The sequence below is a fragment of the Centroberyx affinis genome, unplaced genomic scaffold (genome assembly GCF_046629955.1).
Source record: "Centroberyx affinis isolate AG114_WGS23_722 - 3 ecotype Tasmania unplaced genomic scaffold, CSIRO-AGI_Caff_v1 ptg006781l_1, whole genome shotgun sequence".
In the NCBI taxonomy this organism is placed as follows: domain Eukaryota; kingdom Metazoa; phylum Chordata; class Actinopteri; order Beryciformes; family Berycidae; genus Centroberyx; species Centroberyx affinis.
This window is the reverse complement of record NW_027283440.1, coordinates 44436-162500: the sequence shown is the minus strand read 5'-3', so window position 1 is coordinate 162500 and position 118065 is coordinate 44436. Positions and strand designations below refer to the sequence as shown.

The 118065-nt window shown below is 42.9% G+C and overlaps 6 protein-coding genes across 9 annotated transcripts; 2 read left to right on the top strand and 4 right to left on the bottom strand.

Moving 5' to 3' along the window:
* Nucleotides 1-2688: 2688 nt before the first annotated feature.
* Nucleotides 2689-11709, bottom strand: nr1d2b (nuclear receptor subfamily 1, group D, member 2b). The gene is made up of 8 exons (XM_071513112.1): nucleotides 11297-11709; nucleotides 8582-8812; nucleotides 8286-8374; nucleotides 7511-7655; nucleotides 6344-7056; nucleotides 5981-6166; nucleotides 4634-4844; nucleotides 2689-4438 (listed from the first exon to the last, which is right to left on the bottom strand). The coding sequence occupies exons 1-8, from the start codon at nucleotides 11313-11315 to the stop codon at nucleotides 4242-4244; spliced, it is 1791 nt and encodes a 596-aa protein (XP_071369213.1). The 5' UTR covers nucleotides 11316-11709; the 3' UTR covers nucleotides 2689-4241.
* Nucleotides 11710-21575: 9866 nt separating this feature from the next.
* Nucleotides 21576-26252, bottom strand: rpl15 (ribosomal protein L15). Its single transcript, XM_071513109.1, has 4 exons — nucleotides 26200-26252; nucleotides 24962-25143; nucleotides 24233-24369; nucleotides 21576-21939 (listed from the first exon to the last, which is right to left on the bottom strand). The coding sequence occupies exons 2-4, from the start codon at nucleotides 25131-25133 to the stop codon at nucleotides 21634-21636; spliced, it is 615 nt and encodes a 204-aa protein (XP_071369210.1). The 5' UTR covers nucleotides 25134-25143; nucleotides 26200-26252; the 3' UTR covers nucleotides 21576-21633.
* A 568-nt stretch (nucleotides 26253-26820) lies between these two features.
* nkiras1 (NFKB inhibitor interacting Ras-like 1) lies at nucleotides 26821-30290 on the top strand. Its single transcript, XM_071513119.1, has 4 exons — nucleotides 26821-26915; nucleotides 27211-27310; nucleotides 27806-28047; nucleotides 28747-30290. The coding sequence occupies exons 2-4, from the start codon at nucleotides 27217-27219 to the stop codon at nucleotides 28987-28989; spliced, it is 579 nt and encodes a 192-aa protein (XP_071369220.1). The 5' UTR covers nucleotides 26821-26915; nucleotides 27211-27216; the 3' UTR covers nucleotides 28990-30290.
* A 149-nt stretch (nucleotides 30291-30439) lies between these two features.
* Nucleotides 30440-54094, bottom strand: ube2e1 (ubiquitin-conjugating enzyme E2E 1). Of its 3 annotated transcripts, none has more exons than XM_071513118.1 (6): nucleotides 54075-54094; nucleotides 43093-43257; nucleotides 42325-42375; nucleotides 32722-32854; nucleotides 32222-32369; nucleotides 30440-31100 (listed from the first exon to the last, which is right to left on the bottom strand). In XM_071513118.1, the coding sequence occupies exons 2-6, from the start codon at nucleotides 43248-43250 to the stop codon at nucleotides 31003-31005; spliced, it is 588 nt and encodes a 195-aa protein (XP_071369219.1). In that variant the 5' UTR covers nucleotides 43251-43257; nucleotides 54075-54094; the 3' UTR covers nucleotides 30440-31002. The 3 variants fall into 3 exon arrangements, with proteins under 3 accessions (XP_071369219.1, XP_071369216.1, XP_071369218.1); XM_071513115.1 differs by lacking the exon at nucleotides 54075-54094 and adding an exon at nucleotides 44592-44645; XM_071513117.1 differs by lacking the exon at nucleotides 54075-54094 and adding an exon at nucleotides 44291-44407.
* LOC139639055 (ubiquitin-conjugating enzyme E2 E2-like) lies at nucleotides 49533-91199 on the bottom strand. The gene is made up of 6 exons (XM_071513114.1): nucleotides 91095-91199; nucleotides 88715-88912; nucleotides 85626-85676; nucleotides 59333-59465; nucleotides 54075-54222; nucleotides 49533-50404 (listed from the first exon to the last, which is right to left on the bottom strand). The coding sequence occupies exons 2-6, from the start codon at nucleotides 88903-88905 to the stop codon at nucleotides 50307-50309; spliced, it is 621 nt and encodes a 206-aa protein (XP_071369215.1). The 5' UTR covers nucleotides 88906-88912; nucleotides 91095-91199; the 3' UTR covers nucleotides 49533-50306.
* A 1409-nt stretch (nucleotides 91200-92608) lies between these two features.
* sf3a3 (splicing factor 3a, subunit 3) lies at nucleotides 92609-98949 on the top strand. 2 transcript variants are annotated; one of them, XM_071513110.1, is made up of 17 exons: nucleotides 92609-92823; nucleotides 92939-92986; nucleotides 93353-93405; nucleotides 93621-93726; nucleotides 93822-93894; nucleotides 93998-94089; nucleotides 94179-94261; nucleotides 95331-95469; nucleotides 95574-95642; nucleotides 95745-95812; nucleotides 95955-96062; nucleotides 96159-96228; nucleotides 96767-96931; nucleotides 97028-97138; nucleotides 98043-98133; nucleotides 98277-98332; nucleotides 98465-98945. In XM_071513110.1, the coding sequence occupies exons 1-17, from the start codon at nucleotides 92728-92730 to the stop codon at nucleotides 98540-98542; spliced, it is 1506 nt and encodes a 501-aa protein (XP_071369211.1). In that variant the 5' UTR covers nucleotides 92609-92727; the 3' UTR covers nucleotides 98543-98945. The 2 variants fall into 2 exon arrangements, with proteins under 2 accessions (XP_071369211.1, XP_071369212.1); XM_071513111.1 differs by lacking the exons at nucleotides 93353-93405; nucleotides 93621-93726 and having other exon boundaries at nucleotides 98465-98949.
* Nucleotides 98950-118065: the final 19116 nt, after the last annotated feature.

Below are 118065 nucleotides of genomic sequence, written 5' to 3'. Positions count from 1 at the left end.
TCAAATTAATCAGCAAAATTAAAATTTCAAATAAAATCGGACAGTCACAGTAGCATTAGAACCCAGCTGGAAAAACGATCCGCTCACTCCATCTCTGTACATGTGCATTAGCTTGCTCTCATGTAGATGTGAAAATGTAAGTTAATGGAGCATTACAGATCCACAATACAATGCTAGAGAATGTAATATGTGTGCAGTTGGTTGTGTTGATCTTTACTCCATTGTTAAGATTTATGTAGTTACCCTGTTTTCCAAGTAGACACATTACACTGTAAAAGAAAAAATCTAAAAAATATATAACTATTAGAGAAAAGGATGGTATTAAAAACTGTTTTAATTGTGCTCAAAACTTAGGCCAATAGTTTGTCACTTAGTATTTTCCTTTGTTGGTGAAGGTGATTTAGTCTTTTACTGTATTCAAGAAAGCTCAACAGTGATGCCAAAGTCTGTAGAATTGCAGGAGAAATTCATTTAAAACTAGTAACATTTTCTGGGGGAGGGCCCCCAGACCCCCCAACCTTCAGTTGGTTCCCCCCAATGTTTTAGACACAATTACACCGCTGGATCTAGCTGTAATCCTCGTTTCTCCAGAGGCTTCCTGATACACACACACCAGTAGGTTGACAGTGTTGCGATACAATATGATTAAAGCTCCTCGGTCCTCAGTGATGAAACATTACAGACTGGAGTTCAGCAGCTCTCCAGCAGAAGAAAAGCTTTACTATATAATGGAGAGAAATACACAGTGGACACGGATGGCTTTGAAATCACATTTATATGGGTAACACTTCAGTTGAAGTGCATGGTGAAGAATTACAAGCACATAATACACTACATGGCCAAAAGTATACGGACACCCCTTCTAATTACTGGATTCAGTTATTTCAGCCACACCCATTGTTGACAAGTATATAAAATAAAGCACACAGCCATGCAGTCTCCATAACATTGGCATGAAAACTTAATATGAGTCAGTGCTGCTGCTCTAGAATTCTCAGCCTTCCTTCCAGGCTCTCTCTGCATCCTACTGACAATAAAATACAGCTTACCTGATGAACTCCACTCTACGCTCTGAACCGCCCTTGACCCTTTTTTGCTCATCTCAAAATGAAAAAGCAAAAATCAAAACTATTGAAAAACACACTCCCTTTCCCCGTCCTATCTCTGCTCACTCTTTTCATCGTTCTCTCTCCTCTGGCCTTGACCTTGATTCATTCAAAGAAGTATTCAGTAAACCACCATTAAAGAAGTCCGACCCTCAACCCCGAAGACGGGAAAAAACGACAGACCAATTTATGATCTGGAAATGCTGGAAAACACTGTGGCACAGCAGCTCGCAGCTCGACTGACCTCGTTTCAAACGATATCTGACATCTTCCAACGTGGCTTCAGACCACAGCGCAGTAATGAAAGAGCTGTCAAAGTAATGAATGTGCTGCTGCTAGCCACTGATCAAGGCTCTGTGTCAGTTCTCGTTCCTCTCTGGAACATTTAGAAAGTCTCACTGGCCTCCACATAACTGCTCTTAAATGCTTTCACTTCCTAATAGATCCCAGTTATAGATAACAGATCCCAAAAGCTTTATTTTGGCGTCCCACAAGGTTCAATTCTAGGTCCTCTCTAATTTTCATGTTCATGTTGTTCTCTTTCACTCTTATGCAGATTATACACGCTTTAACATAGCAATAAACCCTGGTGATGTGGCACAGCTGAAAAAAAAATGTAAGCCTGAAATGTAGATATCAAAAGCTGGAAGACAAACAACTTTCTTCTCAGTGCAGACAAAGTTGAAAAGCTCACTGAGAAGGTAAAATGTGTGCTAGCAAATTCAATATTTTGTTCTGTGAGAAAACAGTCAAAGTAGTGGTGATGTTTTTGTCTTCTTTATCTTCAGTACACTCATTATAGCATAATGCAGTCCCAGCTTTCTGTTAAGATATTGTGCATACAGTATACTTAGGTATCACTCTAGTTTAACCCTTGAATACCTATTATTACATAAATTGAGTATCAAGAGAATATACTTTCTTAACATAATAGGTGTTCTATTCCAGGAGTGCATCCTGCTTGATGGGAAGCAGGTGATTCTTTCTCTGTCCTTTCTGCAGAGTGTGTCCATCCACATTTTGAACACATTTGAAACCCCACATATGACTGGCAGAGCTCTTTTAAAGATGACACACTGCTAATTGCCATTCATCTTAATGTGACTTGCCTGTGTAGCTGCCTTTGTAATTCTAATTTAGTTACTTCAAAGTGTGTCTTTTTTCATGTTAATTTGTCTACCTGCTGTATGTGCTAGGCAGGCTAACTAAGCCGATTCAAACTCATTTCTGTACCAGTGTCTGTTAGCAAAATGTGTGGATGTGAACTGGAAGTGCACTCAGAGGTGAACCATAAAAACTAGTAGTCATGTCATGTACAGTATGGTCCATGGATATTTGCTATAGCTTGGATAATGGAAATAATATATATATACTATAATATATATATACAAAATTTGAGAAATAAGCCTTTTTTGTGCATAGAAAAAGTCTTAGGTCTTTTATTTCAACTCATGAAAAATGGGAGCAAAAACAAAAGTGTTGCGTTTATATTTTTGTTCAGTATATATTTACGGGGGCTGAGTGAGTCATGAAATGAAATGACGGTGCAATGAGGATTCAGTAACCACTCCGAAGCATAAACTGCATTTATAAAATTTATTTATATAGATATATTCATCTATACAGTTATGTATGTATTATAGTATGTATATATATAAATCTATGCATACTGCAGTCCTTTCACAGAGGAGAACAGCACCACATCTCTGCAATGTTAACACAAGGACAGAAGCTCTGGTTATCCATATCAAAGTCCAGACGTTCTGAAGAAAAAACTGACAAAATGCAACAAATGATGGCATTGCAATATCTAACACCAGCAACTCAGCCATTACCTCACCTCCACGTATTCTTTAAATTACAATCACTTTTGTGATAATACAGTCATACTGTATACGGATAGTGCTATCTATTCAATTAGGTACACTCATCTATAGTCTATACAGTTTAAGTAAAGCAGAAATGTCTATTCGAGCGAGTGGTTGAGAGTTGCTGGTGACTGCAAGACGGCAACATCTGATCCGACGTCTCGGCGGCGTCTCTCTGCCCTCCAGTACCTGACAGCAGCATTGGGTGTGTGAAGCAGCTGCTCGAGTGGGTAAGAAAGTCAAGTCTGGGTCAAGTAAGACAGCGGAAACTGACAGTCGAGGAATAACATTATCTGCAAGTCTTTCAGGAAAAAAAGGGAAAACATTGGGGGGAGGGGGAAAAAATGCATCTCCGTGAAGATGACACAAGTCCAGAGATTCCTTTTCATTGGTTCAGCGTCCCCCCCCCCCCCCCCCCCCGATTCCTTTGATCCGGAGGTACGAATCATTATTATTAACAGGTATCGCAAAGGACAGGGTGACGTCGATAAACCTCTTGATTCGTCACAATGCCCGAAAGACACATTTAAAAAAAAAACTAAAAAAAAAACAGACCCGCAACTGACAGACGAATAGCGTAGCACGTACACAGCTGCGAGAAAACGATTGAAATAAGAGATTGCCTTCCTTTTGCTTTTCAAATTTTACTCGACGAGGATCTGGGCGATCCTCTTAGCGAACATTCTTGGTGATTTCTCCGGTGACCGAAGTACAAACCGGAGAGCCGGGACTCTCGGCGGCTTCACTTCCACATTCCTCTCATTGTCGACTGCTTTTTTTGTGGTTTTTAGAGAGGAGACGCGACTCCCCTCTTTAATCATTCATGGTCAGGGGGTTTTACGTTTACAACTTCCCCTTATCTCCTAAGCGCAGCACCTATCTAAAATCAACCTAAAAAATATATATACGCAAAGTGAAGAAAATCTATACAGCTCAAGTCAAAAGCGGTCACATATTGCACTATCGATGCAAAAATACGAGTCTACACTATACAAAAAGGTGCTTCTAACATTTGTACAGTTGCAAACATATGCTACACACAAACACGAGAAACATATACATCAATCAGTGTGTCTGTATGTATGCATTACCACAACAGAGGCATTTCAGCCCTACAGTACAATAACATTTTATGGTCGTCTTCCCCCTTTTTCATATGACATGTCTGAGCATTAGTTCAATGTTGTGAGCGGAGGAAAGCCCAAAACCTCCTGGGGAAGCTGGTGGTCCGCCTCCGGGGGGGTGGGGGGGGCGGGGAGGACACACTTCAGGAGTGGACCTTGAAGGCCAGCAGCTGCTCGGAGTGCATGTTGTTGAGGGAGCGCAGGTCCGGCAGCTTGAGCAGCAGCTTGGTGAAGATGGCCGACTCGTTGGGGTGGTTCTTGGTGATGAGGCTCCGCAGCGCGCGGATCAGCGTCTCCTGCAGGGCCTCCACCGAGTTCACGTTCTCGATCCCGGAGCGATCTGGAGGAGCGGCAAGCAGGAGGGGTTACGGTTAGGCCAGGAGTCTATGGTCCTATGGTCTAAATGCCGTTTCAGAGGCTTTTCCACCCTGACAAGACTACAATTCTGGAGGAAATACTGAATACCTGGAATTTTTTTGGTATGAAAATGGTTGAATGGTCGAAGAATTTCATGAGGAAATGAATGAGAACACACCTGCAGAGACCAGCACCACGGCGGTGAAGAGGCTCATCTCCTCCTCGCTGAGGCCGAGGTTGGTGAGCTTCTCGCTGAAGTCGAACATGGAGTTGAGGAGGTCCCCGGCGCCCATGGCCCTCAGGGTGTCCACGCTGTACTTCTTCCCGCCCAGGAAGGTCACGGTGCGATCCTTCATGTCAAACAGCGAGGCGAAGCGGACCACCAGCACCTGCCAAACACCAGCACCGCTCTGTCAGTCTGGGTGCAACTCTTTAGCCATTACTTCATCAGCTTTCCATGAAAACTGGGGGTTTATTTCTTGAGCTATTTCAGGTGAGCAACTGTGTATTCATCCCCTGTGCAGTGATTTTAAGCTGTAGACAGTCTGCTATCACCCACCACCTTTACTTCCTATGGAAAGATGGAAAGTAGTCCCAGGTAGTTTAATACAGTGTTATTTTTACCATTCTACACAAAACTGCAGGGCTTAAGATTACCATTTAGCTTTAGCTACTACAAGTTATTATTTTTTCATGCTATTTAATGCTAGTTGCTACTATCACTCAACATAGCGTAGGCTAAAGTGTTAGCATGGAGCCTGCTGTCACTAAACATAGCGTAGGCTAAAGTGTTAGCATGGAGCCTGCTATCACTCAACATAGTGTAGGCTAAAGTGTTAGCATGGAGCCTGCTATCACTCAACATAGCGTAGGCTAAAGTGTTAGCATGGAGCCTGCTATCACTCAACATAGCGTAGGCTAAAGTGTTAGCATGGAGCCTGCTATCACTCAACATAGCGTAGGCTAAAGTGTTAGCATGGAGCCTGCTATCACTCAACATAGCGTAGGCTAAAGTGTTAGCATGGAGCCTGCTATCACTCAACATAGCGTAGGCTAAAGTGTTAGCATGGAGCCTGCTATCACTCAACATAGCGTAGGCTAAAGTGTTAGCATGGAGCCTGCTATCACTCAACATAGCGTAGGCTAAAGTGTTAGCATGGAGCCTACTATCACTCAACATAGCGTAGGCTAAAGTGTTAGCATGGAGCCTACTATCACTCAACATAGGGTAGGCTAAGTGTTAGCATGGAGCCTAATATCACTCAACATAGTGTAGGCTAAGTGTTAGCATTCAAGTCGAGTCAGACAGGGAGCACCAAGATTCTACAGGTTTTCATTCCAACCAAAGACGACAGCAGCTGATTTCACCGATTAACACATCTTTAACCAAAGAGGGGGAACTAATCGGTGAAATCACCTGGTGTAGTGTTTGATCTTTCATCTTTAGTCTGAATGAAAATGTGCAGACTCTTGGTCGTCTGTGGCACATGGTTGGAAAGCACCGGGGTAGAAAATAGTAGCGTACCTCAAAGGTGCCAGCCTTCAGCAGGCTGACCTGGTCGTGCTGAGAGAGGTCTCTGAAGCCGGGGATCTTCTTGGCAAACTCCACCACCTCCCTGACGGCGGGGGTGAAGCTGTGGGAGAACTCCTCCCAGACGCCGTGGCCAGACTTGTGAGGGTCCACGTGAGGGGACGTGTTCATCGGACACACCTGTGGAGGGCAGGACACTTGAATATAATACCGTGTCTATTCTGAGGAAATATTCAGCAGACTGTACATGCTTTGATTTGGGGTTAGGCTGTTACATCTGTTTGCCAATATCGGCCTTTTATTACAATCGGACAGTCAATGTTGTCCACCTCTACAGAACTGCTGCTGAAGACTCACCAGATGCATCCTATTGCCTCCTCTCCACAGCGGCCCAGTGTAGCCTCCGTTGGATGGAGCCTCGGTGTACTGGGCTTTCAAGGAGCCGTGTGCGTAGGCCGGACAGTGGCCGGGGGCGGCGTTGTTGGACATTCGGTAGGGACAGTGGCTGGGGGCGTTGTCCTCCTGACGGGGGGCGTCGGGGCCTTGAGGGCCCAGGCTGGAGGGAGGGTCCTGGGCCGCCATGGTGACGAGGTTGTTCTGGTGGTTCCAGGCGTCCTGCCTCTCCTCTATCCTACCGTTGGCGGTGGTTTTGGCAGAGCCGCGGTCCTGGAGGCCCGGGGCCCCCTGGGGGCTCGGGGCCTCGGCGGACAGGCCGCTTTGCTCCTGGTTGTACATGAAGGTCTCCTGGTGGGCCCTGGTGACCGAGCCGATCACCTCCTCCTCCCCGCTGTCCGAGGCCGAGCCGGGGCCGGTGTCCATGGCCGCCGCGGGTTCGGGGTCGGAGCCGGAGTCCGATCGGCTAGAGCGGGGCGAGCGGGAGGGGGCGGGGCCGGCGTCCTCCGAGGCGGGCTCCGCGGGGCGGGGCGACAGCGGTTTGGCGATGGGCAGCGTCTGGCTGCTGTGGAGCTGGCTGTGCAGCTGGCTGCTGTTCATCATGTTGTTCATGGCGCTCTGCATCTCCAGCAGCATGCGCTGCTTCTCCCGCTTGGGGATGCGGCCGAAACGCACAGCTGAAGGTGAGGAGAGGCTGATTATTTTACAGACAGTGTTGGGTGGTAACACGTTAGTCCGTAATGAGTAGTGTAACAAATTACTATTTCAATGTCAGGAGTTGGCAATACAAAAAATAAGCTGTTGCTTTTGTTTTGATTATATAAGACATTATAAGCCATCATAAGTGCATTGTGAGTGCATGATAATTATTATAATCAGAGCATGATATAATAAACACAGTGTGCAAAATATTTGAGGCCAATGAATCCTTTAAAGGTCAACTGTATTGCTAATGACATGATATTAAATTGAATGTCATTTTCTGAGGTTTACTTCTTCTTCTAATGGGCTTATAATCTGTTCCTAATGGAAATACACGTTTTTATGGAGCAAGAACATTAAATATCAATTCACTTGAAGTAGTCTAATGAGCAGTGCAGGTCATATGTAAAAAGCGCAGTAGGAACTCACAGTCTCGGGACATCCCCACCATCAGACACTTCTTGAAGCGGCACTGCTGGCAGCGGTTCCTGTTGATCCGCATGATGGGGCAGCTCTCGTTCTTAAGGCACTTCTTGTACTGGATGTTCTGCTGGATGCTCCTCCTGAAGAAGCCCTGTTGTGTTGGCAAAGACAAACAGCGTTCTGTAAAGATGGAGGTCACACACACACTGCAGAGAGGGAGAGGAGGGAGAGGGGGGAGGGGGGGAACTGCGTGTGTGAGTAGAGGTTTTGGCTGATACTGATATTCTGATATTCTGTCCCAAAAAATTCCAAGTAGTTGGAAGCAGCATTTAGACCATCATGGGACACTAAAACTCTCCATTGAAACCCAGGATAATGGAATTCATTCAGGTGGGTGGGCAGCAGGTTGAGTAAAAAAAAAGGAGGAGGCTACATCATCGACTGGCCTATATCCGATTTCGCGATATCGGCAAACTAATATATCGGTCTAACCCTGCCGTGTGTGTGTGTGTGTGTGTGTGTGTGTGTGCGTGCTCTTAGGGGTGCTGTGGTTTGTTTGTCACTGAACACTGCTCCCCACGGTTAAGTAGGCCACGCAGCAACGTGAAGTATGGGGGGCAGCTGGTATAAATATGGGGCGGGTGAACTACTTTTCAGAGAGGCTCAGCTCGCAGATGGTTGCGCCGGCGGTGACCCAGTTCGCCTGCCGCCCCCGGTGTCTCGGCGCTCTGCACTGCCACCCCTCCCAGCCCCCCCGCTCCCCCGGCCTCGCCTGCCTCACCTTGCAGCCCTCGCAGGCGTGGACGCCGTAGTGGAAACCGGAGGCCACGTCGCCGCACACTTTGCACAGCAGCACCAGGCCGTTGATCTCTGAAATTGATATTAATACAAAAAAAAAAAAAGCAAAGAAGGAAATCAGTCCAGTGAGACCAAAGAAAGCAGGACACTTATGTACACTTATGTAAGCTGTAAATTCACACCCTGCTATAATAACAACCACCAGTGGACACAAAAATCTATTTTATGTTCAGAAAAGCAGCTTCATCTCATCTTAAAAACGCGTTAAGGGAGTCTTACTTGTGATGCCACATTTGGCGGTGGAGGAGGCGCGTCCGCCCTTCTGAGGTCCCGGGAGGCTCTGGCCGGCGGCGGCGAGCGACGGGTTGGCCGGCGGGCCCGTTTGGCGGCGGCTCGGCGAGGAGCCGTGGGGCGGGGAGGACGACTGGTAGCTGCCGTTGGAGGAGTCGCTGTGGCAGGACTCCGGGCTGGAGGACGAGCTGGACGAGCTGATGTAGGCTATTACGCCCCCTGGTGCGCGAGTGGGGAAGAGCGAGAAAATGAGGATTAATTGTGCATAATATTGCATATATATAACCATTATTACTTTAAGTGGTAATCCTCAAGATCCTTGTTTTTTTTAGGGTTTTTTTTTGGTCTCCATTTTTGTGCTGTGGTGTTTCTGCACTACGCTTCACCTGTCAATCAAATAGAACTGTGAGGTATTTTTCCTTGGATTTTCTGTTGATGCAGTTTGAGTTTCTCTTTTCTTTGTCTGTTCAGCCATGGTGGCTATCACTGCTCATGCTAATTACCTAGTTCTTCTGCTATTTATTCCAAACAAGTGAGAAAGACAATTTCCCTACATCGACAAAGTATGATTATCATTGTCACCAATTACTGAGCGCTTGATGTTCGGCTCTGCTGTGGAAGCAGCACGCTGGGCGGCTGACATAAAGAGGGCAGGTCGTAATATAATATGAAAGCCACAGTTTCCTGCCACAGCGGCTCTCCTCAGCCAGGAAAAGCCGAGCAGACAGGCTGCTGCCGCTGAGCCGTTTTTTTCCCCTATAGGCTGACCTGATTTCTTCCTCTCCCCTTCTCAATGGTTAGATAACAGCCATTACATAATGCCAGCTTCACAAGGGTGTGTGTAGTAAGTAGCCTGGCCCTTTCCTTGCAGCCATTCACAGGCTCCATAAGTGTAAATAGGGCATTTTTATTTGGCCTAACAACATACAGTATGTACCGACTAATATAACCAATAGACGTTTCATCTCAAACTCAGCAGACACTGCATTACAAATTGTTTCAATGGTTTTATGGTGTTTAACATTTTTTTTTTCAATCTATCATGTCATGAAAAGAAACAATGCTGATTACTGCATGGAAAATAATGTTTGAAATTGTACCTTTATTTTTCAATGAGATAGCTACAACTGCAATATCAAATAGGCATCATTATCTGTTGTGTGACCCAATTAAAAAAGGTACATAGTACCGACTTGATATCTTATCAGAAAGCAATGGCACTGCAGTTATGTAAGAATAAGGAGGCATAAAAGACATTAATGTCAAGCAACTTGATATCTTAACAGCCTCACAAAGCTGCCCAGCCCAGTGCTCCCTGACCTAATGGGAGTTACTCAGATAAGATTCATTATGCATATTTCAAATATTTCCATGCGTTAGATAACACACTGGTGTGCCAATCAAAGAACATTAAAAGCAAACCAGCGTCAAGTCAGCCAAAATAAAAACACAGACTTTCCGGACAATTTTTTCAAAATAAAACCCTTACTGAAATACCATAAACCAAGTCACGGTGTAATGCTATCAAGCTCTGCTGTAATTTTATAATCTAACGAATATGCTCAGTATTTTGACACGATTGTTGATTGCACACCCAAACACTCGTTTATATTTTTGTCCAAAGGTGACAAAGTTAGCCTTTATTTTTAGGGCAGAAACGCCAAACGTCCGGTCTTGTTCTGACTCATTTTACCGCAATTGACGTGGCTGGAAAATAGGCTACGGCAAAAGTGCTGCATTCACGTCCCATGAGAAAACCGTCGGTACAACTCCATAGTCAAAAGCAACAATTTGCACGTGTCGTGTTTCAAGCCATGAAACAAGTTGTGTACTGCCACAACATTTTAATAGCTGTGGTCAAATAACGACTAATGCGAAATCGTTCATTGGAAATGAATCATCCCCTACATTTTCCTTATTAATAGCGTCAGAATTCAGGAAGTGTGGGAAATGATTAAACCTCCAGTTCACAATATTTAGTATTTATTTATTTTTGAAAGCTGTAGTGAATGGTATGTTCTAGTATTTATCAGCTAAAAGCTTATGTACACGTACAGTATCCTCCTTTCAAGTAAGAATGACGTATGCACTTGCTTTGCCATGGGACCTGAACGCACCATAACTTTCGTTGTTTTTTTTTTAACACGCCCCCACGTGGAGCAGGCATGTTTTTTCCCCGGGAAAAGTGGGTCACCAAGCGCTGCTGTGAGACGCCTCACGTGTATCCGCGGTGAGACCCCACACTAGCTCGCGAGGACAAATTATGCAACGCCAACGTCACGGCGCCTCTCGGCCAATCAGCGGCGACGCAAGGGCAGCGTAAACACAGGTGCACATGGCTAGGCTGGCCGGTCCATGTGAGAAGAGTCGACTGCAGTGCTGCCGGAGCCAACTGGTTCGGTAATAACAACACCCCAAGTGGCACTCCTAACCTAGTTTAAAGAACACTCGGTACATTTAAACCTTTAACATTTAAAAGTGCTTCGTTAGGATAACCAGACAATTCAGAATATAAACCAAATACGTCTTCATAACTAAATCATTCAACATGCCGTCTGAATGACAAGTCATGCTAGTTTCACATCTTTTCACAAAACGTTGAATTGCATTGAACCCAAACGGCAGGATTTGACTTCATTAAGCCTACAGTAATACATTGCAGCAAGCTATATGTAAATTAAATCAGCGTTAAAGCACTCTTACCAGCTTTTGTAGACTCCATTCTTGTGACTTTAGGGGTTTTCCTCCTCCTTCGCTACCTCAGTGCCGAAGCCGTTTTTCTGTTTTTGTGTTCAGCAACTGAGAAGTCGCTGATTGAGGAACTGGAGGCTAGGCTACAACCTAAAGCGAATATCACTTCGTTAACGTACAAGCTGTGCTCGAATGTCGGTGACAGGCGGATTAGCAAAGATGCCCGTTCACTTGAAATTATTTAAACATAGCCTACTCGTATCAAACCTAACCCAGCAGACCGTTTTTCGTTCTCGAAAATGGTGGTCGCTTCCCCCGGTAGAACAGCGAGACGCCTGCTTTCAGTGCAGCCGAGCTAGACGTAGAAATAACGCGTATTCCATTGAAAGGTAGTGGAGGAAAAAGGTGAGAAAGTGGCGCAACTCTGCCGCTGTAGAAGACTGGTTTTGCAATGCCTGTGTTTCGAGTGGCGAGCAGTGTGCAACCATGTGACCCACTTCACCGACTCCTCCCTCCCGAGCTCCGCACTGGTGTCAATATAACCCACTGACATACTTTCACCAGGCAACGTGAACAAAGACAATTGACTAGTACATCCTTTCCAAAAAAAGAATATAACAGAAACTTATGGGCCTGTGGGTGTGAGCTGGGTATGATAAGGCATTGGTTCTCAACGTGGGGTCCAGGGGACCACCAGGGGTCCTTGAGGGGGTTCCAAGCAAATTGATGAATTATTAAACTTAAGCATTATTTCATTTACAAGAAGTTATCACAATTAGAGAATGTGACTATTTTGATCGTAGTTTCACTGTTATCTCTCTACCTACAATACAGATAGTCATTGGATTCTGGACAAAATCATATCTAACAATAAAAATAATTCTATTAGTGAACATTAAGTACTTTCTCCCATAGGCAGAAACAGAAGCCAGACAAGCGTTTGTCTAGGTCACTTCCATGGAGAATCATTTGGAAAAGATGGAAAGGCTGGCTGAGTGTCAAAGAATATATTAGAATCAGGCTGTATTTTCTGGTTTTCAACTGATAGTGATAGCACTTCTGAAATACAATGCTCAGTTGTATGTTAAAGTTCAGACAGTGTATGAGTCCACAAAGATGGCGTTTCATCCATTACTGATGTGTTAAAAGCTGCAGGCTGCACTTCAGTGTGACATTCACAGATTAAAGTGTCAAGGAGTTCTCCAGCTAGGAGACTTCTTCCTCACATGCTTCTAAAGTGTGATACATTTAATATATCTTGTCTTTTCATCGTTTACATATCTCCTAGTGCATCTATGCCACATTGTTGGTGTATTATCATATCGTACATGTTGTTCATTCTTTTTTCATTGTCTCGTGTTCTACTTGTTATCGTGTACACCAGTGGTTCTCAACGTGGGGTCCGGGGACCACCAGGGGTCCTTGAGGGGGTTCCAGGGGGTCCCCAGCAAATTGATGAATTATTAAACTTAAGCATTATTTCATTTACAAGAAGTTAACACAATTAGAGAATGTAGAAGAATGACTATTTTGATCATAGTTTCACTGTTATCTCTCTACCTACAATACAGATAGTCATTGGATTCTGGACAAAAGCATATCTGACAATAAAAATAATCTCAGATTTGGTCTGAGAGACAAAATCTCATCAAATGGGGGTCCGTGGCTCTAATGTGGACTAAATTAGCTTCCTTGATATGAAAAAGGTTGAGAATCACTGTGATAAGGTATGGCACTTTCCATACTTTGGTCTGAGTGGGTCCAGATGTGATCTTGTAAAGATCAAGTCAAAACTGACAAAAATGTATTTGGAAGACATATCTATAAACAAACCAAAAATAAAAAATACAAAAATTCTCATTTGCTATAATACAATGGAGTCATTGTGAAATATTTTGTTGTATTGTTTCCTAAAATCTATGTTTGAGGTATTTTAACAAATATTTTTTGAGTGATTACAGTACTGTATAGTGTGTATTTTGCAGTTATTCAGCTGACTTTCCTATTACCTGTTAGTGATGCATTATTAGGGGTTCCTTTATTCAGTATGAAGTAGCTTAATTCAGTGTTTCTTGTTAACAAATTATAGTTTCACTTTGTTTTTAACTGAATTTAAAGTACATCTACTGCAGCCTCACCACCAGTTGTGTTCTAGAAACAGTGTGCTAAAACAAGCTCTATCACCACCTATCAGTTTCTGAAAACATGACTTGTTCGCTCCCTGTTAGGAAATGGTGACTCCGCAGCCTGGGGACATTTTTTTTTTCTGTGACCTAATTTAGAAGCACAAAACAAGACAGATTCCAAAGGTAAAGCAAATAGTGGAGCAGAATAAAAAAAACAAAAACATGCCATTCGATACTCCCTACGTGTATCAAATAATGATAGCTGCTATTTTCAGCAAGTAATTCCACCTGTTTATAATGTCTGATAGAAAGAGTGGGGGAAAAAAAAACCTGAATGCAAGTGGTGAATAGATAAGGGGTTAGGTGAGGTCAGAGAATACTCAGCTGGTGAGTCACACCAGGTGTGCTACTGAACACTGGAAATGTTGCCAAATAAAATGTCACTTAAACTCCTTAAACGTTTTCATTACTAAGGCAATTGGTATCCAGTTTTTACTGTTTAAATACAGCAATATAAAAGCCAGTTTAGTAAAGAGTAACATTGAAACTGGGAGAAAGGGTTCGCCCAAAATTGGTTTTTGAAAGATCAATACTATTTTTTTGACTGACGCTGCCAAAAGCCAATACTTTGTGTGATATTCAATATCATTACATTTGACCGTTTTCATGCCAAATGCCCAGAATTGTATTCTTGTGAGAGAGCAAAAGCCTGAAACTGGATTTAGATCATGGGACACTAAAACTCTCTATTAAAACCCAGGAAAATAATAATAATAATTTCATGTATACTTGAGCTTGAATATGTTCTGAAGACAACCAGTGTAATACTGATCAATTCTACAATAAATATGATAATCAACCAAACTGCATCATATCCATCATATCACAGATGGATGACACTGACTGGGCCATATCAGATTTTCAATAAAAGACCAACGTCACCATGAGGCATCAGCAAACAAATATATCTGTAATGGAAGAACAATGGTTGGACAATAAGTCACTCACGCATAATTACCATCTCAGTTCTGCACAGTCATACTACTAAATGTGTCAGTTATTTCTTAAAGGAGTAGTTCAGCCTCACCACCAGCCTTCTCCAAAACAACTGAAGTCAATGGGGACCTGTTCTTTGGAGTTCCAAAACAAAAACAGCCAAACAATCACACAGTGAATAGAAAGACCTATACACCATTATTTGTTGCAAATCAATCAGCTGTAGTTAAGATTTGCACTAAATGATGGTGTAAATATACTGTAGGTCTTTTTGGAACTCTGAAGAACTGGTCCCCACTGACTTCAGTTGTTTTGGAGAAGGCTGCTATGGAGTTGTGCTGGCAGCCTCCCTGTGTGTTATATGGACAAACTTCACCTGTGTTTCAACTGGCATGAGGGTGAGGAGATGATGAGAGAATTTTCATTTTTGGGTGAACTATTCCTTTAAGAGTTTGTATCTTGCGAGACAACATAGGACTATCTGGCCGTGGGCAGTATTGAAGTAGGATACCTGCCAGGCAAGCGGATCCGGTTCTCAAGCTGAACAGACGTCGGCCTTTTTTTTTTTTTTTTTTTTTACAGCCATCCTCCCATCTGATAGCACACTTGGCAAACATCCTACTGGGTTAAAATGACATGGAAAAAGCTTCACCGCTCCTCCGTCACAAAGCGGCGGCTCGGGAGTGGGCTGACGGTCCCGCACAAAGACGCAGCGCGGGGCATTTCCCAGGGAAACTCTCCCCGTCCCGGCTCCTATTTCCTTGGCTACCACCCTGAAACCTTTCAGGAGCGAGCGGTCCCACGCCGCGCTATCCCGTTCTCCGTTTTCGGGTTTTTTTTTGGGGGGGGGGGGGGGAGGTTTTAGTGGTGAGGTCAAGGGTGACTGCTGCCCCCGGGCTAATGTGTGCATAGACAATAGAGCTCTAGTGTGGGAGTAATGTGAGTAAGTGCTATAAATGACCGCTGTTCACTCCCTTCCATGTTCTCAGTCACCTCAGGCTGACCCTTTCCTTTGCAGGGAAACGCTATTCAATTTAAGAATTCAAATTTGTTATTTGACCTAGCAGATTAGCAGGTTATGACCTAGCAGATCACACCGGTAGGACACCTTCACTCTTTAGAATGCGCACAAACACAACTCCCTCCCATTGCAGCAGCTACCGTCTCATTTGTTTGCAGTAATTATACTAATGTTTCAAAAATGTATATGGTAATGATTTATCGATGTCAAAATGCTACATGTAGCACCTTTAAACATGACGCACATGACATTTTCAACACTACATGTATGGAAGAAAAGTATGGAAAAAAAACATTCATGTTATGATGGTGTACACCAGTGATTCTCAACCTTTTTCATATCAAGGACCCTAATTTAGTCCACATTAGGGCCACGGACCCCCATTTGATGAGATTTTGTCTCTCAAACCCAAATCTGAGATTATTTTTATTGTTAGATATGATTTTGTCCAGAATCCAATGACTATCTGTATTGTAGGTAGAGAGATAACAGTGAAACTATGATCAAAACAGTCATTCTTCTACATTCTCTAATTGTGTTCACTTCTTGTAAATGAAATAATGCTTTAATAATTCATCAGTTTGCTGGGGACCCCCTGGAACCCCCTCAAGGACCCCTGGTGGTCCCCGGACCCCACGTTGAGAACCACTGGTGTACACGATAACAAGTAGAACACGAGACAATGAAAAAAGAATGAACAACATGTACGATATGATAATACACCAACAATGTGGCATAGATGCACTAGGAGATATGTGAACAATGATGAAAAGACAAGATATATTAAATGTATCACACTTTAGAAGCATGTGAGGAAGAAGTCTCCTAGCTGGAGAACTCCTTGACACTTTAATCTGTGAATGTCACACTGAAGTGCAGCCTGCAGCTTTTAACACATCAGTAATGGATGAAACGCCATCTTTGTGGACTCATACACTGTCTGAACTTTAACATACAACTGAGCATTGTATTTCAGAAGTGCTATTACTATCAGTTGAAAACCAGAAAATACAGCCTGATTCTAATATATTCTTTGATACTCAGCCAGCCTTTCCATCTTTTTCAAATGATTCTCCATGGAAGTGACCTAGACAAACGCTTGTCTGGCTTCTGTTTCTGCCTATGGGAGAAAGTACTTAATGTTCACTAATACAGGGCCAACTTGAAGGACTGGAATTCAAAGCTGACGTTCTGCGGTATTCCCTCTCACCAAAAAGTAGAACTAGCAGCATTTAATGTTAAAGGCCAATCCAAAATACCTAATATCTAAATCACATGGTGGTGTTTAATCATTTGAGTGTGAATGTTGAACTCTTGGTGGTGTTTTCCCAAATGCAAAAAATTGGCTCCTTTTACAGAAACAGAACCAGCTTCCCTATGATTAGCAGAAAGAGGATTGTTGAGGCAGTTTTCCTATCAGTGTTGGATTATGGGGATGTAATTTATAGAAATGCTGCTCCTTCCACTCTTAAACCCCTAGACACGGTCTATCATTCTGCCCTCAGATTTATTACTGGTGATAGCTATGGTACTCACCATTGTATTCTGTATAATAAAGTGGGTTGGTCTTCTCTGGCAGATAGGCGTAATAAACATTGGTATTTGTTTATATATGAAGCCCTTGTTGGAAAGCTACCACCTTACATTTCAATGATGCTGGATTGGAACCTTGGACCCTATCAAACTCGCTCAAATGACTTGCTTATGCTTAAGGTCCCCCAAGCACGGTCTAAATTTGGAAAGTCAGCCTTTTATTTTAGTGCCCCAAATTCTTGGAATGATGTTCAACACACACTAAAAATCAATACTCTACTAACCTATGGACAATTTAAAACCATGATCACAAACCTCCCTGCCTCAATGTGTAACTGTTTTAATTGATTTTCTTTATTCTCATCTATGTCTTGTCCTATTTATTTTAAACTTTTAACTTGTTTGTAACTCCACATCATTGTAAATGAGGGCAACCTCAATGATTATTCGAGTTTAAATAAAGGTTTGAATGAAAACCAAAGGAAAGGTTTTAACAATTTTCATGTCATTAGAAAAGTTTACCCAAATTTCATAATTCTTTAACTGAATAATTAATGAATAAGTATCTCATTAAGTATCGCCCTAACTAACAAGTGGAATATGTGTCTATGCAGGCAGAATAATGCTGCTGTATTGCAAAGCTACACTGATGCCAGCTGCTCAGATAATAGGTCATACGCCTGCAACTGAAATCTTATTCTGGTCTCTCCACTTGTGTTGTTGTGGTTGTGGTTGTCCCATGCTCATGTAAGCTGGTGCAGGGCCATTCGCGAGCCGTGCACTGAGCCGTGTTTATCGCCTGACACTGCCACTGACCTGAAATGATAACGTTACAGTGTCTGGATGGCAGCACTCTGCTTCTGCACACACCGTGGCTTTGCTGTGTTTGGCAATTCCTGTATAATGAAGAGTTTAAAGGGTTTTTGTTTGCAGGCGGTGGGGAACAGGTTCTATTAAATTGGCAAGGCAACAGTTAGTGGAGGAGAAAATCTTTTCATCTCAGTCATACATGGGATCTTTTGTGTATATCATTAAAAGTGAAAATCCCCAGTTTGACATGTAATGGTCACATACTGATTAGAATTCATGCTTTATCCAAATGAAGTGCCTGTTGTCATGTTTTGAATGAAGAAATTAGCAAGTAGGTGCAGTAAGTGAAAATCTGTATTGAGCCCAGTATTATATTATACCTAGGTAGGGGCTAAGAAGATTACTGAATAACATGCTAGACACATCCATGTCTGTCCAGACTCATAAAATATATGAAGACTTTGAAGGAATTTAATAAAAAGTATTAAGTGTATTTTTTGGCAAAATGGAAGTTATCACTATATTGACATGTATGATTCCAGTGAATAATTTCCAGTGATAAACATGCTGTCTTCACTTAGAGACTATTTTTACAGAGGAGTACAGAGGACTGATAGAGAGTTTCATCACATGGTGCAACGACAATCACCTGAAGCTCAATATCAGCAAAAACCAATGGACTACCAGAGGAACAAGAGGCCCCCTGTCCTGGTTGTCATCCAGGGAGAGGAGGTGAAGAGGGTGGACTCATACAAGTATCTTGGGGTCCAAATCAATAAAAAACTGGACTGGAATCTTCAGGAAGGGACAGAGCAGACTGTTCTCAGATCCTTCAGTGTGTGCAACAGGCTCCTGCAGATCTTCTATCAGTCTGTAGTAGCCAGTGCTCTGTTCTTGGCGGTGGTGTGCTGGGGTGGTGGCATCAAGGCTTGGAGGTCAGCAGTCTCAACAAGCTGTTAGTCTATGAATCAGTCTTTTAAAAAGTTTTTTTTTTTTTCTAAAACCCGACAATGTCCAAACATCTTACAGTACAAGCTGTGCTTGCCATAAAATAAATAATTATGTGTAGGTTAGGCTGTAGTCAGTTAGGGACATCCAAGCAAAGGGTTAATGCGCCTTCCCCTTAAATAATATTTTTCATTAAGGATCTAATGGTCGTTCTTAATGGATGTTTGAGCAAAATACTATGTTAATACGTGTAGACTATGTAAGATGTATCATGTTAGTTGCTGTTAGTTCAGTGATTCTCAACCTTTTTCATATCAAGGACCCCTAATTTAGTCCACATTAGAGCCACGGACCCCCATTTAGACAGTCTACCGTTGAGATTTTGTCTCTCGGACCCAAATCTGAGAATATTTTTATTGTTGCATATGATTTTGTCCAGAATTCCATGACTATCTGTAGAGATAACAGTGGAACTATGATCAAAACTGTCATTTTTCTACATTCTCTAATTGTGTTAACTTCTTGTAAATGAAATAATGCTGAAGTTTAACAATTCATCAATTTGCTGGGGACCCCCTGGAACCCCCTCAGGGACCCCTGGTGGTCCCCGGACCCCACGTTGAGAACCACTGTGTTAGTTGTTATCTAGATTGTGCTGGCTCAGTGTATGCTAAAGCCATATGGTTTGTTTGTCTGCCTGGATCTTGCCATCTTGGCAAAGCTAATTAGCCAGCCAATACAGTTTTGTCATTTTTTTATTTGCAAATTAAATTAGAAAACTGTACAGTCATGTACCTGAACATGTTAAAAGACATACATGTGTGTTCAACTGTTTGTGCTCAATAAATGTTAAAAAATTTTCTAACAATAGGCTATAGCCTATATTTTTAAAAATCACGTCTAATTTTTTCCAAAGAAACAAAATAAAAGCTGTCAACACAGTAATCCCAACACAACTCTCTTTGTCTAAACAATTAGGCTACAGCATAAATAGTTGTCCAGTAAAATTTATTGAACATATATAATTAATGTGATTATGAGGTCAACTTAAAGGATTTTGGTGTCTGCAAAAGTAAGTGACAGCACTGCCACCGTTTTTGTAGAATGACCCAAGATCATTTTCTCAGCTACCGTGGTAAGCAAAACATTATGGAGGTGTGCCTTCTAAAGAGTGACGATGTCCTACCAGTGTGAAATATGTTTTTTAACCTTACAAAACCCAGATCTAATCTTTAGATTTCAGATAAAACATTTAAGTTGCTGTTCAGCCTAAGAGAATGTGGGGCAAATTCAGGCTGTAACATTGGCTATAATCAATACCAATGACTCATTTTCAATTTCCATTCTTTCAAAAGTACTCTCAAGGTTTAAGAAATGCAAATGTAATGTATAAGATTACATTATTTCTATTAAAAAAAACAAATAACTCGTGAAGTGTCAAACTTTTTGAGATGGTTTGCTTTACTTCCTTTTGCTGGTCTAACTTTATTCTAATCTCTCGTTTGATTCCATTTGATGAGGTCAGTTGGGTCAATTTGGGAAATCATTCTGCTTATTACAAACTACCATAGGCCTACTTATAACTGCATTTTGACCCCAGTAAAAGGTTCTTGAAAGCCTCTAGAAAGTCCTGTGGTACCAGTTCACTGAGCCGACACCAGCCCCCCGCGACACAAATACAAGTCCGAAATACTTCAGACCCAACACACTTCTTAGGTTACACCTTTCCCAGACTGAACACGACCCCCTCCCAAATGACTAGGATAACCTAGAAATGGATACCATCGGTCTCACACCATAAGGATCACTAATGGGCATTGTCACTGGGCAGTGGCTCCTAGCAGTTATATCAATCACAAACACAAAGGCTTTTCAAAGTGCTTGGTGTTTGTTCAAACTATTTGTTAATAGCCCAAATGACCGAAATATTGGACTGATGAAGCTTTTATTAAAGATGTTGGATAATGGCCAATCAATATCATCATCTTCTGATATGTGGTTTGATTACATATGTGTAACTGATCAATATACACTGGTTGTCTATGGGAAGCCCTTAACCTCAACTGACTATCAGATTGAACATTTTGAGATCATACACAAGTATGCATGAATGTGTCCCGGATTCACTTTTGGTGTCACTTGATGGTATAACCTAGTGGTTCTCAATCCTGGTCCTCAGGATTCAGCTGGTTTTCATTCTAGCCATCTAATCGGGAACTGATTTACACCTGAGACACCAGGTGAATCTAATTAACTGGTAAGACAGAAAACCGGCACTACTCTGGTTCCCCAGCACCAGTATTGAAGACCATTGCTTTTCACCCTACAATGGATAATGCAGGGTTATTCAACCATGTGCCACGTAGGCCTGAGTGTATGCAGGTTTTCATTCCAACCGAACTCTACATCAGGTGATTTCGCTGATTAGCACATTCAAAGAGGAAGTAATCTGTGAAATCACCTGATGCAGTCTGTGGTCTGAATGAAAACCTGCATACACTTGGCCCTGTGAGACATGGTTGAATAGCCCTGGATAAATGAATGTTAATACACAACTTGTCACACATTGCTATGCCCAGTTACGACATGCCATATAAAGATTAATTAAAGTAGTGCATCAGTATACTTTTAACTTAAGTGTTGCAACAGACTATTTATCACCAGTGTGTCACTGAAGGAAGAGATCCAGCTGGGAAAATTTGAACATGACTGTTCAAATTTAAAATATTGGCCTTCAAAAACCCCATATAGGTGAAACTCAAATTCTGTTCAAACTGCTTGCAATTTGTGTCATGTTTATAGTGCCGTTAGTAATAGTAATGACTCTGAATATGGACAGATGACGACAGACAACAGGTTGTCACCATAAAAAGGGCTGTTTATTTGTTTAAATGTACAGACAAGTGTGACGCTCCCTAGCGGTAGCGGCGCAGCTGCAGGGTGTTGCGTCTCCTCCAGGCTGCACGGCGGGAGCCTCCGATGGTCAGGTGGAACTTGTGGCCCTTGCCCAGGCCGCGGCTCTTCTTTCCTGCGGACGTCAGGCCACGCATCTCTCTGTGCTTGTGCACAGCCTTTGTGATCCATTGGGTGTCTGGGTTGCGTCTGATGGCCTTGTGGAAGATGTCGACCAGAATCACCTCGAAGAACTTGTAGGTGGAGTCCTCGCCCACCCAGTAGGAGTTCAGCACCCGCAGGCCTCCGCAGTGACGGCCAGCACGCTCCTGGAAAAAATTAAAGAGCAAAATTCAGCCTCGGCAGACGGGTACAATACAATTAAACAATTCCTATCAACCCTGTAGAACCATGTACACCAGAGCAACATGTTCTCAAATGCCAACTAACAAGGCCCAGTCTTAAAGCCGCATTTCAAACGTTGCATGTTAGCGGCCCCAAATGGCAGTGAGAGGTAACTGCTAGAAACATTTGAACTTCAGTACCCGGCAACGAGACATCAGTAAACTGCACACAGCACACTGATGTTTACCAACCCGGCCGGTCTGTGATGCTTTATACCAAAGGGACAAGAGAGGCCAAAGATGTAACATTCATGTGTCCAGCTTTCTCTGGACAGAGCGATCGCTCACTGCTGTTTAGGACATATAGATTTCACTCAAATTTCAATTTTGCACTTCTGTGGGAGCAGTGAGCTGCCACTGACCATACAGCAGAATCTCTTTTGGGTAAACGGGGCAAATCTACAGTATCCCAATTAGTGGGGATGGGACACTCTTCTCTGTTGCAGCCTGACTTTGTAATTTAGGCTAATAAGACGGGTAGATTTTCACATAAAAATCTTGCATAGTGCAGCTTTAAAATTATTTTTCAAAATTGCAGTTTTAATTCTATAGCTGCAAAGGATCATTTCTCATTTGACCAATCGTATTCTGAAGCTGTAGCACAGCCCAGTCTGTTTTATCCAGGAACAGGAGTTTACCTCATCTAATCTGTTGTGAAAAAAGCAACTGATTGCACCCCGATGAGTTTCTGGTCACCAGACTACATTTTGTGGTCATTAACCCTGGTAACTGCAGTATAGATAGATAGTAAAGCTCAAACCTTGTTTAAGTCTACAACAGTAGCTATCATTGTCAATGGAGCAGCGATACACTGTACTGTTGTATGACACCAGATTATTTGACTGTCCAAGGCCAAATAGGAACCTTTACATCCTTCTATTTAGTCATGTTCCCCTTAAAGCAGGTTACACTTAATGACTTGTTAACCAGCTCCAAAAAACATCCCTGAATCTTTAGATCCTTTTGCAGAATTAATTTACAACCATCTTAAACAGTGTAGAATTTTGTAGATGTGGGGGTAATTTCGGTCTATTCCAGGATCAATTCCTGTAGGTGTTGCAGTGCATGAATGGCTCTTATTGGGCGGTGCGGTGGCTTTGGGGGCCCACTGCAGCTAAGCGAATGCTAAGGAAACACTGCTATACGGTCATAAAGAACAAAAACTAGGACAAATAAGGGGTTGAGTCATTAGAGCTTTCATAAACAATCTAACTGGATGTGATGTGTGCAATTATGGCATATTATGGTCTACAGCGTTGAAGATAAATATTGTTCTTGTTGGTGTGAATTGAAATGTGTGTGCGCAAAGCTTTTGAATGCCGGCTCCACAAGGACGTTTTGACAGAAATCGACCTCCTCAAACAACACAAACATGAACAAACGTCTTTATTCTGACACTGAACTGACAAACCAACATGATGCACAGCATCACAGATGCAGTGAATTATGGTTGTTGTAGTTCACCTGCACACTTTCAGTGCTTGACCGCATTAAATCTTTGTGAATCTACATTACGTTTCAATGCCAGCTTAGTACATCACAACACCTGAACTGAATCTAAGCAATTAAATTTTGGTGCAAGAACATGTATACACCCCACCACACTGTGTAAAGGTTTTTACCTCAACTGATCTGATTTTAATGCTTTTTGCATCTCTGTAGCCTTAACGGACATGACAATCAAGGTCACTGGGAAAGCAGCTGTTATGATTGAACTGATATTCACCAAGGTGGAAATACAAAGATCACCTGTCATTTTGGGAAACTCAATATAATCCAGTGGGTTTTAATCCTGGTCCTCAGGACCCAGAGTCCTGCTGGTCTAGTCAGACTGATTTACACCTGGGACGCCAGGTGAATCTAATTAACTAGCTGGTAGTATAGAAAACCAGCAGTACTCTAGGTCCTGACGACCAGGATTGAGAACCACTGAATTTGATAATGAGAAAGGTCCAAGATAGTGGTGGCCGATAGATGGACTAATCTCATAAATATTTGCATCTGCCCTCAAAAATCCATAATTGATCGATCTCCACGTTTAAGAGGTAATACATGGACAGATCAGTTTCAATTGCAGCAACATTGGGGCATATGCAATTTCACACAATCTTTTTGGAAGAGATCAGGAGGGGCACAAACTCCCAACAATAGAAACCAAGTCAACCTAGCAGAGATCCAACAAGTGTCTTCTGCCCTGCAACAGTGAAGGTGAACGTACCTCAGCGGTGGACTGCAGACTGCGGGCAAACTTGATCTGGTTGACACCGTGGTGCACTGGCTTGCCATAGGTAGCACCCTTGGGCACGGGGCGTTTACGGCCTCCGCGGCGCACACGGATACGGTAGATGACGTAGCCTGTGATCAAACACAAACACCAAGTTCAGTCAAGGATTGTATACTAGCGTTCAACTGATGTGGGTCTTTCAAAGCTGTTGATGATGCTGATATTTCTGGATTGAAGCTGCAGATAATTGAACCACCATTTTCATGCCAAAAACTTTCAAGTATTCAGTGTTTCCCCAAGATTGCATTCTTGTCAGGGTGGAAATCCAGATTGAAACAGTATTTAAACCATCATGGAACACAAACTCTCCACTGAAAACCAGTATTGTAACATTAACGCATACTTGTGGAGTGATCAAAATGTTGCATTAGAATCAGTTCATGTTAGTATATATCCATTAGAGGCAATTGATTGTGTGGCGATAGTGAATATGTAATCAAACTACCATATGGATGACATTGGCTGTTGTCTGATTTTTCATAAAAGGCCAATACCAGCCCCATAACACAACCAACATCTTTATCTTAACCATATTGTGCCATGTACATCTATACTGTACAATTATGTAGTTTCACTTAGAACACAATGCAGATGACATGAAGACAGTCAGAAATCATTTTAGTGAAGGCATGCATGTAGGAGAACCCCCCACCCAACACTCACCCTGCTTGGCCTTGTAGCCCAGTCTGCGAGCCTTGTCGGGTCTGGTGGGCCTCGGAGCGCGGTGGAGGTTGGACAACTGGCGGTACTGCCAGCAACGGACACGGAGCAGGAAGCGCATCACGTCGGACTGCTTCTTGCGCCATAACTCCTGCATATACTTATACGCTCCCATCTTGAGTTATCTGAGGAAAAGGACAAACATCCAGCTTGTAAGCCTCCACATCTTGGATACACAGCTCTAAAATGTCAACAGAGCATCATAAACAGAGCATGTCAGCTCTGCAGGTTAACTACTGTGTGACCACATGCAGCTAGCATTCACAGTTCACAGTGAAATAAGTAAGTCTTGTTATTGCAGCCCAAACTACTTTGATAGTAATTTGCAACAGTGTTTTTCAATCATGTGCCATCTGACCCAAGTGTCTGCAGGGTTTCTTTCTAACAAAAACACTACAGCAACTGATTGTATTTATTTATTCCACCTCTAACTGTAGGAGTGCCATTATTTAGTGATATCAGCTGCTGTAGTGTTTGGTTGGCAGGAAAACCTGCAGACTCTCGCAATGCCACATGGTCGAGAACCACTGTATTACAATATATTGACCAAAAGTTTAAGCAACCCATACAGTTGATTCCAGACAAACAGCCACATGATTTCTCATGCTGTCAGCCATTAACGTTACAACCACATGAAGCATCACTTAATATACATAAACCATATCTTATGCCGACCCAGGAGGCTATGATATATAACGACTCCGTAAACATAAGGTATAAAGCAGTGATTCCCCACTTTTACTGGTTTGGAAGTAAACTGGAAATAGGAAATAGCAGCTAGCATGCTAAGGTTAGCTTCGTTAGTCGAGTCGCCCCTCTCTCCCCACTAGTCTAGCTAGCGACATGCATTAACACAGAAATAACAAATAAGACAAAACGGTATTCAAATGAACAAAACGCCAATTCTCTGATAACGGGTATTGCAAATTCCGAGACGTTTACACGTTGACTCATGTTCTGGCCGGCAGCATCAATGGCTACCGGACCGACAACCCCTCAGCACCCGTTAAACTGGGGCTTTAATCACCATTTCAAACACTACAGCTAAAAAAATATTTGCAGCGTATCGATAATCATTATGTCCCTAAACATCGTCTTGGGTCACACAGACAGATGAGACCGCATTACATTAGATTTTTATGGATTGTGATTTGTACTAAAGTATAGAGAAACTCGCTTACATGATGGCGTACCAGCCGGAAAGAGAGAGAGAACGTACCCAGCATGCCTTATGAAAACGTCAGTGACGCATTTCCTTTGGCGTGCTCGTGGGAAATGCAGTTCGACTCCCGCTGTTTGGTCCAGGTTATGGGTTTAAGAGAGGATTTCTTTTCATTTTTCACACATGTTTCATATAGTTTAGTTTTCATACAATTTACAACACATTGTACAGGGACAAGGATTTCCTACTTTATTATACGTTTGAAATGTTTGGATCATATTATGGAATGGTTATATGCTCAATATTTTTGCATTGTTGTAAAGGTGGTTGTCTGGTTGTAGCAAGTGATGTGTATAGTGTAATTTGACTAAGTGGCCAAATTGTCAATTCAACAAAGCTAAAATTATCTAAATAATTGCATAACCTAACTGAAACTTTCTCTCTGAATGAAACTGAACGCTATTGGTGAAAGGTGTGTTGATTATATCGTTGTTCACCTATCTACATTGTAATATTTGATTGATGTCGTTCTATCATATAGGAGAATGTTACAATTCTAATATAAAATCAACAACAGCAATATTATTCTGTTATGACATAATCAAACATGAACTCCTCCAGACGCGCATGCGCAGTCAAGAGATAACTTGTTAAAGTGGAATCAGAGAAGAATGGATGCTCGGGTTGTGATGCTGCCTTTGAGAACTTGATATACAGCTATCCACCTTATTGAAAGTAAGGAGTATTAACATGACATTTTGTGCTAATGTACTGGTATTTCAAGTAGAGTGTGTTAGCATGAGACTGTTGTTGGTGTATACATTACGCAAATTGAGGCGCTAGCGGCTAGCTTGTTAGGTAACGTTAGCTAACTCAACATAACACTTCCTCATCCAGCCAACGTTAGTTACAGAGTTGCCTTTAGCTGTTTTACTATAGCTCTCGTCCATATTAATGTTATTATAATAGCGCTAATTTATGCCAAACGAAACGATGAAACATACAAGGTTTTATTTCCATGCTTTGTAGACTCGAAATGGGAAAAGGCTGTAAAGTTGTGGTGTGTGGCCAGGCAGCTGTTGGAAAAACTGCCATCCTTGAACAGTTATTGTACGGCAGTCACACTGTTGGTAAGTCGATGGCTCTAAAGGCGCTGTGAAGGCCTTGGCTTTTTATTTGCAGAATAGAGTTTACCACCTTTATAAACTGACCTGAGTCTTTATGAGTCATATTCATAGTATACATTATAGTAAGTAGCAGAGTTTACTCTACCACTGAATAGGTGGGCTGGGTCACCCTCTCTTAAGGAGCTGCTAACCTGAAAATTGATTAGTGTGGGTTTCAATGGAGAGTCACATGATGGTCTAACTGCTGTTTCAGAGGCTTTTCCACCCTGACAAGAATAAAAGTCTAGGGGAAACATTGGTAGTAGTATCAAGTTGTACCAAATTGATTGAAGTTATATGAAATTAGGGTCATATAAGGCTAAACATGAATAAGTTAATGCTTTTCTTTAGTCTTGTTTATAGTGGTGGTTGTTTCCCTTATGATACAGTAGTTTACCATTACACCCCTGGTAAGCTGAAACTATATTATCTTAATGCAATGTGACCGGTGCTTTTCAGGTTCTGAATCCAGCGAGACCCAGGAGGATGTGTATGTGGCCTCAGTGGAAACCGACCGAGGCGTGAAGGAACAGCTGAGGCTCTATGACACCAGGGGCCTCCACGACGGACTAGACCTCCCCAAGCACTACTACTCCGTGGCAGACGGCTTCGTGCTCGTCTACAGTGTGGACAGCTTGGAGTCTTTCAAGAAGGTGGACGTTCTGAAGAAGGAGATAGACAAGTCCAGAGACAAGAAAGAGGTACGGTTGGTTCAAATTACACCGCAAGCATCGTTAAATATGTTCTTCCCTTATGTGTCTTTATTTCTTGTATGGAGTGAATGTCTCACTGAGCTCCATTGACAAATTTTATGTTGCCTTGCTTATCGCCAAACATACACACCACATAGAACATGACTTAAGACATTTTACAAACGGTGAGGAACCACTCTTCAGTCCGGTATATATCCAATACACCAAACAGCATTTATTTCAGTTAGATTTCATCTGATTTGGCTGTTATTCCTACAGTCTTCTTCCACCAGAACCAATAAAATTTAGACTAGTTGAAAAAAAACTTCTCAAATCGAGATACTGTTTCTTGGTTTGAAGAGGTACAGATTCAGTCTTTGCTATTTTTTTATTCCAATTCTAAAAATGTGAATCTTATTGAAATAAGAGCTGCCTGATGGAATATAAATGCTGAATTTACCAGAAGATTGCTGTGATTTATAAATGGTGCCAAGTCACATTTTTCAAGGTGAGTATGCTTGCCAAAAAGCAAGGCAACATTAAACTGCCAGATTTTTTTGTTAATGTATTTTGGCATCACTTTCTCTCCATACATAAAAGAACGGCGCAATCCTATTAGTACAATTGCCAAAATCGAAAGAATGTGCGATATACTGTATATAACTAAAGAGGAACTGGATATAGACGATGTGTCCGCTTGTGTGTCAGGTGACGGTCATAGTGCTGGGCAACAAGACGGACCTGCGGGAGCGGCGGCAGGTGGACCAGGAGGCGGCGCAGCAGTGGGCGCGCGGCGAGAAGGTGAAGCTGTGGGAGGTGAGCGTCACCGAGCGCAACTCCCTCATCGAGCCCTTCACCATGCTCACCAGCCGCCTCACCCAGCCGCAGAGCAAGTCCGCCTTCCCCCTGCCCGGGCGCAAGAGCAAGGGCACCCCGTCCAACGACATCTGAGGCGCCTCGCTCCTGCTCTCTCTTCCCTTTTACCCTCGTGCTGCGTTCACGTCACGCGGGGGAAATCGCCGCCGGAAACGACTCGGGAGGCGCCGTTAGTGATGCGTGATGCGTTTTGAGTTCATGTTTTGCGACAAACCAAACATTGCAACCACAGACCAAAAATCCAGCAGGTAGTTGTGTCCTGCCATGGCATTCTAAAGTAATAACCCGTGACATTTTCATAGAAATAAATGTCCGTTTTGCTACTCTCTATCTCTGATCGCTATAACACAATAGTGATTCGACCTGTAACCAGTTCGTGAAAGCTTTTCCATTTGCTGTGTTTACATTTGCAGTTCCTGTCCTCCTGGTGCACAGGAAGTGATGCGTTTTACATTCCCAGTTTGTTTGGAATAAGAAGAAGAACTCGGTAGTTGAGCAGCGATAGCCGCTATGGCTGAACAGACAAAGAAAAGAGAAACTCAAACTGCATCAACAGAAAATCCAAGGAGAAAGACGTCACAGTACTGGACACACCGTTTGATTGACAGGTGATCTGTGGGAAGAGCAGTGCAGAAACACCACAGCAGAGTGCTGAGCACCAAAGATGGAGACAGAATAGAAAGCGCCTAACCCTCGAGTTCCCAAGTAGTATTTGAAAGCTGACATGAACAGTATTTTCAAACAGGAAGCTGATCTTTCCCACATGACGTGAACGCAGCATTATATCTCCCTGTCCTCTGGCAGGACTGAGCTAGTCTTTGTGCGTCTTCAAGGTGAGAGGCGTACTCTCTAAAGTATGGCCTGGCAGCAATAATGTGTATGGTACTGCCTTGACTTGTCCTGTACGATTTCATACTGTATGTCTGGCGTTAGTTGCACTCTTGTGTGTTGTCTAGCCTATAATCCAATAGGCTACTAGTTAAAACCTGTAGCTATAAACCTATCTAACATTAGAAGTGTCTGTGTTAGAGCAAATATTTATTTTTTAACTAATTTATTTTTGTCACTTTAATGAACCACATTCCTTGACTTTTGAGTAAGAAAATAGTAAAACAATGTGAAGCACAAACTGTGCTGTTTAATGTCCTTTGTGTTTCAAGAGTAATAAACTTTAATGTGCTGCTAGTAGAACAGAGCTGGAATCATAGTGAGACCAAGTCTTTAATTAGAGGCCGAGGCTCTTTACTGATACACAGTAAATGATTTAATCATGCTGCCCCTAAATTAGGTTTGGTCCAGTTCTTATTCTCTGATCTCTGTAATGTTAATGTGATATATGCTAAGGACTCTCAGTCTTAAGATGCACTGAATAAAATGTAGCCTCTTGATATTAAACCACTCTTGTGTCAGCTTTCTTTTGGATATCTGTGTCTTTCCATAATAAGCCATAATAATGAACATTATCCAAAAAAATGGAACCAATACAAATGCATTAGAAATGATCAGTCAAATTAGGATGCTTCAGTTGGTCATGTTTAATTCTTAGGGGAAAAACAGAAAACAGTTTTTCATCAGTACATAACACAAATAAACCACAACCAATATCCATCCATATCTAGACAGGTCTACATGTGTAAAACACCTTTTCAAATACCAGGATTTTGGAGAGGGTGGGGGGGGAAGCGTACACCGACTGGAACTTTTAATACATGTGAAAATTTACACGGACATACTTGACTGGGAATCATGCTGTGACACCGTTTTCATCTAGCAGTTTAAAGTGTGGCATTAATTTCCATCTTCCAAGCACAAGCTAAAATCCAAAGAAAAAACAGGGGGAAAAAACACCAAAATGCGTTATTGCCAAATTTGATTATAGTTGGGCCCAAGATAACTTAAAAAAAAAAAAAAAAAAAAAAAAAGAATACAATAAACAACAAAATTTCAGGAGTTAAGACTTCAATTCCAAGGTAAAAATCCGCTCGTCCTCTACCCGCCCCGGGACCCTCCTCCGCTGGGACCCAAACCCCCCGAATCGACGCCCCCCACGCATCCCCGAGTCGTCCAACCAGCGGCTCCCGTGGTGGATTATGTGGCGTAGCGCTTGGTCCACTGTTTGGCTATCCTGTCGTGTTCGGCTCTGTTTGTTGTGTATTGTGTGGCGATGCTTCCAACCAGGGGGTCGGCTGTAACGGGGGGGGGCAAAACATTATTTCACAGTGATGACGGGAAAGTGAGAAAAGCACAAGACTTGATACATTTGAATCAGAAGGTACATGTCCATATGAACTATCCTGGACTGCGGTTTTCCATTCCATCAGTCCATTTTCTACACAAGTTGATGCATATTTCTGAACACATTTCTGTATGTTGGTTACTTCCAGTTGTAAATCTGTTCCAGGCTTATTATAGTTTTAGATTCTTATGTAGTCAATTTTTATATAAATTTCAGTTTAGTTCAATTTAGTTTGAGTTTTCTGTGTGGCTTTTGTCGTTTTAGTTTCTTTTTTTTAACAAATGTTTGGTTTTGGTTTTACCGAGTTTCAGTTCTAGTTTTAGTGTTTTTGGGGAGGGGTGGTATTTTTTCAAGTTCATAACAGGTATTTTGTACATTTGCAGCCGGTATTGTGCAATACATCCTCAACTACCTGAAGATTGGAACCACTTCAAAATTCTCACCCCAAAATTCATTCTCTTTTTTTTTTAGCCTCCTTAAAAGAGTAGAGCGCTTGCTTTTCCTCAGGCAGGTTGATTGCAAATGCTGCGTCATCTTTAGTCTTTAATCTGGATTTTGGAACTTAATCTGTAGATATAAGACTACACTAGTCTTCAGTACACAGGCAGTTTAAAGCTCAGTAATATTAGCTGCGGTCAGGCCGTTTGTAGATTTAAGAGTAATGAATTGAAGCTTAAAATCCACTGTAAATCCAACTGGAAGCCGGTGTAAGGCGGCTAAAGTGGGAGTTTTATGATCTCTCCTCTTAAATTCGTGTTCAAAGCAGACAAGAAAGAGCTTCAGCAGTTTATACGAGATTAAATAAAGGCATGAATGTGTTTCTCCACAAGAAAAGAATAGAAATGACCAATTTTAGAGATATTTCTCAACTGGTAGAAACTATACTGAACCCTGAATACAGAAAAATATTGGTATTAAAAAATCCACCCAGGTCAAACCGTAATTTCAAGTGTTCAGTATGAAAACATTTGTAAATGCTTCAACTGAAAAACCACTGCAGGAAAATAATGCAGGTCTTAGCAGGATTGTGTGTGTGTGTGTGTGTGTGTGTGTGTGTGATCCAGCTCTCACCAGGGTTGCAGTCGGTCAGCAGGGAGCAGATGGACAGCAGGACCTTGGAGATGGTGAGGGCGGGACTCCAGTTGTCCTTCAGGATGTCCAGGCAGATCACTCCCTGACTGTTGATGTTGCAGTGGTAGATCCTCGTGCGAAACGTCACCTGGACACACACACACACACACACACACACACAAAAGAAAGAAGATGAGTCAGTAATCCATAGCTCCAATGCATTCAAATAAAATGCCGCTTGATGGGTTGGACATATGCCATATCAGGGCAAAGTGATCCTGGACATTAGATGATTGAACTAGAATGAGCTGCATTCATTTAAGTGCTTTCCATAGTGCAGGACCGCCCTCTAGTGGAAAATATGAAAACTTCTCCAGAACAACAAAAGGACTGGTGAAGAGGCCAGTGCTGAATCGTTTAACTTTAAACCTAATGCTAAATCACTGATTCAAACAGGTTTCATAGGATGCTAATAAACATTTTTTTAATTGGAGCATCACCTTGGGTGGTTTGAAGGGGTAGTCTGGTGTGAAGGCGATGTCCAGGAAGAACACTCCCCCCTCGTACACAGAGCCTGGAGGGCCCAGGATGGTCGACCTCCACTCATAGATGTTGTCTCCTTTAGGACCGGCACTGTCGGCACAGAAGAAGAGTTCACTCAGGATTAAGAGCTTTCTGATCATTTTTTTTTGAGGCAATAAAATCAGCGAGTCTCTTTCCCAGCTCTAAAGCCTCCCAACTGTACCACAAAATTTCAATTATACTAGTTTCTGGACTGTGAGGCTATCGCTATAAATAATAATAACTAGAAAGCATCAAGGAAAGTCGTACAAAGACTAAGCAGCTTTTTCTCCCTCCTACAAGACTTCCCCATCACCATTAACAAGACCTGGGTGACTCCTGTCCAGACCGCCAAGGATCCCCACAGCCCAGATGAATTATTTATTTTCAGACCAGCACTGCAGCAAAAACCCAATCCGATCTGTTGAACCAGACGCTTCCTCACTAGGACCTCTGCTCAGCTCCGTGTTCGAGCTTTAATCATCGTCCGTCTGGATTAATGCGCCTCCCTCCAAGCCTGGCCAGACTAACCCTTACCTCTAACCCCGCTCCTTGTTCAAGCTTTAATCATCTTCTGTCCCTCCTACAGTCCGCCTCCCGAAATACCACACACCTACATTTCAGCCGTCTCCAACATAATTCTAGGTCCGAATCCTTCCTGTCACCCTCCTCCTGTACTCTGTCCATTGGCTGCTAGATGCTCGTACCAAATTTACAACCTGGTGCTGGTGTACAAGGCAGCCAAGGGAGCTGTACCCCCCTACCTCCAGACCATGGTCCAGTCCTACACCCCGCTACCTCCAGAACATGGTCCAGTCCTACACCCCGCTACCTCCAGAACATGGTCCAGTCCTACACCCCCCTACATCCAGACTATAGTCCAGTCCTACACCTCCATACCTCCAGACTATAGTCCAGTCCTATACCCCCATACCTCCAGACCATGGTCCAGTCCTATACCCCGCTACCTCCAGACCATGGTCCAGTCCTACACCCCCCTACATCTAGACCATGGTCCAGTCCTATACCCCCCTACCTCCAGACTATAGTCCAGTCCTACACCCCTCTATCTCCAGACCATAGTCCAGTCCTACACCCCCATACCTCCAGACTATAGTCCAGTCCTACACCTCCATACATCTAGACCACGGTCCAGTCCTACACCCCCCTACATCCAGACTATAGTCCAGTCCTACACCTCCATACCTCCAGACTATAGTCCAGTCCTACACCTCCATACCTCCAGACTATAGTCCAGTCCTACACCCCCATACCTCCAGACCATGGTCCATGGTTTTCTCTTTTAAATAATAACTGTATTGTCACATGTACAGTATATAATAAGGGAACTAATGCCCTGACCTTTGACTAGAAGCTGAGGCTTCTTCTACTGTTGTGCTCACAGTAGATCACACAGGATAACAGCATTAGCTAAATGATCAAAATGTAAATGGATATGGTCAATGGCTATGGTAATTGCCATCATTATAATCTCTTACAGTCAGTTACCATTCCCAACCTCTATTCCATGTCACTGTCACTGGTAATTCATTAAACAGTAAGTGTAATCGCCCATGTGAGTCATCATGCCAACAGAGTGGGAAGTGAGAAAAAGAAAAAGATCAACACAGTTAATTTGCTTGTGGAGATAAAGAGGAGAAGTAGCAGGGCTTACTAGCTTCAGAAGAGTCTTGATTTAAGAATAGCAACACAGTAAGACAGCAGTAGTCTGATGTAAATCTTTTTTTTTGGAATGTCAGAGATGTATCCAGATAATTGACTGCTTGATGATAAGCTCCATAATACACTTTTCAATTTGCCATTTCATTTGCTTTTTTAAACTACGAGCTGGGCTGCTAAAGTATGCTTTGTTGGATAAAAACAAAAGATATGCTTGTACTGGAAGATAGCACAAGCAAAGGAATCGGTGTGCAATAAAAGCTGACTACATAGACTTCATTCTTGGAAGCAGTGATAATAAGCGTTTTACCCATTTCTAATGTTTAGAATAAATACACTCCTAAACGATGATAACCACAAAATCAATAATTCAGTGGCAGCAATTCCAAGAATAATCCATTCCATGAATCTGATGTTAGGCACTTAACTATTTACTATGCACACTTCTGCGCTAAGTAACTACATGAGAAGAAAAATGTCGGGCAATAATCTCACTTTCCAAAGCAGGTGCTCCGCTCTCCTCTCTGTCCGTCTAGACAGGGGGAAAGCAGAGGGAGACACTGACACAAAGAGGGCCGAAAGCACAGGAAATTCCACAGTCGGGAATCAAACCCTCCCGTACTCTCCAGGCTTCAGACTGCTGACTGCCGCACCGACCTGGCCCCCCCGCCCCCTGTCGCTTCTACTCAAAGGGAATATACGCTGAGGTTTGGGGGAAGATTGTCCCGTTGTGATGAGAACAGAGACGCCAAAAATCTCCCAAAAACTTGAGAGAGCCACAAAAGGTAACAGGCACACGAAGCCATCCAGATCCAAAAATAGCCGAGCAGACCCCCCCCCTTCTTCCCCCAGTATAGAAAAATACCACATGTCCCCTACAGGAACGCTGTTCATTTGCACCGTGTTACCAGCATTCCTGCAGGGAGCCCGGGCCCTTGCGATGGGCCTGCTAATATGCAGGTTAGCGGTCGCACCGCAAGACCTCAAGCCGGGGGCCCGACGCCACACCAGGAATAGATATTGTATCATTTCCCGCTGAATGAACCGCGGGCCCTGAGGTTTCTATTTGCCTGACAACAAGAGGCGTCTCAGATTCGTGACCGAGCCATAGAGAGCAGCCTGTGTTTCCTCCTCCCCCCGCCCCTGCCCCCCCCCACCCCGGCAGACAAAGGCCACCCAGTACTTTCTGTGTAGCGGTAATATGCCATGCAATCACTGTTGTCATTCACTTCAATATCAGGGGTGGGGGGGGGGCTTCTTCTGCAACCGGACGGAGGAGGAGGAGTGCTGACATTTCGGCGGTTTCGTGTTTTTTTTTTTTTAAAGCCGTTAACCTTTCAAACATCCACACTCCCATCACATCGCATCACCCCCACCACACACACACACACACACACACACACACACACACACACACACACACATCCCCCCCCACCCCCGCTCACACAATCCCATCACCAGCAGCCACAACCTGTTTTAACATGCAGATCTTAAAAAGGAGAAGTTTGGCGATTTTGGACCTGAATATGGAGATAGATTATCCCACAGAGTTCATCACACAGCTCATCGAGATGACTGGCAGGCACTGAGGCGTGAACTTGACCAACTTAAGGGGGGAGGGGGGGGCGGGACTAACAAGGCACTTCCTGCCTCCAGGCAAGAAGTTGAGTATTGTAGCTTTGATATGCAAAAATCATACAAAAAGAAGCACACGAACTACGAAGATAAGGTGAGACTCGCACGCCAGTATTTACGGGTAAAAAGCCAATGACAATCCCGTGCGATAGAACTGCTTCTGCTCTTTCTGTGAATATTTTCTTCATTTTTTTATGGACCTTCATCATTTAAAATCAGTGTATTTTTCTTGATTTTGGCGAGAGATTGTTGATTTTTTTTTGGTCCAGAACAAGAAGAGGGGCCAGAAAGTGAGTTTTGAAAGCCAGAAATCTCAGCAGCTGGACAAGTAACGGTTGCGTCATTGGTATTGATTCTTACTTATTGCACCTTTAAGGGTAAAAAAAGGCTGATGAGACCGAAATGCACCTGCTCTTCTTCTCTTCTCTGCTATTCTTTTCCTTCTTGTTACGGCGTTTTATCGTGAATTAATACGTTTACGTTTTTTTACACTTAAACACTGAATCCCGGTGTGCGAGATCTTAATACACGCGCTGCCGTCGTCCCATACCGGGCTTCATTATCTGCCCGCGCCGGTCACAGCGACGACAGGCAGAAACACAGTGTAATAAGCTGTCTGACCGAGACAACATAATGACTCCACTCCACTCGAGCGGCCGGGAGACTCCGTGGCCCGTCCCACCCCGGCAATTTAATACAATGGCAATCAGCCTGTAAATTTCCTCTCGGTGCTTTATGAGGAGGGCGCTGGATGAATATCAAATGTTATCGTTTGTATTCGACTTCTGGGGGGAGGGGAGGGGGGGGGCAAAAGATCCCAGATCAGTAACTTCGTTTGACGTCGTCCTTTGCCAAATTTCTCACGACTTTACAGGGAATTCAGCGGGAACTGTGGAGGTGAAACATCCATTTCCTAGGACTGCAACTACCAATTATTTTCATTGTCGATTAATATGTTATTTTCTCGATTAATCGATTAGTTGTTTGGTCTATAAAATGTCAGAAAATGGTGGAAAAATGTGGATCGGTGTTTCCCAAAGCCCAAGATGACGTCCTCAAATGTCTTGTTTTGTCCACAACCCAAAGATATTCAGTTTACTGTCATAGAGGAGGAAAGAAACCAGAAAATATTCACATTTAAGAAGCTGGAATCAGAGAATTTTGACTCAAACCGATTAATCGATTATCAGCCAAACCCAACCCCCCCCCCCAAAAAAAAAAAAACTTCTTCAAACTTCTTAAACCCTACATCTATGCAGCAGCTCAGAGGTAGCGGGCGCTGCTTTCGGGGCTTTTCCGACGTGACGACGGTGCACAGGCCAGCCACTTCCTCTCCAGGGAGCGAGGCTTTTTATAGCTATGAAAAAGGCTGTTCAGAAAAAAAAAAAAAACCTCAGCAGTCTCCGACACCCACACGGTAAGCAACGCCGCGAAACATCCAACTCGAGGCACAACACCGGCGTCACATGCAGCTCAGATGCTTCACAGCAGGCCCCGGCAGGCTCTACCTCAACACACACACACACACACACTTAAAAACACTCATTAAGCCGTGGCCAATCATGTGGCTGTGTGATCAGGAGGTTTCAGTGGAGAGTTTTAGTGTCCCATGATGGTCTAAATGCCGTTTCAGCAGCTTTTCCACCCTGAAGAATACAATTCTGGGCGAAACACTGAGATTTTGAGGGATTTTTTTGGGGTGTGAAAATGGTAAAAATGTAATATATTTAATAATCTGACAAAATATTGGCCATCGTCTGCTTCAATCCAGTAACATCTGCCTTTAAAAACCCACATCGGTCCGAACCCTACTTAAAACTAATCACCCTACTGTACATGGCCTCTCAGCTTTCATTTGCTGTCGTGAGGCCCCGACCCTGGGAATGTCAGGAATCCGGGCCCGACGCCGGACACCCGAAGGCAACATCTCGGGAGGAGAGACGGCGAGCGAGCGAGCAACAGGACACATGACAGAGCGAGAGAGAGAGAGAGATAGAGAGAGACAGAGAAAAATAAGTGTTAGCGTCATGAAAGAGAGCTGGCCGAGGGGAAAAAGAATGAAAGAAAGGTGAATGAAAGCAACACAGGACGAGTGGAAAGACGTCTTGTGATTGCCTGCGGTTCACACTTAGGCGGCAACGAGGCTGTAGTGAACTAAAAAGGAGCGCTTGCATGGCGATCCCCGAGTGGAGCGTAATTAGATTTTGATAAATGACAGATGAAAGACTCTCCCGTATAGCTCTCGTAAGACAAGAGAGCCTGCTTTGAGAGAGGCACTGATGATAATGAAAACTAAAAAAAAAATCCTATGTTCATCAGTCAGTGTCCATTTTGGGATGGAGGAGGCCCGAAAGCAACCTCCAGGGAACCGAGACGACGGCGACCGACCGACCGACAGACTCGCGGACTCGTAATCCGTTAAACAACATCTAGGAGGCATAGCCGGCCTGGCTCCATTCATATCCGAATGAGACGGGTTTGTGCTCAGTGAAACGCAAAACCCTAAATACCCTAAAAAAAAATCCCTTTTTCTCCATGTGGCCTTGGGTGTTTTCCACCAAGTGACACGGGGGGGAAAGATAAGAGACAGTCTCGCACGCTGGCTGTGAGATACACACAGATAGGTTCGGGGCGTGTTCGTCACAGACTGTGGAAAAAAACAGAGATCTGGACGGACAGCTATTTCTTCATGTGTTCTTAACTGGTGTCAGGGTTTTGCCTGGGTCCAGACCTTTGAATCCGCCCACTCCACCAGAGTTGACCGATTCTGGTCTGGCATCGTGACATGAAACAGCGGGGGGGGGGGGGGGGGGGGGGGGGGGACTAACAATTAGACAATCAGAGCCACGGGCAGGACTAACGCTGTTGTCAAGCTGTGCACCGGAACCAAGGAGGAGTAATAACAACAATGGAGACCGGTATAGACAAGATAGACCCTGCTATCGAGGCTGTTCTAAATCCATTAAAAGTACCAATTACTTTGAAATCCGAAATACTTTTGTTTCTACTTGGCTCTGTGTTGTCAAAGATGCTCTATACTTTCTGAACCGTCTCTGCTGTTGTCATGGCTACGCATCAGTGTCGACTTAAAATGACGTTAGCTTCAGGCGGATACGTCGGTCTCTAGTGATTGGTTAGGGAAAATCGAATCCCCCTCCCCCGCGGAAATCGGTTAGAGTGGAGGCAATGTCAGACTGAAGATGGAAATGGAGTGGAACCAGTTGACAGGCAAAGACAAGTGTATAGTTTCAACCAAAAATAAAAGTAATCAAAGCTGAGATACTATGGGCATTAAAAATGATGAATTTGCACTCGTTCAAGTTCCCGGACAGCCAGATTGCGGTTAGATTTGTCTGTAGTGAGAGAAAGTGTCCTGTGAGCTGGGGAATCAGTAGTCAACACTGGCATTCCTACCCCAATGCACTATTTCTCTGTCTCTCTCTGTCTTTCATTCTCTCTTTTTCTCATGCCCTCTCTCTCTGATAGAAAATGTGATGGCATTTTTGATTTACCTTTTGAGACACCATATGTTTGAAATGCAGACCTTACAGTGTTAGAGTACAAAATTGTCAGCGGTACCGCAGAGAAGTCATTTCTTTTGGTCATGGGAATTAAGTTAAAGGTTGTGGAGAAGTCATGGGAAAAGTCATTGAAAATCATTGGTGAAAAAAGTGTATGGACCCTGTGGTGTGAACACCGGAGGAGAAGAGAGCAGACAGGTCCATCGTGCTTAGCTAGAGTTACAGGTAGCAGACTTGGATTTGTTCCTTTCTTTCCATCATAAAATACTGTTCAGGGTTTTTTTTTTTATAGCCAATTCCAACCAAGTCTTTGTGCATTTCATGAAATGACAGTAGTCACAGAAGGAAATCTATCTCAAAAGTGACCAATCCAGCCAAAAATCCACATTTTCACTTTTACTTTCCAAGCAAAATGTCGGGAAAAAAAAGCTACGTTTACAAATCTTTTTCTCACCGAGGCTTCAGAGCTTCTAGCCTGCCTTAATGTGAGAAGTTTACCAATGACACTGTGGGACGGCAACTGAGCACAATTTCCTTTAACAAGCGACAACCAAGTCCAAAAGTTGAGATTTGTGACTCACTCACACACACACACACACACACACACACCGAGGAGTGTTGAATGAAACGGCTGCTGGCAAAGCCTTAAGCTCTCCTGCGGCCGGGGGTTCAGCGTCTAAATGCTTGTTTTGGGACTTGGCTGCGTGTCTTGTGGTTTAGGGCTCTCCGCCGTGCAATCAGCTCGCCTTCAAGGTCTAGACAACATCATGACCCGCTGTTCCCACTCCCTCCCCACGCCCTCGTCAAGAGACACACGCTGCACCGGCCGCTGTTTACTGCCAACAATCACCGACGAGCCTGTTGTTACTTTAAGATATGGACTGTTGGAAAATGATTAGAGCGGGACGCCGAGTCTCCCTCAGCCTTTTTTTTTTTACTCCCTTCCTCAGAACGACTCGCTCTCCTCTCCTGTATCGTTTTTAGTGTGGCAAGTGTGTGTAACAAACACTGTGACAGGAATATGAATACCACAAAATATACACTTAAAAAGGACCACACTGACTTTATGGGGGTTTGGCCCATATGTAACGAGTGAGTCATCTCTGTGTCTCCAGTAGATGCTAACGCTTTAGCATACAGTAAGTAATTATATGTAAATGTGACTAACGTTATTCTAAAAGTGAGAAAATGAGAAGCAGCTCACACGTGTCTAAACCTGCCAGGCTTCTTTATGGGATTGATAAAGTAGACATAAAAATTAGACTAAAATAATGTACTTTCAATGGCAGGAGATCTCTCTTCCCGCGAGACATAGCCTAGCTTGTTTTGTTTACACAGGACGTGAGCTAAGTTAGCCAGAGAGCTAACATTTTTTGCGCTGTTAATTTGTAAAGAACTTCACTAATGATGAAGTTTGAGATTTTGTTTTCAGAAGTTATTAATCTACAGGCAATAGAATGAAAACCAATACCAACTTTAGTTTACTAAAAGGTTTATCTTCATACTTTGGATAATGCTAATCGCCTACGATTACTTAAAGGTCCCATATGGTGGAAAACAGGATTCCCCTTGCCTCTTTGATTATAAAGGAGTTGGATGGTCTATCTAAACATGGTGAAAGTATCAAAACGCACGGTCGCCAACTAAATCCACACAATCCATATTAGAAAAGCGAGCCTCTAAATGAGCCGTTTGGACTTCCGTAACTTTGTGGTGTCACAAAGGTTCGCTCATTATCATTTTTGTAAGAAATAATAGACTAACAAAGTGTTTTTTTCAAAGCGGTTTTTCAAAGCGGTCACTGTCTATTTACCGGAGTGTTTTCCCTACCTGTAGCTGCCTGTTCTGCCGTGTCTGTGGTGTCTCACGTTTCACACTTAGCCAATCAGAACAGAGGGGCCGTTAATATTAATGAGCCTTAAAGACACAGTGACAGAAACAGCCTGTTCTTGGTAAGGCTCAGAGAGATGCTGGAAAATTAACGTGTAAAATGGATTGAGAGTGTTTTTTGGTACATGGCACCACACACACAGCTTTGAATGGACCTCAAGACATAAAACACTGTAGAATATGGGACCTTTCACATACTGTTAGCATGCGCACCGGACAGAGCTATTTACTGGAGAGATGATTTTGGTGCCAATCCTCAGGCCAGATATTGGGTAAGGAGACCAATGGGACAAACACCCAGAAAGTCAATGTAGTCCTTTAAATGTGTTAAAATTCCATTTAAATCTGAGAGAGGGAAGTTTAACCAAGATATAAGCCTAATTAGGGTTTTCTTTAAATAAGTGATTAACTGTAAACCCTGTACTCCATCCATCATGTACTGAGAAAAAGTCTACAGCCTGAAACATTCACTCCATACAGCTACAACCATATGCAGTTCTGCTTCCCAGCATCTTATTACCTTGTTGTTTATTTGTCCTTTTATTAGCTAGACATGCAAAGCATCCACGCACTCCATTTCTATTTCTATATACACAGGCAGAGATGGCATATCAACTTAATCATAGATATTCAAGACCCTTGCCTGGACGTGACTAAAGGACTAGGTGCATTATTTCTCACAATTGTTGGAAAAATGCTTTCGTACAGCAAAACGACTGAACCTGCAAACAAAACACTCCTCAATGACCTGGAGGCTTCTCATGACACATTGAAAAAAACTCTCCATTAAAGGACGAGGCACTGCCATTCACTCACCTGCAGTTTGGCGGCGGGTCCAATGTAATGTCAGCCAATTCCTTCTGAATTCTGCAAAAGCAAATAAAAGCCACATGTAAAGATCTAAGCTCCTATCAAATATCATAATTCTAACCTCATGGCACAGAAACGACACAGATGAGGCCGGATGTAAAGGACAAATTCCTAAGTCAAAATCCTTCTTGTGTCGAACTGAAACCTCCAAGATTAAAAAAAAGGCTAAAACCTTAAAAAGGGGCTTTCAGAATTACTTTTTCCATCTTCTCCAATTCATTCTCTATGTACCTGGACATCAGATTGACTTGCCAGGATTAGAAAGAGGCTGAACTAACATCAGGCATGGGATGAACATATTCCCAAGCCAAAATGTAGTGGCAATCCCCTTTTAACCACTCATTATACCAAGTGATGTGGGAAATAAAAAGATGGGTAAACTATAACCTCCAGTTGGTCATCATCATAAGGCAACCAACCACTAATATCAACAAAAAAAACAAGTAGATTTTCAGAAAAGGATGCATTATTTCCCCTTAAAAGACCCTATCTCCATATAACCAGCACCAATCTGATGCTACTTACTATGGAGTACACTATGAATTTAGGTCATAGAGATTTATGTTAGTCTGAGAAGTCGGCTAATGTTTATTCTGCAGTTAAAAGGGTGGGTTTACCCTCCACTACATCCTTTATGCAGACACTTAAAACACTTCTTCATTAATCTCTCAAATGTTACCTACACATGGGCCTGCCAGAACGTTGGGAACTGACCTTTTTGCGCTGGTAGAGAGGAGTTTGGAGGTCTTGCTCATGCTGGCTTTGCTTTCTCGCTTCTTGGGGGTGTTTATCTCGTGCTGCTGATGATGATGATGAATTGAGGATGAAGAGGAAGAAGAGCTGGTGCTGGCACGGGAATCCTCATCCGACATACCGAGCCTAGAGGGAAGAAGGGTTAGGAACTTCACATTTTAAAAACGCACCTAAGTCAAAGCCCCCTTCAGAGAAACGCTGCAACTCAGCCCCGATACGTCCCCTTCGTTGTATGGAGAGAACGTCACGTTAAAGTCCGTTCAAAATCTGGTAGTTTACTGCTGCCTTGCTTATCCACAAACGACTATAGTTGGTACAACAAGACTTAAGACCTTTAATAAATCGTTAGGTTGCACTCTTCAATTCGGCATACATCCCATACACCACGCAGCACGTATTTCAATGAAATTTCAACTTTTAGAGCTGGTTCGCCTGTTATTCCCACAATCTTCTCCCACCAACATACACCGTGGTGGGCGGTAGCGAGCGGTGTGAACCAATTCTAAAAGTTGAGATTTTACTGAAATTAAGTGCTGCTTTGCGGATCATTTATATGCCGCATCTACTAGAAGACCCTATCGATTCAACAAATGTGTTGAGTCATAGTCTAGCCAGTGTGTGCCTTTGCCGATAAGCAATGCAACATTAACTTGCCAGATTTTTTAATGGAGTTTGGCATTTCACGGAGCGTGTCGGGGCTCGGCTGCAAGTATGAATCCCACGGCGCAGTCGGAGTCCATAAACACCGCCGTTGTTTTAACTGCCAGGCCTGGACCAGACGCTGACCCGGACAACTGGCTCTATCGGTTTAACTGGCCGCTGTGTGAATATTATTGAATAACTTATCGTGCTAATCGCCGGAGCATTTTCCTCTTTCATAACACTGCTTACTGACCCCAGCTAATGTTTGCACTCGGGCGTTATTTTTAGCCTTGTCGGGCTGCGACAAAGGAGAACATTTGGTGAAATAGTTGGGCTAAAGGCCTAGTTATGCCTACTGTAAAGCAATGCACGGCCAAAGACGAGATGTTTCCCCCTGATTGACTCGAATAGGTCGAAATGTAAAAGCAGGAATACATCGACGGGGCGATGTCGCAGTCGACAGGGATCCCCAACACTTCACCTCAACAATTTCCAGGCAAATGAAACTTTCGCTTACAGAAGTCGGCAAGGTGCTATTCCGCACTGTCAAGGAATGTCGCGCGTGCCGAGCCCAAACTACAAGATGCAGAACGAACACAACATGCCATTCACTTCAATTTTCTTCCTCGCATTTTTAGATATCCGTCGACATGCAGCTGATCTCAGTGCAGCCAGTCACAGGATGGACCGACTCCTAAATTCCCCCCCACCGACGGCAACAGAGACACATTTATAGTCCGAACATCCCCCAAAACACACAAATGACATTAACTGTTGCAATATGATGCGATACAATATAAATATTTAGTATCTGATACCTTTCTTTGTGTGTGTGTATGTGTGTGTGCCTCCGTCGCCTGGACGCACCAGTGTCAAGCCAGCCAGAGAGAAGAGAGACCGCACGTCCGGTCAACACTTTAAAAATAAAAAACCTTATTGATGAGCGTCGGCTGCAACGTTTTGGAGTGACACATCAAGGTTATAAAGTGTACGAAAATAAATAATATGTTTAAAGAGAGATGGAGGAATTACTACGGAATGAAAACGATTCAATATTTCCCCCCCCCCAAAATGTTCTGTACATCATAGTAGGGACTGATATATTGGTTTGTCAATACTGGCCTTTTATTAAAAAAAATCGATCATCAGCCGATCAGTGCCGCCCTACTATGATATGATATGATACAGTTTGATTGATTAAATATTTATTGTATGATTGAATAGGCTACTACACTAGTTGTCTACGGGAATCCCTTAACCTGAGTCTAATGCAACACTTTGATCAGAAGTGTGCATGAATATTATTATTAGCTTATTATTATTATTAATATTATTAATATTAATATTATTATTATTATTATCTGGGTTACAGTGGAGTGTTTTATTGTCCCATGGTCTAAATGTTGTTTGAGATGTTTTTCCACCCTACAAAGAACTCTGAGTCTTAGTGAATTTTTATTGTTTTTTTGGAGTGACAATGGTGAAATTTAAAGATAGCCTGTAGAAATCAGCACAAAATATCGGCTGTCGGCAGCTTCAGTCTAAAAATACAGGCATTGGCCTTCAAAACCCCTTATCAGTCAAACCCTACCTACGCCCTAACGAATTTTCTCCATTTCAAACTTGACAAATTTCACGCCTTTATTTTGAAGGCTGAATCGTCTAGCTTCCGGTCTTATCGTGGCAAACTCCGGCGACTTTACGCTGCCGCTGGACGCGTGCCTCTTCTCGCCGGAAGTGTTCGTCCAGCAGCAGACAGACAGACAGAGGCTCCGTCCTGATATTTTAATTCAGATTTATCGTGTTTGATATTTCAGTTGCTGCGCCCAGTAATGTTCTACAGATTCGAAACAAATTCAGTAAAAAAAAAAAAATAAAACAATAAAAGGGCCAAATGGAGTCCACTGGACACACAAGTCAAGCTGTTGTTGGGGCTCATTATGCCAAAATCAAGTAATTCGTTACTCATTACTCGTTACCCGTTTCAAAAGTGACGCTAATACATTACTATTTTACTTAACTCATTATTTACGTATTACTTTACACACTTAGCCTATAACTTTGCCCCCCCTAGGAGCAGTCATAATGTTACTTTTCAGTTTGAAACCGTCGAAAATTGATGGTGAATGTGAATGAGTAATAGCTAAAGTGAAGTCCAAACTTTTTGTCATGTTTTTGACCAATAAATGCAAAGTAATTAGAATACTTCTACCAGGAAAAAGAACATTCTTCTGCCATTTATCATTAAGCTAGTTTAGTGTGGGCTAAGCTAATAATTATGAGGAAAAAGAGGTCGGGCTAACGTTAGTTTTTGGCTAATTCAGTTTCTGCCTGATATTTAGAGGAGGTGACAACAAAATAATGTATTCCTTACACTACGTGTTGCTAGGGGAAGTATGCCATTACTGTGAGGCATTACTGAGTTACTACCCAACACTACAAGAGAACTTTGAGATGACATGATAAGCCATTATCCTGTTTGATGAAGTGGCCTGACATTTAAAATGTTTTAGGTTAATCAACATTAAACCTTTAGATAGACTGCCACTAAAAAAAAAAACTACACTGGTATTTCATAAAGTGGCAATTTCCTTTAATTTCCATAGACCATCTACTGTCAAGAGTGCTTCAGAGTAACCTACAGGTTCTCTAGAGACAGACTGACAGCAAAAATGAGGAACAGTTTAATTTCACTGGAATTGAATCCCCTAGAAATGTTCCCTATTTGAGAATGACTATTAATCATAGGTTTCACTGTCATCACTATTATCTCCCTACACAGTGTAGACAGTTGTACATTTCAATACTAAAATCAACAATATCTTCCTGGGACTAAATCTGATCTCATGGTGGTCTGTGGTCTAATGCGTATCTATGAAAACATTCAAGAACCCCCCACTTTATGAGTCACCAGCCACATGTTATTTTGGGATCATGTGTTGTTGGATATAATTACCTGTTTGACATCGACCGTATGACTATCCCGCCTGCAAACAAGTAGCGTAGCGTCTGGCCTCTCACACACCACAGATTCGTCTTGTAAGGAATACCACCAAAGAAGGCCAAAATGATGCAGAGCGGGCCCCTTGGTTATTCACACACACACACACACACACACACACCACACCCTGGCCTTTTGCACAGGCAGGCCTATTGATCACTGACCTCTCCCTGCAAATGTTACTGTATGTTGTGATCATCCATTCTCCTTTTCTTTGTCAGACTGCTCCCAACGATCATGCTTCTTCCACAGCAGAGGAGGAGGAAGAGGAGGTGGAGGAGGAGGAGGACCCCCCCCGCCTTTACCTCCCGCAGCTTGTCAACCATAATTAACTCTGCCACTGTTGCTCCACTTTGCTGGTTCTGTAACACAGAAAGCGCGCTCTCCCGCTCAGAACAAGGCAAAACAGAGCAGGCTGTGAAGAGGATCATCAGCAAATCCAGTTCTGTTCAGTGGGACTTTCCGCTTTGAAGGCGCACGCAATGTGGTGATGATAGACATTTCATCATTTTTATAACAAAAAATGTCAGTGTTTCCCCACAGAATTGTATTCTTGGGTGGAAAAGCCTCTGAAACAGCATTTAGACCAGCATGGGACACTAAAACTCTCCATTGAAACCCAGACTGATGAACTTCTTTTAGATAGGTTAGCAGCTGTGTAAAGGAAAATCCACCCTAAAACACTTCAACACTGTTAAAAAAAACAGCTATTGGGTGATCTACCTTGTATTCCTGGGTCCATTTTGCTGTTTGGTGCTGTATTTTTATTCTTTGGATAGCTGGATAGCAAACAGATGATGCAGGAAACACAGGAAATCACTAACTGAAGTAGAAGTAGACAAGGCAGGTTGAGGGAAAGTGGGGACACCAAAAAGTTAACTGCACTGAACATCACAGACTCATTTAGACACAGACTAAACTAATATATGGCTCTGTCCCTGGTCCACTGACAGCTAGAAGCTGAAACTCCATCTTCCCTTTTCGCTCTGGTTGTGCAAACCCCCCCGCTTCAGGCTTTCATGTCCTGCGTTTAAGGGTCCAGGTGCTGTTCTTTAAGATTCAGGATCCTTTCATGAAAACCTGCAACACATTAAGGCCCGAGTGTCTGTCCAGACGGGACGCATTGACATAATGTCTGTGTTGCTTTGCAGGGGGTCGATTTTGTGGTTTTTGGAATGTAGGACACAGTATTTTATCTTACTGGCGGGAGCTGTGGAGTAAGGGAACGGCATTTGAGCCATAACAGTCAGGGTAACAGCTCAGTTGAAGTGGTGCTCATAAGGCATCATAAGTGCATTATAAACACAATGTGAATGCAGGATAATTATTAGATCCAGAGCAGGATATAATAAACACACCGAGCAGGAATAGGGGGGTTGAATACTTTGAGATATTCAATTGAATGTAATTTTCGGAGTTTATCTCTGCTCCTAATGGGATTATAATCTGTTTGTTATTCTTCACACTGCACTTGAAGTGAAGTGTTGCCCAAATAAATGTGATTTCAAAGCCATCTGTGTTCACTGTGTTTCTCTCCGCTAAAGCTTTTCTTCCGCTGCATCAACAGGGACAACAGAGAGCGGAGGACTACACTGTGGACAGAGGAGCTTTTAAACACAGGGGGGGGGGGGGAAATGGAGAACACTTCACTTCCAAGTGCATGGCGATGAATTACCAGCAGATTATAATCCCATTAGAAGCAGAGATAAACTCTTCTTACAGTATAATCATCAGACAAACATCAGAAAATGATATTCAGTGTAGAATCGTGGCATTAGCAGGGTTGCGACACAGTTTCAATTTCAAATATGATTTACTCAGATAGTCATCTCGCCCCTACTATCTATGCCATGTCACTCTAGAGATGATTATTCTTCTTCGACAAATGAGATGGAGGTCTGAAACCACAGAAAATGTGTCGTTTTCTGTGGGACAGAACAATATTTTCCCCAACTCTTTTTGTGCAATTTCCAAACTGATCAAATTCTTTTTACATTTTACATTTATATGGATATATTCCTTTTAAGACCTATGCAGTTGCCCCATAAAGTATTCAACCCCCTAATTTCTTGCGTTTCGTCACGTTTATTATATCAGTGGTTCTCAATGTGGGGTCCGGGGACCACCAGGGGTCCTTGAGGGGGTTCCAGGGGGGTCCCCAGCAAATTGACGAGTCGTTAAACTTCACCATTATTTCTTTTACAAGAAGTTAACACAATTAGAGAATGTAGAAGAATGACTGTTTTGATCATAGGTTCACTGTTATCTCTCTACCTACAATCATGGAATTCCGGACAAAATCACATCTAGCAATAAAAATATTCTCAGATTTGAGTCTGAGAGGCAAAATCTCATCAAATAGGGGTCCGTGGTTTTAATGTGGGCTAAATTAGGGGTCCTTGATATGAAAAAGGTTGAGAATCACTGTATTATATGATGCTCTGATTCAAATCATTATCTCACAATGTGCATATAATGCAGTTATGAAGTTACACACCGAGACCAAAGGAGCTCAGACGCCAGCGACCTTTCACCTTCTAATCATTCTGCTATCCGTGGTAAACCGACTACTCATTTCCAACAGGATGTGGTGATCTGATGAGCCGTCGGTCCAGAGATGAGACGTCATGTGCACATTTATCACACACACACACACACACACACACACACACACACACACACACGCGCGCGCTCCAGGCAACAGATTAAGACAACCCCCGTCACATTACAGCCAGTGTTTAATTGAGTATTCGATGAGTATGTATTCTCACAAGGCAAAATGTACAGCAAACTAGCGCTATCGTCATAAACGTGGTGATCGGCAGGCCCAGGTCTCGTCCTTTTTTTTTTTTTTTTTTTTCTTTTAATTTTCTTTACGGTCACTCCTCCACGCCCCAAAAAAAAACGTCCCGGGACAGAAATAATACCTAAACGTCCGCTGCATGAACACGTATCCTGATATGCCATGCACTAATATTGAAGATAAGCTGTAAAACAATAAAAAAAAAAAAAAAAAAAAAAAAAAAAAAAACACAAAGAAAAATGCACTCGCTCGGTATGACGAACGCATTTTTTTTTTTTTTTCTTTCCATGAAACCATCACATGAAATGGGAATAGCACGCGCGCACTTTTTTTTTTTTTTTAGGTAACGATGACGATGTTATAAACAATGCAGTAACAATAAGAACGACAACATCGACGACGAGGACGAGAACAGTATTAAAGCTTTTCATGACCATATCAACATTCAGTGTATTGGAAAATACAATCCCAATAGACTCTTTGTATAAAAAAGAAGCTTTTCAAGTCAGCATGGAACAAATAACAGTTCATTTCTCCGAGAGAGAGAGAGAGAGAGAGAGGGAGAGAGAGAGGGGAGGTGGATGAAAGGGGGGTTTGGGAGGGGTTCAAGGTCTGGGTGTGCTTCCATAGATTTTGGAGGAGGGTGTGTGTGTGTATGTGTGTGTGTGTTGGGGGGGAGTAGGGGGAGAGGTGGTGGGGGGGGGGGGGTCCTGTAGGAGTTGCGGTTGTCTATGTGGCGTAGCGCTTGGTCCACTGTTTGGCTATCCTGTCGTGTTCGGCTCTGTTGGTCAGGTACTGTGTGGCGATGCTTCCAACCAGCGGGTCGGCTGTGAAAGGAGAAGAAGAAGGAACCCAGTGAGACTCCAGGCTGTCAGTAGCAGCTCATCGTGTCAGTAAAGTCAACTCTTGCAACTTGAGCTGGAAAATACCCTGTCTAAAAGTTAGGGAGTTAAAGATAAAATACCTCAAATGAGTCAGCTTTGCTCGAGTCCCGAGTCAGTCTCAAGTCTTGAGGCACAAGTCTCAAGTCAAGTCCCGAGTCTACATGTAGATTACAAAGTCAAGTCCAAGTCAAGTCCATGTCATTAATGTCAAGTCTCAAGTCTAAATGTAGAACAGTCAAGTCAGAACAAATCAAGTGCGGTCCAGTATCAATTTAATATCTTAAAGAAAACTAAATATCTAGGACTTTTCAATGCAATATGGTTTTAATAGGATACAAACTTGGTAAGAGCATCATGAGTTTGATTTCTAGAATCAGTTTCAACTTCAATAAATTCAATCATTCCATACAAATTCAGAAAACAGAATTTAAATTCAGTCGTCTGCTGGAACAAATCTCATCACTTTCAATCTGAGTCATTTACACAAACACAAGATCTCAAGTCAAGACTTTAGAAACCTTTTCAAGTCATCAGAGTACAAGTAAAGTCTCAAGGCTTGTCTTCATGCATCAAGTCTCAAGCAATTAAAATTGGAAATGGAGCTGACGTCTTTTGCATATCCAACAGAAATTGAAAAAAAACCAAAACCAAAAAAAAAAAACCTCTAACATTATTTCTTTACCACCTTGCCTGACACATTTCCTGCGGGAAACCCCTGTATCGGCCTTCAAAAACCCCATATCAGTCTAACCCTAATTTATATAGTACTTATTAAGATATACACCGTGTTTACACAAACGGCTGTGCTGCTGTTTGATACCCAGTGACTTCACCCGATGTATCAAAGCCCTAAAAAAAAAAAAAAAAAAACTCCGGGCCGACCCACCTCGGCTCATCAGCATGCATGGGAATTTTATTGCGACCGCTGAAAACCGCAGAACAACCATAAGTCAAACAAATGGAGCTCTATCATTCCTGTGGCTTTTTGAAGTGTGTGTGTGTGTGTGTGTGTGGGGGGGGGGGGGGTTGTACCGCGGACACTTTTATCGACGGCACGGTAAAAAACGCGGGAGCCGCCCGTAAATCAGCGGCGAGCACGGTCTTTTGAATCTGATGATATTTTGTGTCGATATTCTGGTGCGCTGCTTTAATGAATCCCCACACCATGTTCATTATACCTGGGAGTAGCAGCATGCAACTTATAAGCTACTGAATGACATCCATTATTACACAGCTTTGGTGAATACTCAATTCCGATTGGCCAATGAAGGCATTCTGGGGTCTGATGTTCCTGAATAGCAGACAGCTGTTTCATATCTAATCTTATCACGCCACAGCCAAGAAGTCTGGTCGATTTTATTGATTTCTAATCAAATTAACCGGGGATAACTTGAGTTCTGTTGGACTCGTTTTTTGGCGGAAGCTAATCAGATCGTTCACATCTGGGTCTTCAATCTCTCTGCCACAGATTATTTTGCAATAATGGCTGGCTTACTGTATATCCCTACACCGAGACCCATACTTTTAGATTGAAACTACTGCTAAATTTGACCATTTTCATGCCAAAAACATGTAATGTATTCAGTGTTTCCCCGGGAACTGTGTTCTTGTCGGGGTGGAAAAGCCTCCGAAACAGCATTTAGACCAGTGGTTCTCAACGTGGGGTCCGGGGACCACCAGTGGTCTTTGAGGGGGTTCTAGGGGGTCCCCAGCAAATTGATAAATTGTTGAACTTCACAATTATTTCATCTACAAGAAGTGAACACAATTAGAGAATGTAGAAGAATGGCTATTTTGGTCATAGTTTCACTGTTCTCTCTCTACCTACAATACAGATAGTCATGGAATTCTGGACAAAATCATATCTAACAATAACAATATTCTCATATTTGCGTCTGAGAGACAAAATCTCATCAAATGGGGGGTCTGTGGCCCTAATGTGGACTAACTTAGGGGTCCTTGATATGAAAAAGGTTGAGAATCACTGATTTAGACCATCTTGGGACACTAAAACTCTCCATTGAAAGCCAGACTAATAAAATTCTTCTAGGTCTAGCAGCTCCTTAAGGCAGGGCGAGGCAGGTTTCACTGCAGCTTTTACCGACTGACCCCCTGAGGCTGTTCAGTAAGAAAAAAAAAGGGAAGACGCTTCATTACATCAGAGGTGGAGGAAACTGACTAAATAAATGTAATTTTCTGAATATCGGCCCGATGTATCCTCTAACCCTAAACAGCAGTAGCGGAAACGGCAGAGGAAGAATCCCTCTGTCTTGGTCGGAGGAGTGATGATGCCTGTGTTAATTAACTGTCATTCCATCCTTTTTTTTTTAACGAGCTGTACGCCAATGATCTCCTCCTGTGTGAAGACCACCTTCTACCTTCAGAGGGAGGAGGTGGCGAGGGAAGGAGGGATATTTTTAGAAGATTTTTTTTTTTTTTTTAGATCCGGTAGGCCCACGTTCGGCACTCGAGGCTGGGGGGGGGGGGGGTTTGAAAACTTTCACAGCGGCGGAAAAAAACCGGACAGATTTTGATGAGGCAAGAGAGAGAAACCGGAGCTAGAGATAGAAGTGGGCGGGTGAACGGGGGGGGGTGGGGGGTGAGAGGGGAGGTCGATCGAGTCCCCCCCTTTTTTTTTTTTTGTATCGCACTTTTAAAAAAAAGGAATCGGCTCGTTTCATCTCGCCGACATCTGAAAATGTTACTCCGGCTGCGCGGGAGGACAGAGGAGGAGAGGAAAAGCTATTCTCATTTTTTTTTTTCGCCCACGGAGAGAGAGCGAGAGAGAGAGAGAGAGAGAGAGAGGGAGAGGGAGAGAATCTCTGCTGCTACGTTTTTATCAAAGACCAATCCCCCGCCGAGAGGACACAAGCTATCATCAGAGGTCTTCACAATCAGCGCCATCGCCTTTTTTTTTTTTTCCTCCCTACACCCCCCCCTCACCGTCTCATTCCCCCGCTATTCACATCTGAAATCACCTGTCATTCTTTTGCCCTTTTAAGTCCCATTTTTTAATCTCTTTATCTCTTTTCCATCTACCTCTCTCCCCCTCCCATCCCCTTCCCTCACCTGTCCCTCCCTCTCTCTCTCTCTGAACCTCGTCGTCTCTGACATCGGACAGGTTTTTGAAAATGTTAACAGCCGCTTTTACCACCTCTGGGTGCTCGGTTGAATACTTTATACCGGCAGACGTTTAACGGAGGACCGGTCCGACCGGGGGAAACGACCGGTTTAACCGGTTTATAAAAGGCGAGGCTGAATCCTCCCGTTCTGCCGGTTGCATCCGTGAACGGTGTCAGCTGTTTACGGGACTTGCGTTTAGCCGAGTCGGCCCCGGCTAAATATTGATCCAACTGCAATGAAGGGAGCGGGAAAGCCCAGGCTTGCAGTTTATGAGGCAACGTTGTAATGGGATGAATGCAAACAGTAAAAAAAAAAAAAAAAAAAAAAAAATGTTGTAATGTGTTTTTTTTCTCTGCTTTACATTCATAGAATTCCACACTTTTTTACGGCGGAATGTCAGTCACCCCTGTCACAGCAAAATGGGGGGCGAGATGACGTGTGTGTGTGTGTGTGTGTGTGTGTGTGTGTGCGCGCGTGCTCCGGCTCTCACCAGGGTTGCAGTCGGTCAGCAGGGAGCAGATGGACAGCAGGACCTTGGAGATGGTGAGGGCGGGACTCCAGTTGTCCTTCAGGATGTCCAGGCAGATCACTCCCTGACTGTTGATGTTGCAGTGGTAGATCCTCGTGCGAAACGTCACCTGGAGGGAGAGGGGAAAGGTGAGGGCCGAGGACCGAAAAAAGGGTTGATACTGATGGTCTAAATGCGGTTTCAGAGGCTTTGCAACCCTGATAAGAATACAATTCTAGGGAGAAACTATTGAAAATATTGGTATCTGCCTTCAAAAACCCTTTAGTACTTACAATGCTTTTCCAGAGGTTAATACACTGGAATTGTAAAGTGTTAATGACTAAGCTAAGGAAAGGTCCAGCATCAGCACAAGAAACACATCATCATTAGGGAGTGACCTTTGACCTCTGGGCTTTCCTCAATACCGGGGGGCTCTGACCAGAATTGACAGTCCAGGCATTCTCTCTCTCTCTCCTCCCTCCTTTTTACCCTCTCATTAACTCTCCCGCCCTCCCCTCGCATCTCTTATGAGAAACAAACAACCCTCCCTCCCTCTCTCCCTCCCAGCATTCCACACTAGTATTATTGAGACGCGGGGTGACTCGCGATAGACGGACAGAGCGATAACCAGGACACTTTCTGTCGTCCCTCCCGTGTGTTCGCACACCTCCAGCTCGGGGTGGCCCGGGCCGTGCGGTCTCATTAACAGGCTGTAATCCCATCGTGGCTGATGCTAATAGATTATGATACCGCCCCCGTGTTAACAACAGCTACGAGTCTAATCCCTCAGCCTCTCAACACACTCCTCTTTATCCTGCTCTTCTGCCCCACCGAAGACACAAAGCTGGCAAAAAGCAGCCAGCTTCTGATTGAACATAACCAAGAGGACATGAAAGGGACACGAAAGTTCAACTGTCTTTTAGTAAAGCAGATAGGATCCAGATTGAACTACTGACCCTGTTCTGTATTAATCTAAGAAAGAAGAAACCTGACACCGCGCGGTGGAAAAACAAGATGTAATGACTGTATTTAAGACATTTTAAGGCCTGAAATTCCTATAATTTAAGACGTTTTCAGACTGATTTTACAAAACCGCGTCCATAATTCTTTCTGAACATGCAGATTGGCCAACATCTGTGGGCGATATTCAGTGGGGAGGAGGAGGAGGAGGAGGAGGAGGAAGTCGGGCTGTGGAGTTATGGGTTACGGGTGAGTCAAGTAAATAACACAGAGATGCATATTTTGATACGGTGGTTTTTGCAGACCGCACATTTTCCCCAAAAGAAAAAAAAACAAAAAAACGATGCAGTATGCCCAGCACCAGATATGGCTCAGCTGTGATTGTACAGTACATCTTCCTTCACCATGCGCCTGGTTCTGTTCATCCCCACTGTCCACATTAAATGGGAAATGGGAATGAAAAGTAATTGAACCGATTCAGTTACAATGGCAATACAGTCATCGTGATATATTTAAATAAATTAGACATAATGTTAAAGTTTGGCTTAAATGCAGATTTATTGAATGTCTGATTATGAGTCAGAGCATGACTCTGCGGCGCTTCACGGCACGCTGAACAGCCCATTTCCGGAGTTTCGAAATGAGAATCACGCCATGCCGTGAAAGATAAAGTGTGCGGGGGGATTTAGTTAAAAGCCATAAGGAAATCAGAGTTGATGGAGGGGGATAATGTTGGAAAAAAGGAGTTTAATCTGTCAGCCAATCCCTGAGTGGGTCCTTGTGTGTACCGGGGGTTAGAACGATATATCAGGCTGATATTGGCCTTTTATTAAAAATTGGATATTGGCCGGTTAATGTCGTCCGCCTCTGATATGATGGAGGTTCCTCCCTCACCGCAGCTAGTCAATATGGTTTTATTATTATTATTTTATATCAGATGTCTGACCAGAGGGATCATTCCAGTGTGGTGTGGGAGGATTTTCCTCAACAGTCTGTAAAACCTGCAGTGAAACCTGCCTCACTCTGCCTTAAGGAACTAATAACCCATTTAAAATCATTTCATTAGTCTGGCTTTCAATGGAGAGTTTCAGTGTCCTATGATGAAATGCTTTTTTTTTTGTATGCTCAATATTTTTACTGGACTTTCTATTGAAATCCCACATTGCGTACATAACTAAATAGCAATAAAGTAATCTCTTTAACGCCTTCCACCCCCCCCACCTCCCTCAATAAGAAAGCGGCTCATATAAAAAAGAAAAAAGGGGAGAAAATGAGATGAAATAAAATAAAAAAGAACAAAAAAAAAGAGAGACTGGGTCTTTTGTACATTTCTGGTTAAACTGCTGCAAGAATAAATCCCCAAATCTCTGTGCTTTAGAAAATGTACAAAAGGCTTCCAATTACCATCATAGACATTCAGTTTCCCTCTCAATGTAAGTCATTTTTTTAATCCAAGTACCATTGCTAGGTGCACATTTTTTTTTCCAGTTAAGGGCAATGAGTCGCTTTGTTTGTAATACACATATATCAATACATTTGTACTCTTTCTTTCTCAAATGTAGATCAAGAAGAAAGAAAAAAAGATTACCTCCTGCCAAAATGTCTTAATCTTGTCACACTCCCATACACAGTGCAACAATGTGCTTTTGTGTCCTTTCAAGGAACAATCCTTGATTTTTTTTGGAGGGGAAAAACTGGCATGAAAATGGTCAAATTGAAAGATACCGAAATATCAGAACGAAACGTTGGCGCAAACTATCGGCAGCGTCTATCCCAAACTATCAGTATCGGCCTGAAAAGCCCTTATCGTCCTCACACTGGAGAGTATAGCCGGCGCCTCGTGAACAGCTGCAGCCGTCAGATTGGTGGCTGGATGGCAGAGCTCACAGCCGGGCCTGGAAAAACACCGCAGCGGGAGGCCCTGGGAGAGGAGCTCTGTTTCCCCCCCCCTCGGCCTCGACAGCCTGGGACGGTCGGGAAGCGGGAGACGGGGGGCCGATAGCCGCCCACGTCCTGGACAAATCGGGACTCTCCGGGGCCGCCCTCGCCCGCTACCCCGCGTCACGCCAGACCAGGAGAGCAGAGAGCCGAGCCGGCGACGCGAACCTCCGTCCCTCCAGGAAATTGTGAGGGATTTACATTTTTTTTTTTTCTGCATAAAACGGTCCAGGAGATGGAGGAGGATTGAGCCCGCAATGAGTCGGAGTTTTATTCTAGTCTAAAGGTGGAAGAAGCTGAGTGCACTTTGTCTTTAATTCATCCTGCATCATTATAGTTTCATTTATCCCGAGCCTTTAGTTTGCATACTGTTATTCAGAAGAACTTGAAAGTCTTTTTCAAACATAATCAACCCTTTTTACAAGAAACTATACAGCTGTATAATCATGAAACATTCAAATGGACTGATTACTGCGCTGATGTTGAGTTGACGATTTATTTTTATAAAGACTGGATTCCAAGCACAGGATTTTCCTTTCTTGTAACTTTGAGCTCCTGTTTTTTTTTTCCTATTCAGAAAATCAAAAAAGGCTGAACCTTAAAATATTTCCAGTAGTTTGTGATGCACAGTTTGCTTATTACGACAAGAAATGATTATGTATGATTTCTTTGTTAATGAAATGTAATTGTAAAAAAAATATCATTTAGTGCCACTTGAGTATGATTGTTTTCTTGACTTGCCATCATTTTATTACAAAAACCCCCCCACATAAAACTCTACAGATTGCATCACATTTTTTGATAAAAGCCACACACAAAACAAGAAAAAAAACCATCCAGTAATAATCATGAAGGGCTGGATTCTCTAGACAACTTCCTGACTGTTGCACACTTCCCCTCACCACCTTATTTCACCCATAATCCTCACACACGCTCATCCACAGCGAGCCAAACACGCTCTCACGCTCCAAATTAAGACACGCAAGCACCCTAAAATATTTTCCCTGTTTACCTTTTTTCTGTTTTTTTTTTTTTAAAGATCTTCGTCCCTAAAATAGCCGACGCAGTTTAGCCGCCGTGTATTTCTAGACTTGAAACCAAAACCCCGGGGGGGCGGACGAAATCGGCTGCGAGACTAAAGCCGAGGGGGGGGGGTGGGGGGGGGTGGCAACCGAACCGCTGTCAGCCGGTCTGCTGTGTAAATACTGACACGCACTTGCATCAGCAGAACGCGCGCACATACACTGCAAACCCCGCAAACCCACACACACACACACACACACACACACACACACACACACACACACACACACACACACTGGAAGCGAGCCAGACGCTGCTGAAACACTGGCGGCACACACATAGGCTGGGGGGGGGGACAAAATAACGGAAACACCTAACGTACATATGAATATCTAGTATCTGATAAGGAGCAGGACCAGCATTCGGTCCTACTGTCATCCTGCAACGGTGTGTAGTTGGATATTGGAGCTTTCTTCAATAAGGAAAGACTTCTTGTTCTTCTCTTTGAGGGATGGAGGAGGTGGAAATCTGCTTCCCATAAAAGTTTACATCCCAATAATGTTTAGATCTGCTGATTGGGGGACCATGGAAGGAGTTTGACTTCATCCTGGTGTTCATGAAACCAGCTGTGTGTATGGGGGGGGGGCATTGTCATCTTGCAATAACGGGAACATCATGACCAGACCAGCTCCAGTGTTTTGTGCTCGCTCCAGGTTATGACTCTTTGAAGTGGTGTCTCATTGAGTCACAGGAGTGTTGTGTCAATCCTGTGGTAATGTTTGATTGTGTAGTTTGGTGTTATCCTGTTAAGTGTCGTTCTGTCCCTGTCAGCGGGCTTCGACTTGCTCCCACTGCTCCTCTTTGTCTGTTTGTCATATGTTGTCAGGATTTTTCCAGACTGTTTCCCCCCTCGCCACATTAAATTATTGTGCGGTTTTTCTGACTAACGCATCGACAACACACCAGCTACTTTGGCCTTTGTGTACCTCCGCTAGTCGCCTCATGCTGCTTTGAAAAACTCCCATATAAAAGTGGTGACTGTCGGAGCTCTTTTAAAGCTGACACACACCGCTAATTGCCATTCAACTAAAACCGACTTCTCCGTGTAGCTGCCTTTTTTTTTTTTTCCACGTTTCTGTTATTTTGTCCGCCCGCTGTCGATGAGCATGCCTTAAACAAGCCATTGTTGTTGGACAACAGAATGAAAAGCTGACAGCCAGCTGGGACAATAGCGGTATTGTTCAAACCGCTCGGGAGGGGGGGGGGGGGGGTGAGGGTGTGTGGGGGTGTATGCTATATAGCTCCAAGGCAGGACTCACCTTGGGTGGTTTGAAGGGGTAGTCTGGTGTGAAGGCGATGTCCAGGAAGAACACTCCCCCCTCGTACACAGAGCCGGGAGGGCCCAGGATGGTCGACCTCCACTCATAGATGTTGTCTCCTTTAGGACCGGCACTGTATTACAAAACAAAGAGAGGGGAGGGGGGAAAGAAGAAGGGAACAAATTCAATCTACAGAAGGCGTTTAGGGAAGGAAACCACATTCTGATCGGGTAACTCAATTCTCTACCCAGCAGCAAGGGAGGGAATAAATCTGTGTGTGATTATCAGCTGTCAAATCAGCCACACAAAGCTCTGTTTTAAGTTCTTATTCATTAGCAGATTAGGCGACATTATGATGGCAGTAACAAAGACTGCATCTGTAAGATGGTAGAAATGATGAGTATGATCAATGACATTTGGATGAGTGATCTGTCTGGGATGTTCACACACACACACACACACACACATGCACACGCACAAGAAGGTGCTGAGCAGCAGCAGATCTCTTTCCTCATTGTTCACCAGCGCTTCACTGTTGGGCAGCTGGCTGCTGGCGAGCTCTATTGTTACCTTCACTCTTGCCGCACACGCACACACACACACACACACACACACACACACACACACAGCTGCGAGAGGAGAGGCACTAATCCAATTCCATTTTCTATTGGAATAAGGCCAGATGCCCCTGTCGTTTTCTTGTATTACTTTTACTTTCATCACTTACAGAGAGAGAGAGGGGGAGAGAGTGAGAGATAGAGAGAGAGAGAGAGAGAGAGAGAGAGAGAGACTGAAGCACATGAATGTAAGGTGAGAGCGTAAGTGTCGTTTGTTCGTGTGCAACAGCAGCCCGGTGTAAAGCATTGGGGGCCCGCTTGCAGACCTGTTTCATTGTCTGCGTGCGTTTGGATGCAGTGAGGAATTATGGGAGCGGGCTCGGGGAAGGATGCCGACGCGTTCTCCGGGACGGATAAAAATAGTCCGGAGAGCGATGGCTGCGCCGGGCCAAAGGGGGACAACTGGGCCAGTGAATCGCCCCGCTCAGCGCGAGGCTGTGGCCCGACATGACTCAGTGCGCAACATGGAATCTATGTTTGTGTGTCAAACAGTCTTTCAGAAGGAGCGGCTGCAGGGTCCACATTTCAAATAGGATTATATATTCAGTGTGTCAGTGTCAGTGTCAGTGTCAGTGTCAGTGTCATACTCCTCCAGCATCCAATATGGATATGATGCAGTTTGATTGTAGGGATGGTATTATGTATCAAAATTCAAGTGGGAAGCCCCTGATTTCAATAGATTCTAATGCAATGCTTTGATTGGATTCCTCAAGATGCATGAATATGTTTTACTGTCCATGGTCTAAATGTTTAAGAAGCTTTTCCACCCTGATAAGAATAGAATTCTGGGGGAAACACTGAATATTTGTAATATTTTGACATGAAAATGGTTACATTTAAAGATACTGATTTCAACAAATATCTATCAGCAGGTTCAATCCGCAAAACACCAGTATCAGCCTTGAAAAACCCATATGGGTCAAACCCCATTGCAAGCTAGTCATTTCTAATAGTCCTCTAGGCCTCTTATGGTTGGCCAACCGGTGATTTTTCTCTCCGCTAATTTCCCCGCAGTAACTCTGCAGCATCTGGTTGCGTTTTAGACCTCTGCCAGTCATGCCTCCTCTTCCCGTTCCAACCGGCCCGGTACAGACGAGGCCCGTGACGGCGGGACAGACAAGAGGATCCGAGAGAGAAGGGGCCTATATTTTTTATCAGCTGCCTTGGCTCTGAAGGCCCCGTCGGGCTGATAGAGGGAGCGGACCTCCCTGACACCAGATCTGTCTGACGGGCGGAACAGAAGGGACGTAATGATTCACCTCGAGGGGGGGGGGAATCTCTCTTATCCGTCCAGGGAGAGTTGACAGAGCTCCGTGGCTATTTTTGCATTCACAGTCATACAGCTAACACACAGTCATACCTGGGACACGGTCTTCTACTGGTGACTGCTGAGCTGCTTTACGGGACAATTCGGAGGGGTTGAGCGTCTCGCTCATGGGCAGCTGCACAGTAATTGCTGGGGGAAAGGAAGAGTGTTACTCATTCACTTCCCCCACCTGCACTTTCCCTGCTAGTCCGGCGATTCAAACCTGCAACCTTCAGGTCACAAAGCCTGAAGCTGCATCTTTATATTTGCTGTTCATCTGCTGGGGGGTGATCTCTGAAAGTCTTATTGGACTGGGTTCTGCACTGGGACCTGCCCCGAACCATTCCAATAACGCATGCAAGAGGAAAAGGAGTGCCGCTCATAATGACGGCCGGATGATGATGATGATGATGATGATGATGGAGCCCGGCGATTTCCCACGGTGTCGATTTCCACTCTACGATCCATTAATAACGAGCGTGGAGCACTAAGAGCCTCCCGCTAGAGGAGCACTATAATTAAGACGAGGCTCTTTCTGGGGCCGCCGGAAAAAAAAACAAAAAAAACACATTAGATGCCGAGGCTCCGCATCGAGGGCACGAGATCGACTTTGTTCCAAAGATAGACCTCGTTTTTATTAATCCGAGAACGCGCTCGGTGGAGCTTCTTCGCCACGTTTCGCGCTGGTTTCACCTGCTTCCCCCGCAATTAGTCGAATTTACCTGACTGCAATGATTTATTTAGTTTAAAGCTGCACTAAGCAAGACTTTTCGACAAAAATACACCTGCTTTATCGGCCTAAATCCCAAAGTGGGGCTGCAGCAGAGAAGAGCGTCCCATTCCAACTAACTGAGATGCTGTAGATTCGCCCTATTTGTCCAAATTAAATTCTGGTGTCGGTATGGTCGCTGGTGGGAAATCTTCTCCAAACAGAAAGTGCTGAATCCAAACTTAAGAGCGAAATACAAACTGTCTCCATGCCACCAGACGCTAAGAAGAAGACATTTAGTTTATTGATGTCACCTTTTGAAATCACAGGAATATTGAGAGTTCTATGTGCACGTTTTGTATTAATTTGTGTGCTTTTTATGGACCTTGAGCACACATTTTATACATCCTGAGCACAACGGACTCCATATTTCTCTTCCATCCTTACACCTTCCTAACACCCTCTCCCTCTACATACATCAGCATTAAAAATAGATGTCTTTTTTTAACCTTTATTTATCAAGGGAAAGTTGACTGAGCTCCACGCTCTCGTCCAGCAACTCCCTGCTTCTCATTCATCACAGTTACACACTTTCACACCGGGAGCTGCCCAGTACAACCACAGTCTACTGCTGGTCACTGGGCAGCTCTACTGCAGCAGTTGGGGGTTCAGTGCCTTGCTAAATGGCACCATGACAGCAGTTGTTACTCCTTCACTCTCCCCTCCCCACGTTTTCCCAGCCGGTCCGGAGATTTGAAACATTGACTTTCCAATCACAAGCACAGTTTCTCTCCACTGACCCCAGATTACCGACTCAAAGAAGATAATACTCTAATGGATTTTTAAGGCATTATGGGTACTTTCTTGAACACAGCTGTTGAAGACAGACTTGGCCGAAGCATTGTTGGTCACAAAAACGTTTTTTTTTTTTTTTTTTGGTGGGGCAAGAATGTTGTGCCGAGCTGCTTTTGCGTTTTATGTTTCAATTCTTGTCCAGCGCCAGGGAAAAAAGGTGGACTTGCTTTACTTAAACTGAGAAAGCAAGAAAGCAAATTTTTAATGCTTCCTGGAATTGAATTGAATTTAACAACCAAAATAAAGAAACAACAATCTGTTTTAAAAGCCTATTACTGATTGAACATGGCTAATGAAAGCACAAAAATGACAAATTTGCCTTACTTTGCCTCAATTAAATATCACCAAATGTAAAGAATCTGTCAACACCACTATATCATTTTATTTTCTGATTTCTTAAAACTGTATTCAAGACATTTTCATGCTTTTCCTACACATTGTTAAATTTAGATCACTTAATTTATGGGTCTGCAGATACCTTGGCAGACGCAGGATGCTTCGGTTGCAGTTTGGACAGAGATCCGGTTGCGGCTGCCTCCCACACAGGAGATGACAGATGATATATACCCATGTTAACACCGTTACATCAACCCCTGTTTGGAGACCAGCTCACACCTCGGGCTATTTATGACCTGCGCCACAACGCCAGCCGAGGCTCTGCATGGCATGGGAGCTGCACGCTGGATTATACAGATTATGCAGAGAGAAAGAGATCTGAGAGAGACGAGGGATGAGAGAGGATAAAGGCCCCGGAAAAATAGAGAATGCGCGGAGAGAAAAGTGGCGAGAAAGAGAGAAATCTGGGGGAGTTTTAAGAGCCGAGATGGAGAAGCGGGCTTTTTGGGAGAAAGGGTGAGAGAGAATGAGAGAGTATTTTTATGTAAATGATGATGTCTCAATTAGAAAAGATCACTGGCAACGGCAAATTTCAATTAGATTCTGTAGAAGAGTTTCTATGCTCCTTTAAGGGTGGAAAAGGTCTTTATTGATAAAGAAATCATTTGATAAATAAAAATGGAATGTTGTAGCACTGTTTCTCCCCTGTATAAAACTCTGTTGTGGTTGTATGATTAGTTGATGCATTAGAATGTCACCAAATGTATTTCAGACAGCATAAAATATGGCCAAAATTAGCTGACACTAAGGGAAAAAAAACAACAACTCCAAGACTAACCAGTTCTTGAAAGAAGTGTTTATTTCTGACATTCAGGAAGCCTATATATTCATTTCCACCCAGCTGATGGAAACGCACCTCATTCACATTTTATGTTTTTGCGACATTTCAAAAATTCACTTCACAGCTGGATGGAAATGTAGCTACTGAGAAAGCGAGTAAATGAGAGAGAAAGAGAGAGAGAGAGAGAGAGAGAGAGAGAGGGAGAGAGAAAGACGGCAGCCTTGCCAGCTTCTGTCCTGAGTCAGTCAGCTGGGACGGACTCCAGTTCTCTGAAACCAGAATAATAAACAATGTTTTAAAAAAACCTCTCTCCCATGTAGAGACCAGCAGAGCCGTGTTCCACTGCCGCACACACACACACACATACACACACACTGTAAATCTTGCGGTTGGGGGGGGGGGGGAGATTGGGGCGAGCACAAACAAAACGGTTTGCCGTTTAAACAGAGTGCTCAAACACGGAGGACTTAAAGGACAAACAGATGAGCAAGTGTACTCTGCTTCATCATCCTCCATCCTTCTTCATCATCCCCATTCTCCTCTGTCTGCCACAACGCACAACAGGCCCGCGAACCGGGACCGGCGCATATACATATGTAACAGGATGATAATGGGACTCCATCGCTCATCCTCTTCAAAGATGGGAGAGGGCGAATCTCCCCGAGGACGCGCTCTTCCTCCTCCTTATCTTCATCTCTCGTCTTGCGATTCCAACGCACGATCCGGGTTTACGGCGCGTTTGTTATGAGGGACATCAAAGTGCGTGGTTTGTTTAACATTAGTAGTAATGATAATGCGACCGGAGCGCCCCGTCAGATTCTGGCACGAAACGCACCGGGACGTTAATTAAATACACTGCTGAGAACGAGACAAGGAGGAACGTCTTGATACAGCTAAGCTTAGACCGATATATGGGGCCGATATTTGCTTTGGATGAAAAATCAGTACACTGGTTGTCTATGGGAAGACCTTAAGCAACATTTTGATCAGATTCCACACAAGTATGCATTCATATGTTTGAGCCTAGTCCTATTGCTATTATTATTATGCTGGGTTTCAATGGAGAGTTTTAGTGTCCCATGGTCTAAATGCTGTTTCAGAGGCTCCTCCACCCTGACAAGAAAGAGTGAATCCTTGTTAATTTTGGGTAATTTTCTGACATGAAAATGGTCAAATTTAAAAGAATTTCATCTATCAGCAGCTTCAATCCAACGAATTCAGTATCGGCATTAGAAAACCCGAATTGGTTGAACCTCTGGTGAAACTACAACCGTGATCCAAACCAAACATTCCACTTGGTTTCAGCTAAAAACAGCTTTCTCTGGAACAAGCTGTGACTCTGTGACCTCTGCGGAGAAAATGGCACCATTTATCAGTTTCCCCCCCGTGGGCGTATCAATGATTGCGTTAGCTAATCAATTCAACTAATGAGACTGAGTGACAGAGAGTCTCGGCTGCCCGTCACTATCAACAGATAGTCTAGCAGTAACATAAACCAACAGTTCTCAACCCGGGGAGTTGGCAAGACAAAACAGACGATAAAGTACACTCTTAACAAAATTGGTTCTATTTGTTTTGGCTTGCACCATAGCAGAACTGTTTATAGTGCTGTAAAGCAGTGATTCTCAACCTTTTTCATATCAAGGACCCCTAATCTAGTCCACATTAGAGTCACGGACCCCCATTTGATGAGATTTTGTCTCTCAGACCCAAATCTGAGAATATTTTTTGTTGTTAGAAATGATTTTGTCCGGAATTCCATGACTATCTGTATTGTAGGTAGAGAGATAACAGTGAAACTATGACCAAAACAGTCATTCTTCTACATTCTCTAATTGTGTTCACTTCTTGTAAATGAAATAATGGTGAAGTTTAACAATTCATCAATTTGCTCTGGACCCCCTAGAACCACCTCAAGGACCCCTGGTGGTCCCCAGACCCCACGTTGAGAACCACTGCTGTAAAGAACCCTTTAAGAATGTATGAAATGTTCAAAATCAGTAGTAACTTTTAAAGAACCACACACAAGTTTTTTTGAGTCATTACGTTTCCATATCTTACCAAAGAACCCTTGAGCCCAGAGGTCTCGGTATCTTTGGTTACAGTATACTTCACATCTTTGACACCTCAAGATCTAGCCCATTAATAGACAGTATTATTATAGTAGAAGTGCTTTAGCTATGTTTCAGTGCTCAAGGGCACTGCACAAATGCCAACGACTCACAAGGGAGCGTACTGAGTGCTTACACCACATAAATCCATTCCAAAAAAAATCTTCACAGGCAAGCCAGTCAGGAAAAGAGAGCAATGGCGTTTGAACTTCCTGTCCTGTGGTGCGGTTTGTTAGGAGTGAGAACGAGCAACTAGAGGAAACGACTCCATTGAAGGCCCTGAGGCATTATGAGTATAAGGAGACGGATGTTGCCACCTGATAGCCGGCAGTTCCTCATGCTTGGAAAGCCTATAGCATAACAAAATTAAGTCCGGACGGATGCCCATATTCAGCTATTTCTCCATGTGTCCTTAACCGGTGTGAACACCAGAGAAGAAGAGACAGACAAGTCCATCGCGGGACTGGAATCGAATTCGTTTTGGCAAAGGCAGGCATTCTGACAAGCCGGCAGACAGGGTGGCGAGAAAATCTGACAGACATCCATAAATGATGAGATCGCAAAAGACACGACGGGAGGACATCGACACGAGCCTCAGTTCCTGTTCGCCGCGGTAAAAGACAGCACCGAAGAAGACAGGACAGCAGAGGATGACGCGTGGCCAGCAGACAGGATGGGGCAGCATTACCATCTACTTACATTCCAGTCTGGGTGGCTAATCCCTCCCATTCCAGATTACAGACTAACTGGATTAAAAACTGACAGATGATACAGCGATGCACTGTGTTGCTGACATGCCCACTACTCATTTCTATGGCCCATCGCACTTGGTTTCAAAAACACGCTGGTTGACTCAACACTGCAGTGAGTCGGATGATCTTTAACTGCGACCTTCCAGCCATCTGATCGGTCTTGAGTCTTCGCGATTGAATGCTTGGGTCTACATTTCACATTGGACCTGACAGACTGGAATACCGCTTAACGGATGCTTCTATTCAATACAGCGTGAAGCTGCCAGTGCCTGGCCTCTGTTCTGAGGACAAACCCTTATCAAGAGACAATCACTGAGTCACTGAGTCAATTCAAACACATCTCATCAAAGAAAACTCAGCTGCTCACGGGTATTGAATGACAACCATCAACTGGTTATAGCAGGTTTTATTGAGCCGTAAATGTCCGGAGGCTGTTTGTTGCAGGCTGGGGGGATTTCTAGGCATCATTAGTGAACATTAACCAGCACCGTTATGTCAATTCTCCTGGTAAAGCATAGGCTCAAGGTCTCAGGAAATAATCCACTGTAAAAAGGCTCCAAAAAGAGGTGAAATGCCTAAATCCTCCAGAGAGAAAAGCTCTTTTGATTCCTTTGTTGCTTTGGCTAAAAGGCCTGTGTGTCTGCTTGCGCGGGCCTTTGTCCTTCCTCATTTGGCTAAACTAAATATTCACAATGCAGAAGTTCACCGGGAGCAGAGGCGACAAGACAGGGCTACAGAGGGGCTGATGGGAGAAAGAGAGGCGACCCCAGTGTAGATCCAAGCCCTCTAACCTTTGAATCAGAACTAAACCAATTGCACTTCCCCATTGTCTTGAACATGTTGCCTAGCAACATTACATCCCTGCAGTGACTGTGTGTGTGTGTGTGTGTGTGCATTTTGTGCTGCAAGAGGGATTTCCATGGGAACAACAGTGCGTGTCGTAACACCGGTACAAGCAGACACAACAGCACAGCTAGACTCACCTGAAAACTGTTTGGCCGGTGGATAAACCAGAAAAGACAGTCAAGAGTGAATCGTCTCATGCAAACGTCTTTGTTTCTTTCATCGTCCCCCAACAGATTCTTCAGGGACAAATCAACATTAATCTATTAAATTAGCCTAACAGGATTTTATGAAAGAAATCGAGATGAATTAAGTTTACTCGGTAAATGTTAGTGACAGCACACAGGCAGCATCAAATCGAATTCATTCCCTGCATGCTGGCTCTAATGACGCCTCAAACAAGAACAGAGATTTGCATGAATATACTGCGGTTGGAAATGAATTAGGCCATCCTGGCTTTGTGCGTGATTTGCTTTGATGGCGAGCACTGACAGTGCAGTCATGGGAAAAGCTCATCATCATCCTCAACTCACTTCCCCCTCGCCTCTCCTCTGAATGGAACGCGACAGCCTGAGGATCCTGTTATATGCGACAACGGGCTGATCCAGACCCACTTAAGCCCCGCACATAATTACAGCTCAGCTACATAGTGACTTTAGCATGATGCCAAGTCATCTGCTCTGTCAACAACATAGGAATAACTCAGGAGTCTTACTCCATTAGAGACAAACACCATTGGACAAATTAGGATTTTTTTGCAGGGTTTTTGCAGGCTGATTCGAAGATTTTTGGACTTTTTTGGAATTCAGTTGTCAGTGTTTCCCCCAGAATCTTCTTCTTGTCAGGTTGGAAAAGCCTCTGAAACAGCATCTAGTCCACGGAACACTAAAACTCTCCATTGCAACCCTGGATATGAATGATGCTAATAATTATCATGCATACTTCTGTGGAATCTGATAAAAATCTCACATTACAAATCAATCCAGGTTAAGGGCTTCCCATAGACAACCAGTGTAGCATCCGACCGATTCTACAATAAATATGTAATCAATCAAACCGCATCATATCCATCAACAAACCAATATACTGGTCGTCAAAGCAATCCTGTCATGCTAGAAAACATTGGCTTGCAGTTAGGAATCCTTCACATATTTCACATTTTGCCACGTTGACTCTGAGGCTGAGAATGGCTTCCTGATGCTTTTTCAATAAATAGCCGGCACATGTCTCCCATGCAGCCTATTACCTTGCATCCGCCGTGATAATTTAAGCAAATGATAAGGTTGGGGCGTGAGTCATTTCTCCCTCATCTTCTCACACATACGGCCACTAAAGGGATGCAAATGTGTTTATGATAACCTTTAACGTTGCTGCAGCCGTTAATGGCTGCCATTACGGCGCAGAAATGGTAATTCATTAACCCTCCTCGACTTGCTGCAAAAAAGCAACAGGCGATAAAGCACCGTGGAGAGCAAGGAAGAGAAAGGAGAGAAAAAAACAGAGAGAGAAGAATAGAGTAGGTGAAGTTTGGCAGAGGCAAACCTCTATCCATAATAACTACTAAAGGAAAAATCCACCCGACAACACATTTCTGGGCCCATTTCTTGTTTGTTGGTGTATTTTTCTCATTCCCGTGGACAACTGGACAAATGTAGACAACGTGAGGATGAGATATTTCCGGCACAGCTACAATGGAGAAATCTGTGCACATTCTCAGAGCGTTGTTGAAAGTCATTTCGGGACATGGAGGAAAATCACTGACTGAAGTAGAAGTCGACGAGGCGGGTTGAGGGAAAGTGGGTACACCGAAAAGTAAATATATCTAATAGCGTAAGAGCATACAACGGGTGGATTTTTCCATTCATAAAATGACGCAACACAAAATTACCCTTTCATAATGGATGACCTGAAATGATCCCTAGAACGCTTTTCCTTCTCTCAAAAGCAAACACTGAGATTTAATTGGATTACAATCCGTTCTCCCTCTCGATGGCTGTAATAAGCCTTTGCAAAGCCGTACAAATGTTGAGACTTCGGAGTGAATCCTATTGTCATTAGGCTGATTGCGCTCCATTGCAGGTCTGCGTGGTGTTTATGCGCCGGCTATGTGCTTGAGATGACATCAGTTCACCCGACAGCCTGAGACAAAGAGATCAATTGGACCGCGTCATTTTTCTGACTGGCTGGCCTTCTCCCTGATAGAGTGTGTATCTACCGCAGTCGGACCCACCAATCTTATCGAGTCGCTGCGGAGGAAGATGAAAAGAGGCTGAAAATCTAAATAGTCCTTGGAGGTTTTTTTTTTTTTTTTTTTCACACATGCCGATTTGGCCTCGGACATCCACCTGGTTTCCAGACAGAGCTGAGCAAACGAATGAATGGTGCAGATGCAAAAAAAAAAAAAAAAAAAAAAGGGCCTTCATGCTGCTTCCAAGTGAAAGGAAAATCTCACCCTGCAGATGCCGGGTTGTTTCTTCAAACAAACAAAACAAAAAAAAAGACCAAGGTCCAGATTCAGTGAGATCTGAGCATTTTTGTGTACCTCAGTTGAAGAGCACACAAGCACTAAGAAATATACTTAAAAGAGCACTGCACAAGCAAAGAGCCCGCTTCACCACTGACTGCAAGTGCATACTGCTTCAGCTATAAGACTAATCCACTAATCCAACCATAGTGTTCTTTATAATGATCTGATCTGACATTCAAGGACAGAAAACCCTATAGCAGCTATTCTGAACGGACAAACTCTTTCGTCTTTGACCTTACATTTGACCTATAATAATAAAGGGGAGTTGGTGTTGGTGCCTCAATTTGTAGGCACCTTTCCACTCCTTGTGCACGGTTAGTGAAAAGCATGGCATTCTGACACGGCCATTTTTGGTGATACGCCGCGCTTTTCCCTGCACAGACCTTTGGTGAACCTCGGGCCCCGAGAGTGTGGAGATGAAGCCGAGAGGAGTTCTCCGACTCCACCGATAACGAGTTCTGAAAAAAAAAAAACCAAAAACGTCAAAGCCCCTGAGAGAATTTCGGTCATTCCCTCTAGCCTCGGTTGTGGTCCTAAAAAATCAGCTTGGTGCCAGCGTGATCTTCCCATCCCAGAAAAACACTCTTTAATCTTAAAGGCGTCTTTCATCTTCTGTAAAGTGTCTTATGTCAAAGTTCTTTCATCCTCTTCGAAACACTGAGGGCATAAAATTCCACACTGGCGCGAGAACGGAGGGTTGTTTTTAGTGTTATGTGTGTGTGTGTGTGAGGGAGGTGGGGGGGGTTAAAGTCTCATCTTGTTGAAAGGTAAGGATGGCGGTAACAAAATCAGCATCACAACAGCCAGCTCTGTACAGCTTTAACTCTCCCTACAGCAGCAGCCGGTTTTTACCTCTACCTCTCAAACTTCATGCTACAAGCAATAAATGCTTTTTACTGCAAATGTTGAGACAGAGCCTGAGGTGAGAGCACTTGCGCTTAAAATAATCCGGGAAAATGTCAAGGAGTAGGGGAGCGACGATAGAAAAGGCACCGAAAACAAACGCAGGTGGCGCTTCATGTTCAACCTAAATAATATCTGACACTGATGTGGATTGTGTGCGAGAGAATGGAAAAGTGTGGCTATTCTTTTCCGTGGTGTATCAAAAACTAATACTGAATTCTGATCATTACCCACAGTATGAATGCTACAGACAGCATTTTCTTTCTTTTTTTTATCTCAAATATATAGATTTTTATTATGTAAGATGAAGTCTAGGATAAAGTATAAGAGTGTTTTTTACAATATGTCATAAGCCAAGCCTCTCCCTCCGGCCTCATTTCACTACAGGACCATGTAACTCAGCCGTCACATGGTCCTCAAGGGGCACACACACACACACACACACACACAACACAAGGTCACAAAGACCTGCCGACTCAGCGAGCTATTGTGTGTGTGTGTGTGTGTCCTGAGGTACTCGTTAACCGCTCCCTCATTATCTTATGCGGGGCTGATTGCCGGCCACTTTCGGAGAGATGAACACATTCTCAACGGGGGCAAAATTAAATGACTGATGATAATCCCCCCGTTACTGTGAAAAATAAACATGTTGAGCAGTTCTGGTGCGAGGGAAATGCGATGCTGTCAAAATTGCGTCGCTATTACCGGGGAAAATGAGCAGCATAATGAAATTGGGCCTAACATGCTTGGGCTCATTGTGAATAAATAGGATGTGGGTGGATGAAAGGAAAAGGAGGACTGACCTCCCGGGCTAACCAAATAAAACAATCTCTCAGCGCCTTCCCCATAGTGATCATGGCAACATTGATTAGGCTGCACTCGGAGCATTGATTTTACGTCGCTCTTCTATTGAGATGCGCTCCCACAAACTGCCATCACTCACAGCCAGAAACATGCGGTCCGGCTACAGCTCGGTCTGTCCGTCCGTCCTCTGGTGTCTACGCAGCCTGGGAGGCTCCAAAAATGTATTTTGTGGCAAGTTTTTGGGAGATTGTCCAATTGGTCAATTCCCTGTTAAATTGTGAGAACATAGACACCAAAATCATCCGTGTTTCCCTGGTAGATTGTTGGTTCTGGTGCTCCATGCTAACACTTTAGGATACACTATGTTGAAAGATAGTAGGCTGCTAGCATTATCCAAAGTAAAAAGACTAATTAGTAATACAAAATTGTTAGTGGTGTATTCCTTATCTCATGTGCCTGATAAATAAAATATGTGTGATTTGCATAAAAGTGTGCAATGATACAAATCCTTTCTAAGTATGTATTATAGGAAGTGGGCAAAATCAGTTTGAAACTCGCAGAATAAGCAAAATGAGGCTACAAATGAACCAAAATAAGGAAACTATATGCATCTTGTACACAGATTCTTTTTTTTTTTTTTTTCGCAGTCAATCCCATGCTCCAAAGTTCTCTGTGATCATCGCATTAGGCCTTTTTTCAGGGAACACCACCTTCCATGTGAGAGTGTCTGGACACGGTCGGTAATGGCTGATAACTCTCCCTCTCGCTCTGTGTCCACCACGCTAGATCCTGCAGATCTCCCCTCGGTGCCAGCTGCTGGGGATCCGCCACCTGAAATGAAATCAAAGCCCTGGCAGGAAGCTGATATCCTGTCTTTGTGCGGCGGCCGGTGAGGCCGGGGGGGGGGCTCGGCCCGAGTGTCTGCGGCGCTCCCGCTGCCAAAAAACGGTAATGGAATATGACCGTAGCCTCGCTTTGCATTGGAACTATTTGTCCCGCTGCCAAGATTTCACTGTTTACCCACACATGAGCCCTGGGTCTGGGGCTAAGCCCTCCACGCCTGCGGGGAGAGGGTTACTCCTGCTAACAGCGCCTCAGAGACTCGGGGGAAGGAGGCTCTCTGACCAGTGAAGGATCTATCCGTTCGTCTACCCCCGATGATTTACGCTCGTCCATTAGCCGTTCTTAAAACAGCATCAGTGCCGTTTTTTGCCTGCTGAACCGCCTTGGGAGATAAAAGGGGAGACACACCCCCCCCCATTAAGGGCCAAGGTTTAAAGGCGATAGCTGTTGGAAGCGCACCACAAAAGGGCACATTAAGAATTCAACAGCCGGCATGGATCCTTAGCTAGCGCGGCCACGTCAGCTGGAAAAAGCGACCGAGGCATGCGTGGAGACGATTAAACCGAGATTTACTGTGCGGAGGGCGATCGGCACGAGGTGCGGGAGGAACCTGGCACTTTCCGCCGCGGTCTGAAACGCGGCGCTTTGATTAATGGAAGCCGGAGACCTTGCCGGTGCAGCGACTGGTATCAAACGGGAAGGCCGGTCCCGCGAACGGCTCCCACAGGCTCCATACCGCCGCAGCTGGTGTATAGGTGACCTACAGTGGGCTCGCTGCAGCAAAACTACCTTGAAATACCGACTACGGTTGCGGTGAGCGGTTAATTAATCTTACCAAGGGCGAACGTGGGCAGCGAGGACGGCCGGGGCAGCCGAGCGAATGAAAAACACTCATTCGGCGGTTTGACGGTAAGGGCTACAGAAATCTTTCTGATGGGTGGTGAAGATCTTTACGGCGCTTTCCGTGCATGTAGTGTATCCCTTTCAAGGCGGCGGGGAGGGATCAGAGGCGCCTAAGAGGCAAAGCGAGTCGACGATTTGGAACACAATCCCCGAGTAATAAAAAATACATCATTCCCACGGCTGCCTCGGCGTTGTCTGCTGACTGAAACACATTAAAGGCCGATTTTAAGAAAGGCTGTGAAGTGTTCTCTCTACAGTGGAGTCTGTGGGCTCCTCGCAGCGGTATTGATTCAGCGACGCTGCAGTTTAGAGAAGCTTTGGCTGGGTATGAAAAAATGCAAAATAAATAGAAAGAACCAAGCGGGAGCTCTGGAAGCGCCATGGGAGCAGACCGACAAACACCGAGCAAGATAAAGAATACTGATCCGTATTCAGATTTCAAAACCGATTCACTGCTTGCACTTTTAGACAAACATTTAGTCTGGTTTAGCAAGCCACATTCTAACAAGTTTATATGGAACGCTGCTTTTAATACATGCATTAAAAAAGTATTTCAGCTACAAATTATATGGTACAGTACAGAATACAGCGTCTTTAAAGGGGCATGACTTTTATCGACCTCTATAGCCAAACAAGGCACTGCATCGACAAATCTCTCGCACGGCTTATAATTAAGTCGCATTCTCACAATAGCGTGGAGTATAAGCTATCTAATTAGAGCAGAGATCCAGAACAGACACATCTAGTGAAGAGGTACTGTATCACCATAAATACTGGAGTACTAATATGGCTTTTTCATTTGCTTCTTTAGTTTGAGATCTAGAATTTTTAGCAATTGTAGCGCTCACAGCACCGTCCTCCTCTGTTGAGCCGTTGAAAATGTAGGGGTGGGGGGGGGGTGGGGGTTGAGGTGGGTGGGGGGAGACACTGGGAGCATCTCGAAACTCCAGTGGGTGGGGAGTTTTTTTGGTTCCAAAACAAAGAGTGCGGGCCAGAAAGTGAGCCGTGGAAGCCAGGAATCTCAGCACCTGGCCAAGTAATCACTGAGTCACCGGTATTGATCAAAAAACCCCATCGACCCCCTCAAGATACATTATGGTGATTTTGCGCTTTGGGGCGTTAAATCTGTTACTTATTACACCTTGAAAACACATTCGGCATGCATGTTACATTTCGACTCACTCAGCTTTTCGTTCTACAGAAGGGGAAAAGCGCTTTCGTTGTAGAAGATAGAGTCAAAATCGAATAGGTGCCTCAACAGCAAAGCCTGCATTTGCCTTTCGGACGTCCATAATTGACCTTTGACCCGAGGTAAGAGAGAAAACAGACTGTAGTGGCGTTTCGGCCGGGGGTTTTCCCCGAGGCCACGCATTTCCGGGGCGATATTAGCCTCAGGTATGCGCGATCATTGCTGTCATTGCCATACAAGCGCGCCTTATCTCCCCCCCCACTCTCTCTCTCTCTCTCTCACAACTGGTCGGTTCGGTTAAGCTGTAACAACACAGGCAGATAAAGAGACGCCCAGGACTGTTTCTGTCAGCCGTCTGCTTTATCGCTGCGATGACAGGGGAGATTGGCTACTAAACAGCCTGCGAGGAGAGAAGAGGTGCGATACTATGGAGAACTCACGTAAACACAGCTCCTCTTCAATTCTTCTTCAATCTTCAATTACGGATGGGAACTTGTTTGGTTGTTTGGTTGAGCGGGGTGTGGAGAGGACATGCAACTTCGCAGACTCGTGCATTTGTAGGAAAACTCATCATTTGTACTTTTGTATTTACATAATTTTACCGACTCCTTTTAAGCTTCCTTGGATAAATGAATCTGTCAAATGAACACATATTGTAGCCTTTAGCGACAGAAAGCAAACAGGGTAAATGGCCCAAAGCGGCAGAGGCATACACACATAGAGAAGAGGTCATGTGTAGTGTGTGTGTGTGGTTGCCTATATGGGTAGTATGGCTTAACCAATATGGGTTTTTGAAGGCTGATACCAATATTTTTGGACTGAAGCTGCTGATAGCCAGTATGTTTGTGCTGATATTCAGTATCTTTAAATTTGACAATGCTGAAATTTTCCACAAAGGATTCAGTTTCCCTCAGAATTCTATTCTTGTCGGGGTGGAAAACCCTCTGAAACAGCATTTAGACTAGTGGTTCTCAACGTGGGGTCCGGGGACCACCAGCGGTCCTTGAGGGCATTCCAGGGGGTCCCCAGCAAATTGATGAATTGTTAAACTTTATTATTTTGTCATTTTAGAATGACTATTTTGATCATAGTTTCTCTGTTATCTCTCTACCTACATTACAGATAGTCATGGAATTCTGGACAAAATCATATCTGACAATAAAAATATTCTCAGATTTGGGTCCGAGAGACAAAATCTCATCAAATGGGGGTCCATGGCCCTAATGTGGACTAAATTAGGGGTCCTTGATATGAAAAAGGTTGAGAACCACTGATTTAGACCATCATGGGACACTAAAACTCTCTAAAACTAAATGCATTAATAATTTCATGTCAGGTTTTCCAGACTGTCTTTGTGTATCTGTGGTCAGAGAGGAACCTCCATCACATCAGAGATGGACGGCATCGACTGGGTGATATTCGATATTTAATGCAAGGCCAATATCAGCCGGAAATATCTGTCTAATGGGTAATGCTGAGGAAGTGAAGGTGTGCGTTTCTGTGTATCCGATATGAATGAGGCTTCCTCTTTGAGCACGGGAGAGGAAGTGGTTCATTTGCGTGTGCGGTGGTGCCATTGTGCTTCTGTCTAAATTGTGCAAGTGTGTGTGTGTGGATAGAGAAAGTGTAAGTGCCTGTATGCGTTTCTCTGAGAGACTGCACGGCGCTGTAGGAGGATACTGCGGCCCTTCATCTTCAGAGCAGGATAGCATATCTAATGAGGGGCTAATCATTCATCCAACGCAGAGACACGATGTGCATGTCTGATATACCAACACTGATGACCTCATTCGCACACATACACACACACACACACACACAGGCACGCACACACACCTCTGCAGAGACGGGCTTAGTCGGCTGTAGCAAACTGCAGACAAAAGAGGAGAGGCAATGAGAGGAGAGAGGAGAGCAGGATGGAGAGACTGAAGCAAGGAAAGAGACACGTAGACCAGGTTTATATATATATATATATACGGATATTGGCCTTTTATTAAAAATCAGATATCAGCTAGTCAATGTCATCCAGGTTCCACAGCTAGTGAATATGTTACTACCATTATTACTTTCATATCAGATGTCTGACCGGAGAAATCATTCCAGTAAGGTGTGGGAGGATTTTACTCAACAGTCTGTAAAACCTGCAGTGAATTTTTTGTTTCTTTGCACATCCATTTAATTATATTATATCTATATTAATAATGTTTTTGGGGATAAATTCATCGTTTACCAATGGAATAGATGGGATGAGTCATCCTGCCTTAAGGAGCTGCTAACTGATCTCAAAGAATTTCATTAGTCTGGGTTTCAATGGAGAGTTTTAGTGTCCCATGATGGTCTAAATGATGGCTAAATGAGGCTTTTCCACCCTGATAAGAATAAATACTCAAGGAAACACTGGATACTTGTAGATTTTAGGTTTTTTTGGGCATGAAAACGATCAAATTTACAGCTATTTATACATCTACAAAATATCATCGGCGGCTTTGATGCAAAAATATCAAGATCAGTATCGGCCTTCAAAAACCCATACTGCTCTAGCGCTAATGTTGACAGACAAAAACAGACCTAAATATAAATAGATAGCAGAAAAAAAAAGAGAAAGAGAGAGGTAGGAGAAAAGGTCACAAGCACCTTTTCTCCTGGTGTAAACAAATTGAGAGCAGATAAAGACATGCACAGGGTGTGTAAGTAAGTGAGAAAAAAAAAACAAGGTTTCACAGTGCAACAGTGGGAGAGCTGGCTCGAATGTGGAGACGGTGAATAATTATATCCGCGGCTTCGGCTCCCAGCGTGGAGGCAGCGAGAAATCTTTAAGGGCCTCCTCTCTCTCTCTCCTCCGTGAAGCAGATGGGGTAACTCTCCCCTCCTTCACTCTCAGCTAAACTTCCCGTTTTATCCCCGATTTTTTTTTTTTTCAATCACGGAACAGATTTTTCGACTTTTTTTATTTCGCCCCAAATCCCCCCGGGATTCTCCGCACACTGCGAGCATCGTCGCACAAATCTGGAGTGATTTGACAGATCACAATTCCAACAGCTTGCGCGAATCTCTTTATGGGAGAATAAAGTCGACCTAAGCAGCCACTTACTGTAATAAATGTTCCATCCGACGCAAAACCACATAAATAATCCGCGATGGATTCACTGGGATGAATATCCAGGTTGCGGTATAATAAATATGTGTGTGTGTGTCAATTTGATTCTCTGCTGTAAATAAAAATAGTACTTTTAAAGGGTTCTGCAGCTTGAAACACTTAAAGCTGCACTCTCGAGACCTTTTCAGAGGTTTATGGCAGTTTCACCAAAAAACGTTTTGCGCACAAAGAGGGATGAGAACTAAGGATATCTCACTTTAACTTCTACCCCTCTGAAAGTGAGATGTTTTCCATTTCGCAGGGATCCAACTACTGGCGCTGATTTACTCGAGTTCATGGTTTCTCAACCCCGAATTTGAGCCGGGACCTTGGGATGCATTTACCAAATGAGCTAAATGGGACGCGCAGCACCAGTGAATGCTTTTACACAGCACTTAATAGAGCAACAATGGAACTGAACCTAGCACAACTGCGACTTGCTAAATCCATGTGTTGGTGGTTTGATAAAAGAGCATGTTTTCCTGTTAGATAGTCACTTACATTACTTATTAGGCTATAGATATATACTATATTAGAACATGTAGAGCTGGGTATTGTTGACATTTGTTTGAAATCCATGCAAGTTCTGACACTCTCAATACTGCTTCTAAAACAGTCATTTTAAAACTAACCCTATATATGTTGAATGAAAGTGTATTTCATTATGCAAATGAATAAAGCATTTTCAGTGTTAGATATTGTTCATGCCAACAGCTTTTTGAAATATGTTCCATTCAGTTTTTGCCGAGAGGGTTAGGACTTGAGTGGTAGAGCTCGCATCATAGATCTCATCACTTCATCATAGATCCATCAGCTCATTAACAGGTGTAAATGAGACACTCAAAAAAGGCCTCAACTGGGGATATACAGCATAACAGCATTATAACAACATATCACTTTTTAATTAGTCTTTCACAACAGCAAAGGCTGTACCTTTTCCTTCAGGAAGCCTGTTTTACAAGAACATCCTTTCTTTACACACAGGTCTGAGCGAGCCTGTGCCACCACGCTGAGGAAAGCTTTCAGTTAGAGCTGGGCAATAAAATGCTAGCCATAATTATCTAAAGCCTATTGTTCCTTGATATGAATATAAAAATGTTTGGTGAGAGTAAAAAGACCTTTCTCAGGCTCTGACAGGGAGCTAACAAGTGACACACGCTAAGTCTATTGTGGTAATGAACAGAGCTGCCCATTAGGCAAATTAGGTTTCACAGTAAATCCACCACAGCATCACTAGCTGGTGTTTTCTAACATTATGTAGAATATTAAGGGAGATGAGTTGAGTGTCCCTCACAATCACACTATTTTGGCTATTTAAAGTCCAACAAGAAACAGAGAAGCGTGCATTGTAAACTGCCGGAGATCTGTGCCAACAAAATACGCTAATAATGAGCCCGTTCCATCATTTGAAACAGTATCATCCTTCAGAGCACGCAGAGATATTAAGTCCACCCCCATAACCAGTGAACTACTGTGTAACCAGCAAACCACAGCATCAGCACTGTGCCATACAACCAAAAACAAAGAGCCACAAAGTCATCACCAATGCCATAGCATGTTGCATTGTGAATAAACCCTGCATCCAATTAGCATAGCCAGAAATGAAGTGAGGCTTGGAAGGAAGGCCTATAGGTTGCTCCTGTTTTAAAGGTGCTACTAATAGCGATACCTTGGTATAATTATTGTAAACAAATGAAACCACGGTGGAGATGATTAGCAGATTAGATTAGTATTGTTAGTGCTAGTGTGTCTCAAAATTAAGACTACATTTCCCATAAGCCCCATTGCTTCCTGCCCCCCCAGGTTTCTTTGGCTTTCTCTCAGGATCAAAACGTAGCCTTTAAACAGCAGAAATAACAATTTCAATGTACATCATGATAGTTATCATTATTAACTGATATGATGAATGATATTGCGATAACGTTTTATGACCACATGGCCCCGCCCTACAGTGTCTCTATTCTTGTATGATTACATGCAGCTTTTTGCCTGAGCCGACTTGCCGGCAGAGCAGCTGGCGTGCCACCGGCCGGCTGTTCTGACTGCTGGATGTTTCCTAATGAACCGAACCTCCTCCTCCTCCCTTCGGCCTCGCGGAAACACTCCAGCTACAGCTACAGCTACCGTGCCTGCCTGGGATGCTGCAGGGCCGGGCCCGGGACCTGAACAGCCACACTGACAGGCCGGACCGCTTCACACGCCCACTTCAACCCCATCGAAACAAGTCAGAGGGAAGGAAAGGAGGACGGCTTATTATAAAGAAGCTGGAGATCTGTTAGAATTCTATGACAAAGTGCTCCAGTTTTATATTAAAAAGTGGGCTGGTTATCTCCAACAATGAGAAGGGACATTATTTAGATCGGTGGTTCTCAACGTGGGGTCCAGGGACCACCAGGGGTCCTTGAGGGGGTTCCACGGGGTCCCCAGCAAATTGATGAATTGTTAAATCATTTCATTGACAAGAAGTTAACACAATTGAATGTAGAAGAATGACTACTTTGGTCATAGTTGCAGTGTAATCTCTCTACCTACAATACAGATAGTCATGGAATTCTGGACAAAATCATATCTAACAATAAAGATATTCTCAGATTTGGGTCCTAGAGACAAAATCTCATCAAATGGGGGTCAGTGGCTCTAATGGGTCCTTGATTTAGATTATATTTATCTATAATGCTCTACTTTTGAGGCTTTATGTTTGTTCTACCGTCATTTCAATCCAGTAAATATCGAACCAGATCACAGGACTGGTTCGTTTCATATTCTGAACCTGGCAAAACTGGTTTCTGATATGATGCAACAGACTGGAAATCACTTTAAACACAGAATTTCCTGTCCTCCTCAATGATTTTAAAGCAATGACAGCATGTTGCCCACTGACTGAATTGCACTGTGTTTCTGAATGTGTTTTGTTCTCAGTGTCCTGCATCTGAGTACCTGATTAAATAAAGGAGTGTAATCTAATCCAGCCTTTATGAGAAAAATGTTTGCGGTGCTCAGCCCATTTAAACAACTGCAGTTATACCTGAACGATTCCAAATTGCCGATTTAATTCATCGCTCACATTACTTCCCAGGCGTAACAACGCCACTCCAGCAATGAGCAAAAAAAATCCTTTTGAATGCTGTTTGGTTTACACATCTCAAAGTCTGTGGGTAAATTGTTTTGCCGTAGGTTCTCGAATTTCCACTGTGTTGGCTCGCGGGCTTATCGCCTCTGTTGTAAAAGCTCCATTTATATTAGTTTACTATGGCTGGAAAAGAGCTGACAGGCAGCATAGCATAGGAGTCAATAACATACTCCTCTAATTCTTCTTCTGTCAATCACTCCGGGACGACTGTGGGCAGAGTGAAGGAGACGCAATTCATATATCACACATTGTACGTTTCACTGACATCTTTTAATCCGACTCCTGGCAGCATTAGGCACTTCAGCAGACTTTAAACCCCCCCCCCCCCCGATCACACCGATACAGGCCTCCCGTTTATGACTTTGATGCACCGCGGTCCTCGCAACAATAACAGCTGCCGAGAGACTTGATATTCTCGCCCAAAAAAAAACGCGGAGCTGTGAGTGAGACGTACGAGGGGAGTCGCCGCGAGGAGCGTTTTACACCAATCTCCTCTCCCTCTTACTCAAACAAAAAAGCCGTCTGTCATGGTTTTGGTCTTCAAAAAAAAAAAGAAGAGAGACGCTTCTTCTGACTCAGAGGTCAAACAACTTTCCGCCGTCCTGAAAAGAAGTCTGCAGGCTCAGGCCGGGACAAGAAAAACAGAGGGGATCTCTCCAGCGCGGACCAGATGTGCGGTTGGAGAAAGATGACTAAGGCCTCATAAGCTGCGTTTCCATCCAAGTATTTTCATGCACTTTATGATGTGTTCGAATTAGAACGGCTGAATGGAAGCGGCAAATTTCAGGAAAATTTCAGCAATATCTAAAAAAAAAAAAAGCTTTTACGGGTGCTTGTCGACAAAGGTTTTTTGACGCTAAAGAAATTCTGCGATGGAAATCCATTTGGCGAATAAATAATGATCGGCTTCACGAACGGTTCAGAAGTGGCTTTGGACACTGGAAAAAGCTGTCAGTCAAACATTCGTCCACCACAGCCTTCCAGTGATGTCATCGCAGGGCCGCTCCCATGTGTAAGGCATCTGTCATGGTTGTATGGCCATTAGTGGATGGTAGGGTTCGACTCAAATAGGTTTTTCGACAATATATTTAGTGTCGATACTCAGATTTGACCATTTTCATGCCAAAAAATGCAAGTATTCCGTGTTTCCTTCAGTGACTCATCATCATGGAATCATGGGACACCAAAACTCTCCACTGAAACACAGACTACTGAAGTTCTTTTAGGTTCCCATCTTTTCAATGGTAAAACTTTGGGATACATTACTACCTTTACATGAATACTGTATCCATTAAAACATAGTGGACTATCACATGAATAGATAAAATGTGCAAAGAAAATCAAAAAAAGAGAACCTCCATCGTATCAGAGGTGGACGACACTGACTGATATCTCATGGATCGGGCCTGACGTATCGGTCTAGCCCTAGTTGGTGCCTTCGAATATTGCCAAGAGCATATTTCTTTGTTTTCGACTTCGGGTGAAAGCATGAAATATGGCAGACATTAGCTGACACGAAAGAGCAACAACAACTTGCTCAATACTGATCAATTCTTGAAAGACTTTCCATTTTTCTCATGGATGTGGTTTCATGATGCTCACGAAGCCCGTTTGCTTGCCTCGATCCAGATGATGGAAATGCATCTAATTCGCATTTTGTGTTTTTTTTTGCCACATTTCAACAGTGCACTTAAAATGCACTCGCCAGTGGGATGGAAACACAGTAATGTACCATAGTAAAAAGCCTTGCTGAGGTGTGTTTAAGTCAATCATGTCAACAGCCATGAATCGAATTCCATTTCTCTCAATCCATTCTGCGCCGATACTTCCTTCTGCTCTGATTTCTTGAGATCTTAAACCGGTATTCATTTGGAAGTTATTCCTCTGGAACGCACAAAGTCTTCCCGGGGTTAAGAAGGAGAAGAGAGAGAGAGAGAGGGAAAACGAGAAAGAGAGGGAGAATGAATGATAGTGAGAGAGAGAGAGCGAGAGAGAGCGTGGCCAATTCCCCCTTGGAATCCACACATTGTTTCCCTCAGCCGACGGGGGGATTCTTATCAAAATGCTGCCAGGACTATCATGAAAGGATATGGTAATTAAGGAAAACACACACACACACACACACACACACACACAGCGAAAAAGGCCGACTGAGCAATGGGGTAATATAATGTGTCTGGTGTGGGGGCTATTTACATACCCTTCCAGAGCGCTTGTCACATTCAATTAATTATTCTCTGGCTGGGTGACAAAGATGATTAAAACGAATGATGAAAAATATCTCCACACATCCCTCCGAATATCCGCTATGTCCTCAAGTCCTTTCAGAACGCCGCCAAATGACTGTATGTCTAAAACAAGACACGCTTCTATTATAGAAGTTAAAAGGTGGGGTGTTTTTATTTGTCTCCCGAGGGAGATTACAGTACTATTCCTTCTACTGAGGCTGGGAATGTAAAATGAGCCGGAGAGGATGTTTGTAGGAGCCGCTGTGATCATGAGCTGTGCTTTATTCAAGCGGGGGGGGGGGGGAGGAGAAAAAAAAAAAGAAAAAGAACAGAAGCCTGTAGGGTAATGAGCTGCATCACAGCGTCCGTTCATAACCCCTCACATCTGATGTCTTTCACCCAGCCTCTGTGAAAACAGCCTATTTAACACTGTCAAATCAATTAGTAGGTGAAGAAAGGCTGAGAGGCACGGAGCCTTTGTTAAAACAGACACTGTGTGCGAGGAGGTACAGTACAGTTTAAGGCTATTTATCTCCGAATAAGATTTAATGCTCACAATGCGCGATTGTCCTTTTTCTCGTCGACACAATAGAGCAGAATGAATCGGGATTGTTGCGATGAGATGTGCGGGCTAAATCAAACACCGGGGATGTGACAGCCTCGCGGGGGGAAGCGCGGGGGGGGGGGGGGGGGGCTGTTAGAGTAGAAGCAAATACCCCAAGGGGTGGGGTGGGGTGGGGGGTATGAATACGGGAATCTGCATTTCAAGCGCGCCGTCGGCCCCCGTCGGCTCGTATCTCCGCCCCCCCCGGCCGCTGAAAAAAAACAAAACACCCGAGCGGGCCCCGGGGCCTAATTTCTCAGTCCGAGAGTCCGAGCTGGATCCGTTTTGTCACGAGGGCTCCCTTTCAGCGCATCCTTCAAGTAACCCTCCTTCCCTACAAAAATGTCATTTTTCTATACAAACCTCTGCCCATGAAATTTCTTTTCCCCCCTTTCTGCTGTTTGGCCTTTTGTCGGGGGGGAAACATAATGGCTTGCTTCATCCAGATTAGCCTTGTCTCTGAGATCGGGGCAGGCCGGGCAAACAAACCGCGACACGCCGGGGGAAAATCTATCCGACTGTGACAGATATTCCCCCTTTTAGAAGAGAGTTTATTTTCTGTCATTCCTCACCCACTAAAAGATAGAACTGCTTGTTCACAGTGCGAGCCACTTGGCTGATGTGTCGCTCTATTCTGACTGATAGTGCGCGCTGCGAGGAGCTCCCACTGCATCTGTGTAGGGCAAATGATGTGTTTTTCACCGCTCTGTTATCGCCTTCCATAGCGTTCCGTCGTTGTGATGAGTTAACATAGCCAGCAAGCAGTAATTGGGTAGCGTTCATTTGAAATAAAAAGAAAACCCTCCTTCATAACTTAACACCGACCCCGCTGACGGATACGACCGTTCTCCAAGCGTAGTTTTTTTGAGCCGTTAATTCCCGCAGTCTTTCAAATGAAAGTTGTAGAGAGCTGGCTGTAATCAACTCGTCGTCCATTTTGCGCTTTCCACACGGAGCTATCGCTGAAACAGAATTACATCGGTCGGTGACGCGAGGAAGACAAGCAATCCGATTGGCTGGAATTCCCCCTCGCCCTCAGACACGCCCCATTTCCAAAAAAGCCATCAATCTGAGAAGAACACCTAACGCTGACTCGACGAAAAACCGACACAATGAAAGCTCCTAGGCAGATCTTGATTGGCAGGAGTGTATGGCATTTCTTCCTTTCGCGCCGCCCCCCCCCCCCCACTCCTTCACCACGCTTTGACATGGGAGGAAAATAAACCATGCAAACCAGTTCAGCCGCAGAGTGCCTTTCCCACCCTTGGGGAGCGTGAGCAAACACAACACTGTTGCTACAGTGATCCCATTGGTAAACACTGCCAATCAGGTCAAATGGCTCTCTCTTTTTTTTTTTCTTTTTCTTTTTTTCTTTTTTATACCCCATGCCTCATGCCTCAGACTGCTTACAAGCTCTATTCATCTCACCTAGGCCAGAGCAAACAGCATTGGAAACTGCAGCACAATAATCTACCTATGCAATTCATCTGACTCACTGAGCCGGCACAATCCATTCACACAACTCACGCCGCGCGGGCTTGTACACACACACACACACACACACACACACACACACGCACATACAGAAGTGCCTCAGGTGTCAGAGCAAATAGCACTTCTAAAAAAAAAAACAACACACAATCAACAGGCTCCTACCTGCAATTTGGCGGCGGGTCCAAGGTGATCTCCGCTAGCTCCTTCTGGATTCTGAAAGGAGAGGTAGGATGTGCGTTAGAAACACAAACACATACCATGCACACACACTCATGCGCCCAAAAAACATGCGGGGCGGACAAGTTATATAAATCTCGCCTGTGGAATCAATCTGCAAGTGTACACACTGAATACCTCATTGATTTTCTAATGAGCTCCTGAGCACCGGGATTGAACGCGGGAATCGGGTCCTGTCACGCAAGATCAGCACGGGGGTGGGGGGGTGGGGGGGTGATACGGCTGAATATCCGCCATATTTTACTACGCGTAAATTGATATTGACGTCAAAAAAAAAGGCCATGTCGGATAAGGAAAATCGTGTCTGATATCTGGACACATTAATTTTGTTGCTGATTATAGTCTCTCTGTCTCTTCCCCCTCCACCCGTTCTGGAAGCTGCTAGCTGCGTTTCCACATGGAGCACATAAAAAAAAAAGGTTTAGTGAGTAGACAGTAGAGGGGTCAGATTTCTCCCCAGTTAAGCGTTCATTACATAACGGAGCCAATGATTTGTGTAAAGGAATCCAGCAGCTAGGTGCTATATTTTACAAGCACTCACTCCGACCATAAATGCTGCTGCTATTCTCTCCCATGGACTTCTCTCCCACGTAATTCCGTCCCGTGTAAACGTTTGGCACTTTTTTCACTTTAGTCACTATTCTCACTGTGGCCCTGATGTAAAAATCCCATGACTTTTCCATCGCTTTCCATAACTAAGTCGAAGCGCCTCCATGAGAAAAAAAAACAATTCATTCCTTCCTGGTTTGTTAATGTTGTGTTTCTAAAGGGGGTGAACGGTCTGGTTTCCACTACTGCTGGGCTGAAAACCACCAGCTAATGCAATGAATGTGTGAAGCAAGATGCAAAATACATTGCGCTTCATTCATATAAAGTGATTTATTGATCAATTTCCCTCATATCCCCTGACTTCTTCAGAGAACAAATGACTTTCCCTATTTTGGAATACACCTCTCTAAATCAAACTCGGATTTTTTTGCCTTCCGTCTGTGGAAGAGTTCCCCTTGCGTCTTGTTTTCACTCGGTCTCCCGCTGTAACCTTGAAGATTTTCAGAGATGTCATAAAAAAAAAGAAGAAAAAAAAAAGACAAATTGGCTACTCTCACTGATCATGCTGTCTGTGCACTCAGCTGTCTGTCAGATGGGTAATAAAAGCGATTCGGGGAGGCCAGAGAGAGGAAGGGCAGCCTTGGGGGAAAAAAAAAAAACGAGGGAGGCGTGGAGCGGAGTGTAAGCGAACTTCGGGCGGTCTTTTTGTTCGGTCCTACACTTCAACACTGTTAGAGGAAAAGCTATTAACCGATGCACCTTGCATTTCTGGGTCCATTTAATCGGTTTTTCTTATTCCCGTGTAGACAACGTGACGTCACGGCGAGAATGAGATATTTCCAGCAGCTACAATGGAGTTTGGTAGCAGAAAATGTGTCAAAAAAAAACAAAACATCAACGGTAAACGTCAGGGTTTTTGGTGTCAGTCCCTCAGAACCAAAGAGCGAGGGCTTCTTTCTAGAGTCGCCATTTTGCACCGAGAGACGCTCAACAATCATACAGGGAGAAATCCATCGTAGAAGAGGAGAGAGACCGATTTCTATCGACCAGAATGCAATGCAAGTGCAAGTCTGTTTGCGTTAGGGCTGCGACTAGCGATTATTTTCATTGTTGATTATTTTCTCGATTAATGGATTAGTTGTTTGGTCTATAAAATGTCAGAAAATGGTGGAAAATGTGGATCAGTGTTTCCCAAAGCCCAAGATGACGTCCTCAAATGTCTTGTTTTGTCCACAACCCAAAGATATTCAGTTTACTGTCATAGAGGAGTAAAGAAACCAGAAAATATTCACATTTAAGAAGCTGGAATCAGAGAATTTTGACTTATTTTTCTTAAAAAATTACTCAAACCGATGAATCGATTATCAAAATAGTTGCCGATTCATTTAATAGTTGACAACTAATCGATTAATCCATTAATCGTTGCAGCTCTAGTTTGCGTTTTGGCTTTTTTTGTAATTTCAACAACTTCTTGACTGGAAAAAAAGTCTCGCTCTCTCGCTGTTACTACGCTATTGCTACCATTCTCTCTGGGAGGCATTCTGGGAAACGTAGGAAAATCTCTAACTGAGGTCGAAGTAGACGAGGCAGGCCGAGGGGGGGGGAAGAAACAACAACGGAGCAAATTACAACACTTCATCACAAAATCACTCCCGGAATGCGTTGAGCATCACAGATTGATGAGCTCTAACAGCGGAAGAGGATCCAAAGGAGGGATTTTTTTTTTTTCCCTTTAAACTCTCTCTCCTTGTGATGAGGCAGAGGGGAAATGACAGCGCACGACTCACTTGGGGGGGGTGGAAGGAAGGAGGGGGGGGGAGAAAAAAGATATATTTTTGCAAAGGGGCCTGTAATACAATCTCCACGGTTATGGAGTCATTCTAGGCTTGACTGCGCGCTGTGTAATTTTATCTACAGTATTTCCTGAGGTGGCACATTTTGACGGGTGAAGCCGGGGAGCTGTTAGGGAGAGCGAGGCCAGGGGAATCCAAAGGGGGGGGGGGCTGATTATACTGCAGGTTTCCTCTCCGCTCACGCATGGCCTCTTTAAACCAAACACTTGTTTTCTCTAAATGTTCCGCAGCTCGTCGCGTTTGATACTCCCCTATAACCGCTAATGATCCATTACAGGAACACTGGGGACTGGAAACTGGAAGAAAATCCTGATAGCGTTGTGCGTTTCCGGTTCGTTTTGGAATAACCAGATCCAACAAATCCAAGGAGGAGAGACGTCACACTGTTTGATTGACATGTGATCTCTGGGAAGTTCAGTGCCGAAAACACCACAGCGATGAGCCCCGAGCACCAAAGACGGAGACAAAAAAAAAAAAAAAAAAAAAAAAAACCCACGAGGAACTCAACAGATTTACAGACACTTTAGCGACGGAGCAGAGCCAGCAATCCGTCCGCGGGCACGGAGCCAGCGGATGATAGAAAGTAAAAAAGAGATTTAGTGCACATCTTACCTCTTGGCACTGGTAGAGAGCTTGGCGGCCGTCTTGCTTGATATCTTGGCCTCCTTCTTCTTGGGCTGGGTCTGGTCCCGCTGCTCGGGGCCCTGCTGCTCCGGAGGGGCCACCTCCCTCTGCTCGGCGTCCGAGCTTCCCCCGCTGGTGTTGGGGCTGTCGTCCGGCCTCGGCTGCACCTCGCTAGACATGCTGACTCTGCCGGAAGGTCACACACACACACACACACACACACACACACACACACACAAGCGTTATAAAGACACACACACACACGCCACTTGAAGGTTTTGGCTGCACCTTTACAGTAGGGTCTTTCATCTGGTCACAATGGATTTGTTTCTTTGAAGGTTGATACCAGTATTGTTAAATTAGCTGATAGCCACTATTCAGTAAATTTTACCATTTTCATGCTAATTTTTTTTTTTAAAGTATTCAGTGTTTGCCCCAGAATTTGTCAGAGTGGAAAAGCCTCTGAAACAGCATTCAGACCATGGGACACTAAAGCTCTCCATTGAAACCAATGATAATGCATGAATATTTGTATGCATTCTTAATTAAGGTCAATGGCTTCCCATATACAACCAGTGTAGTATTGATTAATTCTACAACAAATATCTAATCAAACAAACAGGATCGTATCCATCATATCAGAGGTGAACCACACTGACTGGGTAATATATGAATTTTAACATTGTAGTGTGTATGTAGTGATGCTGTGAGTCCCTATTTGAAGCTGCAAAAGGTGACCAGCTGATATTAAATACGGCTTCTTCCACAGATCTTTTAACATGCATAGTCAGAATCGGCCAAGTTGAACGTCCCCGGGGTGGGAAGCCTTGAGTCTCAATAATAAAAAACCACCTACAAGGTCATGTTCAGTAAATCCAATTCTCCACCACTTGTGTGTGAACCTCAAGGTGAATGCCTCTACTTTACATTCCCGGGTCTAGCACAAAAAAAACCACACGAGACAGATGAATGAGCGCGAGGCCATTGTGCCGGGTGCTGTTGGGCTGGAATGAACGTTAAATTGGACAGAGATAAGGACAGATTGTTCAATAAACATGACAGCAGGTTTGGCAGGCCGACTTGGCATTTGACATTTTGGCAAAACAGCCATTGCACACAAGCTATCCGACGCAATTAACTGCATTTGGTGGCGGAGCGATCTGATACGCGAGATAATGAGTGGATTACATCGGTTAGGATAATACCGACGCGCATCATTTCAAAGGTTGTAACATTTACATGCTCTGGTGAGTGAAATCCCCGCAACAAGGTAAGCTCCTAATGTAGGCCATAATGAAATAACTCGGTGTTTACGGCTTGTCAGGTCGGAACAAACGCATCCGCACTGAGAGATAAATGAAGGAGTGTAAAAGTTGCAGCGGATCACCTTGGTCTCTTTCCATAACAGATTGGGCAGATGGTTTTTCCTTCTGTTGTGAAGCTGTCAAAACACCTCAACCATGCCTATACACCGCCGAGAAGCTCTCCAAACTGCCTGTTACTTGTAATTGAGCAGGCCTAAAAAAAAAAGACACACATTCACACCCCAGCGAGAACCCACAGCACCGATACATTCCGTTCTCGTATGTGGCGAGAACGTCCTGCCAAAGTCCAACCAAATATCTGGCGGTTTAATGTTACCGTGCTTACCGGCGAACGGACACACCTCGTAAAACACGACGTAAGACCTTTTCAGAATCGTTAGGGTCTTGTGGTACATTCGGCATGCAAATGATCTACCAAGCTGCGTTTCATTCCAATAAAATCTCAACTTTTAGAATCGGTCCACACTGCACGCTGCCGCCTACGACGGTGTATTTCGGAGGACGAAGGTTATGGGAAAATACAGTCGTCCTATTAGAGAAGTTCCAATTTTATTGAGCAAAAGTGTAGCTTGGTGGAATTGGTGTATGCCGAACCGAAGAGTGGCTCCAAGCGATTTTAAAAAGGTCTTAAGTCATGTTCTTCGAGGTGTTATGTTTGCGGACGAGCAGCTTTAACTGCCAGATATTTTGGATGGAGTTCGGTGTGACGTTCTCGCCATACAAGAGATAAACGGCACGTATCGGGCTAGGGGAGCCCGGAGCCCTCAACGCCCCAGTCCCTTGGTTTGGCTATGTGCGAGGAGTTAGCAGCAATGGCCTCAATGTAAGATATCTTAATATGGGTAAAACGAGCTAAATATCACACTTATGAAACAGGCAGCGTATCCAGTCGAGGAGCTCGTATTGACCACAGCGAAATCTGCTCCAGCACAAAAGACAGAATGGATGCCCCCACCGCCCCCTCCCTCAATGAATATAACGTTATACCGCTAAACCTCTATTTGTAGAGTTGGATGTTTTGGAAAACAATAAAGCCTACCCACCTTCCTAAAAAAGGCTGGTCGCACGGCGGCTGAAAGAATCTGTTATAACCTCCAAAGTATATTCCGTATTCCGTATACTGGTTGTCCGTTGCTTTCCGTCCGTAGACTGACTGCCAGAGAATGTGACAAACCGCGACTGTCAAGGTACACAGAACAACAAATACAATTTCCGGTTTTAACCTTCAAAATAAAGGCCTCCATTTCACAAAACATAATGGTGTCTGTTGAACACGGGGCATCATCTCTAAGATATGGCAAAGTCCCTGCATCTAATATAATTTGCCACCAAAACGTTGCCTGGTTCTATGGACTATTTTTTACAACAAGCAATGCCTGAGATATTATTACAAGATATTATTATTATTATTTGGTCAATGTGATAAATTATTTGATGAAAGTCACCAAACTATCAGCAAAGAGGGAACATTATTCCTGACTGCTCCCCTGATGTGATGTGATTTTTTATTTTTTTAGATATGACTTCCAAATAGATTTCTGGCCATCTTTGCTCTCCATTATATTGATAAAACAACAAGATTGAATTTGGGCTATATAATTTAGGCTATGGCATGGCAGGTGACACACACCTTGCCATACTCAGCGCCCATGAAATAAAGAGGGAAAGTGGAGAAATGAATAAACAAAATTATTATTTTTTTTAATTGAATTTAATTTTTAAAAAAAATGAATGTCCTTTTCACAAAATAACAATGGTTTCTGTTTTTCCGTACACCCCAGTAAGCACTAACTATTTTTGCATCAGACGTTACAAATTTTACGCGTTCATTTTAAGACAAACTATCTTAACTTCCGGTCTTATCCTTGTTTGACGCAACTTGACAAACCAGACCGCTTCCACGCGCGCTCCCACGCGAGTGCGCGCAAACTGTGTGTGCTCTGAAGCATTATGGCAGTCTTTGATATTGTAGACTACAAAGGAAGTAAAAAAGAAGAATACGATGTGGGCAATTAATCAATTTAAAAGTGTGAATTGCGCTTTAAGATGAATTTTCCTCGGCCTTTACAGTCATTTTCCTCGTGTACTCAGATGGATGGAAGCTGTAATAGCAAAGGTGTTTCTACTGCTGTCTGCTTGGGTCACTGGGTGTTGTAGGGAGACTGTAATAATGTCAAAGACAAGGGCCAGGGATTCACCAGTAGCCCTGTTAGGTATTTTAAATAATCCAATTTCTGCAATAATAATGGATAATCTTTTTTTCATGCAATACTGTTAAGGCTAGGCTAAACATTTTAAATGGACAGCCAAGATAATTAGGCTATATTACTGAAATTAAATTGAAGTATCAATTCCTCCAAGTTAATGTGTGGCACTATTATTATCAACATTTGACTAATTTGTAACACACTTCTCTGACACCTGTTTATTGACATTTTATAAACAGTTCACTGCGTCTGTCTGTCGGTCTGTCTGTCTGTGTCCGCCAGGTCACTTTTGCGGAACCAATTACTGTGGTCGATGTTTCCCTACGTTGACAACAGTGGCGGACGTGATGCCGTAACATGCGCCATTGAAAACAAACGTAGCCGACACGGCAGCTACATTCTTTTCATTTAGCCTAGCTAGTTAGAAGGCTTATCTTGTCTCTGGCAAACTCATTTCAATTTATGAACAATGGAGACTATTTTAGAGCAACAGCGTCGTTATCACGAAGAGAAAGAGCGACTAATGGATGCCAAAACAAAAGAAATGTTGCATAAGAAATCCACGGTAAGCTAGCATGCTAATAACGTTAGCTAATGCTAATAGAATAGCGGTAAGTTCAGATAAAATAAACTGCAAGTCGGCTGATATTAACTAATGTTACCCTTTCTTTCTCCAACAGCTACGTGAACAGATTAATTCTGACCACCGAACAAGAGCAATGCTGGATGTAAGCATGACATTTTGAGCTAATAAGAAACGGCTAAAACTAGCTAGTGCTAGCTTTCCTTATTCAGTACATTACACACATTAGTTTATTACTTTTATCTACAGAACAGAAGTTGTGAGTTAAGTTACAGCAGCTACAACAAAGACCAAATTGAACATTGTGTCAAATGTAAGTTAGCAGCTACATAAGCCTACCCTGCTACCCTGTAGGTCTGAAGTCACTAAGTTAGCAAACATTATCTTGCCACTGTTCAAGATAGAAGTACCTCAGTAACGTTCAGCTAAATCCACAGTCATGTTATGGGCAACACTGTAGGATATTGCTACTGTAACTTAATTCCTGACAGAGTCTTTCCATCCTTTGTAGAGATATATGGAAGTGAGCTCAAATGTCAGAGACTCCTATGAAGACAAAGATGGGTAAGTCTTAATAAAAAGTGATTGTTTATTAAAGCGGGCGTACCTGCCTCGATTCATATCTAGGTGGGTTAGTCCTGCGTATCATTCTAGATGCCTATGTTGTTGTTTTGTTGATTTGTTTTACTCAAAAATACAGTGCATAGTTCCAGAAGCAAATGTTGTATAAATTATAATATATTCATGTCTTTAACAAGCAATGTGTTTATCATCAACAGGATGAGGAAGGATGAGCTCAGTGCCATCTCAGGACCAAATGAGTTTGCGGAATTCTACAACAGACTGAAGCAGATAAAGGAGTTTCACAGGAAGCACCCGAATGAGGTAGGTAGCACTAATTGTGAAGTGGCCAAATCAGACCAGGTAAACTCATTGGAACAGGGTTTTTGCAGTAATATTGTAATGTTGTTTGTTTTTAGATTTGCGTGCCAATGTCGGTGGAGTTTGAGGAGCTGATGAAGGCTAGAGACAACCCCAGCGAGGAGGCTCAGAGTAGGTCTAAACTCTGTACAATAAGCAAACCTCAACATCTGTTTCCTTTTGCCAGGTGTTTGTTGGACAACCTAACTGAGTGAGATGTGTGTATCTTTCACAGACCTGGTGGAGTTCACGGATGAGGAAGGGTACGGCCGCTACCTGGATCTCCACGACTGCTACCTGAAGTTCATCAACTTGAAGGGAGCTGAGGTAATGATGGCTTACAGCCTGCATAATTCATGCTGCACTCCCAAAATGTATTTATGCATCAACCTCTCTCTATGCTCTTTCCCTCACAGAAAATAGAGTACATCACCTACCTGTCTTCATTCGACCAGCTGTTTGACATCTCCAAGGACAGGAAGAACGCTGAATACAAAAAGTAGGTCCATGATGCTTTTTCCCACTTAAACCCGTGAAGAGCTTTAAGTTGAAAGTATACCTCTTAGTCCAAGCAACCTCACACCTATAGTTTGTTTCTTTGGTCTGAACCATAGTTGAAAAGTTTGCTTTGTTGCATTTTTGTATTTGGTTTAGGTTCACCCTGCCCATTTACATAGATAGTGTGAATGCATAAATAGGCTTATCACTACCCTGTCATTATTATGAAGGAATTTCAGCGCACTTAATATGCAACAGTAAAATTAATTCATTCTTAATCACTACAGTCAACTAATGTAAGGTACCTGCTATTTGTTAGAAGCCCTGTTTTATAGCCAGAGTGGGCAAATGGCTTGGAAAGCTACAAACATTTATTACAGCTGTGATATAATAAATCATCATGGAAAGCAAAGTTGGACTGCTGGTCTCTAAACACGTTTGCCGTGTGAACAGCCCTTACTATCTGTTAATTCAATGATGTCCTCCTGTACAGTTCTTTTTATTACTCGTCTCATTCATTTGAAATGCAATGTGTCTGTTCATATCTGGTTTTGTAAATGACATTTCTGCAGTAAAGGGTATTTTAATAGAGTTAATTAGCATATAAATACGAATGGAGCAAATGGAGGATAAGGCAACCAGCAATTACAACAGTAGAACATATGTAGTAGAACTATAAGAATGAAAAGTATGAAATGTATAAAGCATGTATGGAGCGTGAAAAAATGTGCAATGTAAAATATACAAAGATATTAAATATATGTAGGTATGTTAGTAGGAAAACAAATGGAAAATCATTTTAAAAAAAATCAAGATAATGTACAAAATATATGCTATGTACATGAGCAAAATGTGCATCGTATTCACATTAGCAAGGCTACAGAAGGTCATACATATGTACAGAAAGTGTGGATGTGTGTAGTAAAAATCCACAACCTTATCAAATATATCCAAGATAACATGTACAGCACGTGTAGATTTGCATATTGACGTTTATTTTCTGACTCAAATGTAGCAAGTATTGCACTTTTACTATAATGTGATGTGGTTGCTTTTGGTTTTTTTTGCAGGTACTTGGACATGCTGCTGGAGTACCTGCAGGACTACACTGACCGGGTCAAACCTCTGTTGGACCAGAATGAGCTGTATGGCAAAGTCCTGGTCGATTTTGAGAAAAAGTGGGAGAACGGGACCTTTCCAGGCTGGCCTGTAAGAACTCCTAACATGGGTTTAAGTTGTTATGGTAATTAGGGGTTTGGTTGTTCGTCTCATTTGACCTAACTTTTGGTTGTACCTGTTTCTGTGGACTGTAGAAAGAGACGAGTAGTGCTTTGACACACGCTGGAGCTCATTTGGACCTCTCTGCTTTCTCTTCTTGGGAGGTAAAACATTTAAGTTTAACACTTCAATTAATCATTAAATGCTAATTTGGTTTGTTTATGCTTCTACTGATGTATTTTTCCCTTGTTTGTTCTTTTACACAGGAGTTGGCATCCTTAGGTCTGGACAGATTGAAGTCTGCCCTCATGGCACTGGGACTTAAGTGTGGAGGGTGAGCATTTTGTTTACATGCAGAAATAATAACATTAAGACGATAATAATATTGCAAAACATCCATCCAGGAATATTCAAGGTGTATACATGCAGTTAGGACGGCTGTTTCATATGTGACTCTGTGTCTGCGTGTTGGACAGGACGCTTGAGGAGAGGGCTCAGAGGCTTTTTAGCACCAAAGGCAAATCCCTCGAATCTCTGGATCCGTCACTGTTTGCCAAGAATCCCAAATCCAAAGGACCTAAAAAGTAAGTGCATATAAAAATCGCTGTCTACTGCTGACAACTGCTTATGATAGTGTCCATTGCATAATTCATAACAATTTCCATTATTCCTGTCCGCAGAGACACAGAGCGCAACAAGGAAGTCGCCTTCCTGGAGGCCCAAGTCTATGAATACGTGGAGATCCTCGGGGTAAGTGAATATATCTCTTTCTGCCCACTTTGTAAATGAAGAGTGGATCCTCTCAATTTTAGAGGTATTGAACAGTGAACTTAAGATAATTACTTTTTCACTTTGAAACTTTAATGATCCCTGTGGGGAAATTGGGTCATTGCAGCAGAACAGAATAGGACAAAGATAAGAATAAGACCAATATATTACTGAAGGTAAAACTATTTATGGCAGCTGAAAATATTGGGAAAAAAGAATACAGCAAATCAATAAAGACGCAGCGTTTTCAATGACAGATTTACTTGTTCAAGGAGATGTGCAGGTGTGCATCACTGTGCACATTATGGGAGAACAATTATACAGAAATTAATGCAGACATACGATGTAAGCATTGTAAGCCACATCAACAAATTTACAGATGGAGGTACCATGTATATAGAAATGAGTCTAAATGTGCATTGTTAGCATTTACAAATGAAAGTGGCGTACACACAGGGAGGTGCCCAGGTGGTATATTGCGTTGTTGGAAGTGGTCGTTGATCCTGACGGCCGTTAACAGGAGCAGAGGCAGCTGACCCACGAGAACGTGCAGAGGAAGCAGGCCAGGACCGGAGAGGAGCGCGAGGAAGAGGAGGAGGAGCAGCTCAGCGAGAGCGAGAGCGAAGACGAGGACAACGAGATCATCTACAACCCCAAGAACCTGCCGCTTGGCTGGGACGGCAAGGTCGGTTATTTTGGTCCACCCCCTGTATGTGCTGCATGTATTTTTATTTACATGTCTGAACCGAGCTAAAATGTGCTGCTGTTTTATTCCCTCTAGCCAATTCCATATTGGCTCTATAAACTCCACGGGCTGAACATCAACTACAACTGCGAGATCTGTGGAAACTACACCTACAGGGGACCCAAAGCCTTCCAGAGGCACTTTGCGGTATGTTCTTGTTTTTATCAAGGATTCACTATTGTGTAGGAATTGTTTTTTATATTCAATAAAACATCTGTTGTTCCTCTAATGGATGTAGCATTGTCACAATCTCAATGTCAATGAAATGGGAAATGGGGAAAAAGAAATAAGAGACATAGTGAGTCAGCGGAATCCATTCACTACATGCATTGCATACTCATACAGTGTGTGTACTGAATGGATTTTGGTTTTGTGGTGCTGTCAACAGTAACTGTAATGTATAATATAGCCTACTGTAGTACCTCAATACGCTCCATGACAATCTCAATATGTCACATTCAAGCTATACTGATACCAAATGGGTACGGTAGCTATGTTTCTAACTGATGCTAACTAAATTTTAGGCAACATTTTAAAGGTGCTATAGTGCTGTATCATTTTAACATGAATAAATCATTACCACGTTAATTGTGAGACATTAGTATAATTATGGTAAAAGGTAAAGAAGATTGGCAGCCTCTACACTGCATTTAAAATTTTGCTGGATTTGGCGGGAAATCTGCTGGATTGCTTTACGGCACAAAACAGGAAGAGGGCGCTGTTCTTCCAGAGCAAACAGAGCTAAAAGCTTTCAGAGTTTCTGTCAATGGCAGATGGTGGAAGGAGTGAAAGGGAGATGGAAAAGTAACTTCCAACTTGTTTATCCCCTTCAGGGAGGCGGGACAGGGAGCAACGTGATTTACGGGAAAATGTGGTCTTAATTTTGAGAAACACTAGCACTGCTTTAAGATAGAGGCTACCAATCTTCTCAACCATGGTCTCATATTTATGGAAATTAAACCACAACCACTCATACCATACCAGTCATTGGTAGATTGTGGCATTGTGTAACCGTGAGACTGAAGCGTGTTTTGTTTTTCTCTCGGCTCAGGAGTGGCGCCACGCCCACGGCATGCGCTGTCTGGGAATCCCCAACACCGCCCACTTCGCCAACGTCACCCAGATCGAGGACGCCGTCTCTCGTAAGCGTTTCTGTCACGAAATAGGCACACACACAGATATAAACCGGTGACCGCACGGAACGGAAATGACACGAGCGTTACGTTGTGATTTTGAAGAATTTCTGTTTTCAAGACATTTGTGTGTTTTTTGTTTTGTGCTCCAGTGTGGGCAAAGCTGAAGTCCCAGAAGGCATCAGAGCGGTGGCAGCCAGACACAGAGGTTAGTCCACACTCGAGACAAACTGATGGGGGAAATGATGCTTCCTAGTGGGATATACTGTATGTTTTGCATTTCAGCAGTGCGGCCAGTTTATAAGGTACATTCTCATGCCTTGACTTCTGTCTTTTCCAGGAGGAGTACGAAGATTCGAGCGGCAATGTGGTCAACAAGAAGACCTACGAAGATCTGAAAAGACAAGGCTTGCTGTAGATGCAGGGGAACGTGAACGAACGACACACAAGACATGGAAAGATTTCACTTCTAATGAACGTCCTTATGAATTTTGCTCTATTTTTTATCTCTCATTTACCCCCGTTCCTTTTTATTTGTAAGTAGTAATGTTGTTTCATAGAGACCATTCCTCCCTTTGATAACTTTGTAATGTGGCAACCATTCATAATTATAATAAACATGAGTACTTTTGTCACCGTTGTTTGTCTTTGTCACCTATTTATTATTGTCCGATTCTGAATTGGATTTCAATTAGCTCTGCTCTGACTTGGCAGTGGGTGTGTTCAGTCTTTTCCCAGGAAGGTAGTTCCCTTGATATACAGTATAATGCACTGGAGCAGAGACAAAGCTACATCCAATGTGTTCTGATTTATTGGTGCCATTGACTGGTAAGCACATTTTAACAGATTTTATGTATGATAGTTTATTACTGTGTCTTGGTGGTGTAAAACATTCGCATATTAATGAATTAAAATGCTTTTTTTCATAAGCAAACTTGCTGTTGCTGTAAGATACTCCTTTTCCATACAAGAGCATGCATTATGTCCTGTCAAAAGTATTATATGAGCAGAAGAAAGATGGAAAATTTTAACAAAGTGTCTCTACTCGTGAACCGTCATTGGCTCACATATTTGCTCGGCTACCATAAACAAAAAAATTATCTTACATGTAAACCTGGAACCAATATCAATCCATAATTCATTTTTTTCCCCCTCACATGCTGCAGAAAACTGCCCTGAAAAAGATCTTTAAGATATTTCTTAGAGCAGCAACAGTTAATTTGTTTACGAGGAGAAACTGCCATCTTTTTAATCCAATACCTCGCGAGGGTTTTACACCGCCATAATAACAGTTTATGGCTGGAAATAAGAAGGTGCTGAACAATTGATTCAGATAAGATAAACTTTATTGCCCCTGCAGGGAAATTTGTCTCGGACATCAAAGCTGCAGCACCGAGGACATAAAACCAGTCCATGAAAGCAGCAGCATAGGATAGAAACATCAAATACGCATTATTATGGGGAAAACCATATCATACGGTCGGCCCATTACGGCAGTGTTGTGTTCCCAGTATAGCATTGTCTGCCCATTAGCAGAGATTTAAGGACTTAATAGTTATTGGATTCATAGGAGCGTACAGAGATTATTATTCCAGCCCATGATAAGTAGCCCTCATCACCGGGCTGGTGGAGATGGTGGCGGGGTTAATTGTGTTCTGCCTGGTCTGGTCAAGTGTTTCCTCTGAGGGATGAGCATCACATAAGCTGTTTGTTGCACCAGTATCCCTAGAGACACCGGGATGCATGTATAGGATTAGACCGGTGTATCATTTCTTTCTAATTATTCATTTTTATATCAGATGTCTGACCAGAGAAATCAACAGCTGCAGGGGTTGCAGTGTATGAAACCTGCAATGCAACTGTATTTATTCTTGTAATTATTCAGTAATTTTATAAATAAATTCTTCATTTAAAGGCAGCAATGTACAGAGCCTGCACAGCCTTTTAGAGTTTTAGTGTCATACATCCTGACAAGCGTACAGTTCTGGGAGAAACACTGCATACTTGGAATGTTTTTGGGCATGAAAATGGCCAAATATAGAGATATTGAATAGCTGCACAAAATATTGGCCTTCTATTGGCAGCTTCAGCCCCAAAATGCCTTTTACAACACATAACGTTCTAGTCCCACTTCTTGATAAATCCGTTTATTTTCAGCATTGAAGTTGTTTTGCGGCTTAACTCTAGAAAGGTCAGTGGATTTTGGGAGTGAGTGAGAGAAGGCCAACATGCCATCAATTCTAACCCCTATTTCCTTGTGTGATTTAGAAAAAGCAGAGATATTTCAGTAATAACATTCAAAAAGGGTCAAAGGACTGAGGCTTGTCCTTTCATCTGGAGTGAATATTTGAGTGATATTGAATATTAGCACGAAATACGACAGCTTCAATCCAAACCTATCGGTATCGGCCGTCAGAAACCCATATCGGGAAAACCCTTCGTTTATTTCTCACGGAATACCAAGCTCATCAACATTGTTAATCACAATGTAATGAGCTCCCATAAGAGGTAACAAGCTCATTATCTGGTCCCACAGCCCCATGGGTTCCCTGCTTAATTTTTCATTTGTTTACAGGTGAAAAGATGCCACTGAAGCAGAACGTAAAAGGTACCTTCACTGCCTGATTTAACCGATTTGCAATTAACAATCAGATCAGTCTAGTCGTAATTCTGGAGTGGCATGACTGATGGGCTTAATTTCTCATTTTGAAGCAGGGGAAATTGGGCTTTTCATCCTTAAAAGAGGAGTCATTTTTCTGCTCGGTAAGAGTTGCTGCATTCAAAAATAATTACTTTAATTGCTTTTTTGTGCAGCGGTAAGCAGTCCGCGCCGTAAATTGAATTTGATGACATGATTTTGATGTCAAACAAGCACTGATGTTACATTTTCATTCTGTTAGTGCTGTTCTGCATGTCTAATATCAGCGGAGGGATATTAAACGAAACTGAAGAGGTAAGGTTCTGCCGCTGCACACTAAAACACACCTGAAAGTCAATGTCTAAATCTAAGCTTGACAACTTTATGCGCAGGACTGCCTCCACAAGTCCAGAAACTGTGAAGGCGTAACGCGTAACTCCAAGACTACAACTCCAACTGCTTTGCCCACGCTTTACAGCAAGCTTTATATCATGAAAACAACAATAAAATCTGATGTCAGTTCTACCCAAAACAACAAAGAAGACTACGAGCCAAACGAATCAGTGAGCACTCTAGAAGACGACAGTAAGAGAACGGTCTCACCTGGCTTTCACACAAGCACAAAAACTGATGATTTTTCTACGGTACAGACTGAAAAATATGAGAATTTCCAGTATCCTATGTGGGAAAACCACTCGCATGTTCTGCCTGATTCACACACGGTGGGAAACCCCTCTGAAAATGCTGCTGAAACCTTGTCAACCTCGAACTCTGAGGGAACCCACACTGGCACCGATCCACCAAGTCTGTTCCCTACTGGAGAAACTGCTGAGGAACAGAAACGTCCCACTGAACTGCCTGGTGAAGTCCACACAGAGATGAAGTATACCAAGAACCCCAGTGATGAGGATGTCCTCCCCACCTCGGTGACTGGTAGCAGCTACAAGAGCACCTCAAGGACCCTCTCACCTACCGGTCAAGAACGTACCAGCAGTATCCAAGACAGTTTCTGGACCTCAGGACACACTGAGAAAGCAACAACCATTGACCAAGGCTCCACTCTTTCTATAGAATCTTCCAGTCAGACCAGTAAAACCACAGCTAGCACTTCTCAAACTAAACTTTATAGAGGTAAGGACAGTGCAGCAGCAATGTTTTAAAGGTGTCATGTATAGCATTTTTAAACATCAATATATCCATGCCAAATTAATTGTGATACCTTGGTGTAATTACCGTAAAACAAATGAGACCATGGGGGAGACGATTAATAGCCTCTATCTCACTGCAGTGGTGTTGTTAGAGCTAATGATTGTCTAAATTATGATCACATTTCCCATAAAGCCCGTCTTTGTCTTTACTGAAGACGATAAACCTGTTGGAAGTGATTTTTCCATCTTCCTTTCACTCCTTCCACCACCTGCCATTGCCCGAAACTCTGAAACCTTTAGCTTTGTTTGCGCTGGAAGAACAGCGCCATCTTCCTGTTTTGTGCTGTAAAGCAATCTCCCTTTGTGCCGTAAAGCAATCCAGCAGATTTCCCACCAAATCCGACCCGGTGTCCCTGAAGTTGATAAACCTATTGCTGTTCTTCCATGTACTGGAAGAACAGCGCCCTCTTCCTTTTTGTGCCATAAAGCATGAAGCAGATTTCCCGCCAAATCCCGCAAAATGTTAAAAGCAGTGTAGAGGCTGCCAATCTTCTCAGCGATGATCTTTTTCGTTTGCAGTAATTATACTGATGTATCACGATTAATGTGTCAATAATTTATTGTTAAAATGCTACACTATAGCACCTTTTAAATTTCTGATTTTCTATGCTCTATGACATGTTTGTTAACTATTTTTTAACTATTGCTGGCTAAGTGACTACAACAGGTACATCGACTGCAAGATCCACAGTGTCCAGTAATGTAAGTACAAGAATTAAGAATATTTGCTTGAGGCAGACTAAAATGCAGCCACTTTATTTTTTCATAGAGCAGACCATAAAACAAGCTTCATACTGCAGAGTCATTTGCTCTGATTCACAGGTGAGGTCATGTAAGACGTTCAGCTGCATTGGCGTGATGTGCTACAAGCATATGGAAGCAATTGAGCTTTGTAAGGAGGGCATCAACTACTGTGAGGTAGAACTATTGTATTCTCAAGATTTGTTTCGAGACACTCTTTCACTATGTCTTTCTGTCACATGCTTCATGGTAGGGTTAGACCGATATATGGAGCCGATATTGGCCCTTAATTCTAAAAGAATTTCATTACTTTGACGTTCAATGGAGAGTTTTAGTGTCCCATGATGGTCTAAATGCTGTTTCAGAGGCTTTTCCACCCTGACAAGAATAAAACCCTGGATGAATAGTATTTTGGCATGAAAATGGTCAAATTTCACGACATTGAATACCAGCACGAAATATCAGCAATCAGCAGCTTCAATACAAAAAATATCGGCACCCGAATGAACCTTCGAAATCCCATATCGGTCTAATTTCACTGCATATAAGCAAATTTACTTATGTAGTTGAATCAAACTTTATTCATTTGTCTTACAGATGTCAAGGGTGTTTCAGTGCAGTTAACGCCGTTCTATAACATCCCACAGCTTAAAAGAGCCTCCAGTCAGGTGACCTGGAATGAATACGTGACCGTGTGGACCGCTGGATGCACCAGCGACTGCATGCTGAAGACACCGTGCTCTCCCCTCAGCGGGTTCACCTGCCAGCAGGAGTGCTGTGAAGCCAGCTCTGCCTCCTGCCTCCGACTGGACGGCTCCATCCACATGGCGGTCAGCTCAGCCTGTAGCCTCAATAACCTGCTGCTGTTCCCGGTGCCGCTGTGGATCGCCTCTCAACTACTCTGTCTCCTATCATGGACTCGTTGAACAGTCAGGTGTGTGTGTGTGTGTGTACAAGAGTGTAGGAAAAATAACAGAAGCACCACATGAAAAAGAGTCACCACTTGTATCAAAGATGCATAACCTGGTGTAAGGAGCACAAAACTTGGAGGTAATCTGGTCTGATGAGTCTTTCTACTTAGAGATATTTTGGTGCTCCCTTTGGCGTTCTCTAGTTTTCCCACTGTGTTCATTAGTGGCGCGTCATTTTGATGCTCGTGACTCCATGGAAACGCTTGTGACTCCAGGTTAAGCCTCTACATTCCTGGTTATGTAGATGTGGTGGTAATAGTACCCAGGTGTGACTATCCCCTGTGTCGTTTAACCAGGGCTAGAAACATAGATAGAAACCTATCTTTGATGTTGCAAGAATGAAAGGAGGTTTACCTGGGTGAGAGGATCATCAATATTAATGTGAAAGTTATGCTGTGTTTATGTAATAGAAATACATCTCCTATCCTATCTCCTATAGTCTAATACTTGTACAGTATATTTAATTCCCTGCCTAGGCGCCTGAGTCTGATTCTTGCTTAATTTTGTGTTGATGCACTCATAACCATTGCCTGTCAACTACTGTAAAACGTCCAATAGAATCATATAGAAGAATATACTGTGCTGTATAATGGACAAGTCATGGTTAGAGACATGCTTTTTGTCTGCACATCAAAACCAAGAACTGAATTTTCTCAACAGACAGAAATTTATGGTTAAATATTGTACTTATAAGTCTACTGTTTCAACACTGCAACACCTTTGTCAATAGGTTAGAGTGATAATATCATGGCAGCCGGATGCTATGATATGATTATTTGGATGGTTATATGAGAGGTTTTATGGGCTGCAGTGTAAACACTCTTTTGACCAGGTGTTTACTTCGAGGCAGACATTTATTTGCTCAACTATGAAGATATGCCAAGCCACTATAGCAGACAAGATATTATTTGTTAGCAGAGTCACGGTTCACTACATTAAAATGTGTATTAGTCTGCTATCACACAGCAACTTATGTAACCAGAACTTGTTTTACCCTCCTTTTATTTGCACAATTAGAGTTTACAACCTTTTTAGGTTGACATAATGCTTTAAATTCATAATACATATTATAGTAAGCAGTATCAGACTTATATAAGTTGTATGAAAGGGTCTTTTAATGAAGACAAAGCATACACTTTTATGAAAATATATGTTCTTTTTGTTAATATTGGTAGTTTGCCTCCTGATGATCACTAACTGGAGCTCATAGTTTACTTATCATTTATTTACCACTACATCATTGGATGTAACTATCCATTGTGCTGTGTAACTAGGGTTAGCACCTATGTAGAAACCTGTGTTGGATGTTAGAATAAAGAAAGCACAGTGGGTGAGAGGCTCATCATCATTAAAATGAAAGTTATGGTGTGGTTATGTCGTAGATGCAGGTGCTCATTGTTACTCCTAGAAGTGCAATTTGCTTAAAATTGCTGTTGTGCCTGCAGAACCCATAGTTTGAAATATATTTGTGATCAAAAAGAAAGTTTTTTATTTTCTTAGAACAGGCTTGCAGAGTTCTGAGCAGCTTGTAAACTCCACCAGATGGGGCTCTTGTTGCCAAGACTGGTTTGTTTTACAGCCTTACATGATTATCTTTTGCCTTGAGGGAGAATTGGGAAGAGAAGGCAGGTCTTAAATATGTTAAATTTATCACCGGTCTTTAGCTTTCTACATATTTTTTGGATTGTATAATGCAAAAGCAGATCCAGACTGATGATGCTTTAGAAACCTTGTCTTCTATTTCATCCCACTTGAAAAGTATAACCAGGGAATAACCGAGTTGTCTATTTTTAAATTTTGAGTTTTTACAAAAACAACAATAGTTGTCGTCAACTTATCTATTGCAAATATAACACATGATTATACCCTTTAGTTTCTGATATGTGACGATTATATTCTGTATAGTTTCTGATATCTGATTTTCTTATTATATTATTTTCAGTAGTCACAACTAATTGGGCTGTTTTTCTGAAGGCCCAGCTTCACATGATATGTTAAAATGCCTTTGTTGAATTATTGATTTAGTTGACGTGATGTTGAAAAGAAAATGAATTCTTAAAGGCACAGATGTTTACACATATAACTGAACAAGCAAATATACTAGGAATCAATTGAGAGAAAAACAAACTTTGTAGTCAATTTTAAACAAGGAAAAGAATTTGAATTTCCTTGCAGACTTGCTTCTGTGTTTTTTCTGTGTGCAGGTTTTCACACAGAACCTCTATCTCTATCTTTAACGCCTCTATCACAAGAGGCAGTAAAATCAATTGATTTAGTCTGGTGAATTGATACATTATTAGCTTGTGGATACAGCTGCTTGAATAAATAAAAAAGGAGATCATTTGGAGTCATTACTGCCTGTGTTCCCTTCACAAGCCTTGCAGAAACATGTTAACACTCTATTGCCTGATGTGAAAAGGGGCCTGTCATGAATAGATGACTGAATGAGGGGGGGGGAGGGTGGGATGGGGGGGCGTGGAAGTGGGCCAGTTGTCTTTCATCAGCCTGAGGGACGGAGCCATCACAGCTCCAGCCGTCTCTGTCCGTGTCACAGCGACATCCAATGGATCTCGCTTTCCCGCTCTCACCATCTCTCCCATTAAATACTCATGCATTCGTGAATTGTACTCATGGATCGGATCGGATCTGATTTCCCCCGATTCTATTTTGCTCTCTACAAATAGCATTCTATGTTTTGCGGTCATTACCGGCTATTAGGGTAAAAGGTTCGACCGATCGGTATTTGAAGGCTGACACCGAGAGCCGATATTTTGTGCCAGTATTCAATTCAATATCTTTACAGTTTTCATGCCAAAAAAATACAAGCATTCAGTGTTTCCCTCAGAATTGTATTCTTGTCCGGGTGGAAAAGCCTCTGAAACCACATAGACCATGGGACACTAAAACTCTCCATTGAAACCCAGGATAAACATAATAAACATACTACCTCAACTACTATTACTAATAATAATAATAACTAATTTGTGTGGAATATGATCAAAATGTCTCTTTAGAATCAGTTAAGGTCTTCCCATAGACAACCAATATAGTATTGATCAATTCTCCAATAAATGTAATGTAATCAAACTCCATCATAGACCTAGTTAGAAATTTGCATTTCTACACGCCATATAGCGTAATATGTCTTATTTCACTGAGTCATTCAGTGAGTTGTAGCTATATGTTGTCCTGCACAAACAAACTTTAAAACAGCGTGTGGTTTGAGCTCCACCGAGCCGACAGGAAGGCCAGCGAGGGGGATCGATAGTATCTGTCCTCATTTGTCTGTCGAACGGAGCGATGCCCTTCCACAGGGTTTTAATCAATCTAATTAATGTCCCCATTTTGAAAATCATCAGGCCCCCTTTCCTCTCTGGTGTGGTCTTTGTTTTCTCATTATCACAGACTGAAAATACTTTACTACTACCCGCTGTCAGCTTCCCATCTGTGAGTTGTGGGTGAAAAATATTCTGAAACCGTGCTTATTTGTTGCAATCAATCAAAATGTAATTTGATCATCGTGCGACTTACCCGACACTAGAATTACATTTGGGCAAATAGAGCAAATGCATGGCGTCTCAATTAGTGGGCATGGGACGCTCTTCTGTATGATATTCACATAGTCTAAACAATATGTATCAGGCACTCCGGGTTCTTTTTGACCGCTAACTTGAAACTAGCATACACGGTCGACTCTGAAGCAAACTGGCTGAGGTTTTGGAGGGAAAATGTATTGGGATTCTTTCAGTTTCCATCAGAAAAGTCGGAGGAGGCAAAAAAACTAAATAAAAAAAACAAAGAAAAACAAAAAGGCCTGAGTGAAAAGAAATCGAAAAGACGACTTGGAGCAATAAAGTACTGCTGCTGGTCTGGTAAGCTTGTTGAAAAGGCTGATTCATGTTGGAATTGGTCAAGACTGGCAGCCATCTACGTTAGCTGTCTGCTTTAGCTATTCTATCAGTGTTAGCTTAGCAAGCTAACATGAACCTTTTTGTGCCATTTTAGTTAAGTTGGCTAATGCTAATTGAATGCCACCTAACCTAACTTATATAGCTGACTAAACTTCATATTTAGCCATCCATCTAGGTTAGATTGAATTGCATATTCAGCTCGCTAAATTAACTACTTTAAAAAGTTAAAGTTAGCCCTCAAAAATCTCCAACACAACCCCCAAACACAACATTTTCAATCAGTTTAGTCAGATGGCAGATTTAGGCATTAACACACAGTCACAGATAGACACAGACTGATATATCCTATTTATTTTTTGCTATTTTAGTGTAACAAATTTGCATATTGCAGCTTTAAGTACACCTTGTGGATAGTGCAGGTGGATCAGGCCAAATTAAATTTATTAACTAAACCTCCAAATTGTTCCTTAAGAGTTGATCTCAGATTTTGTTTTAGCATTTTTAACATTTAGCTTCTGTCTGTGGTGTTATGCAGCTTTACAGCACTCTTATGAGTTGAATACATTTTGATTGTCCAAGCAAGCAAAACAGTTGAAAATGTCTCCCTCTTTTTGCTCTGTACTTCATGTTGTATATTCAATTCAACTGTTTTTTTCCCCACTCTAATCACCCAGTCCAGCAACAAACAGCATAGGCAATTAATACAAATGAATTATCCATTATCAGCTCAAAGTGTGGCGGGAGACAGGGTGATAGATCTGGGCTCCTTTGCTCGCTGAAGGCCTCAACAGGGGGTATATCATTGATTCAAGTCAGACTGAGTATCAATTTTTTATTAGACAAGAATGAAATAGACATAATCTATATTATATGATCAATACTATATGCATCATTGTGATTCAAAATCAGGCAAAAACATTTAAGAATAGGATTAAGAAAAGGGCCACATACATTCCCTTTCCATATACTTGATATGAAAAAGAATATGAGAAATCTATGAAAATTATCAGTGCACTACACTGTTAAGGGTTTTAGAGACAGACACCCCTGAAGCTGTTGAGTAAAATCCTCCCACACCACACTGCAATGATTTCTCTGGTCAGACATCTGATATCAAAATAATAATAAAACCTTCACTAGCTGTGGTCAGGGAAGAACCTCCATCGTATCAGAGGTGGTCGACACTGACTGGCCAATATCAGATTTTTAATAAAAGGCCAGTATCAGATGGGCGTATTGGTCTAACCCTAGAATGAATCATGGCTGCTGTAATGAGACTGGAGGGCAAGAAACTGGAGAGAGAAACTCTTCATAGTGTCTTAGTTCAGTACTACTCTTGGTGCAGAGAGCAGCCCAGGGCGGTCTAGCTGGCTAAGTCAAGTTTTAAACATGACATAATTCACAACAAGTTGAACTCATTGCATAATGGCATTAGTAGCGCTAGTAACAGCAGCAGCAGCACTAGTAGTAGTAGTAGCAGCGGCAGTATTAGTTTTAGTAAAGTACACTAAAGTAGTAGGATCTGATGGCTTTACACTGGCTCATAAGGGGTTAAAACGTCTATAATTTCTTGGGGCCAGACCTAACTGTGCTTTAAAAGTCATCAGTAAAATCTTAAAATCAATCCTACAGGCAACCAATAAAAAGATGTGGTTTGGTCTGTTTGTTCTAGTTAAAATCCTTGCTGCTGCATTTTGAACAAGCTGGAGACATGAAAGAGACTTTTGGTTGGTGCCAGAATAACTGGAACAGACAAGTGGAACAGTACAATCACATCCACACCAAAGGAGGGCCCGTTACACTTCCCAGCGCCTCAGTGGGAGTTCTGGAGGCGATTGAATGGAGAGCCTTGCAGCATGGGGGCCCTATGAGAGTTTATTATGAGAGGCTATCAAAATGCAAAGATGTGATGTGGTGGGTACAGCTGCTTTCATATGTATCCATTAGGGTTAGACCGATATACTGGTTTGTCAGTATATGGGGTCGATATTGGCCTTATATAAAAAACTGGATATCTGCCAGTCAGTGTGGTCCACCTCTGATATGATGGATATTATGTATGTTTGATTGATTTCACATTTATTGTAGAATTGATCAGTACTTGGTTGTCTATAGGAAGTCCCAAGGAATCTATAAAGAAAGAAAAGTCAGATACATCAGAATGTGTGTGAGCATTACTTGGAGACAAACTTAAAAGCCTGCAGCGCAATTTCTATTGCATTGGATGGGAAGTCATTGCAGTTTTTGAAGATTAGGTTTCAAACACATTCTACCTTGGCAATGACATTGATGGTAATTAGGCAGCTGAGCCCACAGACCAGGCAGCCTACTGTTTTTGGATGTGTTCCTTATCGCTTTCTTTTCGGCTTTCTTCTGACAAAAACTGCCTTCCCATGCACGAAACTGCACAAAACTTTGAAGAGTTGTCTGGTCCAAAAGGATGCATACTGTAATATGGGGCAAATCTTCCTGTTGGTGTAGCATAGCAACCATCCCAAGTTTGAACTTAAAAAAATGGTAAAAAATTAGCCAAATGTGCTACAGGTGTGCAATTTTCGAAGGATGATGAGATATTTTGACAAAGCACACAAAGCAGTAGGCAAGCAAATAACGTCCATTTAATTTTCAAAAGATGTTATCCCCTTTAGCTAGCTAATACTAGCTAGCTTGCAAGTTGTTGTCAAACTTAGTGTTACATAGCAATGAAAATGACGTTAACGCTCCTTACACTCACAGCCGCACTTTGTGTTTGAGCCTATGGTTTGAGCAGGAGGCCTAATGTGACATTTTGATTATATTCCACATAACTATGCATGAATATGTTTGTCAGAGACCTTTCCACCCTGCTATGAATAAAGTTCTGGGGGAAACACTGAATACACTGATTCTTGATTGAATATCAACACAAAATATCAGCTATTGGCAGCTACTCTCTCTCTCCCCGTCTGTGTAATAGTGTCCTGACAGAAGATAATATTATATAAACAACACACAACACTGACAGCATGATACACATTCTCATATTGCATCCTAGTTTCTCAGTGCTTTTGAAAATTTGATGTATAAAAAAACAATCACATCTACCAGCCAAGTAAGCACCCAGATATACAGTACATGGGAAATGGAGAGGTAAAAGGCTGTGTTGTTCAAAAGCTTTTACAGAGATACACACAGTCAGGCTTGATAGCGCTTTCCCACAACATTTTATTGAATATTCTTCAAACTCCCCCGTGGTGTATGACTTCGTCTGCTGAGTCAGGCCTCCTCGAGTTGATGATGAAAACACTGGGCGTTTATTTCGGCCTGTTTCTCGGCGTTGCTCGGCTCCCCGGCCTCTTATTGTGCCATTTATTCTCCAAGCGCCCTGTCATCACATCCTGATGAGCCTATTTATCCACATCCACCGAAGTGCTGAGATCACACATGGTCGGACTAACAGTGCTGCAATTTGTCTTTTTCGCTTTGGTCGGCCACAGACCAGACCTGACCGAATTCTGTCTTGCCTTCAAGGACGTCAAATCACTAAACCTGAAGATATTATGGCAAAGTCCCTGCATCTGATATCATTTGACACCAAAACTTCCAAACCTGCTTATATATCGACTAAAGTCTCAGGACAAAGTAGAGCAATGACTGGTGATTTGATAAATGATGTGTCACTAAACTATCAAAATTTGGACTTACATGGGTTAAGATATGGAGAGTGCTGCACCTTGTCGTACTCAACTTTTATGCCCATGCTTTCCTTCCAAGGTTTTGATGGGGCTCTGAATGAGCCTTCATAACACTGAATGAACCATTAAGTGAATAGAGATGTCAGCCAAGTTTATATGTGAGTTGGAAAATGCCAGGGAGTGCTGTAATGAATTGCTAGTGTCTGTGGCTGGGACATTTGGTTCCCTCCTTGAATCCCATTAGCACCTCAACCTTTCAACAAGAAGCACAAGGCTCTTCTTCACGGCCCAGCAGCCATTTTATTAATGTCCATTATCATATGCATGACCAGCTTGTATAGTCTGAGATACAATTCGGTGTCGAGCTAGTCAGAATAAGACTAGCAGACATGAATGACCTTTTCCAAGGCAGCTCCATCTCAGACTTTATGAAACTGTACATGCAATGGCAGATGGTGAAGAAGACATCCCACTCCGTACCCTAAGCTAAGTTTGTTTCTTTTCTTTCTTAATTTCTTTTGCTTGTCTTGACTGTTAAGTACGTTGTAAACTTTGTTTTAGAAAAGTTCCCAAAAATCATGTGTCAATCAAACAGTGTGTCCAGTACCGTGACGTCTTTTTCCTTGGATTTTCTGTTGGTGAAGATTGAGTTTCTGTAGGTGGCGCTCTGTTCTCTGTCTGTTCAGCCATGGTGGCTCACTCTCGTACTCATCAGGTTGGACTTTACACGCAAACACCTTTGCCCCAAGAAGAAGTGAAGACATCGTGGGTGTGTCATATCAGCCGGCGCTTCTTGGGGGACTGCCCATTGTTCCGACGGCCCATTATTCTGAAACCCCAATAGTCCGAAAAATGTCCACCCATTGGACCGAAAGCCCATTTGTCCGACAGCCCGTTAAATATGGGCACATTATTATTATTACATGCTCATAGGCATGGAGTTACAAATGTAAGAGCTCTCTGTGGTGCATGAGGATAAACAGGAATTTGTCTCATTGTATTCTACCCTGCTGGATTCCTCTTCATCCTCTTCCTCCTCCTGCTGCCCTCTTACTATCAGTCTGATTGCAGCTGATTTGGAGGTCAGACTATCCCAAACAGCCATCTATCAGTGACGGCTCTGATGGAACAACCTGACAAAGAAACACAACATTGTTTTGCCTCTAAGTCAGTCAAGTCAGATTACCAACCCCGCTGCCTCTACAGGGGCTGCAGCCTCACTGTTGCCTGTGAACACTTGACTGATCCAACTTACCAGATGCTTCCAGCCTTCCTTCTTTTCAGCACTTCAAATTCAACCCTCCAACATAATCTGCAATTCCTTGTAACTAAAGCTTGCAGATGGCATTGGAACAGCGCCACCGACTAGATACAGAATACTAAAAAAATCAGCATGTTCAGGTTCTGCTTCATCATGGTTTTCTGGTTTAAAGTCCATTTTTTTCCTGTCATTTCTGGCTCCTTTCATTTCAAGACAGAAATTCCAGTTCTTCAGTCATACAAGCAACGCAATCCATGACCATTTTAACCCCTCCTCCTCCTTTTTAACCAAGGGGTGATTTGGGATTCTGACTTAAATTTCAAAGCTCACGTTTCTAATGTTACTAGATCCACTATTTATCACAACTAAAGTGCAGAGTTTTATCTCTCAGGCAGGCACAGAGAAACTAATCCATGATTACACAACCAGCAGATTAGATTACTGCCACGCACCTGTCTCTGGACTTCCTCAGCTAACTGTTAGTCATCTTCAGCTTAACTCAAAATGCAGCAGCACAGGATTTAACCAAGATGATGGAGACAGACCATATCACACCAATTCTAAAATCTCTACACTGGCCTCTGATAAGCTCCAGAATCTATTTGAACATTTTTAACAGTCTTGCACCAACTTGTTTATCCAATATGCTTTTTGCATACGAGCCAAATAGATGATTTAGATCATGTGGTGCTGGCGTTTTAACCCTCCCTATGGCAAAAACCAAAATGGCAGTGTTTGCCACCCAACTTGCTAGAAGGCTTTGAGAGAAACTTAAAACTCATCATTGCATCAAAACTGTATGAGGATTATATCTTTTTACCTGGCATGTCTTACTGCACAGTGAGCAACAATATGTGCTTTTGAGGTTGAGTGTCCATTGGCCCTAGTCAGTCCATAAGTCCATACAGTAAGCATGTACTTATGGACTGTCCATAAGTACATAAGTACATACAGTACATACAGTAAGTAGCTCTATAGTGAAGTCCATAAGTACATACAGTAAGTAGCTCTATAGTGAAGCTATTGACTAGATCAGAATCAATCAGTATGATTGAAAAATAATGGGAGAGGGTCTAGGTCAAAAATGGCTGGAGATACTTTTTTTAGATATGCTTTTTACACTTTTTAAACCATACCTCTCCTGTCGGTGTGTCTCTTTATTATTATTAGTTATCTTGTTTATATTATTAGCTGTCTTTCTCATGACCCTGAACTGTCTTTAGCCATGTGTGTAAGGCACCATGGGCTACATCGTTGTATGAAATTGATTCCTAGATATTATAGCCAAAGCCCAACCTGTACCATGAGGTTATAAAAAGAGAATAGAATGAAAGAGAGAAGGGGACAAGGCCTCGTTATCATCTGCCTGCTGGATCCCGTCCAGTGTAACTGTGCCGCCTGACCTTCACATGCTTTGATTATACAACTCCACTGCTTTAGCCACAAGGCACTGACATTCACTGTTAATTATATGCTCGACATGCTCTCTTTAACATTTCAGCAAACGCGGTTCCTTAATAATAGAGATGGTCTGTTTTACAATTACTGTATATCTCTAGCAGGACACACTGGAGATATCTTTCTTTTCACATCTAATTCACTTGAACATGAACACAACATCAGCAAAAGTATTTTAAAGTCGCGAGTTCAGCAGTCATTCAGGTTTTCATCTAGTGCTGCTTAACATCTATAGTAGCTAGACTTGGGTGAGCTTATTATCTTCTTATGTTTCCCCTGAAGTAGCTTCAAAGGGAAGAAAAACAACTTCATCTGTATTTATTTGAAAATTTGACACCATCTTGTTACAGCAGTGCCATTCCTCGTCTTATCGCAAATTATTTATTATGTGCAGAGGCAAATCTCAAGAAATGGTTCACTTAGATCAGGGACATTTCTGGGATTTCAGGTACACTATCAAACTACATCACTCCAATAGCTGTCTACACTTAAACATCTTCATAAATCCAAAAAAATCATTTTCTACAAATTGGTATGTTCCTCATGTCTGTTCTTTATTGACTATTATCTAATAAAAGGAAGTAAATGTTGTGTTTTTGTGAAAATGTAAACCTTAATTATGAATCTTCACACCTCAGCTGTGGATTTCCACATGACTCCAACAGTCGTCTTCCCAGTAAGCATTCGTGACAGACGGCAGTATGCAGGAGTTCAATGCCAACGCAACCAAACACAAAATCTTCACACTATGATCAAAATTCATGGTGACTGTTTTGAACTCATATCAGAAAGATATTTAAGTAATCCTATAACACGTTTTGAGTCATTATATGTCGGGTGGCAGACATTGTATTATGGGCTGGTGTAGGAACGAGTTCCAGAGTATTGTGGAAAACGTTTGACTTCAGCACAGATGCTTCTTACTTGATGTTTTCCTGCTAGAAACAATCTATTTTGACATTTAAGGGAACGTGTAAGAAGCTTGTGTTATACTTTTTCTTTACACATATGAATAGAATGCCGAATTCATTTACCATGGCAGTATGTTTACTGTATGTATAAATATAATAGCAATTACCACATATGTCCAATAGCAACCAGACACAAAAAAGGAAAACATCCTTTACTTTTTGTTTAGAGCTTAATGAATGTTGCAAGCACCGTCAAATCAAGATTTTTTAATTAATTTAATTTCATAGAAAAGAGAGTGTATTCAACTTTCATGCATGTTGAATGGCACAAGCAATAAGTTTTTTGATATCATTTTTGTTACTCATCTTCAGAATAGTTGATTTAATAAATAAACAAATAGTTTTTAATAGTATCTGTTTTCTTGGTTAGATTCCTCTTAGAACAAATATGTCCTATATGTGATGAGAGGAGGGACTGAGCACTAAAAAAGAAGATTGAAAGAGAAGACTTTTGGCAAAACACCACTCAGTGGAATGATGTATTACATTATTTAATGGGTTAAATGGACTTGGGATTTTAAGTGCTTCTGAATCTGGTGCTCCAGTGTTTTTTGTTGCCATCTTTTACTATGGTCTGTGACACTATTTTGAGATGACCTCAATATCGTAAAGCTTCCTCTCAGTTAAAAGGAAAAAAACGATTTAACTTGTTTTATGTGTTGAACCAACGTTGGTTCAAATGATGCTGAATTCAAGCACAGCAGGTTTTCTCAGCAAGAGTTTCTTTTGTCTCTTCATCTAGTCCTAATTTTGTATCTCACAGCAAGGTGAGATACAAAACCAGCATTAGACCGATATATCAGTGTGCCAATATACTGGGCCGATATTGGCCTTTTATTAAAAATATTATATCAGCCAATCAGTGCATAAATGATCAGTCTGTCTATGGGCCTTAACCTGAATTAATTCTAATAAGACATTTTGATCAGATTCCACACAAGTATGTAGTATTAGTAGTAGCTGTATCTTTATTATGGGTTTCAATGGAGAGTTTTAGTGTCCCCTGATGGTCTAAATGCTGTTTCAGAGGCTTTTCCACCCTGACAAGAATACAGTTCTGAAGGAAACACTGAATACTTGTCATTTTTTGGATGTTTTTTTTTTTACCTGAAAATGTCAGACTAGGTCAGAAAATTACCTCTGACCCATCTCATACCCTCCACCCATGCATTTCAGGTTTCCCTAATGCAATTTTAACTGCTACAGAAACTCATTTGTGTCGGTATCCATTAAGGTCTTAAACGCCCAGGGTAATACTTAAGTCGTGGATGTCTGCATACTGGACTGTCTGTGTGTTTTCCATTAATGATGCCAGTTTATTGTCCTGTATTGTAACCTGTCTCTGTCTGTTAAAGCCTGTTTGATGTTTCTTTTAACAGAAGGAGCACTAAGTCCAAGACAAATTCCCCATCAAGGGAAAATAAAGTTTATATTCTCTTAAATTTAAAGATTTAAAAAAAAAAAAAAAATCTATATATAAAGCTATATGAATTGGCCTTCAAAACCTCACCTTCAACAGCGGACTTTCTGAGGTCCATGTCTGGGTGCTTCTGTCACCTGAAACTGAAGAACACCGTGATGATTAGCTGCCCTGAGGCCTGACATTTGTAAGCCGGCACAGCCGCCTGGTGCTAACACGTCATTTTCTTGGGCACAGCCTTTATGGGGGCAGAGCCATTAAAGCGTGGCATTAGACTGTCCTCGGGGATCGGCTTTGCCCCAGTGAGTTCTAATTCACATGAGGGCTGAAGCTAGTGCAGTCGGACACTGGTTGGTTTACTCTGCCTGATGTGCTCCACTTCCCCCTGCCTGGCATGGAGACATTTACTCAGGCATCAAGTGAAACACTGGTAGATTACATAAAACCACGGCACCGCTCTTCGTCTAACAAAAGTCGAGTCTGCACGCTGAAAGCTGCACCCGAGGTATTCGAATTTGTTCACAGACATGCTCTGATGAACAGAACTGCACTCCAAACATAACTTGTCTAGCTGTTAATAAGGGTGCGTTCACATCAAGCATGTGCACAGTGGTTTATTTGAACTCTGGAGAGCTCCCTCCTTATTTTCGCCAGGTGGAAACAATGGCATTTGAACTCTGGTGGCACCAAGTAACTGCACAGAGACGCCTGAAAATGCACGTCTCAGTCCTCCAATAAGAGAAATGTGGTGCGGTTCATTAGGAGTGACAACGTAACCTGAACCAACTACAGCAAACAACCCCAAAACGCAAGGGTTTATGGGTAGAAGGAGATGGATGTTGACGTATGACCACCAGGTCAATTTCAGCAAAGTTGATTACGCATAGCTTTAAGTTACAGGGACTGGAATCAGATATGTTTTAACCCCCCCCCCCCAACTGCTCTAACCTGAAGAGATGACAGGTTACCAAAACTCCGTCCAATAAATGAGCTACTTGTGAGTCATGTGACTTTCGTCTACAAGTGCTGGTTCACCTAAACCAACCAAATACAAAAATGCAACAAATTTAACTTTCCCACTATGGTTTGGACCAAAGAAAACAAACTGTAGGTGTGATCTCACCCTAAATGTATAGTTTGGGGAGCAGCTGTCAGTGTGTAGACTAGCCTCTACTGTTGCCCCATGTTTTATATTCTATACAGGACCTGTTTAAGGTTGGGATGTGAGTGTTTTCATGAACCCTAACCCATCACTCTTCATCTAGATGGCCAAGTTGTACAAATACTACTCTAGCACTTCTTGTGATTCCTGCACTAACTACAAACAGAAATACAGCCTGTAACAGAGATTCTACCTGAAAGATCTGACTTTGTGAAGTACCAAAAAATTAACTGTTAAAAGCTGATAAATGTGTATATTTACTATCTTGCTCATAACCCACTGTCTCCACTAATAATCAGGGCATTGACTATTCTTCTTCTCCTCTCTTGACAATCACATCTGCACAATCACACCTCGGTCACATTTCTTCAAACACGTCACTGATTCTCCAACAGTAAACGGACATACTTTTTAATTTGTTTTCAAAGAAATACAGGAAAGAATAGTCTTTTATAATAAGAAAATACACCTATACTTAGCAGTGCAGAGTTACGTAGCCGCAATGATTTTTCTCGGATCTCACAAA

What these genes read in the sequence shown, in the direction of transcription:
- nr1d2b (XM_071513112.1), bottom strand. An exon ending in CGCCAAATGTGGCATCACAA is followed by an intron (nt 8,375 to 8,581) that starts GTAAGACTCCCT and finishes TATCAATTTCAG; the next exon opens with AGATCAACGGCCTGGTGCTG. An exon ending in ACGCCTGCGAGGGCTGCAAG is followed by an intron (nt 7,656 to 8,285) that starts GTGAGGCAGGCG and finishes CCAACACAACAG; the next exon opens with GGCTTCTTCAGGAGGAGCAT.
- rpl15 (XM_071513109.1), bottom strand. Translation starts at nt 25,133, where the DNA reads ATGGGAGCGTATAAGTATATGCAGGAGTTATGGCGCAAGAAGCAGTCC. An exon ending in GGGCTACAAGGCCAAGCAGG is followed by an intron (nt 24,370 to 24,961) that starts GTGAGTGTTGGG and finishes GTTTGATCACAG; the next exon opens with GCTACGTCATCTACCGTATC. An exon ending in GTCTGCAGTCCACCGCTGAG is followed by an intron (nt 21,940 to 24,232) that starts GTACGTTCACCT and finishes AATTTTTTCCAG; the next exon opens with GAGCGTGCTGGCCGTCACTG.
- ube2e1 (XM_071513118.1), bottom strand. Translation starts at nt 43,250, where the DNA reads ATGTCGGATGAGGATTCCCGTGCCAGCACCAGCTCTTCTTCCTCTTCA. An exon ending in GACCCGCCGCCAAACTGCAG is followed by an intron (nt 32,855 to 42,324) that starts GTGAGTGAATGG and finishes CTGTGCCGACAG; the next exon opens with TGCCGGTCCTAAAGGAGACA. An exon ending in GCTGACCGACTGCAACCCTG is followed by an intron (nt 31,101 to 32,221) that starts GTGAGAGCTGGA and finishes CCCCCGTTACAG; the next exon opens with CCGACCCCCTGGTTGGAAGC.
- LOC139639055 (XM_071513114.1), bottom strand. Translation starts at nt 88,905, where the DNA reads ATGTCTAGCGAGGTGCAGCCGAGGCCGGACGACAGCCCCAACACCAGC. An exon ending in CTCTCTACCAGTGCCAAGAG is followed by an intron (nt 85,677 to 88,714) that starts GTAAGATGTGCA and finishes CTCTCCTTTCAG; the next exon opens with AATCCAGAAGGAGCTAGCGG. An exon ending in GACCCGCCGCCAAATTGCAG is followed by an intron (nt 59,466 to 85,625) that starts GTAGGAGCCTGT and finishes TTTGTAATACAG; the next exon opens with TGCCGGTCCTAAAGGAGACA.
- nkiras1 (XM_071513119.1), top strand. Translation starts at nt 27,217, where the DNA reads ATGGGAAAAGGCTGTAAAGTTGTGGTGTGTGGCCAGGCAGCTGTTGGA. An exon ending in GTACGGCAGTCACACTGTTG is followed by an intron (nt 27,311 to 27,805) that starts GTAAGTCGATGG and finishes GGTGCTTTTCAG; the next exon opens with GTTCTGAATCCAGCGAGACC. An exon ending in AGTCCAGAGACAAGAAAGAG is followed by an intron (nt 28,048 to 28,746) that starts GTACGGTTGGTT and finishes CTTGTGTGTCAG; the next exon opens with GTGACGGTCATAGTGCTGGG.
- sf3a3 (XM_071513110.1), top strand. Translation starts at nt 92,728, where the DNA reads ATGGAGACTATTTTAGAGCAACAGCGTCGTTATCACGAAGAGAAAGAG. An exon ending in AAATCCAAAGGACCTAAAAA is followed by an intron (nt 96,063 to 96,158) that starts GTAAGTGCATAT and finishes TCCTGTCCGCAG; the next exon opens with AGACACAGAGCGCAACAAGG. An exon ending in CCTTCCAGAGGCACTTTGCG is followed by an intron (nt 97,139 to 98,042) that starts GTATGTTCTTGT and finishes CTCTCGGCTCAG; the next exon opens with GAGTGGCGCCACGCCCACGG.